Below are 138,523 nucleotides of genomic sequence, written 5' to 3' on the forward strand. Positions count from 1 at the left end.
ATCTAGGTTGTACATGCCCTTAAAGTGTGTCTTTTGAATCCTTAAGCGTTGTTTGGGTATCAGTTAGGTCCAAATAGGTTGTGATTTTACCATACAGCCTAAAACTGACATATAGACCCCACATGTCATCCTAAAACTCCAGTCGCAATTGTTTTCCTGATTATCGCGTGATGTAAATAGATCCCCTATCAAGGGTTCTAAGTACTTAATGATCGATGGAGATTGAAATCCCACATATATCTCCACTTTCCTGTGTGGTGTGATATCCTGGCTCCTAGGATGGGATGTCCTGGCCCAAGGCTTAATAGAATTAATAGTGTAATCATACCAACAAGGTGCATCTTCTTTTTCGGAAGTCTATCTCGAAAGAACCTCCAAGTTAAGCGTGCTTGGCTTGGAGCAATTTGGGATGAGTGACCGACCGGGAAGTTTTCTCGGGTGCGCATGAGTGAGGATAAAGTGCGCACAAAAGACTCGTGTTGGTCTGTGGGGACAATATATGATCCTAGAGAGCTGACAGGAGTAAGTACCGCCGGTCCAGGGATTGGACGGTGTGTTACATGTGGGCTCATGGCTGTTCTTTGAGGTGGTGAGATTGAGATATATACACAACATTCAAATTTACGCAAATGGAAAACACCTGGAGGATTTATACGTACCATTTGTATTGGGAAAGTAGTATGATATGCAATAGGTTGAAGTTGGATAAAGTCAACAGCGTGCAGAACTGCATGACTCCAACACGACGAAGGCAATTTGCAATTCATTAACATTGCGATGAGTTTAATCTTCTTCGTTAGTGACTGAGTCAAATCATTATGGGTATGAACATATGGTACTGAGTGCTGAACTTGAATACTCGATGACATATAATAATCATTGAATGTCTAAGATGTAAATTCAACAGCATTATCCATTTGAATTATTTGAATCCGATATTCAGGAAAATTTGCCTTCAATTTGATAATTCGAGACATTATCTTAACAAATGCATGGTTGCGTGTTGATAGTAAACATACATGTGACCATCAAGTAGATGCGTCAATCAATACCATGAAGTACATAAATGGCCCAGAAGTTGGTGTAATTGGCTCACAAATACCTTCTTGAGTTTTTTTACGAAATTTTAGCGGTTCAGCTTTAATTTTGAAATGTGATGGTCTCAAAATCATTTTCCCAGTTGCACATGCAGTGCAAATAAAGTCCTTCGATTTGGAAAATTCAGTTGTGTGCATATATAGAATGGATCAACATTTTGGGAAATCACATTACATGCAACATGTGCAATGGACTTAATGTATGTATAGTATAACCTAGACGTGAGTGATGGAATTTTCTCGCATATGTGTTTGTTATATTTGTTCGGCTTAGTCAAAAAGAGAAACTCTTCTTGATTTTCTAGGAGTTTTAATATGGATCCCATTGTGCCGAATTTCTCTGAAACTTAGGAGGGTACGAATGGAATCAGGATACAACAATGCATCCTCGATAACAATTTCAATACCCATGGGGAGGGTAATAGTTGCTCGTCCAAAGCCAACTAGCACCGCATCGCGTCCAGCCATGGTCAAAACTTTTCCATCTCTTTTTTTAAGAGTCTGAAAATGTATGATCTCGCTAAGTATAGAGTTTGTGGTACAATTGTCCACAAGGCATAATTTATCCTCCGTCGAGTTGACATCATGATGCATCTATAAATAAGGAAAATTCTAAATAATAATTTGTGATGCAACTTGGTACTATAAAAACATTTTATTCAACATCACATTATAGAAACAACTTTACAATGATAGTATGGTGACTCAATCTGATGAGTTCGCACAACTCACATAACCCAACAGAGGTTTGTAGAGTATCATACATCTCATGACATGAGTTTATACATCTCTACTTTATTACAACAACAATAAAATGACAGCATAGGACATTTGCACAAGCCAAATTGATCATAGATCAAATCTCCAAGTACGGGAGATTATGTCAAATCTCCATATGGATCCTTCGACACATACTCAATGATCATGTCATCTGTTTCATCGTCTTGTGAACGATAAACTTGTTGTCACCAACAGTGAGGTTCTCTCCAGCAACAGTGTTCTGAGGTTCAGTAGAAGTTAGCGAAAAAACTTCCAACCTCAGGTGTTGCTTCAGCAAGATTGAAATGAGCCTCAAATCTTGGCTTGTGAGACTTCCTTCTTGAGGGACTGTTGATATAAAAGAACAAGATGCTTATGGCAAGTACAACCCCTAGCAAAATGGCCCTCACTACCACATTTGTCACAAACTTTATTGCCCTTAGGTGGTGGAGGTTTGCCTTTACCCTTTCCTTTTCCTCTATTATGGAATTTGCGCTTGTTGAATTTGCGAGGTCCATTGGAATTCTTGAAAATTTTCTTGAATCCATTTCTTATTACTAGACTTATGAACATTGAAGTAAACCTCAGGCAGTGGAGCAGAACTCGGAGGGCGCTGCTGGGCATTCTTTAAAAGAAGCTCATGATGTTTTTCTGCATGAGTCAATGTATGCATAAGCTGAGAATATTTCTAGAAATTATTAGAATGATATTGCTGGTGCAATATCCTATCCTCTGGAAGCATGGTAGATATAGTTCCCTCTATCTTATCTGACTCTGAGGGCTCTTTCTCACAAAACTTCAACTTAGAGCGAATACTATGAAGAGCATGATTGTATTCTGCAACAAATTTGAAATCTTGCAGACGAAGGTCATTCCACTCATGATTGGTCGAAGGCCATATGAGTTCCTTTTGCTGTTCATATCGCTCTTTAAGAGCTTTCCATAAGTTACGTGGACATCTTTCCATAATGTACTCTTGCTTGAGATCTTTATGGATGCAGAGCCTCAAAAGGAAAAGAGCAGTGTTCTTTTTAACATCATTAACTAGGCTGGCACTAGTGTTTGGTGCTGCAATAGCATCAGTAATTCCATGAATAGTAAAAGTTATTTCAATGTCTGAAGCCCAAGTTGGGTAACTGTGCCCATCAAGAGCGAGTTACGTTCCTCGAACTCTTTAGTTGTCATGTCCCTACAGTCATGACCACGGACTTCCATTAATTTACTGTCTAGATTAAGAGTCACAATGGTGATGTTGTAAGCTCAAATGCAAAAAAAACTTAAATTACATATGATACGTGTTTCATGAAGGTCTCAAACTTTCCAATTGAATGAATATTTTGAGTATTAGTGAGTAATATATAGATAATCCACAAACTAACGAGGTATATCTCCTACTAGTGGATAAGTAACTTGTTGCCTAAAACACGGTCTCTGGGCTGGTAAGTTCATGTATGAACAAACCGCAACCAATGCTTAGATCTCCACTACACATGCTCAACTAATTGTCAAAATAATATTCAAGAACTTCATCACTACAAGAATAATGACAATCCCCATCAGGTACATTAATCCCTATCGATTTGTTGCAAGACGACGACAATTAATTAATTATCGTCGGTCGGCTGACTAGGCCGACGGGAATTATTAATCTCCGTCGGCGTCTAGACCAAGCCAACGAGAGTTGTTAGTGGTGGGGGCGCCCGAGCGTTTAAAATTCTTATCCCCGTCGGCCCTAGAACCAAGCCGACGGGAGTTATTAATCCCCGTTGGCCTTTTGACCAAGCCGACGGGGATTAAGGTTATATGGCCGAGCCCCCGCACGCGCGGGCTCATTTTCCTCTAGTGCCGCCCACGCATTGCTCGCTCCCCGACGCCGCCTGCCGTCGCCGCCCCCAGCCGCCCGCCCTAGCCCGCCCACCGCGCCGCCGCCCCCAGTCCGCCTGCCCGCCACGCCGTCGGTCGCCCCCAGCCGTCGTGCCCAACCGGCTCCGCCCCAGCCACCTGCACCAGCCCGCCGCCCACGCTCGCCGCGTTGTCGCCCACAAATGCCACGCCACCGTCCGAACCAAACGCCGCCGTCCCGAGCTCGCCGCCGTCCCCATCACTCCGTCGTCCATCGGTGCCACGACGCGCCGATCAACCAACGCTACCGAGGGGCTCGCCGTCCGGTCTGCATTCGAATCGTCAAGGTATAAGTTAATGAATATATTTAGGCATTTTATTTTCGTCAGTTTTTATGGCCGACGGGAGTTAACTGTAATGCGATTACAATTTATTTAATATTGTTATTTGTTAGTATGATTTGACCTAATATGATTTGATGTATGATATTTGTTATTTCTAACTTGATTTTGTAAATATGATATGGTGTATTTGATATTATTATTTAATGAATTTGATGTTATGTAAGTATTAATCAATTTGATAGATTTGATGTTATAGGTAATGAATTTGATGTTCTGCAATTATAATTTAATTTGATGGATTGGATGTTGCAAATATTGATAATTGATGAATATCATGTTAATGTGATGAAGGTGATGTTATGCATATATATAGTTTTATTACTTACCTATAGATATGTGTGACGTGTAGAAATATGAATGTCTCACACGCACTCCTTACTCGTACACACAGCCGCAATAATGGGTGATAGACGTGATTGGATGTATGAAGGTTTCAAGAAGGGTGGGTGTCACACAAGTGAATAGTTTGTCAAGATGCAGATGTTTCTAAACCATGCAGCTGCTTTGTCACGAATAGATAATATTAGGTGTCCATGCAATAAATGTAGAAATATGACGAGTCACACCAATAGGTAAGCTCTAACTTATGAAATTACATGGTTAACACTAAATTAATTATACAGTAATCACAATTTTTGAATCACTTATAGATATGTACTCTTCGACGGATTCATTGACTCGTCGTCGGTGAGATCTCAGAGGACGGGTTCGTTTTCCTGTAGCTCGTGCTCTCGTCGACCGAACGAGCAGGAGTTGGAGATTATGAGGATGCGTGAGAAGATGAGACAACAACGAGAATTTATGGAGGCTTGCAATGCACATAACCAAGCGATATATCAAGTGAGTATACATAATCCGAACTCTAAATTATTATATTTCAATACAACATATTCAATAATAACACATGTTTAACAGTTAATGCAGCAACAGGGCATGACACCAAATATTCCACTGTCACCACAATGGGGCTAGTTTGCATCCACACCAGCTCCGCCACCACAGTTCAACACCCCTCCGACACATATACCTGCACCTGGAGATATGGTACGTTTGATAACTCTCGATGAATTTATACACTTGTATACTTGTTGGTATTTGCATTTAACGTTTGATATTTGCATTAGAAATGTTAATATTTGCTAACTTGCATAGGTTACGTCCGAAACGGGTGGTAGTGGGTCTGATCCCACAGCAGGATCTGGATTTGTTGACTCCCTCTTCGCGTTCCCTCTTCCTGGTGGCGACAGCGGTCAAAGCTCTAACCACCCAAGTGGTGATTATCTCTAAATATGGTGTTATGTCGTATTTGTTTCTTAACTCGTGCACGCTATATTATTCGTGGACTAAACACTTTAGCTTATCTCGTTGTTCTTATTTGAAATGTTTGTGTAAACTATGCTGGTGATGTTAGGTTTGTGAAGTGTGAATTGATTATCAATGTATGTGTTTGTAATGTGTATGTTCTGTGTGATTATATATATGTTATGTGTGCAATTATGCAGAAATAGTGACCTAATTTGGTGCTGGTTTTGCAGCAGTATAGGTTAATTCCCGTCAGCTATGGTCAAACCGACGGTGATTAACAATTAATGTGTGTCGGCCCATTAACTCCCGTCGGCCACGGCCGTCGGCCCGCCGTGGCCGACGGGAGTTAATGGGCCGACGGGCAATATTTGTTAAGTTCTGTCGGTCGGCCGCGGCCGACGGGAATTAGGGTTAATTTCCGTCGGCTTGAAAGTGGTCGACGGAGATTACTTATTCCCGTCAGCGTCCGACGGGAATAATCTTATCCCCGACATCTGATGCTTGTCGGCTAAGAACCGACGGGAATAAGCCCTAAATCGACAGGAACTAATTCCCGTCGGTTTAGGGCTTATTCCAGTCGGTTCTTAGCCGACGGAAATTAAATGGATTCCTGTAGTGCATATGATATTTTTTTGGGTTAGAACTCTAACACCATGTGCTACTAAACTCTATAAAAGAATTTAACGCAGTCAGTGCTTAGAACTCTAACACCATGTGCTCATATCCCAAAATAATGTAATTTTATTTTATTTTGCATGAGAATCATTATGTTTGCACTTAATTATTGTTATTTTTGCATTCAAACTTAAAAAAATCGAAAAGCAATAGTAAGTAGAAATATATGAATTATAAATGTAAAAACACAAATAATTCACAAACCAAAGTCTATTATATTAATAATTAAACAGACAAATATATAACAATCCATAGTCTAACTAATGAATTTAGACGCATTAACACGGGTTAGAACTGAATTATATACCAAACATTGTCTTGTACTGAAATTGCAGAAATTAAAAATGGTAAAACAAGCCTTTTAGGCCATTTTTTGCCCATATTTGCGGCCCAGGCGGGCAATAAGGCGGACAAGTAGTTGTCTGGCTTCCTGCACGTCGGGCCAACCGAGCGGCCGACCCAGGCGGCCTAAACCGAGCACCAGATGCCCATTATAAATTGGGGACAATTAGGGTTTTCAAACCCCTAACCGTCCTAGCACATCTGCCGCCGCCAGGGGAGGTGGGAGCGCCGCCGCCACTAGGGGCAGGCCTCGTCTGCCACCAAGGGGGTGCTGGGCCACCGCCAGGGGCCTTGACGGCCCGCGCCAGCGTCGCAGGGAGCTTGATCGCCGCCGTCAGGGGCCTCGCCGGCTTGCGCCATGACGGTGGGGTGCTCGACCGTTGCAGCGGGGCTCATTGGCCTGTGCCCGCGCTGGGGAGGGCTCGACCACCGCCATGGAGCAGCCTCTAGGGGGGCGCGCATGGGGGCCCATGCCGGCAAGGCTAGGTCACCGACGCTAGGGTCCTAGGCTACCCCCCACATGTCTGCCCACGTCGGAGCCGAGGCTGGTGAAAGGGAATTAGGATTACACCTTTTTCCTAATTGATTTTGGTGGTTGAATTGCCCAACACAAATAATTGGACTAACTAGTTTGCTCTAGTCTATAAGTTCTACAGGTGCCAAAGGTTCACAATAAGCCAATAAAAAGACCAAGAAAGGGGTCAAACAAAGAGAGCAAAAGACAACCCAAAGGCACCCTGGTCTGGCGCACCGGACTGTCCGGTGCACCAGGGCACTCGACGCTGAACTCGCTACCTTCGGGAAAATCAGTGGACGCTCCGCTATAATTCACCGGACTGTCCGGTGTGCCAGCGGAGCAACGACTACTTCGCGCGCAACGGTCGTCTGCAACCGCATTCAATGCGCTACAGTGCGCGCAGAAGTCAGAGCACGAGCGGGTGGCGCACCGAACAGTCTACAGGACCTGTCCGGTGCACCACCGGACAGCCCAGAGGCCCCACAAATCAGAGCTTCAACGGTCGAACCCCAACGGTCTGCTGACGTGGCTGGCGCACCGGACAGTGTCCGGTGGCGCACCAGACTGTCCGGTGTGCCATGCGACTGCAGCCTTCCAACGACCATTTTTGGTGGTTGGGGCTATAAATACCCCAACCACCCCACATTCAATGGAATCCAAGTTTCTACACTTCTACACCTTACAAGAGCTATAGCATTCAATACAAGACACACCAAAGAGATCAAATCCTCTCCCAACTCCACACAAAGCTTTAGTGATTAGAGAGAGATTTGTCGTGTTCATTTGGGCTCTTGCGCTTGGATTGCTTCTTTTCTTTCTCATTCTTCTTGCCATCATACTCAATTGTAAGCGAGGCAAGAGACACCAATTGTGTGGTGGTCCTTGCGGGAACTTCGTGTTCCAATTGATAAAGAAGAGAAGCTCACTCGGTCTAAGTGACCGTTTGAGAGAGGGAAAGGGTTGAAAGAGACCCGGTCTTCGTGACCACCTCAACGGGGAGTAGGTTTGCAAGAACCGAACTTCGGTAAAACAAATCATCGTGTCTCGCTCTTTATTTGCTCAAGATTTGTTTTGCGCCCTCTCTCTCGGACTCGTTTATATTTCTAACGCTAACCCGGCTTGTAGTTGTGCTTAAGATTATAAATTTCAGATTCGCCCTATTCACCCCCCCCTCTAGGTGACTTTCAATTGGTATCAGAGCACAATGCTTCATTAGAGCCTAACCGCTCGAAGCGATGTCGGGAGATCACGCCAAGAAGGAGATGATGACCGGCGAGAAGCCCGCTACAAGCCACGTGAAAGGGAATTAGGCTTACACCTAGTCCCTAACTAATCTTGGTGGTTGAATTGCCCAACACAAATATTTGGACTAACTAGTTTGCTCTAGTGTATAAGTTATACAGGTACCAAAGGTTCACACTTAGCCAATAAAAAGACCAAGTATAGGGTTCAAACAAAGGAGCAAGGGACAACCGAAGGCACCTCTGGTCTGGCGCACCGGACTGTCCGGTGGGCCACCGGATATGTCCGGTGTACCAGAGGCAGCTCCAGCCGAACTCTTCACCTTCGGGAAATTCCGGAGGCGACTCCGCTATAATTCACCGGACTGTCCGGTGTACACCGGACATGTCCGATGCTCCAAGGAAGAGCGGCCTCCGGAACTCGCCAGCCTCGGGATTTCACTTCAGCTGCTCCGCTATAATTCACCGGACTGTCCGGTGTACACCGGACTGTCCGGTGTAACAGTGGGGCAACGGCTATTTCGGCGCCAACGGCTACCTGCGGCGCATTTAATGCGCGCCTGCGCGCGCAGAGGTCAGGCACGCCCATGCTGGCGCACCGGACACTCTACAGTACATGTCCGGTGCGCCACCGGACATCCAGGCGGGCCCAGAAGACAGAGCTCCAACGGTCGGAACCCAACGGTTTTGGTAACGTGGCTGGGGCACCGGACTGTCCGGTGCACCATACGACAACCAGCCTGCACCAAACGGCTAGTTTGGTGGTTGGGGCTATAAATACCCCCAACCACCCCACATTCAAGACATCCAAGTTTTCCACTTCTCAACTACTTACAAGAGCTCTAGCATTCAATTCTAGACACACCAAAGAGATCAAATCCTCTCCAAACTCCACACAACGCCCTAGTGATTAGTGAGAGAGATTTGCTTGTGTTCTTTCGAGCTCTTGCGCTTGGATTGCTTTCTTCTTTCTTGATTCCTTCATTGCGATCAAACTCACTTGTAATTAAGACAAGAGACACCAAACTTGTGGTGGTCCTTATGGGAACTTTGTGTTCCAAGTGATTGAGAAGAGAAAGCTCACTCGGTCCGAGGGACTGTTTGAGAGAGGGTAAGGGTTGAAAGAGACCCGGCCTTTGTGGCCTCCTCAACGGGGAGTAGGTTTGCGAGAACCGAACCTCGGTAAAACAAATCCACGTGTCTCACTCTTCATTCGCTTGCGATTTGTTTTGCACCCTCTCTCGCGGACTCTATTATATTTCTAACGCTAACCCGGCTTGTGGTTGTGATTGTTTTTGAGAATTTCAGTTTCGCCTTATTCACCCCCCTCTAGGCGACTTTCAATTGGTATCAGAGCCAAGTGCTTCATTAGAGCCTAACCGCTCGAAGTGATGTCGGGAGATCACACCAAGAGGGATATGGAGACCGGCGACAAGCCCACTACGAGCCACGGGAGCACTTCATCGGAAGAGTCCCGCACCAAGAGGAAGGAGAAGAAGAAGGACTCCTCCAAACGGAAGGAGAAAAGATCTTCTTCTTCACACCACAAAGAGAAGAAGGCGAAATCTTCTTCCCACAAGTCGCATCGAAAAGGCGACAAGCACAAGAGGATGAGGAAAGTGGTCTACTACGAGACCGACACTTCATCAACATCGACCTCCGACTCCGATGCGCCGTCCGTAACTTCTAAGCGCCAAGAGCGCAAGAAGTTTAGTAAGATCCCCTTACACTATCCTCGTACATCTAGACCTACTCCATTACTTTCCGTTCCATTAGGCAAACCACCAACCTTTGATGGTGAAGATTATGCTAGGTGGAGTGATTTAATGAAGTTTCATCTAACCTCACTCCACAAAAGTATATGGAATGTTGTTGAGTTTGGAGCACAGGTACCATCCGTAGGGGACGAAGACTATGATACGGACGAAGTGGCCCAAATCGAGCACTTCAACTCTCAAGCTACAACCATACTCCTCGCCTCTCTAAGCAAGGAGGAATACAACAAGGTGCAAGGGTTGAAGAATGCAAAGGAGATTTGGACCTACTCAAGACCGCGCACGAGGGTGATGAACTCACCAAGATCACCAAGCGGGAAACGATCGAGGGGGAGCTCGGTCGCTTCCGTCTTCGCCAAGGGGAGGAGCCACAAGATATGTACAACCGGCTCAAAACCTTGGTGAACCAAGTGCGCAACCTCGGGAGCAAGAAGTGGGACGACCACGAGGTGGTTAAGGTTATTTTAAGATCACTTATTTTCCTTAACCCTACTCAAGTACAATTAATTCGTGGTAATCCAAGATATACAATAATGACTCCCGAGGAAGTAATCGGGAATTTTGTGAGCTTTGAATGTATGATCAAGGGCTCAAAGAAGATCAACGAGCTTGACGATCCCTCCACGTCCGAAGCACAACCGGTGGCTTTTAAGGCGACGGAGGAGAAGAAGGAAGAGTCTACACCAAGTAGACAACCAATTGACGCCTCCAAGCTCGACAATGAGGAGATGACTTTAATCATCAAAAGCTTTCGCCAAATCCTCAAGCAACGGAAGGGGAAGGATTACAAACCCCGTTCCAAGAAGGTTTGCTACAAGTGTGGTAAGCCCGGTCACTTTATTGCTAAATGTCCATTATCAAGTGACAGTGACAGGGATAACGACAAGAAGGGCAAGAGGAGAGAAAAGAAAAGGTACCACAAGAAGAGGGGAGGCGATGCCCACGTGTGCCGCGAGTGGGACTCCGACGAGAGCTCCACAGAGTCCTCCTCCGACGAGGACGCCGCCAACATCGCCGTCACTAAGGGACTCCTCTTCCCCAACGTCGGCCACAAGTGCCTCATGGCAAAGGACGGCAAAAGGAAGAAGGTTAAATCTAAATCCTCCACTAAATATGAATCCTCTAGTGATGATAATGCTAGTGATGAGGAAAATAATTTGCGTACCCTTTTTGCCGACCTAAACATGCAACAAAAGGATAAATTAAATGAGTTAATTAGTGCTATTCATGAGAAGGATGATCTCTTGGACTTTCAAGAGGACTTCCTTATTAAGGAAAACAAAAAGCATGTTAAGGTCAAAAATGCTTATGCTCTACAAGTTGAAAAATATGAAAAATTGTCTAGTGAGCTAAGCACTTGCCATGAGACTATTGACAATCTTAGAAATGAAAATGCTGGATTAATTGCTAAGGTTGATTCTCATATATGTAATGTCTCAATTCCCAATCTTAGAAATGATAATGATGATTTGCTTGCTAAGATTAAGGAATTGAATGATTCTCTTGATAGCCTTAGAGTAAAAAATGAAAATTTGATTGCTAAGGCTAAAGATTTTGATGTTTGCAATGCTACTATTTCCGACCTTAGAACTAAGAATGATATGTTGCATGCTAAGGTTGTAGAACTAAAATCTTGCAAACCCTCTACATCTACCGTTGAGCACACTTCTATTTGTACTAGATGTAGAGATGTTGATATCGATGCTATTCATGATCACATAGCTTTAATTAAACAACAAAATGATCATATAGCATTATTAGATGCTAAAATTGCCGAGCATAACTTAGAAAATAAAAAGTTTAAATTTGCTAGAAGTATGCTCTATAATGGGAGACGCCCTGGCATCAAGGATGGTATTGGCTTCCAAAGGGGAGACAATATCAAACTTAATGCCCCTCCTAAGAACTTGTCTAACTTTGTTAAGGGCAAGGCTCCCATGCCTCAGGATAACGAGGGTTACATTTTGTACCCTGTCGGCTATCCTGAGAACAAAATTAGGAGAGTTCATTCTAGGAAGTCTCACTCTGGCCCTAACCATGCTTTTATGTATAAGGGTGAGACATCTAGCTCTAGGCAACCAACCCGTGCCAAGTTGCCTAGAAAGAAAACTCCTAATGCATCAAATGATCATGATATTTCATTTAAAACTTTTGATGCATCTTATGTTTTGACTAACAAATCCGGCAAGGTAGTTGCCAAGTTTGTTGGGGGCAAACACAAGGGTTCCAAGACTTGTGTTTGGGTACCCAAAGTTCTTGTTTCTAATGCCAAAGGACCCAAAACCGTTTGGGTACCTAAAGTCAAGAACTAAACTTGTTTTGTAGGTTTATGCATCCGGGGGCTCAAGTTGGATACTCGATAGCGGGTGCATAAACCACATGACAGGGGAGAAGAAGATGTTCTCCTCATATGAGAAAAAGCAAGATCCCCAACGAGCTATCACATTCGGGGATGGAAATCAAGGTTTGGTCAAAGGATTGGGTAAAATTGCTATATCACCTGACCATACTATTTCCAATGTTTTTCTTGTAGATTCTTTAGATTACAATTTGCTTTCTGTATCTCAATTATGTCAAATGGGCTACAACTGTCTCTTTACTGATGTAGGTGTCACTATCTTTAGAAGAAGTGATGATTCAATAGCATTTAAGGGTGTGTTAGAGGGTCAGCTATACTTGGTAGATTTTGATAGAGCTGAACTCGACACATGCTTAATTGCTAAGACTAACATGGGTTGGCTCTGGCATCGCCGACTAGCCCACGTTGGGATGAAGAATCTTCATAAGCTTCTAAAGGGAGAGCACATTTTAGGTTTAACCAATGTTCATTTTGAGAAAGACAAGGTTTGTAGCGCATGCCAAGCAGGAAAGCAAGTTGGCACTCATCATCCACACAAAAACATCATGACAAGTGACAGGCCACTGGAGCTCCTACACATGGACCTATTCGGCTCGATCGCTTACATAAGCATCGGCAGGAGTAAGTACTGTCTAGTTATTGTGGATGATTATTCTCGCTTCACTTGGGTATTCTTTTTGCAGGAAAAATCTCATACCCAAGAGACCTTAAAGGGATTCTTGAGACGGGCTCAAAACGAGTTCGGCTTAAGGATCAAGAAAATTAGAAGCGACAACGGGACGGAGTTCAAGAACTCACAAATGGAAGGCTTCCTTGAGGAGGAGGGCATCAAGCATGAGTTCTCTTCTCCCTACACCCCACAACAAAATGGTGTAGTGGAGAGGAAGAATCGAACTCTATTGGACATGGCAAGAACCATGTTTGATGAGTACAAGACATCGGATCGGTTTTGGGCCGAGGCGGTCAACACCGCCTGCTACGCCATCAACCGGTTATATCTGCACCGAATCCTCAAGAAGACATCCTATGAACTCCTAACCGGTAAAAAGCCCAATATTTCATATTTTAGAGTCGTTGGTAGCAAATGCTTTATTCTTGTTAAAAGAGGTAGAAAATCAAACTTTGCTCCTAAGACTGTAGAAGGCTTTTTACTAGGATATGATTCAAACACAAGGGCATATAGAGTCTTTAACAAGTCCTCAGGACTAGTTGAAGTTTCTTGTGACATTGTGTTTGATGAGACTAATGGCTCTCAAGTAGAGCAAGTTGATCTTGATGAGATAGGTGAAGAACAGGCTCCGTGCATCGCGCTAAGGAACATGTCCATTGGTGATGTGTGTCCTAAGGAATCCGAAGAGCCTCCACATGCACAAGATCAATCCTCCTCCTCCACGCAAGCATCTCCACCAACCCAAAATGAGGACGAGGCTCAAGTTGATGAAGGAGAAAATCAAAGAGATGAGCCATCTCAAGATGACGACAATGATCAAGGGGGAGATGCAAATGATGAAGACAAGGAGGATGAACAACCAAGGCCGCCCCACCCAAGAGTCCACCAAGCAATCCAACGAGATCACCCCGTCGACACCATCCTCGGCGACATTCATAAGGGGGTAACTACTCGATCTCGTGTTGCACATTTTTGTGAACATTACTCTTTTGTTTCCTCTATTGAGCCACACAGGGTAGAGGAAGCACTCCAAGATTCGGATTGGGTGATGGCGATGCAAGAGGAGCTCAACAATTTCACGAGGAACGAGGTATGGCATTTAGTTCCACGTCCTAACCAAAATGTTGTAGGAACCAAGTGGGTCTTCCGCAACAAACAAGACGAGCATGGTGTGGTGACAAGGAACAAAGCTCGACTCGTGGCCAAGGGATATTCACAAGTCGAAGGTTTGGATTTTGGTGAAACCTATGCACCCGTAGCTAGGCTTGAGTCAATTCGCATATTATTAGCCTATGCGACTTACCATGGCTTCAAGCTTTACCAAATGGACGTGAAGAGTGCCTTCCTCAATGGACCAATCAAGGAAGAGGTCTATGTTGAGCAACCTCCCGGCTTTGAAGACAATGAGTACCCTAACCATGTTTATAGGCTCTCTAAGGCGCTTTATGGGCTCAAGCAAGCCCCAAGAGCATGGTATGAATGCCTAAGAGATTTCCTTATAGCTAATGGCTTCAAAGTCGGCAAGGCCGATCCTACTTTATTCACTAAAACTCTTGACAATGATTTGTTTGTATGCCAAATTTATGTTGATGATATTATATTTGGGTCTACTAACGAATCTACATGTGAAGAATTTAGTAGGATCATGACACAAAAATTCGAGATGTCTATGATGGGGGAGTTGAAGTATTTTCTAGGATTCCAAGTCAAGCAACTCCAAGAGGGCACCTTCATTAGCCAAACAAAGTATACTCAAGACATTCTAGCCAAGTTTGAAATGAAGGATGCCAAGCCCATCAAGACACCCATGGGAACAAATGGGCATCTCGACCTCGACATGGGAGGTAAGTCCGTGGATCAGAAGGTATACCGGTCGATGATTGGTTCATTGCTTTATTTATGTGCATCTCGACCGGACATTATGCTTTCCGTATGCATGTGTGCAAGATTTCAAGCCGACCCTAAGGAATCACACCTTACGGCCGTAAAACGAATCTTGAGATATTTGGCTTATACTCCTAAGTTTGGGCTTTGGTACCCTCGGGGATCCACATTTGATTTGATTGGTTATTCGGATGCCGATTAGACGGGGTGCAAGATTAATAGAAAGAGCACATCGGGGACTTGCCAGTTCTTGGGAAGATCCTTGGTGTCTTGGGCTTCAAAGAAGCAAAATTTGGTCGCTCTTTCTACTGTCGAAGCCGAGTATATTGCCGCAGGTCATTGTTGCGCGCAATTGCTTTGGATGAGGCAAACCATGCGGGACTATGGTTACAAATTAACCAAAATTCCTCTTCTATGTGATAATGAGAGTGCAATCCGCATGGCGGATAATCCCGTTGAGCATAGCCGCACTAAACACATAGCCATTCGATATCATTTTCTTAGGGATCACCAACAAAAGGGGGATACTGAGATTGCATACATTAACACTAAAGATCAATTAGCCGATATCTTTACCAAACCTCTTGATGAGCAAACTTTTACCAAACTTAGGCATGAGCTCAATATTCTTGATTCTAGAAATTTCTTTTGCTAATTTGCACATATAGCTCATAAGTATACCTTTGATCATGTCTCTTTTATATATGCTATGACTAATGTGTTTTCAAGTCTATTTCAAACCAAGTCATAGGTATATTGAAAGAGAATTGGAGTCTTCGGCGAAGACAAAGGCTTCCACTCCACTCCACAACTCATCCTTCGCGTCACTCCGAGCATCATTCTCCATCTTTGGTATAATCTTCACTCATATGTTTTATTTGCCAAAAAGGGAGAAAGTAGTTAGGTAAGGGCCTATATTTCATTCCAAGTATCCGTTTTTGGCGATTCATGCCAAAGGGGGAGAAAGTATTGGCCCAAAGCAAAAGGACCGCACCACCACCCTAATTTTAAAAATTAATGATTTTCAATTGGTAAATTTCAAATTAGTATATCTTTATGTTCTAAAGGGGGAGCAAGTAGTATTTTCAAAATTGTTATCTCAAAACCCTCTTGAACACTAAGAGGAGAATTTATTTAAGGGGGAGTTTTGTTTAGTCAAAGGAAAAGCATTTGAAACAGGGGGAGAAAATTTCAAATCTTGAAAATGCTTCGAAAAATCTTATTCATTTACCTTTGACTGTTTGCAAAAGAACTTTAAAAAGGATTTACAAAAAGAATTTGCAAAAACAAACCTTGTGGTGCAAGCGTGGTCCAAAATGTTAAAAATAAAGAAACAATCCATGCACATCTAGTAAGTAACATTTATTGGCTCAATTCCAAGCAACCTTTGCACTTACATTATGCAAACTAGTTCAATTATGCACTTTCATATTTGCTTTGGTTTGTGTTGGCATCAATCACTAAAAAGGGGGAGATTGAAAGGGAATTAGGCTTACACCTAGTCCCTAACTAATCTTGGTGGTTGAATTGCCCAACACAAATATTTGGACTAACTAGTTTGCTCTAGTGTATAAGTTATACAGGTACCAAAGGTTCACACTTAGCCAATAAAAAGACCAAGTATAGGGTTCAAACAAAGGAGCAAGGGATAACCGAAGGCACCTCTAGTCTGGCGCACCGGACTGTCCGGTGGGCCACCGGACATGTCCGGTGTACCAGAGGCAGCTCCAGCCGAACTCTTCACCTTCGGGAAATTCCGGAGGCGACTCTGCTATAATTCACCGGACTGTCCGGTGTACACCGGATATGTCCGGTGCTCCAAGGAAGAGCGGCCTCCGGAACTCGCCAGCCTCGGGATTTCACTTCAGCTGCTCCGCTATAATTCACCGGACTGTCCGGTGTACACCGGACTGTCTGGTGTAACAGCGGGGCAACGGCTATTTCGGCGCCAACGGCTACCTGCGGCGCATTTAATGCGCGCTTGCGCGCGCAGAGGTCAGGCACGCCCATGCTGGCGCACCGGACACTCTACAGTACATGTCTGGTGCGCCACCGGACATCCAGGCGGGCCCAGAAGACAGAGCTCCAACGGTCGGAACCCAACGGTTTTGGTGACATGGCTGGGGCACCGGACTGTCCGGTGTGCACCGGACTGTCCGGTGCACCATACGACAGCCAGCCTGCACCAAACGGCTAGTTTGGTGGTTGGGGCTATAAATACCCCCAACCACCCCACATTCAAGGCATCCAAGTTTTCCACTTCTCAACTACTTACAAGAGCTCTAGCATTCAATTCTAGACACACCAAAGAGATCAAATCCTCTCCAAACTCCACACAACGCCCTAGTGATTAGTGAGAGAGATTTGCTTGTGTTCTTTCGAGCTCTTGCGCTTGGATTGCTTTCTTCTTTCTTGATTCCTTCATTGCGATCAAACTCACTTGTAATTAAGACAAGAGACACCAAACTTGTGGTGGTCCTTGTGGGAACTTTGTGTTCCAAGTGATTGAGAAGAGAAAGCTCACTCGGTCCGAGGGACCGTTTGAGAGAGGGTAAGGGTTGAAAGAGACCCGGCCTTTGTGGCCTCCTCAACGGGGAGTAGGTTTGCGAGAACCGAACCTCGGTAAAACAAATCCACGTGTCTCACTCTTCATTCGCTTGCGATTTGTTTTGCACCCTCTCTCGCGGACTCTATTATATTTCTAACGCTAACCCGGCTTGTAGTTGTGATTGTTTTTGAGAATTTCAGTTTCGCCCTATTCACCCCCCCCCTCTAGGCGACTTTCACCACGGGAAGGATCCATCCGGGGAGTCCGCCAACAAGGTGAAGGGATCACCTTCACACAACAAGTCGGGTCAGAGCGGTGACAAGAAGAAGAAGATGAGGAAGGTGGTCTACTACGAGACCGACTCTTCGTCGCCATCCACCTCCAGCTCCGACACGCCGTCCGTAACTTCTAAGCGCCATGAGCGCAAGAAGTTTAGTAAGATTCCCCTACGTTACCATCGCATTTCCAAACGTACTCCTTTACTTTCCGTCCCATTAGGCAAACCACCAATGTTTGATGGTGAAGATTATAATATGTGGAGTGATAAAATGAGGCATCACCTAACCTCACTCCACACTAGCATTTGGGATGTTGTTGAGATTGGAGTACAGGTGCCATCACCGGGGGATGAAGACTATGATTCGGACGAGGTCGCCCAAATCCGCCACTTTAACTCCCAAGCCACCACTATACTTCTCGCCTCTCTAAGTCGAGAGGAGTATAACAAGGTGCAAGGACTAAAGAGCGCCAAGGAGATTTGGGATGTACTCAAGACCGCACACGAAGGAGATGAGGTGACCAAAATCACCAAGCGGAAGACGATCGAGGGGGAGCTCGGTCGGTTCCGACTCAACCAAGGCGAGGACCCTCAAGCCATGTACAACCGCTTGAAGACCTTGGTAAACCAAGTGCGCAACCTCGGGAGCACCAAATGGGATGACCATGAAATGGTCAAGGTTATTCTAAGATCCCTCGTTTTTCTTAATCCTACGCAAGTTCAATTAATTCGAGGTAATCCTAGATATACACAAATATCTCTCGAGGAAGTAATAGGAAACTTTGTGAGCTTTGAGTTTATGATCAAAGGCTCAAAGAAAATCATCGAGCTAGATGGCCCCTCCACGCCCGAAGCACAACCAGTCGCATTCAAGGCGACAGAGGAGAAGAAAGAGGAGTCTACATCAAGTAGACAACCCATCGACGCCTCTAAGCTCGACAATGAGGAGATGGCGCTCATCATCAAGAGCTTCCGCCAATTCCTCAAGCAAAGGAGGGGGAAGGATTACAAGCCCCGCTCCAAGAAAATGTGCTACAAACGTGGTAAGCCCGGTCATTTTATTGCAAAATGTCCACTATCTAGTGACAGTGACAGGGGCGACGACAAGAAGGGCAAGAGGAGAGAAAGGAAGAGGTACCACAAGAAGAGGGGCGGCGATGCCCATGTGTGCCGCGAGTGGGACTCCGACGAGAGCTCCTCCGACTCCTCCGACGAGGACGCCGCCAACATCGCCGTTACCAAGGGACTCCTCTTCCCCAACGTCGGCCACAAGTGCCTCATGGCAAAGGATGACAAAAAGAAGAAGGTGAAATCTAAATCCTCTAAATATGCATCCTCTAGTGATGAAGATAATGCTAGTGATGAGGAGGATAACTTGCGCACCCTTTTTGCCAACCAAAACATGCAACAAAAAGAAAAATTAAATGAATTAATTAGTGCTATTCATGAGAAGGATGAACTCTTGGACACCCAAGAGGACTTCCTAATTAAGGAAAATAAGAAGCATGTTAAGGTTAAAAATGCTTACGCTCTAGAAGTAGAAAAATGTGAAAAACTATCTAGTGAGCTAAGCACTTGCCATGACACTATTGCCAACCTTAAAAATGAAAGTGCTAAATTAATTGCTAAGGTTGGTTCTAATATTTGTGATATTTCAATTCCCAATCTTAGAGATGATAATGTTAACTTGCTTGCTAAGATTGAAGAATTGAATGTCTCTTTTGCTAGCCTTAACATTGAAAATGAAAATTTAATTGCCAAGGCTAGGGAATTAGATATTTGCAATGCTTCCATGTCCGATCTTAGAGATAACAATGATATTTTACGTGCTAAGATTGTTGAACTTAATTCTTGCAAACCCTCTGCATCTACCTTTGAGCATGTTACTATTTGCACTATATGTAAAGACATTAATGTTGATGCTAGTCATGATCACCTAGCTTTAATTAAGAATCAAAATGATCACATAGCTCAACTTAATGCTAAAATCAATGAGCATGACTTAGAAAATGAAAAATTCAAATTTGCTAGAAGCATGCTCTATAGTGGGATACACTCTGGCATCAAGGATGGCATTGGCTTCCAAAAGAGGGACAATGTCAAACTTAATGCTCCTCCTAAAAGATTGTCTAACTTTGTTAAGGGCAAGGCTCCCATGCCTCAGGATAACAAGGGTTACATTTTATACCCTGTCGGTTATCCCGAGAGCAAAACTAGGATAATTCATTCTAGGAAATCTCACTCTGGCCCTTATCATGCTTTTATGTATAAGGGTGAGACATCTAGCTCTAGGCAATCAACCCGTGCTAAATTGCCTAAAAACAAAACTCCAATTGCACCAAATGATTCTAAAATTTCATTTAAAACTTTTGATGCATCCTATGTTTTAACTAACAAATCCGGCAAGATAGTTGCCAAATATGCTGGGGGCAAACACAAGGGGTCAAAGACTTGTGTTTGGGTACCCAAAGTTCTTGTATCTAATGTCAAAGGACCCAAAACCATTTGGGTACCTAAAATCAAGAACTAAACTTGTTTTGTAGGTTTATGCATCTGGGGGCTCAAGTTGGATCATCGATAGCGGGTGCACAAACCACATGACCGGGGAGAAGAAGATGTTCTCCTCCTACGAGAAAAACCAAGATCCCCAACGAGCTATCACATTCGGGGATGGGAATCAAGGTTTGGTCAAAGGATTGGGTAAAATTGCTATATCACCTAATCATTCCATTTCCAATGTTTTTCTTGTAGATTCTTTAGATTACAACTTGCTTTCAGTTTCGCAATTGTGTAAAATGGGTTACAACTGTCTTTTTACGGATACAGGTGTTACTCTCTTTAGAAGAAGTGACGATTCAATAACATTTAAGGGAGTGTTAGAGGGTCAGCTATACTTAGTAGATTTTGATAGAGCTGAACTCGACACTTGCTTAATTGCTAAGACTAACATGGGCTGGCTCTGGCATCGCCGACTAGCACATGTTGGAATGAAGAATCTTCACAAGCTTCTAAACGAAGAACACATTTTGGGACTAACAGATGTTCATTTTGAGAAAGACAGGATTTGTAGCGCATGTCAGGCAGGGAAGCAAGTTGGTGTTCATCATCCACACAAGAACATCATGACAACTGACAGGCCACTCGAGCTCCTACATATGGACCTATTCTGCCCAATTGCTTACATAAGCATCGGCAGGAGTAAGTATTGTCTAGTTTTTGTGGATGACTATTCTCGCTTCACTTGGGTGTTCTTTTTGCAGGAAAAATCTCATACCCAAGAAACCTTAAAGGGATTCTTGAGATGGGCTCAAAACGAGTTCGGCTTAAGGATCAAGAAGATTAGAAGCGACAACGGGACGGAGTTCAAGAACTCTCAAATTGAAGGCTTCCTTGAGGAGGAGGGCATCAAGCATGAGTTCTCTTCTCCCTACACCCCACAACAAAATGGTGTAGTGGAGAGGAAGAATCGAACTCTATTGGACATGGCAAGGACCATGCTTGATGAGTACAAGACTTCGGATCAGTTTTGGGCCGAGGCGGTCAACACCGCTTGCTACGCCATCAACCGGTTATATCTGCACCAAATCCTCAAGAAGACATCATATGAACTCCTAACCGGTAAAAAGCCCAATGTTTCATATTTTACAGTCTTTGGTAGCAAATATTTTATCCTTGTTAAAAGAAGTAGAAAATCTAAATTTGCTCCTAAGGCTGTAGAAGGCTTTTTACTAGGATATGACTCAAACACAAGGGCATATAGAGTCTTTAACAAGTCCTCCGGACTAGTTGAAGTTTCTTGTGACATTGTGTTTGATGAGACTAACGGCTCTCAAGTAGAGCAAGTTGGTCTTGATGAGATAGGTGATGAAGAGGCTCCGTGTGTCGCACTAAGGAACATGTCCATTGGGGATGTGTGTCCTAAGGAATCCGAAGAGCCACCACATGCACAAGATCAACCGTCTTCCTCCACACAAGCATCTCCACCAACTCAAGATGAGGATCAGGCTCAAAATGATGAAGTAGAAAATCAAGAAGTTGAGCCACCTCAAGAGGAGAGCAATGATCAAGGGGGAGATGCCCATGATCAAGATGAGGAAGAAGAACAAGCTACAAGACCGCCACACCCAAGGGTCCACCAAGCAATCCAACGAGATCACCCCGTGAACACCATCCTCGGCGATATTCAAAAGGGGGTAACTACTCGATCTCGTGTTGCTCATTTTTGTGAACATTACTCTTTTGTTTCCTCTATTGAGCCACACAGGGTAGAGGAAGCACTTCAAGATTCGGATTGGGTGGTGGCGATGCAAGAGGAGCTCAACAATTTCACTAGGAATGAGGTATGGCATTTAGTTCCACGTCCTAATCAAAATGTTGTAGGAACCAAGTGGGTCTTCCGCAACAAGCAAGATGAGCATGGTGTGGTGACAAGGAACAAAGCCCGACTTGTAGCCAAGGGGTATTCACAAGTCGAAGGTTTGGATTTCGGTGAAACCTATGCACCCGTAGCTAGGCTTGAATCAATTCGCATTTTACTTGCCTATGCTACTTATCATGGCTTCAAGCTTTATCAAATGGACGTGAAAAGTGCCTTCCTCAACGGACCAATCAAGGAAGAGGTCTATGTTGAGCAACCTCTCGACTTTGAAGATAGTGAGTACCCTAACCATGTATATAAACTCTCTAAGGCGCTTTATGGGCTCAAGCAAGCCCCAAGAGCATGGTATGAATGCCTAAGAGATTTTCTTATCACTAATGGATTCAAAGTCGGAAAGGCGTATCCTACTCTATTCACTAAAACTCTTGACAATGATTTGTTTGTATGCCAAATTTATGTTGATGATATTATTTGGGTCTACTAACGAATCTACATGTGAAGAATTTAGTAGGATCATGACACAAAAATTCGAGATGTCGATGATGGGGGAGTTGAAGTACTTCTTGGGATTTCAAGTGAAGCAACTCCAAGAGGGCACCTTCATTAGCCAAACAAAGTATATTCAAGACATTCTAAACAAGTTTGGGATGAAGGATGCCAAACCCATCAAGACACCCATGGGAACCAATGGGCATCTCGACCTCGACACGGGAGGTAAATCCGTAGATCAAAAGGTATACCAATCGATGATAGGCTCTTTACTCTATCTATGTGCATCTCGACCGGATATTATGCTTTCTGTATGCATGTGTGCAAGATTCCAAGTCGGCCCTAAGGAAGCTCACCTTACGGCCGTAAAACGAATCTTGAGATATTTAGTTTATACTCCTAAGTTTGGGCTTTGGTACCCTCGGGGATCCACATTTGATTTAATTGGTTATTCGGATGCCGATTGGGCGGGATGTAAAATTAATAGAAAGAGCACATCAGGGACTTGCCAGTTCTTGAGAAGATCCCTGGTGTCTTGGGCTTCCAAGAAGCAAAATTCCGTCGCTCTTTCTACCGATGAAGCCGAGTATATTGCCGCAGGACATTGTTGCGGGCAATTGCTTTGGATGAGGCAAATCCTTAGGGACTATGGTTACAAATTAACCAAAGTTCCTCTTCTATGTGATAATGAGAGTGCAATCCGCATGGCGGATAATCCCGTTGAGCATAGCCGCACTAAACACATAGCCATTCGGTATCATTTCTTAAGGGATCACCAACAAAAGGGAGATATCGAGATTGCATACATTAACACTAAGGAACAATTAGCCGATATCTTTACCAAGCCACTAGATGAGCAAACTTTTAACAAACTTAGGCATGAGCTAAATATTCTTGATTCTATGAATTTCTTTTGATGTTTTGCACACATAGCTCATGAATATACCTTTGATCATATCTCTTTTATATACTATGACTAATGTGTTTTCAAGTGAATTTCAAACCAAGTCATAGGTGTATTGAAAGGGAATTAGAGTCTTCGGCGAAGACAAAGGCTTCCACTCCACTCCATCAACTCATCCTTCGCCGTCGCTCCAAGCAACTCTCCGTCTTTGGTATAATCTTCACTCATATTTTGTTTGCCAAAGGGGAGAAAGTAGTTTATAAGGGCTTATATCTCACTCAAGTATCTGTTTTTGGCGATTCATGCCAAAGGGGGAGAAAGTATTAGCCCAAAGCAAAAGAACCGCACCACCACCTAGTCTTAAATAACAATTTTCAAATTGGTATCTTATTGTGTTCAAAAGGGGGAGAAAGTAGTATTTTCAAAATTGGTATATTAAACCCTCTTGAACACTAAGAGGAGGATTTTATTGAGGGAGAGTTTTGTTTAGTCAAAGGAAAAGCATTTGAAACAGGGGGAAAAAATTTCAAATCTTCAAAATGCTTCTCAAAATCTTATTCATTTACCCTTGACTATTTGCAAAAGGACTTTGAAAAGAATTTACAAAAGAATTTGCGAAAACAAAACATGTGGTGCAAACGTGGTCCAAAATGTTAAATATAAAAGAAACAATCCATGCATATTCTAAGAAAATATTTATTAGCTCAATTCTAAGTAACCTTTGCACTTACATTATGCAAACTAGTTCAATTATGCACTTCTATATTTGCTTTGGTTTGTGTTGGCATCAATCACCAAAAAGGGGGAGATTGAAAGGGAATTAGGCTTACACCTTTTTCCTAATTAATTTTGGTGGTTGAATTGCCCAACACAAATAATTGGACTAACTAGTTTGCTCTAGTCTATAAGTTCTATAGGTGCCAAAGGTTCACAATAAGCCAATAAAAAGACCAAGAAAGGGGTCAAACAAAGAGAGCAAAAGACAACCCAAAGACACCCTGGTCTGCACCACCGGACAGTGTCCGGAGCACCACCGGACAGTGTCCAGTGCACCACCGGACAGTGTCCGGTGCACCAGGGCACTCGACGCTGAACTCGCTACCTTCGGGAAAATCAGTGGGCGCTCCGCTATAATTCACCGGATTGTCCGGTAAAGCACCGGACAGTGTCCGGTGTGCCAGCGGAGCAATGACTACTTCGCGCGCAACGGTCGTCTGCAACCGCATTCAATGCGCTACAGTGCGCGCAGAAGTCAGAGCACGCGCGGGTGGCGCACTGGACAGTCTACATGACCTGTCCGGTGCACCACCGGACAGCCCAGAGGCCCCACAAATCAGAGCTGCAACAGTCGAACCCCAACGGTCTGCTGACGTGGCTGGCGCACCGGACAGTGTCCGGTGGCGCACCGGACTGTCTGGTGTGCCATGCGACTGCAGCCTTCCAACAGCCATTTTTGGTGGTTGGGGCTATAAATACCCCAACCACCCCACATTCAATGGAATCCAAGTTTCTACACTTCTACACCTTACAAGAGCTATAGCATTCAATACAAGACACACCAAAGAGATCAAATCCTCTCCCAACTCCACACAAAGCTTTAGTGATTAGAGAGAGATCTGTCGTGTTCATTTGGGCTCTTGCGCTTGGATTGCTTCTTTTCTTTCTCATTCTTCTTGCGATCATACTCAATTGTAAGCGAGGCAAGAGACACCAATTGTGTGGTGGTCCTTGCGGGAACTTCATGTTCCGATTGATTAAGAAGAGAAGCTCACTCGGTCTAAGTGACCGTTTGAGAGAGGGAAAGGGTTGAAAGAGACCCGGTCTTTGTGACCACCTCAACGCGGAGTAGGTTTGCAAGAACTGAACCTCGGTAAAACAAATCATCGTGTCTCGCTCTTTATTTGCTCACGATTTGTTTTACACCCTCTCTCGGGCTCGTTTATATTTCTAACGCTAACCCAGCTTGTAGTTGTGCTTAAGATTATAAATTTCAGATTCGCCCTATTCACCCCCCTCTAGGCGACTTTCAGCTGGCCATGCCCACCCGCGCCAAAGCCGAGGCAGTCTGCGCCCGTCCGCGGCGGGGCCGATCGTGTCCATCGGCGCAGGAGCCATCGGTGTCGTCCCCCACCCCTTCCCCGGCCGGCGTGGCGACAACCACCTCAGGTTGGTCTGAGGGCCCTTAGACCTTCTCACTTGAGGAGGGAGTTGAGGCCACCCCATTCGGGCGGTGGCCAATGAAGATGAGGCGTCCACACGAAGCGTCGACGATGTGAGGAGGTTGCCCGTGACGTGCAACAATGGTCCTGGAGACAACCGACTTTGGTGGGGTTGAGGAACGATGATGGACTGCCGCTGCAGTGGGTCGAGGAGGCGGTGGTGCCGCCAACTCTACTTCCATCGGCACTGTTGCCGACGATTCTGTATCTCCCATCGGCATCGACGGTGATGGGAGCACGATGGGAAGGCCACATTCAACAACTAGCAGTGGTACCACCGCTGTCCAACCGTGAATCACACAAAAATGCATGTTGTGCACTTGAACATGGCGTGCTGGTATGACGTTCGCCGGTGGGAGCACCGCTTGTTACCCAGCGATGTATGCCTCCAACAACGCATCATCGATGACATGGAGAACTTCACGCATATTGTGGATGCAAAGAGAAACAATTTGCTCCATACCATTTTTTAGATAATGGAAATATCATCTGACCTTGGCCTCAAATGAGGTTACGGCCAATTATTACATCTAGCGTCAGCATAGTGCCAAGACCCCTCCTATGACTATACCAAAGAACACCAACTATGGAGCCAAAGCTACTACAAAGATAAACGCAACGAAGACCCCCATCCAAAGTTGCTGAAGAACTGTAGTAGCACCCTTTCCACATTACGACATGAAGACTTAATTAACGCTTGATCCTCCCTTCTAGGTTGAAGCTGTGACCAGAAGGGATACCAATATGTTGCCCTGAAAGTTACCTGCACACATGATTTAGGAGATGATTTATTGAAAACCACATCATTCCTACTTAACCAAATAGCCCAACAGATTGTCGATGCAATGTTTAATAGTAAGTTGCGTGATCTGGGCAGCAACCCACTCGCCCAAACCCCAAACAAAATCATTAGCATCCCGAGGAGATCTCAACCCCGTACTTATCTGTAGCAACCACCAAATGAATGACGCATACAAACAACCGAAAAACAAGTGCTTTATTGTCTCCGGTCTGCTACAAAAGCAACATATCTTATTACCATTCCAATGCCTCCTAGCCAAGTTATCCTTTGTTAAAGTTACACCTCTTTTGAGGTACCACATAAAAAAATTAATTTTCAAAGGAAGTTTAAGTTTCCAAAGGTCCTTACTATGCACCCCCACCCCATTGTTTAGAGATGCCAGATACAAGGACTGAACATTGAACATCCCATTGGAGGTCAAGTTCCATCCGAACGAATTCCTATTTGAATTCAAATTAGTATGTGATACCAGTGATACCAGATGAAACCATTGGACCCTCAGCTGTTGAGCCAAACCCCTACGAAAGGATATATTTAAGGGTGCGGTGGAGAACACATAGGCAACGGTTGTGTTCTTCCTCCTTGCTAGGTTATACAGATATGGGAAACAGAGTTTTAATGCTCCCAACCCAAGCCAATCATCCTTCTAGAAACACACCTGGGACCCATCATGAACCTCAAAGGTTCGTTTACTAAATGTATCATTAACTTTCATAAGGCCACTCCAGAAGTGTGAATATGTGGTCCTACGCTGAGCCTGGGATAAGGTTCGATTGGCTAGATATTTACGTATCAATAAGGATTGCCACATTCCTTCTTCATTGGGAAGTCTATACAACCATTTTCTTAAGAGACATTTATTATGGACCTCTAGATTCAAAATGCCTAACCCACCTACCTTCTTAGGTTGACAAATTACATGCCATTTAGCGAGTCTATACTTTTTCTTATGGCCCTCACCTTGCTAGAAAAAACGTGATCTGAAATAATCTATCTTCTCGAGCACTCATTTTGGTACCTCAAAGAAAGACATCATGAACATCGCTAAACTGGTCGATTTTGAGGTCGGGGCCTCCGATCTTCTCCAAAACAGCGAGCATTTCTTCTCTTCTCCCTCTGTTCTCGCAAGCACGTGCTGATAACGTGTTGTAAAACAGTGGAAACGAGATTTAGGAGAAAGTGATTGTTGATGTTCATATATATATATATATATATATATATATATATATATATATAGATAGAGAGAGAGAGAGAGATAGACACACACACAAAGTGAAGGGGTGTGGTGAAAAGGTGCGTCCCTTTGCGGTATAACCGTCGCACCCATTTGGGAATTGAACACATGTAATATAGGTATGTGCCCGTGTGTTGCCACTGTAGTTAAAAATAGTAGTCCCTCCATCCCATAAAATAAGACGTTCATGTTTTTATAAAAGTCAATATTTTAAAACTTTGACCAATATTTCAAACAAGAAACTTATTTTTAGTGTATGTATGTTATATACTTGAATTTATATTCAAGAATACTTTAATATGACGCTTAATTTGTATTTGTATATGCCATATTTTAAAAGAAATTAATGCCTTAGTTTATGAGATGGAGGGAGTATAAAATATAGATACAAAACGACACAAATTTCACTATGACATGTAAAATCCGCAAAATATAATTGTATCACTAATATTATATTGACAATATAAATATGTAATAATATTATAAATAAGTCGACTCAAATATAATGAAATGATGTCGAACAAACATTATAACATCACACAAATTATTTCTAAAGGATCAATATAAAGATTTAAATGATAGATAAATATACCAACAACCGTATACTGATCTGTTGAATGATAAGCAAGTATAAAGCTCAAAACCAAACAACGTATTGATTCTCCAATAAACCAAATGTCCAAATCAAATCACCAAACCCATCTAAGACCCAAAACTTTAGACAACAGATAACTATATATATTGTACACATTCTTCAGCACCGGTGACGAGAATTACAACATGACATGAGGGAGATATAAGCATGTTAACATAAACAGACGACAACACTAATATTCAAGCCCTAACAGACCTACTTCTCATGTTTGGGGAGTTGTCGACTGTGACCGGTGAAGCTCCCTCAATAGTTTCATTTTGACATTGTTTTGGGCTGGCGTGTGCCTTCAGCACAAACTGTTTCCACATGTCCATAATGGATGGATAATTTTAGCCTCAAACCACTTATAGGAGACAATAAATCAATTGTTTGATAATATTGCCAAGTTGCTATATTCAGGCAACAGAGCCTCAGTTATTGTTGGGTGCTTGAGAACGACCCTTGTTGGCGGTCTGTTTGACTCCTAATTTTTTTCAATAAAAATAGTTCTTCACAAAAATGATAGGGACCTAAATAAATTTTAGTTCAAAAACGAATAGAAATAGAGTTCGATCCTGATCCGATCTGATCCTTAAATCTTATAGTGTAAAATTTAGAACCCATTGTCACCCATACGTATACATCAGTAATTGTTAAATACTAATATTTGAATAACGAGAGCATAAAACGACAAATATTGACTCCATAGTAAGGCACAGGCATACACCTATCTATACTATAAATGGCCATTACCTGCATCCATGTGTCCTCAATATGATGCTCCAGAGAGGTCTCAGGTGACGACATGCAACAAAGATTGGATGAGTTTTAGAACCACCACCAGATCCCTTCCAAGAACTAAAATTACACCCATGTTGTTTGTCGTTCCTGTGCATATACCATGTTAGATAACTATTGGACAATCCAAGTGCATGAGAAAATAAGAAATGAGTCACATCTGAAAAGCTTATCCTTGCCACAGTAATTCGTTGCCGCGAAAAGAGTGATCAAGTGACCCCTGCAAGTCTATCAGGCTCATGTGACAATGCAAGCTAAGCGCGTAATTTATAAACCATGGAAATCAACAACTTAAAAGGGTGGATTGCAGATTGATACTAACCCCAAAAGTAATAAGACTAGGACCCCATACATCCGGCATGAGTCCCTCTGCGCTATCATTCTCAATTGGATCAGACCTTGGAGCATCAAACAAATAAATCATGACATCAACAAATAATAAACAAGAATCTTTCAATAATAATCTGACAACAGTAGCAGTTCAAATACTGACCACATAAGATCCATCGGAACAACTGAGCCTGCTTCCATGGCAATTGGTCTTTGAAGATTTTCAATTTGCTTTATACGGTTGATGGACCGACCAATACCACCATGCATACACATTATGTTCTTTTTCCATTAGGCAACCAAAGGAAGCCAATTAAATAAATTGTCCACACGGTGTCAAGGTCCAGATTCCATCCCACTCACCCTTTTAGTGGCAAATAAAATAACACATGTCAGTAGATTTTTTTAAAAAATATGCTAGCAGAACATAAGACAGGCATGTAGAGGACAACCAAGATTGAAATACAAACGCATTACCATTCTCTATATGCACTCTATTCGGAACCCAAAAAGAGATGTCAAATGCAGCATAACTACGTTGTAGTAACTATAGTGTTATTTAGAATGATTGTGGATAATTAGAATTTACACAGGTTCACCATTTTAACACTGCTTTTTAGGTATGGTTAAGATATTAATTCAGTGACGAAATTGTTAGGTTGTCCAAAGCAAAAGGAGTGGCAATGATAAATCTGGAGGGACTCACGTCCTCTAGATGCCACCTCTCTGAATCCCAATAAATTGAAAAAATGTCTTTGATAGCAAAATAAATCTAGAGCACAATATCACTTTGTTACAGTAAAGGTCCAAAGTTCATTTTACTATATCTATACCAGGAAAAACCCCTATGTGATTCCATTGCAATTGGGACCATGGTAGATTATATTTATGGGTGTTGAAGGCTGAAACAAAAATATCCAAATCCAAATTAGCTCGTATTCTCCTAATGGATATCAAAGATCCAGGCTAGGAGCTCATCTCCAGAAGAAATCTACAACCTTGAGAACAAATAGTACTACACACACTATTCCAATCACATTGACCCAAATTGATAATTCTGATTCTAGTTTAAAAAACATTAATCCACGGAAGCAGTAATACTAACTATCTACAGAAAGGCGCTGGAGGCAAATCCCTAGAAAAAATCGCTAAATAAAATAAGGCACACAAAAACATTAAATGGTTAATTTCATAGTCACGAACAATTATTACAAACCACGAACATGCCAGTATGCTCATCTCGCTCTCCAAAGATCACTCTTGTACTCCTATTCCAAAGTAGTAGCAAAGATGAAGGGGGACCAAGTGCAACTAACCATGCTAAAGCAACATCAGTAGCCCTCCCATCAGCATCTTACACAATGAAAAAACATTAGTAAAAGCACAAAGCACATCTTTCACCAAACACACCTGGAATATGTTTTTAAAAAGATCATGAAAGGGAAATGTGCCTTTGGGTCATTTCTATAATGTTTTGGTGATTAAGTGCCCAACACATATTCTTTAAGTCCTAATGTTCCAAAGATTGAAAAGTGCAAATCAAGGCATGAGGTATGTTTCTAGACTTAGTACATTTGTTTTTGAATACTAATGAAGTTATCTAAGTGCTAGAAACAGCGGGAAAAGAAGAAGAAAAGAAACCAAAAAGACTTGGCTCGGTGCAGCCAAAACTCAGCTCAGTCTGGCACACCGGACTGTTCGGTGGTGCACCGGACAGTGCGCCAGGCTGATATCCGGTGAAAAGGCCGCTCTCCGGAAAATATCAGCGGCGTACAACTATAATTCATCTTGGACTGTCCGGTGAGCCAACGGTCGCCAGCGCAACGGTCGGCAGGGGGCACCGGACAGTGTCCGGTGCGCCAACGGGCTCGAAGCTGCAACGGTCGACTGCGCCTGTTTTGGAAGGCAATCGCGCACCAGACAGCTACAGTGACTGTCCGGTGGTGCACCGGACTGTCCGGTGCACGACACGACAGAAGGCAAGATTAGCCTTCCAAGATTGTCTTCAGCGGCTCCTAGTTGCATTAGGGCTATAAAAGGGACCCCTAGGCGCATGGAGGAGTCACCCAAGCATTCACTAAGCATACCAAGGCATCCAGACTCTGTTCCCGCACATTCGTTTCGTTGTGTTAGAGATTTGATCTATATTCGAGTCAGGGACTCCCTATGTTGTCATTTGAGCTCAAGTCTTCTCTTGTGTGCGTGGGTGTGCTGAGATTTGTGTCTTGTGTGTGTTGCTCATCCCAACCTTACTCTGTGCTTTCATTGTGATCTTTGTTGTAAGCGCGAGAGACTCCAATCTTGTGGAGATTCCTCGCAAACGGGAATAATCATCTAAAGGAAAACCGTGGTATTCAAGTTGATCATCGGATCACTTGAAAGGGGTTGAGTGCAACCCTTGTCCATTGGGACGCCACAACGTGGAAGTAGCCAAGTGTTACTTGGCCGAACCACGGGATAAAAATCGCATGTCTTGTGTTGATCTCTCTGTGATTGTTTGTGTTCACAAGAACTCGCTTCAAGCCGTACTAACACTCATAACTAAGTTTTGTGGCTATTAGTGTTTGAATTTTACATGATCATCACCTATTCACCCCCCTCTAGGTGCTCTTAGATCAAAGGAAGAGAAACGAAAAACAGAAACATTGATAAGCACAAAAAATCTTCAAACATGCCTGGTGCACATCAAAGCTAGAGTTGATGCTAGCACCATTGACTTTTTTTGCCCTGCCCATAAAGCGTGCGGACGGATGGACCCATTCCGTTGGGGTAGACATCAATCACACTCATGTTATTTGGGAAATCGTTGTGCACTGATGTTTAACTCCAATGAGAGAAATTATTTTGGTTAAGGGTTAGAGCTTTCCGTCTAACCTGAAGAACCTTGTATCTGCACCCTTTTGACCCTCCTAAAAATGACGCAAACACGATAGGTACAGGTGTAATCTTCAACACCTAGATTTCAAAGAATGGTATGACAACATGTGATGATTTCAGTAATTCAGCAGACTATTCGATGTACCTAAACATTCATCCAAGATGGAAATCCAACCAAGCAGGTTGAAATCACAATGCATTGGGGTAAGCATACCTTGACAAGCTCCCCAATCACCATGTCGGCGAGCATGGTATCCTTCTCACGAAAAAACTGCTTAAGTACGCGTAGCCTGCACGTGATTAAACAACAAAATCTAAATTAACACAATTATAAGTGGACCAATTGTAAGCCAACGCAGTAGGCCAACATGATACATGTGCCATCTCACTTTTTCCCAAAGCTACCCAACCAAGCATACGCACGAGTGAATCGGAGCTACAGGGAGGCATACGCACGCAAAAAGGAGGAGCAGGGGCGGTCGCGGCTGCGCGGGAGGGGGGTCATGACTAGAGCGTTCGACGACACGTGGGGCGAGCGGGGCGGTACCGGTGGGCACTGATCGTGGTTTCATAGCATCGCGTTGATGCACGACATGGTGGCATAGCTCGTGGGTAAGGGGATCACGTGGGGAAGGGCAACGTTGAACGCGGGATGGTGGAGCAAGGCATGGGGGAAGGATGGTGACGGCTCGAGTGGCTCGAGCGACGGTGATGGCTCTAGTGGTGCAACGCGTGGGGAAGGGGATTGCGTTGGACGACATTGACGCACGTGGTTTAGGGGGGGCAGGGGCACGGTGTAGTTGTGGACGCCCTCGTCAGGCTCATATAGAATAGTAGAGATTTTGTAACAACAAAGACAAAATAAGATTACGACGAGATTGGTCAATACCAACAGCATAATAATGTATAAATTGGTCCATCGCTAATCTCTACTATACTTAAAGCACCAATTTCAACGATCGTCCCGCGTCATCTTTTTACAAAAAAGTCCCTACATTTCTTCCAAATCAACTCAACGTAAAATATTAAAAAGCGATACAGGAGGTGGGGATAGTAGAGATTTTGTAACAACAAAGACAAAATAAGATTACGACGAGATTGGTCAATACCAACATCATAATAATGTATAAATTGGTCCATCGCTAATCTCTATTATACTTAAAGCACCAGTTTGCACGGTTGTCCTGCGTCATCTTTTTACAAAAAGTCTCTACTATACTTAAAGCACCAGTTTGCACGGTTGTCCTGCGTCATTTTTTTTACAAAAAGTCCCTACATTTTTTCCAAATCAACTCAACGTAAAATGTTAAAAACAGTGCAAGAGGTGGGGTTTGAACCCACACCCTAATGGAAGAAGGGTGAGAGACATTGGACAAAGCAGTCTAACCAGTGGAACACCATGCTTAGGTGTTTATAATATTGAATATAAATCGTACATATGTATATATGATATTTTGTAAAATAAAAAAATAATTGTGTTGGGCCGGGACAGCACTACGGGCCAAGGCTACGACCCAAGCACCGCACGACACTCGTGCCGGGTTGGCCCATGCACTATTAAATGGGTCGTGCCTTGGGCCGGCTCGCCAGACACGACCCATTTGGCCATCTATACCTCTGCACGATAATGATGGTCCTCGCCTCAGTTGCCACCACCTCGTTTGTCCTTCTACTTCTTTTCTCTCTCCCCTCATGCCTCCACCTCTGCCCCACCCCATTCTCGGCGGAGGGCGTAGGAGCATGCGCCTCCTCCCCGTATTCGTCCGACACCAATCTCCCGACACCGACTCGCGGAGTGGCTATTGCACGTCCACAAGGACGTTTCACATCATGCACGCACCATCGTTTTCATCGCCAGACGTCCCGTTCGTCTTCCCGGCCTTCACCCTGTTCTTCCTCCCCAACCTGTTGCCCCCGCCCACGTCGCAGCCGCGAGCCGACCGACGCTCGTCGACGCGGGTACGACACGAGCCGGTCATGCTCCTAGCCTTTCTCCGTGCGTGTCGTCGAGGAGGACATGGTGACGCCTGCCACGCTTAGGTTATCTTGGCGATAAGGAGTCCAGGTCTGAGATATTGGACAACCAAGGCCCATAGCGTGGCAGCAGTCGGCATATGCTACGGAGTTGGTGTAACACCCTGAATTTGGGGGTATAATTTTTTTCTAATATCCACCAAATTCAGGTGTTACTCTTTCAGTTCTTCGCTTTCCTTTCTCTTTTTCCTAAAAATGGAGAATTATTTTGTTTTATATTAGCGTAAACCTAGTGGAATGAGCCCTATAAGCACTTTGGTTGTTGCATTCATGCCGTTGCGTGGTGTTTCTAAGTGCAAAATGTGTTTAAAACATGTTATCATATCTTATAGAAGCGCTCGGTAAATTTTCATATTTTTCGGAATATTTTTCTATTTTCCAAAAACCAAAATATATTTATTTATGGAACTTAAAATGTTTTTCGAAATTCTAATTATGTTTTTTGAGTTCATTAGGTGTCAAAACATTTATAGGAATTTGTCTGGAATTTTTGAAAGTATCTATAATATTTTGAGCACAAAATATGGATTTCTAGGCTTTTTTCGAATTTTAAAAATAGTAAAATCCGAATTTTAACTGATTTTTCATCTCATCCAAAACCTAGATATATATACAAGTCCGGCTTCATCTCGTCGAGCCCGTTCTAGAACACGAAACTTTTTCTCCAAATCCAATCCCTAGCTCCCGGTATTGCTCGACGAAGTTTGGGGCGGTCCCAACTCCAGCGAGCAATTACTCCCAATCCGTACATCGTTTGCGGAATCCGAGGGTACCGCTGCGTTCGTCTCGTCGAGGGCTTCGTCGCAGCGCGTTCGGCTCATCGATTGGATCCTCGAATCTCCGGCAATCGACGAATTTCCTCTCGGCTCTGGCGAGGGTCTTCTTCCCCGGTGAGAACCTTCATTGTTGTACTTAGGGTTTCTTCGTTTTCCCGTCCGCGCAGGGCCTCCCTCACTCTCCCCTCACCTTCCCCGGCGGTGGCGCCCCTCCCCCTCCGTTTCCCTCCCCGGCGGCGCCGGCGGTGGCCGCCGCCGGCGCCCGTGCTCTCGCGCCCATGCGCCCCTCTCCGGCGGCGGTGGCCGCGCCTCTCGTGCCCCGTGTGGCCGCGCTCGCCCCGGCCAGCCCGACCCGACCTCCCCTGCGCAGCCCTCTCCTCTTCCCCTCGTCTCTCTTCCATTGATGGGAGGAGGAAGATGAGAGGAAGAAGACGATGACAGTCCCGTAAATTTAGTCCGCACGAATTACAGTATGGTTTAAAACATTCATAACTTTTGCGTTTTAAACCTGATTCGATCCATTCAAGTTGCGTCAGATTCGTATTAAAATTATCTTAGTTTAGAAATAATTATCCCAATTTTTGCATATTTTATTTAATTTAGTTAAACGTTTATTTAACCAGTGGCTACTAGAACGACGTTTTAATTTAAAAACCTAATTTAGGAATTCGATTTGCGCATTTATAATTAGTCACCAATATGATTAACCTTAACTGAAATGTTATTTATTAATAATTATTTAGTTTAATCACATTGTTTATTTATTAGTTTCGCATGTCGGTCCGCGCGTGCCGCGGTGCTGTTTCGCGCATGTCATGGCGTATCGTTCGCGAGTGTCGCGCGTGTTGTTCGCACGCGTTGTCATGTGTCGTTCGCCTGTGTCGCGCGTTGTCCGCGCGCTAAGTTGTTTGTATCCGCGCGTTGCGCACATCGTGTTTGCACGTTGTGCGTCGTTAATTTGTCTCGCTTAGAATCGCTCATATTCATTAATAGGGTGTTTGGTTTGAGGAATGAGCTAGTCCATCATCTTCTCACTCCTCACTATTTTTGTTTGGTTTGTGGAATGAAATGAGTTAATCCATCACCACCCCATTCCTTATAGTTAGTTAGTTAGTACTAATATGAGGAATGGGGTCATCCCACCAAATTTGAGGAATGAACCCATGATGCACCACCTCAATTTGGATGTAGTGATTCCTTAAACCAAACACCACCTAAGTTACTTGCTTAACTGTCAACTATTAAAATATTAAGTTAGTCAAAACTAAGTAGTAGTATTAATTTACATTTGATTAATATAAATTAATATAATTATGTTGAATTGGATGTTCTAATTAGTACTTGTTTAACGTAAACACGTTAACCCCTCGACCGTAGCTTCGACTATCGTGGTTCTTTTCCTCGCGTAACCGTAGAGGCGCTCTCTATTTTATATTGCTCACTTTTTATAACATTTTTACTTGTCTGGTGTAATGTTCTTATGCATATGTATATGTTTGTTTTCTTGTGCCTGTTCGTCTTCACGTCGCGTTGCGATTAGATCGCGATTCGTTTCTGAGCTTCGAGGAATCGACGGTCAAGCTTCGGCGACCAAATGACCCAGCTCTTCGAGTTCTACAAGGTTGAAGATTCTGAGCATCTGTTTGGTGAAGGCAAGTGTCCTCTGACCTATTATGTCCCATTTACTCTATAATTCATCAACCCGCATACGATGATCAACTTAAGGATTGACTAGCTTTGTATTTACCTTGTCCTTGATTACCTTTTGAGTTATTATGGTTAGCTTCATGCTATTGCTTTACTTTAATCAATGAACATGATGTGAACACTTATGATACGATGTTGTCTCTATGATTATGATGTTGGACGGGTGATACTTTAGGGGGCTCGAGCGGTTTCTCGAGTGCCTCTCCGTAAGGACATGTTCATTGGATGACCGCCCGGGAAAACAGTGCAACCATGAGGGTAGAATGGGACGCCCTTAGCTGAATAATTAAAGGAACTGAGGTGTAGTTTGCTTCGCCATTGTGTCGTTAATGAGGCTCGGTGTATGCGGCTCGCTATGCCAAGGTTGGTTCGCCCCTTGGGGAGGAGTGCGATGCATTTAGGAAACCTAACGGGCGGCTACAGCCTCAGGGAATCTTTGTAAAGGCTTCATAGTGAATCCCTGGCCATTCACCTCGGGAGTGAATAAGGGTCTTGCAAGCCCGGGCTAGAGAGAAAATCACGGCTTGTGGGTAAAGTGCGCAACCTCTGCAGATGATGATGAGGATAATGATGGTTTTTATGATGATGATTATGCTTATGGTGAGTGGTATTCTTTCCATTTGGAAAGGGTACTTTGGGGTTAAGAACTTGGGTTAATGCTAAAACCTGGCTTTCTACTAGTAATAATAACCTGACCAACTAAAAGCAACTGCTTGACTTAACCCCACATAAAGCTAGTCCACTACAGTCAAACGGGACATTTGCTGAGTACGTTGATGTGTACTCACCCTTGCTTTTACAAAACACCAGGTTGCCTTTGGTGCAATCTATGCTCAGGTAAAGAAGAAGGAGAACGGTGTCGAGGCAGATCTCCGGGAGTTCTAGGACTTTGACGAGTTCGAGGATTAGGCTAGCGACCTCCCCCAGTCAGCTGCCTGTGGTGGGTTGTTTACGTTGGCTACGTTTCGATTCTGTGTACTTTGATTTATATTATGTAAATGGCTCTAGTCTGTAATATTATTACTTACTATTTATTGTAATTCGAAGCATTGTGCTATGATGAGTCATTTATGTAATCGCTGTGTACGTGAATTACTGATCCTGGCACGTACATGGTTCACATTCGGTTTACCTTCAAAACCGGGTGTTACAGTTGGTGGTGGTGGTGTGTCGCTTCGGTGGGTCTAGGGCTGGGAAGACACTCGCATTCTCTCGCCCTTCTCGGATTGACGCTCGGTGCAGGTGCCTCTCAGTTTGGAGCTGCTCTGGCTGGACTTCTTTCTCCGCTTGCGTGCTCTCTCCTTATATATCTAATTGTATACTACCTATGTCACATCCAGATGCCCAGGTCTTCGTCGTGTCCTTTTCCGGCAACGAACATGTATGTCTGTCTCTTCCCTTCTCCTTCTGCTCTACGAAACCTTAAAAGCGGGGGAGGCGAGAGATGAGAGTCTCTGATTTGCTGCCTATGGTACCCGTGCGTTCATAAAAAAGATTATGCGAAGAGCGGAGACAATAAATAAAAAATATTGAGATCTTGTTGGTGGATAATTTACGTGAGTATTGTTGTGAGTCGTCGCAACGCACGGGTAACCGACTAGTCTGGTTTTATATGTTGTTGCAACGCACGGACACTTGACTAGTATTCTTAAAGTTACACTCCACAACTACTAAATTGGTCGTATTGTTTGAAACAAAAATTCCACACAAAACTCTAGACACGTAATAAAAAGTTAATAATACCAGCATAGACGGATATACCATTCACTTTGGTGTTTTCTTTGCTTTCATGCAACCATCTTTACAACCTTTCATCCTGCTTACTCTAAATCCTATATTTTAGAGAATTGTATCAATCTCGTTACCGGTTATCATAACAACTGAAGTAGTAATCAATGAATCAGACATGGACAATCAAATTACCGAGCTATGCCCCTCATGAATGAAATCGAAATGAAGGAGACAGAACCTTGAAAACTATGGGTACGAGTGGGAACCAGACGAGCCGAGTTCGGCTCGGCTATCTGGCGAGCTCGTAAAAGCGGTTCGGCTCAGCTCGCTTCTAGCTCGTGCGCCGGCTCACCGAGTCAACGAGTCTAGCCATAAATGTAAATCTGTTCTCTAAAGTATAATATAAAATCTTTAAAATATTTTAAATAACATATTTTAAATTAGTAAAATAGATATATCACTAATATAATATAAAATAGATTATTTTTATAGTAATATCAAATAACATAAATTAATTGTCTATTCGGTACTAATATTATATGCTAATTAGAATTTTATGTAATAAATTGTTGTTAATTCGAGCCACGAGCCAGCTCGCGAGATGCAACGAGCTGTGCCGAGCTGCCTCGCTCTTTTTACGAGCTACAAAAACAAACTTGGCTCGGGTTCGTTTTTGCGTCGAGCCGAGCTGCTGCGAGTCCGAGCCAGCTCATCAAGCTCGAGTTTTTTCTTCAGCCCTAACTATGAGTCCTTTTTAGTACATCTAACACTTTCTTTTTGGAAAAAAATTAATATTTTTAGAAACTCTTTTTGTACTCTGTAATACGCGAACGCTCTGCAGTAGAGACGAAGGGAAAGGGCCTTCTCCAATGACGTCCTGCCCAACCAGTTGGGCCGAGCCCATCTGTTCCAGACATTCCGTCCTTGAAATCTATCGATCGGTATCTCGGTCCCGGGCAAGGACACACAAACAGAGACGCCATCCGACGCGCCGCGCGCGCTTTTGGTGGGCCGGCGCAGCTCCGCATGAAAGGATCACCGGGCCAGATCGGCCCAGTGCTACGTTTCCGCACCGGCGCACCGCGTCACGCCGTGGTCGCGCGCGGCCACGCGCGCAGGCGGAGGCGGGCGCCGTCGCGCCGACGTGCCACCGGTGCCGCGTCGCCATCAAACGCCGATCCCTGGCCAAAACCGGCACGCTACGTATTGCCCCTGGCCCGACGTCGAGCCCAAAAACCAAAAAAGCTCAATCGGTCTCGCCGTGGCGTGCCGGCGTCAGCGTGGGAGCCGACCCCGTCAATCAATCATGGACGTGTTAGTTTTGCGCCAACTTGTTAATGACCAATCGTAGATGGCGGTGTTTTCTTAATCTTACACTACGTGTAGTCGCATGGACCTGGACGCGACGCCACGAGATGCGACGTTTGAGCCTTGAGGGAGGATTAGATTAGGGCGTCGTTGGCTCTCGTAAGTGGTTTTGGTATTTTTATTCGTCGCCGGATTTTGGCCGGGTCTATTGGTTCTGGCTGCCGCCACGCCGACGAAGTAGAATGAACCAGGCTGTTGTTTCTTGTCTTATCTGAACCACTCTCTACTGTGACGGTCTGACGGGCACAATATTAATTCTTTGCCCAGTGGCCTAAGAGTATGCAATTGTAAGCTGTTTTCCCTCACAGATATACTAAGTTCTCCCCTCACATATACAAGTCTCCCTACATTATCTGTTCTGGTTCACGTTTTTTTCCTGATTACTTTGATCATCGGTATCTACTAAACCAAGTCACAGAAATATATTCTATTGGCTATGCAAATAGTTTCAGACACTTATTACATACTAAATTACAATATATAAAAATCAAAACGTTTTACAGATTAGAATAGATGACCCAAAATTTTTTAAGTCACAATTGTGTATACAACGAAGTTATATATATGACGGGAGAAAGCATGATGATGTTCATACTGGGACATAGCTGTGGCAAAAGCCTATGTGCGTTTTTTGACACCTTGAATCGTGGTTGCAATTTTTCACACAGTTAGGGCTAGTTTGGAAACTACATTTTCTTTTCCTATGGAATTTTATTTTCATAATTGAAAATTATCTAATTTTCTTTGGGAAAATGTGGTTCCTATACTAGCCCTTAAATAAAACTCTCATTTTTCCCGGGGAAAAAAACCAGGATGACGATAAACGAAATATAATTCGATGCAGAAAAAGGCCGAACGCACTAATCTTGTATTGCTCCTAGTCCTACCCGTCTTTCTTCTACGTGAAAGTCGGACCGAACCGAACCAGACGCCGGAGCCCGGAGCCGGAACACGTCACCGATCACCGTCACGCACCTCGCCTTTATTATTCAAACCTTCTTCTCCTTGTCCTCACTCACCTACCCTTCTCTATCAATCTTCCATTGTCCACCACCCTCACGCCTCGCCCTCCCGTCCCGGCGACGGCGAGGCCCCCTCCGCCTCCGACTCCCGCGCGACTGCCCCGGACCCCAGTCTCGCCCTTGTCCACCGTCATGGCCGCACCCGCGGTTGCCTCCCCGAGCCGGGCGACCCCCACCGACATCCCCACCGCCGCGCCCTCTCCCGCCTCCCCGCCGCGCCGCCTTGCGTCGGCGCCGCCCGCCGTCGACGCGTCCGGGTCCTCCTCCCCGGCCTCCGCCCATTCGGGGGACCAGCTCTCCGCCCCCGACGCCTCGGTGGGTGCCGCGCGCCGCTCTTGCGTGCGAATTCGATCACCGCTGGAATCGCACCGCGTTTTCTTTTCCCTCTTCTGCCCTGGTGCGTGCCTGACGGGGCGTAGTGTTTGATCGTGCAGAGCCCGCTGCTCGCGAGCAGGAGCGAGGAGTACAGGCTTCTGTTCCGGCTGCCGCCCGACGAGGTAATTGGAACTGGTGCCCGAGTGATCCCTAGCTCCTTCCTTTCCCCTGTACGATCTAGCTGTTGACTTTGGACCGTCGCCGTTCTGTTCTGGGGGAATTTGGATGCTCTACTGCTCGTACTGGTGCTGAGGGGATTCGATTTCGTAGGGGCTTTGACTTTCTGACGACCCGTCGCTTTCTAGGACAAACCTTATCGTAGTTAATTCGCTCCTTCAACATTTGCTCTGGACCATACCAGCATCTTGCTTTGAGAGTTTGGGTTTGATCTACATGCAGCTGTACTGTTGGTTCAATTATGACTGAGTTCAGAGAAACCATGTTATAATTATTAGTTTGACTTCACTTCTAAGCGGGTTGTAGTTTCATGAGTTTCCTTCGGCGTTTTGATTTTGGTCGACAGTTGATTGAAGCACTCTACAAAAAGGGGATTTTGAGTGATAATACTCGATTATTTTGCTAACTGTTGATTGAAAGGTAGGCTGATAGGTGGATTTTGAGCAATAACTCTTAAGCCAAGTGTCCATATAACATAGCCTGTCACCATACATGTCAAGTTTATCTTTTGATTCAAGAGCACTTGCCATTAGATAACGTTAAATTTATGGACTATCATGTCCATTTGAATAAAGCAAAACACTTATTTCCACAATTGTTGTTTGGTTGGTACACTTCTATATATGCAAGTGAGAAACTGAGAATGCAATTCATTGTTTGCATTTTACTTAACTTTTGATGTTATCCAGGTTCTCGTGCAAGATTTTAACTGCGCTGTCCAAGAAAATATTCTTCTTCAGGTATTTCTTACATGATCGTATCCATGACATTACGATAAAGTATACATTTATCTGTCATCCATTATATTTGGTGAAAATTTATACTCCTTTGCGATCTCAAATTGTTCATGTGCACGTCCAGAATCAACAATGAGTATACAGTGGTCAGATAATTCTGTCCAAGTATTGTGCTGATTCACCTTTTCTGTTCCTGGTTTGGTCAAGACTGGCAGGCCAAACTTTTGGCAGTCTAGCATAGCATAGCATCCGCTGGTTGCATAGGATATGTATGCGCAAAAGTTATTCAGTTGAAATTTGTTTTTTAAATAAACTATTACATGTCCTGATGTCCATCACATAGACCTTTTACGTCATCCACCAACGCTTATCGAGGAAGAAAACATAATACGAGTACATAGAAATAATTGGATGTACTGATTGCATGATGCCATGTTAGTACATCTTTATTGATTTTTTTTAAGTTACCAACCCTTATCGAGGAAGAAAACATAATATGAGTACATCCTCCTATTAAATTTGCGTTGTTTTTTCCTAAATGTATCTCCTGTTAACCTATAGTGAAATAAATGAACAGGTTTTGGCCTTGTAAAATTTTAATAAATGAGTTTGGCGTGTTTGAATGTAGCAATATTTCTGCTCGAAACCTTATGATGAAAATGAATACTTTTCCATTTCTGAAACATCAGAACCTTCTTAATACTAAGGTCATCTGATACCCTTGCTACCTTACATGTGTTCCTTTTGTGCTTCATGCATTATTATACATTTCTCTTTCATCAATGTTAAGCCAACGCCTTGTCTAAAAATCTACCAGGTCATCTTAAAACTTCAAAATCGTTTGAGTTAAATTGCACAGTTATCTTTTTTTTTGTTAAGGGAATAAATATAATACTTAAAGTTATCATTCTTAGTGGACTTCGATACTAATTTGTGTAATCTTGCAGGGACATATGTATTTATTTCTTCACCATATATGTTTCTACTCTAACATATTTGGATATGAGACAAAGGTAATAAATGATCCAACCACAGGATTACCATATAGCTGTTCTAGCTTGTTTAGTTGCACTTTCAGAAGTGCCCTGACATTGTTCCTGTTTTCCAGAAAACAATACCTTTGCAAGAGGTAACTGATGTTCGTAAAGCAAAGACAGCTGCCATTTTTCATAATGCCATTGAAATTGTTGCTGGTAGTAGAAGGGTGAGTGAGTTATCATTGTCTAAATTTCTTCTATGTATCCATTATTAAATGTCCTGGTCGCGGGTTTGAAGCAGGCTCTCCACATTTGTGGGGATGCTATCCCTTCCCCAAACCCCACTCATGTGGGAGCTTATGGCACTTGGTCTGCCCTCTGCCCTATACATTATTAAATCACGTGCACTCATCCTGTTACTTTCAGCATTTTTTTGGATCTTTCTTGTCACGTGATGAAGCCTATCGAATTATAGTAGATGGCTGGGAACAACATGTTAGTGATGCAAGATTGCTCCTTGAACGTCAGGTTAGCAGATTTTGTTTTTATGGATCATTACCACATTGGTAACTTCATTCTATTGACCTGGAGCTGCCACTTAGGAGTTACCATTTATTTCTAAACTGTACACACGGAATTTTCTATGGCACTATATAGGAGACAAAGTCAGCTAGTAGCAGTGAAGAAAATGGTTATGTTGTATTGGAAGGAACAAAGGAATCTAAACAAGATGGAGATTTATCACTGCCGGACAGGTTTTTGCTTATGAACAAAAATGAGTTACACTTGTCTCACATCTTGAAATCGACTTCTTTTCTCAATAATTATTATTTATGATTCAAACATACTGGACTGTAGGTCTGTCAACAGTACAGCTGTCTCAAGTAGCAATGCTGATGGTGGTGATTCGAACATCAACATTTCCAAAAGGTTTTCAGAAGTTGAGGAGAACGGACTTGAAGACAACATCGTCGCGCTAAACCCATTCAATTTGGAGCCAGTTGATGCTCCTCCTAGTGGTTTGTTGCCATCTTCATCATTCCTATTCATTTGTATATCATTAATTGTTTGCTAGCCACTCGTTACATGATTTGTTTTTACTAAGTTTCCATCATGCCTTTTCTCACAGTACCTGAATCTTACACTATGATCTCGGAGTCGAAGTTTCAGGTTTGCAAGTTTCCATTTGTTTGTAGTAGTATTGACAATTACGTTTACAACACTAATATCCTAAAAACAGGTGCCTGTGGAGGTTCTCTTTAATTTCTTGTTGTCTGATGGTGCTTTTGGCTTTGTGGATGATTTCCACACAAAATGTGGTGACAAAGGTTGATGCCAATATATAATTTCATTACTCATGAATATCTTTTGGTCTTTAGAAGTATTTTGAGTTTTGACCTGGATGACCTGCAGAATTTAGTTGCTCCAAATGGCGTACAGATGAGCAAGGGGGACTTGTAAGGGATGTCTCATTTTTGCATCCAATAAAAATTTATCTTGGTAAGTCAAGTGCTTTCAGTTAACTGAAGAAATTGGTTGGCATTGAATATGACATGGGCTATGACTTGCTTTACATTTTCTTATATTCCATTTTGATTACACTAAATTTTCTTTAGGTGCAAAATTTGGGACTTGTCAAGAGGTTCAGAAACTTCGTCTTTACAAAAACAGGTTAGTCTAAGATCCACTGTCTGCCAGTTAAGTTGCGTCTTTACTGAGCTTTTGGTCATTGGGGAATAAAGAATCTGTTTGGTTTGCTGCCTCAGTTGCCATAGTTTGCCACGTCTAAGGTTAGGCAGGTTTGACCGGCTTGCGTGTGTGTTTGGTTTGTAGCCACACTTGTGGCAAGTTTTTTCTCTTGCGTAAGTCTCACTCGTCAATGACTTGTAAAAGTGTGATATGAATCCTTTAGGCATATGCCAAGATGTGGCGAAGAATTTGAGCGCCTAACCTTAGGCAAGTGTGGCAGAAAATATGTGGTATTTTTTGGCATCTTAAGTATACAACCAAACATGCTATTTTTTTGAGACGTAGAACTAGCAATTATTTTAGTGTCCTCTTTTTGTCGTTTTAATCAAACTTAGTTCTGTACCTGAACAAAATTCATGCCTTAATTCCTTATATTTGGATTTTGGCCCAATTAGGTTGCCTTCTTGGCAGTTGATGGCTATGTGCATGTCTTAGCTTTCTAACATGATGTCCTGTGCCATCTTCTGTGTTAAGATATTATCCATTTGGCGTCCAGAGATGATCATGCTAACAGTGATCTGTTGCTAGTCCTGTTCATTCTGCTGCATGCTTGTTTATTGTAGTAATGTTTCCCTTCCGAAGAATAATTGATGTTACAGCTCCCTGCAATTAACTTCTTTCACTTGTTTGTAGGCGTCTAGTCATTCAAACCTCTCAATCAATAGGTGATGCCCCATATGGGGACCATTTTACTGTAGAGGTGAGTAATCCACAGTGCTGTTTATAATGTTGATTTTTATCTAGCTTGGACAAGCAGACCTGGTGCAGTGATGTCTCATTGAGTCAGCAAGTCATGGGCTCGAAGCAGCCTCTCCACATTTGCGGGGGAAAGGCTTGCCTCGGTCTATCCATTCCCCATATCTGGGAGCCTGCGGCACTGGATCAGCCCTTTTTTGAACTTCTGTTGTTATATCCCATATTAACATTGATTTGCCCTTAGTCTTACTCTTGTTTGATCTTATTTTACCTTCAGGGCATCTGGGATGTTGAACAAGATAGCCTAGATGAGAACTGTTGTGACCTCAGGATATACATCAATGTAGCCTTCTCAAAGAAAACAATATTTAGAGGTAATTTACATCCCTTGCATCCTGAATGCTCTAGCAATAACCATATTTGGAATTATGCTGCATCCTTGTATCCTGGATCCTCTGGCACTTCCAAAATATCACTCAATATTCTTAGAGCCCATTTTTGCATGCTTTCAGAATTAACCCCTACCAACTCTAGTTTGTGCAAGAAAGTTTGTTAATTTGAGTTAGGCCAACTTATCCTGGTGTCTGAATCTTACAAGCTTATATGTTTTTTATGGTAAGTTTCAGCTTATGTGTTGATAAACCCAAACATAATTTGCCAAGGAAACCCCTAGTGTTACAACTTGTATCGACTCTATATTTCCACAACAATGGTGCACATTTTTATTAATGTGTCTACTATTTTTTAGTCACGTAGTTGAAAAAACATACAAAGTAATGGTTACCTGGTTACAAATCACAAGCAATTATAATTGTGGGAAACCCCGACCCTAACAAGGGGATGGGTGATGTATTAATATACTGAGTTAGTTGGGCCTGGCCCATTACACAAGGATGAGAAGGTAAATACACGGGGTAAACCCCAAACCCTAAATGAGTACTCTAACACCCCTCGCAGTCGCAACTCTAGCCTGTACAGATGTTGAGACTGGATCGAAAATCTAAAAATACACTCGACGGTAACCCCTTGGTGAAGATATCGGCGAACTGCAGGTCGATCTCCACATGCTTCGTGCGCTGATGCTGCACGGGGTTGGTGGAGACTGGAGAGGTAGACTATGATGACGTTGTCGCAGTAGACGAGGGTGGCACACTGAAGAGGGCTGTGGAGCTCGTGAAGAAGCTGACACATCCAGGAGGCCTCGGTCAAGCCGTTGGCCACAACACGGTACTTGGCCTCTGCGCTGGAGGCAGTGGGAGACGACGGACTGCTGCTTGGTGGCCCATGAGACGAGGTTGGTGCCCAGGAACACTGTATAACCGGAAGCTGACCGGCGCGTGTCGGGACAACCAGCCCAGTCGGCGTAGGCGTAGATCACGAGCTCCGACGTCGGGATGGTCGGAGGAGGTCGTAGTCGAGGGAGCCGTGGAGGTAGCGCAGGATCCGCTTGAGATCAGTGAGATAGGGCTCCCGCGGGGTGTGCATATGCAGGCACACTTGCTGGACGGCGTAGGCGATGTCGGGCCTGGAGAAGGTGTGGTACTGGAGCGCACCGGTCAGGCTCCGGTAAGACGTCGCGTCGGCGACCGGGGGCCCGTCGTCCTCATAGAGCTTCACTTGAGTGTCGATAGGTGTGGAACAGGTTTTGAAGTTGGACATGCCAGCTCGCTCTAGGATGTCGATGGCATACTGGCGTTGGTGAAGGAAGAGACCTTGGGATCGGCGTTTGGTTGTGATGCCGAGGAAGTGGTGAAGGAGCCCTAGGTCCTTCATCACGAACTCCCGCTGAAGGGCGATGATCGTGCGCTGAAGAAGGTAGACGATGTCGTTGCCGCGCCGGTAGATGAAGAGTGACATGTCCGACTTGGCCTCAACGAAGCCGATGGAGGCCAAGTAGGAGCGAAGCGACTGTACCATGCTCGCGGTGCCTGCTTGAGGCCGTATAAGGAATAGTTCAGCCGACAGACCAGATCCGGGCGAGCGACGTCGACGAAGCCGGTGGGCTGGCTAAAGTAGACAGTCGTCGTCAGAGTGCCTTGGAGGAAGGAATTCTTGACGCCGAGCTGATGGATCGCCCAGTCCCGGGAGAGGGCGAGGGAGAGGACGGCGCGAACGGTGGCGAACTTGACGACGAGGCTGAAGGTCTCGTCGTAGTACACTCTGGGGCGCTGGGTGAAGCCTCGAAGGACCCAACGAGCCTTATAGCGGTCGAGGGAGCCGTCCGAGGTCAGCTTGTGGAGAAAGAGCCACTTTTCCGGTGACCACGTTGGTGCCTAGTGATCACGGCACCAGGTCACAGGTGTGGTTGGCCAGCAGGGCCACGTACTCTTCCATAGCACGACGCCAGTGTGGGTCGGCGAGGGCGGTGCGAATGGAGGAGGGGCCGGGGAGGCGTCCGGAGTGGTGGTGGTCTTATTAGCGGCCTGAATGAACCGGTTGACAGGGCGAAGAACGCCGATGGCGCGCCGAGTCACCATCGGGTGGACGTGCCTGGGGTCACGGTGGATGTCGACCAGGTGGTACATAGGCGACTCAGAGCGGGATGTCGGGGGCCGCGGGCGTGGCCGGCTTGTGGCGGTGATAGACGAGGGCAAGGTCGGCGAAGCGAGCCGCGCTCATCGACGAGGCCGCACATGGCGCTGGAGGAGTCGATGGGGCCACACGTGGCGCAGGCAGGGTTGACGGGGACGCGCGTGGCACGGAAAGAGGTGCGAGCGGAGGCGTCGAGGCCGCACGTGGTGCAGGTAACGGCGCAAGGCGGGGCGCCTGGGGTGGAGGGGTAACCGGATCAGACTCAAGTAGGGAGTCGAGATCGATGGGTGGGGAGGAGTTGGCAAGGGGAAACACATCTTCGTCGATGAAGACATGACGAGAGATGATGATGCAATGTGAGGCGAGGACAAGGCAGCGATACCCCTTGTGGTCAGGGGAATAGCCCAGGAAGAGATAGTGAGTGGAGCAAGGAGATAGCTTATGGGGAGCGGTGGCAGAAGTGTTAGAATAGCAGGCACAACCGAAAACTTGAAGGTGGTCGTACGAGGGGCTGTGTCGTACAGGGCGAAGTGGGGAGTAGGGTGGCTCACCGCCTTCGAGGGAAGACAATTGAGGTGTGTGGCGGTGTGCAGCCTCTGCCCAGTAGCTCGCAGGGAGAGACGCCTGGAAGAGGAGGCAACGAATCATATTAGTGGTGGTGTGAATCATGTGTTCGACCCGGCCGTTCTAGGCAGAGGTGTAGGGGCACGAGAGACGCAATTGGACGCCGTTGGTGGGAAAGAAAGGACGGGAGGCGTGGTTGTCGAACTCGCGGCCATTGTCACACTGTAGCGCACGGACTGAGCGACGGAACTAGGTGGAGACCCATGCGAAGAAGTGTGTGAGGGTGGTGAACGTATCAGACTTTAACCGAAGAGGAAAAGTCCAAATAAAATGGGAAAATCATCCAAAATCACCAAATAGTATTTATAACCAGAAAGACTAAGTACAAGGGAGGTCCAGAGATCACAATGAACCAAGTCAAAAGCCCGCTCAGCCCGAGAAGTAGTGAAAGGGAGACGAGTTTGTCGGCCTAACTGACAAGCATGACAGAGGCCCTCAAAATGTCCCCTACTATATGAAGGATCTAAACTACTGGTAAGCTTGGTCATGACGTCAGGTCCTAGGTGGTGAGACAACGATGCCAAGTGATGGAGGTGGTGGTGGAGACAAGGATAGGAGGTGGAGACACGCTGATGGTGGAGGGCCGGAGCGTGTAGAGTGGCCCGGTGCTGTCACAGCGGACGAGAGGGGTCCTGGTGGCCAGATCCTTCACAGAAAAACCGGAGGGGTCAAACTCAATGGAACAAGAATCGTCGGTGGTGAACCAACGAATAGAAAGGAGATTATGGGTGATGTGTGGGGCTACGAGAACGTCGTTGAGATAGAACGGCCCAGGAAGAACCGATGCACCTACTGAGATGACCGACAGAGTGGAACCGTTTCCAACGACGATCGAGGTGGGATGGGAGGAATGAGGGGATGGGAGCGAGTTAGCATGCTTGCAGTGGGGGTGGTGTGATAGGAGGCACCAGAATCGATGACCTAGTCAGATGAGGGTGGGGCCAACGCCATGGTGCTGTAGGCGGCGGCGAGGGAGGCGGGGCCCCATCCTCCAGCATGCGGGGACCAGGGAATCGCGGTGGGGGTCCCCGGAGGCGGGAGCTGGGGTCGTCGGTGCCACGCCGTAGGCTGTCGTCTGAGGTACGCCGTAGGAGGAGCGCTGTAGAGGACCGAGGCCGGAGCGGGTGCATCAATCGCCATGGTGAGCTCTTCGAGGAGAAGCTCATTCCGCACGACATGGAAGGTGGGAAAGGGCACAATCCTCTTGATGAGAGTCTTCAGTTGGCCGTAGCGGGGGCTGAGGCCACATAGAAGGTTCAACACCAAGGTGCGGTCGGCGACCGGCTCGCCGAGGTCACGAAGGTAGTCTGCCATGCCCTTCATCTTGCGACAGTACTCCCCCACGGAGAGATCTCCCTGAGAGAACTGATGGAACTAAGCGTCGAGGTGGAAGGCACGTGCGTCCCGTTTCCCAAGGAACTGTTCCTCGAAGGCGAGCCACGACTGTCGGCCTGTGTCCGTCTGGTCGCGGATGATGTCCTGTAGCTCGACAGTGATGGTGCCATGGAGCCACGAGAGCACCGCACTGTCCATCAGGCACCAGGATGGAGACGACGGGGCGACGAGGTCATCGAGGACATGGTTGGCGAGGTCATACCGTTGCAGCATGAGGAGGACCTATCCCCGCCAACGTGGGTAGTGGGAGGACACCGGGTCCAACACGATGGACACAAGGGACCAGATATTATGCAGTCCGGCAGCCTGAGCGTGTAGAGCAGTGATGTGGTCAGCGTCGAGTCTAGAGGCTATGGGAGCCTCAGGAGTGACTGGAGGGGCCGCCTGAGGATGAGGCGTTGTGCTGTGGCCATCTGCGCGGTTAGAGCGGCGCCATGGCATGCTCGTGCTCCAGGGCGAGGGACGCGGCGACGACCTCCTGGATGGTGGCGAGGGCCGCAACCAACGCGGAGGAGGCAGGCAGAGGGGCCAGGTCGGCCCATGCGGGCTCAGTAAGAACAGGGTGATGAGCGAGCGGGGAAGCCCGGCGGGGAGCGCCGGGGGCGCTGCTGCGCAGCGAGGGCAGCTGCAGGGACCCCGTGAAGTGGCTCACGGCCGGCGATGAATGGGGGGCCGTCACTGTGGCGGGAGAAGATGCCCACAGCGGGGAGGATGCCAGCAGCGACGGTGAGGAGTCCGGCCGCAGTGCTACTGGGGAGGAGACCGGCCGCGGTAGGGCTGCGCGCGCCATCCCCCAGAGCCACACCAGCAGGGTGGGCGGCAAGCGCTGGGTGCCGGCTCGCACCTGTGCTAGCTGTGGGGGCGGCGGCGGCAGATCCACCCGCACCCGCGCTCGCCGGGGGAGGGGACGACAGCTCCATGGGGAGGGGGAGGAGGGTCGCTGGTTTGGGGGGGGGGGGGGGGGGGGGGGAGGGTTGTTGGCAGGGGAAGGGGAGCCGGCTGCTGCAGGGGTGGCCAGCAGCTAGGCTGCAGTGGTGACGGCGGCTGGGGTGGGTGGGGCGGGAGTGGAGAGAGAGAAGGAAAATTGAAAACCTAGCTCTATACCACGTGGGAAACCCCAACCCTAACAAGGGGTTGGGTGATGTATTAATAGACCGAGTTAGTTGGGCCTGCCCCATTACACAGGGTGAGAAGGTAAATAAACGTGGTAAACCCCAAACCCTAACAATAATTAGTAAGTGGAAAACCACCCTGCAGTTTAATATGTTATTTACTTGATTTGGCCAAGCTGGTTATTTGGATCGCCATGCTATTTTCAGTGAAACTGGGGCTTAGTTCAATGGATTGTATCCTCTAGGGCCTTAACTCTTTTCTTCTTCTTAATGGAATGATGCGCTGCTCTCATGCGCTTTCTAGAAAATATAGATAGAACAGAGTTGGCGTAGAGACTTGCAGATGTTTTTCGTGGATCAGATTCCATGCTCAAAATTTGCTATATTGGCATCTGTATGTTTGTGCAATTAGTTTATTCCAACACCTGAATCATATGTAGTATCATTTATTTCGAACGTATGTCTCACTGCTTATATTCTTAAAATCTCTAAATTACAGGGAAAATAGAGCAGTCAACAAAAGATGAATGCCGGGAAGTTTTCAGTCTCTGGATTAAGCTCGTATGTCTATTCTCATACTTGAAGATATTTCTCAGTGCTACTTTTCATCTGGAGGTGTATATAATCTTCTCTCGTTTCATGTTTTAGGGTCATGATCTTTTGAAGCAGGAGTATGATCGATCAAAAGGTAATTTGTAGTTCACACTTCGATCGGATATTTGCTGCAGTTCGAGCTTTTCTCTATCTGATTTGCGTCCTTTTTCACTGGAAACATTAAGTTATGAAGCAACTAAACGGGTATTTTGTCCATCCATTCTTCCAGGCGCCTCCAGCACACCTGATTCTGGTGTTCAACCAGGGGCTACAACAAACGAGGAAAGTGCCGTGGAAGTAGCAGTTCCAGTGGTGAGTTCCTCACATGATGAATCTGGTGCGAGAAGCCTCATTCCTCCTACTCAAGATCACCAGCAGAGGACAGGAAGAGATCCTTCCATCACGTCCACTTCACAAGAATTGTGGGGTTCTCTATCGTCATACATGAGGTCAAGGCAACTTGGTCCAGTACTAGCAATGTCACTGGTAGCTCTCATTATCCTAATGCAGGCAAGTATTCTGGAGACTAGATTTGGTCTTCCTGCTGGTTCTTGCTCACCTATTTGTGCGCCCAGTAGCTACATCTGAACATAAGCGATGGCATGAAATGATGAAAATGTTCAGTGACCGCCAACGGTTCTGACACATATCTCTGTTGCAGGTGACCATCATAGTTCTACTAACAAGACCCCCCCAGGTCCAAATGGATCCTCATGGGATCTGGACGGGCAGTTCAGGGTACAGCAAAGAAAGCATAGAGTGGGTGCAGAAGCGCCTCAGCTTACTAAGCGAGGAGATGCAGCTCGCGGAGGCACACATGGAGACGATGAGGCGCGAGTTTGCCTGGCTCAGGTCTTACCTGGAGAGACTGCAGAGGACGCGGGGCAGCACATGACGGCGGCGCGTGTACATGGCACAGGGGCACGAGTTCGCTACGCGAATTCGGAGGTGTATACAAATACAATACAATACAACCCGGAGGTGGTGTTCAGTGTTTCTTCTGTTGTTACAGATGGTACAGATGCAAACAGAGAGAGGTGGATTGTTGTTTGCAGAGGTATTTGCCGTAAGGCAGAACTGCAAGATCCCGGTATAGCGTTCGATGTAAATAGCTGGAGCTTCCCCATTGCGCTGGGGTGATGTACAATGTCAGGGACGAGTCACTGCGATCACGCTACGGCGGTGACGCGTTATGTTATTTATAAATTTCTGACTGAATTTTAACTTCTAAAAGCTACCCGGTCCGTCCGCGGTCCGTCCAAAAATGATAAACAGTACTACCTCCGTTTCACAATAATGTTCTTTTTACCTCTTATTTTTGTGTCTATATTTAAATAGATGACAATAAATCTGGACACACACACACACACATATATATATATATATATATATATATATATATATATATATATATATATATATATATATATATATATATATATATATATATATATATATAACATATACATATATAAATTCATATATATCAAATATTGTATAAATTCACCCTAAAATAAATACTATTTTGAGATGAGATAGAGGGAGTACATGTCAATCAGAGGTTAATCGATCTTTCGAAGAAGAGGTTAATCAATATACTACTAGTTACATTGTGCCGGAGAAAGCTAGTGTGCCGGTGTCATGGCGACTCCGGCGCCGGTTCGAGCAGGTCGCACTCGAAGTTGGTGTGCTCCAGGAACGGTCCCAGCCTGACGAGCCTGGGGATGACCACGCCGTCGCGGGCCGCGCACACCGCCGCGTTCTCCCACTGCACGAGCGCACCCACCAGCCCCGCGCGCGCCGTGAGCGGGAACACGCGCGCCCACCGCTCCGCCTCGTACGCGCGCATGGCGGCGGCGGCCTGGGCCCCGTCCGCGCCGGCGTCGGCGAGGCGGCGCGCCAGTACGATGGCGTCCTCGAGCGCGCAGCAGGCGCCCTGCCCGAGGTTGGGCGTCATGGGATGCCACGCGTCGCCGGCCAGCACCACCCGGCCGCCCCTCGACGCGGCCGGGGCCAGCCCGGGCCAGAGCCACCGGTCCACCAGCGGCGTCCTCACCACGGCGCCCTCGGGCGTGCTGCGCATCACCGCCAGGAGGTCCGATGGCCAGCCGCGGACGAGCTCCAGCGCCTCGGTCTTGAGCGCCGTGGGGTCGGTGATCTTAGGCCCTGCCAAGTGCCAACAACATTATACCTACGTGCTTTGTTTTTTTGTGTGTGGTGGTGGACTGGTGGTGGTCTGAGCATCCGTGCCACATCTGTTACCTGGATCTTGTCTGTTGAAGCAGATGAACCAGTAGACTTTGGTTGCGGAGACGGGGACAAAGCCGGCACGGACGCCTCGGCCGTAGATGTAGTTCACCTTGGGCTCGAACGGCTGGCCGTCGGCGTACTCCGCGAGGCCCCGGAACGCCATGTGCCCGACGTACCGGGGCTCCGAGAAACCCATCCACCTCGCGATCGGCGAGTTCACTCCGTCGCAGCCGACCACGATCTGCACGAACATCGGTTGATCAAACTTTGGGAAACCAGGAAATGCACGAGAACTGTAAGCTCTCCCACTCTCACCTTGGCAAGAATCTGCCTCCCGTCTTCCAGTTCGAGCAGGGTGCCTGCACGCCCTTGCTCCGAGATCGATTTCAGCTTCGACGAGAACGATATGGCGCCTGGTGGCAGCTTAGAAGCAAGCGTCTCGAGAAGCGCTCTCCTCTCCACCGCGCGTACCTCCTGCCTGTAGCAGTAGCACTACGTGCTTGAAGCCACAGCCATGCATATCCATTCACGATGCTGATCAGATCAGGGGGATGGAAACTGCAGTACCCGGGAGCTTCCTCGTCGAAGGAGAACTCGCGCAGATCCCGCCCCGGCGACCTCATCCTCATCCTGCGGCGGCCAGCTGGAACCTCACGGTGCAGCTCAGAACACACAAGGATGATCCACGAACGGCATCTTGCTGGAAGTGGAACGCAACAAGAGGAAGAGGGACGCACCCCTGGATGCGGAGGTACTTGGGGCGGAGCTCGTCGGCGACGCCGATGGCGTCCAGCACGCGCCACCCGTTCTTGAACAGCGTCAGGGACGTGCCGCCCGCGCGCAGGGCGTCGCCCTGCTCCAGCACGGCGGCGCCCACGCCGAGCCGCCGCAGCGCCACCGCCGTGGCCAGCCCCGCGACGCCCGCGCCGACGATGACGATGTCCTGCTCCGACCGCGGCGTCGCCAAGGCGGCCACGGTGGCCGCTGCGGGGCCGTGGCGCCGGCATCGAGGAGAGGGGCGATACCGGAGCTGTGGATAAGAGCAAGAGATCGTGGCGGTGACCATTGCCATGGCGACGGCGACGAGGCTAGCAGCGGGGAACTGGCAGCGCCATGCTGCACACAGATGATACAAGAACAAACTTGGTCTGGAAAGCGGAAAGGTGGAGGATTTGGGGCCACAGGTTCCTGACCCCGGAGAAGAGAGCGTGCACAAGGCACGTCCACTGGTGTGATGTGCGGGAAGTGAACGGGAGCGACGGCGAACATCACCCAAGGTTGCATGCTGCTGAGTGACTTGCTGAACCCTCTCCTTTATTGAGATGACCAGCTTATTGCCCTTGCACATCCATCACGACTTGCATCCAAACGAAGTATACACCAACTACACACGGCTTGCTATCTGAATTATGTCCACAATTTTCTTTCAACCCAGAGCTACTAGCTGCCTCATATATGTGAAACGAAGACGAGCAACATCGCGTGTCAAAACTGTTGAAAGCAAATGGAATTACACCCATCTACAATCCGGAGAGGAAAAAAAAAGATTGGCAAAATGTTTATTACCACATTAGTTGCCTGGCATTCCCAGTGCATCAAACTTGTAACACAAACTTGGCACGCAATGTTTTATTTCAGATCACATTGACCGGTTCACAACCACGGTACATTAGAAAACAGGGCACGAAGGTAGAAACTCAAACAAATGCCACATAAGTTCAGGCAGACTTAACTCTGGTGTAACACACAGAGCGCTAAATTATGACTCTTCAGCCAGAGCCAACAGATAATACTCAAACAAAACTCTGGTTTCCATGGAAGCAGGCAAGGCATCCAAGCTCAACTGCTCAAGCCTCGTAGATCCAGGGATGAAGGTTGCTCTTCCACTGTGCCACACCTTCAGGGAACCAGAGAGCGATCTCCTTCTTCCCGTTCTCCACGGAGTCGCTTCCATGGATGACATTCCTATACGAGAGGTGACGGATTTAGTACAGGAGATCAGCAACCATGATTGTATTTTTTTTTCAGTAAGACCACACAACCGAGACTATATTTTGCAATGATATGATGACATGTGCTAGATATCATAATACTTCTTACTCTAAGCATCACAAAAACACAAATAGTGCTTGAATATATATTCCAGAACGGAGCATATCCTAGTTCACGCGGATTATTCTAGCCATCTTGTTTAGACTGAACCAGAGTTTATTTACACAAGATTCTAGCCATCTTGTTCGAATGAGTTCATAAGCACACGTATATTTAGACTGAACCAGAGTTCAACAGAGCAGAGCAAGGCTATTAAAGTGTCCAAACTAAAACATTCGCAGCAAAGCACAACTGATCGAGCACAAAGAAAGGGATGTTCACCTGCCGACTTCCACGGCGTAGTCCCCACGAATGGTACCGGGGGCTGCCTCCCAAGGCCTGGTGGCCCCAATGATCCTGCGGCCAGTCAACACGACGTCCTTCCCCTCCCACACCATCGCCACCACGGGGCCGGAAATGATGTACTCCACCAACCCGGGGAAGAAAGGCTTGTCGGAAAGGTCAGCGTAGTGCTGCTGCGCGAAGGACCTCTCCACGTTCATGAACTTCATCCCTGCATCATACAGCGAGTGAAAAGTACTAACTCGTTAACACAACCATTCCTGAACAGTTAAGTGTGTGTGTGCCCGTGTTAGACACGAGGATAGTTCAACTAAACAGTCTCTCCCGGACGGTTTTGTTTTTAGTTTTTTCATTCATACTGAAGGAATCTCAATAACATAGTTTCTTTCCGTGTGATATCCATAATATCAAATATAACAACTGGCCAAGGATTGATTGCCTTCTGTTATGTTGTTGCGCTGTAAAAGTTACCTTGACGCTGAAATGGAAAGGGAATGTTCGAAACCTGGTGAAAGGCACAAACGGTGGGCAGGAATATCTGCTTTTGGAATCCATGTCCTAGGATCCTCTTTTTTCTTTTCTTTTCTAACAGCAGTGCTGATCTGTGGTTCTTGTCCACTTCGCGATTAGACTTTACAACGCAACAGCAGCTGCACTTAATTCCAGATTACTATGGCCATCAGCCACCCAGACTATAAAAGGGACCAACCATGGGCTAGTGACAGAAAGATAATGGTTTTCAATCAAATCTAATCTCCACGCAATATTCCTGCTTCCACGACCAACATCCCTTTTCAGATGGTAATCACACGCAACCGAACGTATACATAGATTAAACAATTCTAAGATATCACCAGAATCTGCACATCAAATCTTGCCTCAACAGCAGAGAAGTTCATGCGTATAACTGGAAAATTTAACAGAGTACGTGTTCCAGCAATCAATTCGAGAACAAAATGAAACGCACTTACCCTTGAGGTAGAACCCTTTCTTCTCGAAGCGACTGATGATGTCCCCGATCTGCGCAAGAAACTGCGAGTTAAAAGCTGGCACCAAGCGTGAAACATGACGCGGAAACCCAAACGAAACCAGAACTTGTCCTCGCGAACAAACATAAAACCGCCGGGCAGCTGGGATCAACAGAGACCCTCCTGTATCAGACTCTCCTATGGAAAATAAACGGGGAAAAAAACCAAGCAGCTGATTATATTATACCAGGCCCCGCTGGACGCCGTCGGGCTTGATCATGATGAAGGTCTGCTCCATCGTTCCTTCCAACAAAGGGCGACGCGAATCGGCGGGGGCGCAGGGGTGAGGCTGTGGGAGCGCAGACCGGAGGGAGGGGCGATGGACGGGTGGGGGAGGAGAGGAGGAGAGGCGTCGAGCGTCAGGGGTGACGAAAATGACGGGCGGGCTTGTTTTATGTTGGCTTGGACTGGCTTTTCTGTGGTGGGAAGTGGGAACAGGATCATTCTCGAGATATTCGTCCAGGTGGCGCCGAACGGCCGAAGTACAGTGCACTGTACTTGTTGAGCCAGTTTTTAATTAGTATGGATGTTTTTAAAACATTCGACTTAAACGATAAATCTAATATTTCAACATATAAATGTATAGAATGTAAGCTAATTTTAAAGTTACGTTATTAAGAATATTACAAAGTAAAAGAATAAATTTTGTATAATTTTTTATCTGAAATTTATATCAATTATTTAAAATATATATAACAGATTTGAGGTTTACCTTTTATTGATATTAAAAGTCTCAATGCTAAAAACAATAATGTAAATTTATATAGTAAATTTTATATGTTATTTGTTCACAATCGAAGGAAGAAGATAAAATAATTTAACATCTGAATAAATATCTGGATCCATTCCTATCTTTTGGCAATTAGACTAAAGGTGTGTTTGGTTTAGATGTGAGTTATAAAAAAGCTGATTTAAATTGTCTACTATATATTATATATATACAATTTGTTTAACTATATCTCTTAATCAATACAACGAATTTAAAACACATTTCACATTTGTGTTCCACTTTAACGATTTTATTACAAGTATTTTCGTTTTTTATTATAATACTTAATTATTTTAATTCTGATTTTTTTTTCTTTTTGTTGCATTTGTTTATTAATATAACGAACTTGATAAGCAACAAAAGTAGTGTGCAAGCTGCTTCCAGATCTATACTACAGAAAAACTGTTTTTTCAAAGTAGATGCAGAAAAATAGAACCTCTTTGGTTTGACTTCTACTTGAAGATGGTTCAAAAAGTTGAACTAAATGCACCCTAAATATGACATTTTTTTCTTATGTGGAAGTGAGTTCTCATACAAGAGTCATGCATGGATTACAAGATAAGCAAGAAAGAGACCAGAGAATAATCTAATGTTATCTCCATTAGCTTACTCACCCGTTATCATCATCTCCTATTTTTAAACTTCATTCTATAAAGAGCCAACCTTATAGTTAACTTTGTTATATAAATATTTTTATTGTTAGCTATATTATTTAACTTGGTATGTATGCGTGACAGCGTGAGCCGTTATTTGAGAGAAACTGCGGGCCAGTCGGCCAGAAGGTTTCTCAATTTTGGCCCGGCCTGGCTCGACCATGGCCCGCTTGATGTGCTTTTGGAATAATCTAATCGGGTTTTATTTTTAACATTTAAACCGTTTGTTTTTTTACCATCAGTTGTTGAAGGTGATTTTCCTAATGTAGTGTCACGATAGAAAAAGTAAATCAGACAAATTTAAAAACAATGGAGGTAAAACGGACTATATATATTATTTTGAAAAAAATGAAACTAGTTTTAGATTTTTTTTTTCTAAAACCATGTTATACCTTATAATGCATAGTTTAAAACTGTTTGGATGTAATCTCTACTATCTATTAAGATGCTAGTGTAGACTATTACCACGCCCCCGCCTCCATCCTTATCGCGTCCACGATACCGGGGTCCCCTGCGCATAGCTGCCATCCAGCCCCCTCCCCGCCCCTGCTCCCCCAACGCCACGCGCGTCCGTGATGCCGGGGATCCGCAACCCCCCATCCCCTAGACCCCTCCCCTGCTCCCCCACGCCGCGCGCGTCCGTGATGCTGGGGATCCGCAACCCCCCATCCCCCAGCCCCCTCCCCTGCTCCCCCCACGCCGCGCGCGTCCGTGATGCCGGGGATCCGCAACCCCCCATCCTCGTAACAACCTCGACGTCGTCCGTGAATGCCGTTCCAAGCGCCACGACCAGGGGCCGGCGACGGCGCAAGCAACGCATGCAGCGCGGCCGCGCGGCAGCGAAGCAGGCAGGGAGGGCACGCCGAAGGTAGGGTGCGAGCACCTGGGGACTTCGGGTAAGTAGAAAACTGAAAACCGACATCAAATTTGTGCTTGAGACACCGCCGACACCGCGCGATACCCATACGCACCTACCATCTCGCCCCCCGTTCTCGTCCTTGTCGATCTCGAGTCTAGCGGCATCGGCAGGAACCTGGGCTTCGCTCCATCTCCTCTCCCCCATCTCTCTTGTACGCACTCTCTCTCCTCCCAAGCTGCTGACTGGCTCGCGAAGTCGCCAAGGGACCAGTCGAGATCTAATCTCGTTTCTGAGATGGGTGCATCTACCGCCATGGGAGCGCTCGAGCAGGCCCACCTCGCGGCCGTCGCTTGCGCATGCGATGATGATGAGCAAAACGACTACATCGACCTGCTCTCAGGGGACACCGCGGTGACGGGGCTACACCGTGGAGCCAATGGTGCGCGCGCTGGTGCTGGGGCTTGATGAGGACGACCGCCATGAGGGCCTGTGCTGGACACCCAAGCATGTCTCCAAGGCCTTCCGCGATGGCACCCGAGGTACATCGGTCCCACTGCTTCCAACTCTCCAATTTCCCTCTCCCCTGACCTCGTGGATCCGTCTGTAACTGTCGTCCCCGTGCTTTGTCTCTCTGTGGAAAATGGTGTCTTCTCTTCTTACTATCTCGTTCTACACCCTCCACATGCTTGCACGGTGTTTGGGTTTATGTTCATGTTAGTGTTAATATTCTAAACAATCACGCCTACAAAATAAGATTAGTGACCACAAATATATTCACTTTAAGTTCCTGTTGGTACAGTCTTGCATGTGGTTCCAAAGTGCAGTTTATTACTCATGTTTCTTCCTGTGAAAACAAGGCTATATAATTTGGTCAGCAAAAAACAAGGTTAAATCTGTTGTTTGCTGGTATTTTTCATGTAACCTATATGTTTACAGGTTATTTGCAAATACCCAAGCAGAAAGTTATATGCACACTGACTAACTGTGTTGAATGCATAAAGCAGGCGCACAATCACACCTACCTGTATGGCACTTTGGCTATTCTTTTTCCTTTTTAATAATAGAAAAACAGGTAAATTATATATGCAAATAACCGTTGAAAAAATCCTTCCTTGTCATCTATATGCATGGAAACATCTTGCAGAGCATGCAGGGCTTTCTATCCCATTAGACAGAGCACATTAGACGACAGAGTGGTGTCAACTTTGGGCATATCGAGAGGGAGGCCCAGAGTTATGTTCCTCTCCCTCCCTCAGATTTTCATGGACATTAAACGCTGAATTTCTTCATGCATAATAGGTTTGATTTTACTTTTAGTTTTCACTCATGAATTGTTTTATCTTAATATGGATTGCTCTTGGTTTATATTTACAATTTCATCTGGTCAGTGGCTCAGGATTTAGAACTGGAACTCTGAACGTACGAAGGTCTCTCCGGCCCTGATAGAAATATTTCTTGATCAACGAATAGAGGGACAATCCTTATATAGATGAGATGACTGGACTTTTAATTAGTTAGTTAACCTCTATAATTAAGGAGAGTAACAATCCATTTCAGCTATAGCTGTGTTAAAAGTATTAGGCTCAAAAAATTATGGTGACTGGTGAGTGACTAAGTCTGAGTTTGATGACCATAGGATGCACATAGTTGGGAATTCTTTTCTTTTTAAATAACGGCAGGAGATCTGCCTTTCAAATAAGGAGAATAGAATTAAATAACGGCAGATGCCTCCTAGAATGCTAGAGAAAATCATATGTTATAAAAAAATAGAAGATTGGAATAACCAAATGACAAGGATAAGACTTCCAGAGCCTGTTCCAATACTCTTTTTGCAAAGTGTGCCAGACAGAAGCTCTCCCTTCTCTATCCTGACCATAGTATCACCGGGAGTAATAAATCCTTTTTCTTCTTCCGAATACCATGCTGAAAACCATGATAGACATTTTCTGAAGACTTGGTTGCCGATTGAAAAGAACAAAATCCCCATCATTGAGATGCCTCTCCACCTGGGAGAATCCAAATTGAGTCAAAACATGAACTTTACAAAAGCAGCAACTTCTATAGTCATCAGCAGCTATAATCATAGTGAAAGTTGATATTTACCTTGTAACCAAGCTCCAGATGCTGATCGCTGCTTTTCTTCACATACCGAAGATCAAGCATCTGACCATCTTCCCTGATAATATATTTTGCACCGGTCTTTCCTGGGGGAGGGTGAGGCCCATATTCAACAAGTTCCTTCAACCTGAAATCATTGGAATTAACTGCAAATGATCAGCAAAAGCACACTAATTAAATAACATTTGTCAATAAGAACAAACTGGTTCACCTCTCAATATTATATGGAGTGATAGTGTCAGGATATGTCAGGTTCAAAGCAATACTCCATGGTACTCCCAATTCATCAATGTTTATGTTCGGATCTGGTGTGATAATTGTACGGGCCGAGAAATGAACACGCTTGCCAATTCCAATGATTTCCTCTAATCCTGGCTTCTTTAGCTTTCAGCCTGCTGCAAATTGATTTAATAGGCCTTCCAGAACGCTGTGTGGCCTGAGCATTTCAACAAAAAAAGGATCCTTAAATATTGTCCTGGTATCTATTGATTTTATACATGCAAATTGACATTCTAAACCACTCACCCTGGGTTGGCCAGGAAGATCATTATCGAAGTATGTTGCAATATGAAATTGCAACAGCTGAGCAAACTCTGTTATAATGTGAGCTGGAGCACCATTTCTCTCTTGCCTCCTCAAATTCTCATTATGTCGTATTATCATAGCTAACTGATGAGTCAGATCATCATGTAGAAACAACGCAAAGGCCAATAAGAATCACAGTGAAAAGCTTTGAAATAAATACCTTCTTTACCACATGGACTGAAGTAGTAGCCCTTAAACATATTTATTAATAGAATATCTTCAGTGAGTAATGAGGGTGCACTTCGCCATCCATGCATCTCTACTAACACATAATAACTACTCCCTCCGTGCCAAAATAAGTAACTTTCTGAGGTTTTAATTTTGTCCCAAAAATCAATGTTTATGTTCGGATCTGGTGTGATAACTGTACGAGCCGAGAAATGAACACGCTTGCCCATTCCAATGATTTCCTCTAATCCTGCCTTCTTTAGCTTTCAGCCTGCTGCAAATTGATTTAATATGCCTTCCATAACGCTGTGTGGCCTGAGCATTTCAACAAAAAAAAAGGATCCTTAAATATTGTCCTGGTATCTATTGATTTTATACATGCACTGAACTGTATTGCGATGTTTTAGAACATATTAGAGGGAACTATGGTAACTGCTGTACAAGAAATGTTCCCTAAGTTTATTTGTTGGTGTCATTTTATCTAGACAACTTTAGAACTATGGTAACTGCTGTACAGGAAATGTTCCCTAAGTTTATTTGTTGGTGTCATTTTATCTAGACAGCTTTAAAATGTGAGAACCTAAACCTTGCAAACAGTCCAAGGGTAGTCTGCTTACTACCTTCTATCACTAGGCTGATTAATCTGCATTTGTTCATTGGCTATGATGCAAGCTACACCAGAGTATTGGACTGTCGTTACATAGTTATTTTCAATGAATTATTGAAGTAACAAATGTGTGAGATTTCTGGTACATTTCAGTTTGAGCGGATTTGGTAAAGGGAGCCAAGGACAAGCATTTGAGGTTAAGGGACCTGTCAGGATCCCTACTAAGGATCTCCACATTAAAGTGCGGAAGGTATCAAGCTGTTTTCTAGCCTCTGCTGTTGAAACTGTCTGCTGGTTGGCTTTTTTTAATTTTACTGATTGAGTTTTTAGTGCTTTCATTAATAGGAATACGTAATACATTGATCTCCTCACTATTCACTAATTTAAACATGTGTATCTATTTTTACTGATTGAGTTTTTAGTGCTTTCATTAATTTTACTAATTGAGTTTTTAGTGCTTTCATTAATAGTTTGATTAGTTTGGTGTTTTGGATACTATTTTTTTCTTAAAAAGATTTTTCTTACTACTATAACATGTAAAACTACTGTATCTATCCTGCACCATGGGAGGTGATTTTTGTTATTTACGTTATTATCTACTCTCTGTGTTCCTTATTTCTGAATTTGGAGATGGGGATGCTTCTAAGCTAACCAAACCATCATTCAGTGCCTTGTACGAATTTTCCAAAGTATGAACTTGGCTGAAGGAGCCTGTTAGGTATCCTTTGTCATATGACCAACAATTCCTATCCTTGGTGGAGATCTTCCCTCTTAAGACAATGTATGCTGCATAAATATAAGTGAACAAACAAATATAAAAAAAGATGATAAAGGTAAACCACAGTGAAACAATGGATGTAATAAGACAATTTGATTTAACCTTAGTTAAATCTGACGACAGAGCAGAGTTCTTCTCTGCTTCCAGAATTCTTGTAACAAGGCATAACTACCTGGAGAAGATTAAGCAAACTGGCCTGCTGATTCTCAATCTGAACGAGCTGCATCCTGATCTTCGACAGGTCCTCATCTTTGTGAGTTGACTGAAATTCTTCGGGCGCGTCCTCAGTCTCAGCCGTCTCTTCCGAGTCACCATCCCCTTCCCCGTTGTATGGAACAACACTGGATCCTGACTTGGGACCAGCCACCTTCTTGTAACCTTTGTCACCAGTCTTCTGAAACAGCACCCGCCGCGCTTCAAGCCTCTCCCTAACATTGCCTTCTTTCAGCAGCTTCTCCTCAGCCACCATTTTGATTGGCGTTGCGTTTGGAGCCGTAGTAACAACAACCATGTCCTCAGATTTCTTGAATTGGTCTGTGCTGCGGCGTGAAGGAGGCAGATTTTTCTTAGCCACGATTGAAGGAGGGCTGCCTTTTCTGTTGATGGCATTGTTCGATCCATCCGGTTGGGGCTGCCTGTTAGTCGGCCATGACCTCCTTGTAATTGAAGGGCTAGAGGTGGAGCCCGAGGAATCAGCCGGGTATCGGCCATCACTTGCAGTATCTGTCCAATTATCCAATCAACCAATGTTAGAAAAGAATATCCGTAGTCTGAATAACTCTCATCAAGAAAACTAAATCCAGCCAATGTAATATCATGCATATTGTGTTTCGTACCAATCATCGAAGGACATATCGTCAGGTTATGGAGAATGAGCCTGCAATCCTAGACTTTGTAGCAAGTTGAAGCAGACCTGTTTTGTGAAGATGCAAGAAACTAAGAGATGATCAATTGTTTCCTCAGTTTGGTCACAAAGAGGATATTTTATTCTATTAGAATATAATGTACGAGAACAGAATTCTTTTGTGAAGCAAAGACATTCTATGGAGTGCATGAGAACAGAATTCTTTTGCGAAGCAAAGACATTCTATGGAGTGTATAGTGACGTGTTAGGGGACTCCAAAAATGCAGGCACTAGCTTCTGGAAGCCCTTATGAAATTAAACCAACAAATGACAAGCTTGAAACTAACTGTTGAAAATAAGAAAAAATGGTGCATGCATAACTTCTACATGGCATAGGTAAATGGTCATTTCAAATGGGCGATCTCAATCCATAATCTCCATTCGCACACATCTATTCCAGAAACTAATAACGATCATGTTAATGAACAACAGCTCAACTCAGGTTGTACAAACCTTCATCCACTCATCCCAGTACTGCTCAAATGAACAATGTAAAACAAACCAGAGAGGAAGCAATGCTGAGTGCGTTCACGTCTAAAGGCCTATAAAATAGGTGTAAGATCTATGCAATCAAGTCCAATTTTAAGCGCAGTTCACAACAGTGATTCTGCAATCTCTTGCCAAAAAAAACTAAACTTCTGAAACCAACTCAGTCCACCACTATAATAAAGCAAACAGCAGCACAACGAGTTGTGTACGACTACAAAAGAGTAAAAGACATGTACGAGATCGCTAGCCTGCACCAAAGCTTATGACAGCTGGTTAACAGGGCTAAACATTTTCAGACACTATAGTTTGCCTGTTCAGAATGCACTATAATGAGATCCAGAGAATATCAGCCTGCATCCAAACTCTAAGCCCTGATCCAACAAAACCTGCCAAGACGGTATGTTGCAGAAAACAAAACTACCTGTTTGCACCAGTATGAACGGTAAGCTGGACTTCCCGCTCCTCCAGACCTTGAGGCTAAGTATAGCCAGGGCCAATATGGCAAGGCCAGGTGCAACGCCAAAGGTAAGACTCGCAGGGCTCCTCCAGAAGAGAAATCCAATAAGGCCCATGGAGAGTAAAAGTCCACCTGAACGAGAAAATTTGTAACTTTAGGTTTTTTCCCTGATACTTTAGAGAAAATGTTGAATGGATAGCATAGTATTGGAGAAACTGAGAAGCTCTAAAAAAGGTTGAGATATTGATAAAATGCTTAGAAGCTCCCTAAACCCCTATCTAAAGATTTGTTCTTGTTTCGCAGTTCGCATTTCTATAAAGATGCCATCTATATCAAATGAATTCTATGTTTGTTGTTCTTGTTTTGCAGTTCGCATTGATCTTCGGTCCAACAATCATTTTACCCCAAAAGAGTCGACATATATTTTCTACTTGTTGAGTTTTGTTGCTACTTATTTCCTTTTAAAGTATGCTTCTTTCCCTCCCAAATATATCAACTTCTATCGATTCAGTCATTTTTAAGTTTTGCTTGGTGATATAATATTGGTGATCCTTTAATAAATGGTCAAATGTGTTTGTTTTTAAGTAGCGGCAATATTTAGAAACACCTGATTGGTCGAGTACTAATTGACACAGTAATTAGTAATTAGTGTAATATTCCAAACTTGTGTGTATTTCGGGTAGTTATTGGGGTAGTGTAAAGTTTATATGCATGCTTTCTGTATATAGAGGTTGATGCTATTTATCTAATGATAGTGGGAAGGCTTAGCTAATAGTATGATTTGTGTATGGTGATTTGCATCCGCTCATAGTTTTCTTTCTCACATGCTTCTCTTCCTTCTTTTTTGGATCTGCCGCTATGCCATCCCTGCTAACATACAACAAAGACTTATCAACATCGCTAAAAAGGATTAGATTAATGTACTGTTGTCGACATATTTGCCTATTATTAAAAATTGTAAGACATCACATTTTTTAATTGAGGTTGCATCAATAAACAGGTTGATGTAGACCAATATGGTTTGTGTGTGGTTTACATGTTTTAAATATAAATATATGTGGGCAGCTAGCACATCTAAATGTCAAACAAATCCCTTTTGTTCTTTGAGCTTACAAGTTTCTTCGATAAAAAAGTAATTTGATTACCAAGCAACCACTAACTTTATATATGCCAGACCTATGAACTGAATGTTGTTTAAGTCTTTTGTGTGCATTGAGATATTAAGTTTATACAATTTGTATGTGTTAGACTATCCCTTTGTAATGGGCCAGGCCCAAGTACTCTAATCTATCAATACAACTCCAACCCTGGTTAGGTTAGGTTTTGTCACAATCCAACATGGTACCAGAGCCATCCTAAACTCTCTCCCTCCCCAAGCCGGCCGCCACCCACCCCTGGCCGCCGCCTCTGCTTCCTCCCCTTCCCTCCGGCCGCTGCCCGCCCAGCCAGCCCCTGACCGCGCCGCCGCCGCTGCTGGCCCTGGCCGCGCCGCCGCCGCTGCTCTCTCCCTCCCTCCCCTTCCCTCCGGCCGCTGCCCGCCCTGCCCGCCCCTGGTCGCACCGCCGCCGCGGCCCTTTCCTCCGGCCGCCGCCGGCCCGCCCGCCCAGCCCCTGGCCGCCGCCCAGCCCCTGACCGCCGCCGCATCCTCTTTGCCCACCAGTCCGGTCGCCAGCCAGCCCAGCTCGCCGCCGGTCGTCCTCTGCGCGCGGCGGTGTCCTGCCGTCGGCTCCCCGGCGCCGCCGGCACCCCTGCGATGGACCCCACCACCGCCGCCACCGCTACTGCAGCTGCCCTGCAGGCCGCCGCGGCTGCTGCCACCGGACCAGCCAGTGTTCTTGACACGGCCACGCAGACCAGTGCCACCGCTGCGGCTCGCACCACCGTGGGCCCTCTCCCCTACGGGCTCGGCCTGCCGGGATACCCGATGTGCACCGGCGCGCTCACCACCACCGTGGAGTCCGGCCTGCTCTCACCAGCCCGCTTCTCCCGGCAACCGCCCCCTGGCTTCCCCACAAATCGCCCACCCGTCGCCGATGTCACCTGGGCCCCCACGGCGCCTTCCACCGACTCCGCGTTGGTCTCCGTCCTCGCCACCATCCAGGCCGCTGTGGCCGCTTCTCAGGAGCGCCAGCGCGTTGCGTCCCTCGCCTGGGAGCAGGAGCGCGCTATGGGTCATGCCCTGACCACTCAGTTGGCCAACGTCCAGCGTCTCCTTCTCGGCCATGACCCGTCGCCACCCCCGGTTGTGCCGTCTTCGGCGCTACCTGAGTCTCCTCATGCCTCCGGCCTTGACGGCGACAGCATCGCCGCCCTCCACGCCCAGGCCACTGGGGTTCACAACATACGGTCCTTCGTGTCCGTTCTGTTGGACCCGGCGTCCTCCCACTACTCTCGCTGGCGCGGGCAGGTGCTCCTCACGCTACGACGGTTCGCCCTCGCCGACCACGTCCTTGACGACCTCGTCACCCCACCGTCACCATCGTGGGCTCAGATGGACGCCGTGGTCCTCTCGTGGCTTCACGGGACCATTACTGTCGAGCTCCAGGACATCATCCGTGACCAGGCGGACACTGCTCGTCAGGCATGGCTCGCTCTCGAGGACCAGTTCCTTGGGAACCGGGATGCGCGAGCACTCCACCTCGACGCCCAGTTCCACCTGTTTTCTCAGGGGGACCTCTCCGTGGACGAGTACTGCCACCAGATGAAGGGCATGGCGGACTCTCTCCGCGACCTCGGCGAGCCTGTCGCCGACCGGACCCTGGTGTTGAACCTTCTTCGTGGTCTCAGCCCTCGCTATGGCCATCTGAAGGCTCTCATCAAGAGGACCGTCCCCTTTCCCACTTTCCAGGCCGCGAGGAACGAGCTTCTCCTCGAGGAGCTCACCATGGCGTCTGAAGCTCCTGCCCCGGCGCTCTACAGCGCCCCCCCGGGGGGCCAGGCCACTCGCCTCCCGTCGACCGGGGCCTCTACCCGCACCACACCTGTCGTCCCCGCGGCCCCTCGTCAGACGCCCGCCGCCGACGGAGGTCGTCGCTCCCGCAAGGGCGGCCGTGGGGGTGGCGGCTCCTCTCGTGGTGGTCCCTCCGACCGGGGTGGCGGCCAGGCGTGGTCGTCCTTCTACAATCCCTGGACCGGGACCATCACCATGTGGCCGGGCCAGACCCCGAATGCCTCTCGCCCCTCGGCGCCGGCCCTCCTTACTGCGCCTCCCTATGGCGTGTCTCCGACGCCTTCATATGGCATGCCCGCTGCACCTCCGGCTCCGCCCCAGCTCCTGCCCCCGGGGAACCCCACCTCGACGTCTTGGTCCCCGCTGGCTGGAGGCTGGGACAACGCGTCCCTCGCCGCCACTTTCAGCACCATGGCGATGACCCCTCCTCCCTCCGACTGGGTGATCGACTCTGGTGCCTCCTACCACACCACTCCCTCCGCAGGCACGCTCTCTCACTCCCATCCCCTTCGTTCCCCTCATCCCTCCTCGATCGTTGTTGGGAACGGCTCCACTCTGCCAGTCACCTCAGTAGGTGTCTCGGTTCTCCCTGGGCCGTTCTACCTCAACGACGTTCTCGTAGCTCCTCACATTACTCATAATCTTCTCTCTGTTCGTCGGTTCACCACCGACAACTCTTGTTCCATCGAGTTTGACCCCTTTGGTTTTTCTGTGAAGGATCTGGCCACCAGGACCCCTCTCGCCCGCTGTGACAGCTCGGGGCCGCTCTACACATTTCGGCCTTCTTCCACCGGCGCCTCTCCACCTCCCGTCCTGGTCTCCACCACCTCCTCCACCACGTGGCATCGTCGTCTCGGCCATCCAGGACCCGACGTCATGACCAAGCTCACCAGCAGTTTACACCCTTCATGTAGTAGGGGACGTTTTGAGGGTCTCTGTCATGCTTGTCAGTTAGGCCGCCATACTCGTCTCCCATTTAGTATTTCTAGTTCTCGCGCTGAGCAGGCTTTTGATTTGATCCATTGTGATCTCTGGACCTCTCCTGTACTCAGCATTTCTGGATACAAATACTATTTGGTGATTTTGGATGATTATTCCCATTTTCTTTGGACTTTTCCTCTTCGGTTGAAGTCTGATACGCTCCCCACCCTCACCCAATTCTTCGCTTGGGTTTCCACCCAGTTTCGTCGCTCGGTATGTACCCTACAGTGTGACAATGGCCGCGAGTTCGACAACCACAGCGCTCGTTCTTTATTTCTCACTCACGGCGTCTAGTTGCGTCTCTCGTGCCCCTACACCTCCGCACAGAACGGTCGTGCCGAACGCATGATCCGCACCACCACTAATATGATTCGCTGCCTTCTTTTCCAAGCGTCCCTCCCTGCCACCTACTGGGCAGAGGCCCTGCATACCGCCACACATCTCCTCAACCGCCTTCCCTCGAAGGCGACGAGCCACCCTACCCCCCACTTCGCCCTACACGGCACAACCCCTTCCTATGACCACCTCCGTGTGTTCGGCTGTGCCTGCTACCCTAACACCTCTGCTACCGCCCCTCACAAGCTTTCTCCTCGCTCCACTCGCTGCCTCTTTCTCGGCTACTCCCCTTACCACAAGGGGTATCAGTGTCTGGACCTCACCTCCCACCGCATCATCATCTCTCGTCACGTCGTCTTCGACGAAGATGTGTTTCCCCTTGCTGGCTCCACCTCACCCACCGATCTTGACTCCCTCCTCGAGTCCGATCCGGTTACCCCCCCACCCCCAGTGCCTCGTATTGCGCCGTTGCCTGCACCTCGTGCGGCCACGACCCCACCGTTTGCGCTCGTTCCTGCGCCTCCCGCGGCCCCGTCGTCCCTGCCTGCGCCTCGCACGGCCCCGTCGACCCCTCCCGCGCCTTGCGCGACTCCGTCGACACTACCTGCGCCACGCGCGGCCCCGTCGACTACTCCTGCGCCACGCGCGGCCCCGTCGACCTCGGCTCGCTTCGCCGACCCTGCGCTCGTCTACCACCGTCGCGACCACGCCACTACCTCGGCGCCTGCCGACTTGGACCTGTCGCCACGCGCGGCCCGCTTCGCCGACCCCGCCGTCGTCTATCACCGCCGCGAGCCGGCCATGCTCGCTCCCCCTGACGTTCCGGCAGTCCGCCCCGAGCCATCTGTGTACCACCCGGTCGCCATCCACCGCGACCCCGGGCACGTTCACCCGATGGTGACTCGGCGCGCCGCTGGCGTACTTCGCCCCATCGACCGGCTGATCCTCGCTGCTGATACATCCACCACTCCACCCGACGCATCCCCGGTGCCCTCCTCTGTTCGCACTGCCCTCGCTGACCCACATTGGCGTCGTGCTATGGAGGAGGAGTACGCGGCCCTCTTGGCCAACCACACCTGGGACCTGGTGCCGTGTCCACCAGGCACCAACGTGGTCACTGGCAAGTGGCTATTTCGCCACAAGCTGACCTCGGACGGCTCCCTCAACCGCTACAAGGCCCGTTGGGTCCTTCGGGGTTTCACCCAGCGCCCCGGGGTGGACTACGACGAGACCTTCAGCCCCGTCGTCAAGTTCGCCACCGTCCGCGCCGTCCTCTCCCTCGCCCTCTCCCGCGCCTGGGCGATCCATCAGCTCGACGTCAAGAATGCCTTCCTCCACGGCACTCTGACGGAGACTGTCTACTGCTGCCAGCCCACCGGTTTCGTCGATGCCGATCGTCCGGATCTGGTCTGCCGACTGAACCGGTCCCTGTACGGCCTCAAGCAGGCGACGCGGGCATGGTACAGCCGCTTCGCCTCCTACTTGGCCTCCATCGGCTTCGTCGAGGCCAAGTCGGACACGTCCCTATTCATCTACCGGCGCGACAACGACACCGTCTACCTCCTACTCTACGTCGACGACATTGTGCTCACGACCTCAAACGCCGACCTTCTACAGCGCACGATCGTCGCCCTTCAGCGGGAGTTCGCGATGAAGGACCTGGGGCCCCTCCACCACTTCCTCGGCATCACCGCCGAGCGCCGGCCTCAGGGTCTCTTCCTCCACCAGCGCCAGTACGCCATCGACATCCTGGAGCGGACTGGCATGTCTGACTGCAAGCCCTGCTCCACGCCTGTCGACACTCAGGCTAAGCTCTCTGAGGACGACGGGCCTCCGGTCGCCGACGCGACGTCCTACCGCAGCCTGACCGGCGCCCTCCAGTACCTCACCTTCTCCAGGCCAGACATCGCCTACGCCGTCCAGCAGGTGTGCCTGCATATGCACACTCCGCGGGAGCCCCACTTTACCGCTCTCAAGCGGATCCTGCGCTACCTCCGCGGCTCCCTCGACCACGGTCTCCTACTCCGACCATCCCCGACGTTGGAGCTCGTGGTCTACACCGACGCTGACTGGGCTGGCTGTCCCGATACGTGTCGGTCCACCTCCGGCTACGCCGTGTTCCTGGGCGCCAAGCTCGTTTCTTGGGCTGCCAAGCGTCAGCCCGTCGTCTCCCGCTCCAGCGCTGAGGCCGAGTACCGCGCCGTGGCCAACGGCGTGGCAGAGGCCTCCTGGCTACGCCAGCTCCTCCACGAGCTCCACAGTCCCCTTCAGCGCGCCACCCTCGTTTACTGCGACAACGTCAGCGCGGTCTACCTCTCCACCAATCCCGTGCAGCATCAGCGCACGAAGCACGTGGAGATCGACCTGCACTTCGTCCGCGAGCGTGTCGCTGCCGGTGACGTTCGGGTTCTCAGCGTCCCCACCACGCTCCAGTTCGCCGACATCTTCACAAAGGGGCTACCGACGAGTGTCTTTTTAGACTTTCGATCCAGTCTCAACATCTGTACAGGCTAGAGTTGTGACTGCGGGGGGGTGTTAGACTATCCCTTTGTAATGGGCCAGGCCCAAGTACTCTAATCTATCAATACAACTCCAACCCTGGTTAGGTTAGGTTTTGTCACAATCCAACAGTATGCATATATTCTACTATACCAGATTACATGTTCATGTCATACATCTTAGGACTTGGCAATCTATTTTGACCTGTATTGCTCTTCTTGTTTATAGGCACATGCTGTTTCAGCGATTTTGAATTTTAGTGAGAATTATACACCGGAATTTTTGACGCCTTAACTGGATGAAATCGTGAATAAATTACTTGTTCTTCTTCTGGTACGCAATTACTTGTGTTGAATTAGGTTTCAGGTTGCTTCAAATATATTTGTTATCATGGTTAGTAAACAATGCTAACTGCTCATGTTCATATTCTAGAATGGCAAGCAAATGGTGCACGGGGGAGCATTGACAGCTCTAGCGCCAGTAGCAGATTCATCACAGGTGTTGTTCACTTGGGAGTTTTATGCATATTGAATCTCTGTTATTGTGCATCATGGCCTCATATGGTTGCCGTATTGTTTTAGCGCTTTCTAACTTACTCATAATAACAACTTTATATATCATTTATATTGTTTTTTTGTCTAGCTGATCATAAGTTTGTAGCAATATTTTTTTTGTTTGTCCATTTACGTGGGGCAGCAGGCTGTTGTGCTCTTGGGAGAGCAGCCTGTCTACCACGTCGTACAACGTACCATTGGCTGCGGGGCCACCATGCCCCCAGTGGCGCTGCCCGGCAAGGAGGCTAGGTATTTGGGGGAGTATCGGCGAAGCATCATGGCTCCCGATGAAGTAGGGGCTGCGACCAGCGCGCTGGACATTGCTGTGGCCGCCTGATGCTGACGGCGGCTGCTGCTGCCTGGGGCAGCGGTAGAGCTCATGATCGTCGAGACCTTTGATACCAGATTGGTAGGAGCCGCGTTCCCTATACCGACGATATATTTCCGTTGCAACGCACGGGCACCCACCTAGTTGATCATTAAGTAAAATAGTTCAAATACAAGTGACAATAAATAATTGGACGACACCGAGGGGCAACCGGTGGCCACCGGGTAGGGGCGACGTTGTGGGTCCGCTGGGCGAGTAGCGGGCGGGGCGGAACGGAGACGACGGGATGTGGGGCGGCTGAGCACCCGGCGGCGGGGAGGCGGCCGAGCAGACGGGCATGCCGGCGGACGAGCAGGCGCCGGTGGAGCGAGCGGGCGCCGGCCGAGCAGGCGGGCGCACTGCGAGCGGGCGGCGGTGGAGCTCGCCGGCGGGCGCGCGGCGAGCGGGCGGCGGTTTAGCGAGCAGGCGGGCGGGTGGAGCGAGCAGGCGGTGGTGGAGGCGCCGGAACGCGCGGAGAGTAGGCCGGGCGAGCGCGGCGGTGCGTTCCGGCGAGCAGGCGGCGGTGGCGCGCGGAGACGGCGTAGCGGGCGCTGCAAAATGTGAGACGGACAGAGACGGGCGCGCGCCGTTAGCCTAAAATTGATAACTTTCGAGAGGCCCTGTGCAAAACCGTCGGAAGTTAAGGCATACCCGGATCGGTCAACGCCTGAATAGGTAACTTTCGAGAGGCGATAGACCAACCGTCGGAAGTTAACTTAACTTCCGACGGCCTCTCGGAAGTTATCTAAACTTCCGAGAGGCGATAGACCAACCGTCGGAAGTTAACTACCCTTCCGAGAGGCGATAGACCAACCGTCGGAAGTAAACTTAACTTCCGAGAGGCACTAGTTGCCGCTCGGAAATTATTAATTTCCTACGGTTTTGAAAAGAAACCGTAGGAAGTTATTTGCCTCTCAGAAGTTTCTTATTTTGGTGTAGTGGGGGGCGACGCTGTGGGTCTGCGGAGCCATCGAGCGAGCGATGGCTGTCACTGATGTCGCCATGGACGGCACACGGGCGCGAGCATGCGAGCAACTGGTGGCTCTCGATTGCGTTGTGCGCTGTGGTATGGCGACTAGGGGTGAGAGAACAAAGGGTCGATGTGTGCAGTCGTGGTGCGTCTGGAAGGATTACACGCAAGAGCGAGTTGCTGGGCCGACAGACGTAGTTAGGCCACTATATATATGTGTGTGTCTATATATATAATAATAATAATAAATTTTCTATATTTATTTTTTTATCATGAATTAGTGTAGGCCCGCCCTTGCAGAGAGGGCAGGGTAACGAGTCCAACAATCATCGATCAGACAGGCTTGGCCATGCGTCGACACGACCACTCGGTGGGGCTCTTACGACCTGTCCCCTACACTTTGACATATTGTCCTGGCGTGCGGTGGCACACACTGGACCTCGCTAGCAAACAGCTGTCTGGCTGACCCTGTCAAGTGTGGCGCAACAACAAGCGATGCTGGCGCGCTGCGTGCAACGACCAATGACAGTCAGGTCTCGTCGGAGCTACAATAGGGTTTCATATGGTTTGGGTACATTTTTGGTGTGGGTGTCACATAGATGGAAAGAGTGGCTCAGTTAGGCCTTATGTGCCATGTAATCTATTGGGCTCACTAGGTAGAGGAGTTAGGGTGTCCACATTAGAAAATAAGAGATTTGTATTATAGATTATACTATTTATATAGTGAAGTTTAAAATAGGTGACGAGACGGGATAACTACTGGAGACAACCTTAGGAAGGAGATATTTTGGCCTAATTTAACGGACTTTCGTCACATATTTGATTTATTTTTCTATTTTCAATATATATGTACACTATGTATATGTATATATTGAAATTTCTTGTAAAAATAATGGGCATTCAACTGAATACCATTGAATTCAATGGGGCCTGCCTCTGCGTGTGTGGCGCAGGACGAAGATCGAAGGTGGTTATTTATCGAAGTAAGTTAGAAAAAACTAGTGTCGCTCAATGTGCTCGTGCTCTAGCTCCTTCATCATCTCCTTGACACGGCACCCCTCCGAGCAGCCCCGGCTCCTCCGCTGAGGCTGGCCGCAGCGGAGAGCGCTGAGCAACCCCCTCCCCTTCGTAGCGGCTACAACTCCCTCCCCTGACCCCGCAGCGCTGCCCCATACACGCCACTCTACGCATTGGCCATCTTCTCTCTCCCTCTCAATCTAGGGGTTCACTGTTCATCTCCTACGACACTGTGTTGTGGGTCCACGAGTAATTGTTAGTAGATAAAAAATTGATAGTAGATATACAAAATGATATTTTATAGTTGTAGTGGGGTATAGGGGAGTATTTAGGGAGGAACCGCTGCGGGAGATAGAAAAATAGGGAGTGAAATGTTAATGATGTGACGCAAAAAAGTGATATAGAGAGAAAAATTTAGTGAAAACCGTTGCGGATAGCCTCATGTCCCACTTCCCTCTCTGAGCCGGTACATGTATCCCTCTCCTCCTATTCTCTCACTTCCCTGTCCCTATCCTTCCCACGGCTGTAGCATATACATTTTATCCTTCTTCAACAATTTTCTATAATATTTTTCTACACTGTTTTGTATTGGCAATACCAAACCTACTTCAAGCTAACAAAATATTTTTCATATAACAATTTCTTTGTCTCTTATCAGTTTCCATCTAGAATCCTTCCTAGTTTGTTAGTTTTCCCAGTCTAGTTTGTTCCGAAGTCTTAAGAAAACACATGAGAGTGATCACATGCGGAGTTCAAACCAACTGCAGAAAACTCATAAGTTAGAGGGAACTAGTGCCACTCGCTGCGCTCATGATCCAGTTCCTTCATCATCTCCTCGACATGGCGGTGCTCCGAGCGTCTTTGGCTCCTCCGCTCCCCTTCCACCTCCCTCTCTCTTATGTAGACTTGTAATCACGGATGCTCAGGCGGCGGTGGGTCGTGCATGAGGACAAGTGCTTCATAGCAGTAGAGACAAGAGAAGATAATTGATTTATTTTTAAGATCTTTTTTCTTATACCGTTGTAGAGATTTTTTTTTTTGCAAAAATATCAAAACAAACAGTTGTTTTTAAGAAACTAGATGTTGTTTGGTTTACGGAATATAATCTAAACGATAACAGTAATAATTCATACTTGATTACCAACGACAATAAATTTAAATAGTCCGATATCAATTTCTAATGTGATATTTAATTGCGGTCGGACTTAAACAAATATAATTTAACCGTTATTATACATTACAAATATATGAACTAAATGACACCTTACTTCACTACACTCTCTACCTTGAAATTTTGACAAAATTAAAAAGAAATCACATCTCAAACAACTTCTGGCACCAGGTCCCAAAATTTTAGCACTAAAAAAAACTAACTCCATGCGTCGAAGATTAGGCACACTCGGGATCACGGATCTTCCACCAGAGGCAGAGAGGCCCTCTGGCCCAGCGCCATGGCCACGCCCGCCGTGACGTCCCGATGAGCACCCATGTCGGCAGCGCCTTCGTTACACCGTCACAAAGTTCGGAAACCACACGAAAACCACCGGCCGAGAATTCTGCACCGAATCTTGACAACGTCATCTCGAGGGGCATGCCCTACTCGTGTGCATAAAGCTTGCGCAGGCCAGGATTCACCTCGCCCTTGCGCAGAACTGCATAAAACCCCACCCCATCTGCGGCGAGGGTTTTCCTCGAAGCCTCGGATCTCCGCCGAGAAAGCATCTCCAGGTGAGGTACAGTCTCTCGAGCTTGTTGTCGTGCCTCTTCCAGTCCTCGTAGTCTCACAATCTATCCGTAGGAAGGCTTGTTCCTTTTTTTTCTTAGCGTGTGAACGGCGTCGGCGATCGTGGGCCTGTGGAGTCAGTGGAAGGAGTAGGCGCGAAAACAGAGAATCTTGCACGGTTGCAGAGCTCTTGCATTTCTCGTGGATTTTAGAGGGGTTTCGGGCTTTTGCGAATCCGTGTTGTTGGCTTTCTTGATGAGTTCCGGTTTGTTCGTGTAGCGGGGTTTAGCCGTTCTTTGAATTTGAGACATTGAGATGCTGTTCCGATTTCTCGACCGCAGCCTTCGTTATTCCCTTATGGCATGAGGATTGATCTCAAGTGCAGGGGGATTTCTGGGAAGAAGAGGGAGTGGTTGAGCCATGGGCAACCTTCACGCCAAAGGTGCTGGAACGGGCGCCAAAGGTGCTGGTACGGACCGGTTTCTTTTTCCGGGGGTTAAAACTTACTGCTTTCCACATTGCGTCATACCATTGTGTTAATCATATCACCAGGAGCAGCAAACACTTCCATCTCGAATTCTCGGGACTCGATGTCCAATGCCGCCACACCTTCTCCAGTAGAGCAGGCAACCTTCAAGTGGGTCATTGATGGCTTTTCCTCCCTGCTTGACAAGGATCAAGGATGGACATACTCCAACGTATTTGAGCTCATGGGTGTAGAATGGTAAGGTTATATTTCTGTATCTCTGGTTAATCAATGTTCTCTTTGAGGGGGTAACTATTTCATTGTTAGCATAGTTTAAGCCAAGGGCTTACAATAGTTACAGCAAGACCAGCCGTCCTTTGGTCCGTACTCAACAACCAGACATCAGGTCAAACCTCCTCACACGCCTCAAACCCCTGGTCCAACACCCAAACATCGCGTGGCGCACACTATAAATTGAGATTCTGTTTTTTTTTTGCACGAATTCTTATATAATAGAGACGGGAGCAAAGCGACTCAACCATGCTATCCACGTCAGCCAAAAAAACTTCAGCCATTCGATTCTTGATTTGTGGTCCCTGGTGCAGCGAGGCCACAAGGGGGAAACGACCGGAGGCCTGGTTCTAGAGACTACACAACATATCGCGATGGCTCTATCTGACCTGAGGTCTATGTCTGGCTTGCTGGCCCGCACCTCTCTCGATCCCACATCGGACTCATCTCCTTCGATTCAGCAGAGGACAGCGCTCTGCCTCTCCACTACTTGACAGCCACGGATCCTTCCATCCCTCGCCTAGCGAACAGACCCGGCTGGCCATCCTCAACGCACCCCTCCCATTTTCCATTCGGATGTATGCGTGGGTGACCAGCACATCGAGGAGTTCCACAAGCACACATGAGGTATTCAAATTCTGTTTCTCTGTAGTTGCAGCTTGATACTTCAGTTGGAGGACCTGTTCTTGGGGTTCTTAGATTTTTCCCCTTTTTGCTTCGACACTTTAGGTTTTATCGCATTCGAGACAGTTTCAGTGGCACATAACAACTAATCACCAATTCACCATGGCGTCCTCCACCTATCCAGTCCGGTCCTCCTCGCCCTTCTCCTCCAACCCGCGCTCACAGCAGCGACCTCGCTCTCGGTGCTGCTGCTCTCAACGGCGTCGTGGTGGATTGTAGGTGTGGATGGGCAGCGCTTGAAGCCGGTGTGCACGAAGTGGGCTTTGCATTTGGAGCCCGCAGCCGCGGAGGGCCTAGCGCGGTGCGGCATGGCACGTCGAACATCACAGGACATGTGGCATCGATGGGATTCAACTATGTCAGGCTCACCTGACCGACCTACCTCCTCACCAACGTCGTGCTCGCTGGAGCGTGTCGGCGTGCAGGAGTGTGTTGTTTTGTAGTCCCTATTTTTAGTCCGTGGAAAAGCCAGACGCAAAGTGAAGTGTAGTTTTCTAGAAAAAAAGGTACATAACAAAGCTTCTGATCTTTATGCATTCTTTTGTTGTTGACATTTGATGTTTTTTTTATTTTTTCTCTCCACCGTCTCCTTCTCAAATTGATTTTGAAAGCCTAAAGCACAATGCATTAGTGTCGGCTACATATCCAAGAGTTGTCTCCAGCAAGAAATAGAGATAAACGAGTAGAAATAGGGAGAGAGATGCGGTGAAAAAACTAGAGAAAGAGAGATAAAGAGACACAAATAGAAAGAAAAATCGTTCTTCCCTTACATTTTACTGTTTCATCCCCAACTTTAGTTACTTATTTATGCAAGATGCTCCGTTCGATCAATCTTTTATGTTCCAGTATTTTCTTTTCCCTCTTTTTTTAGTTTTCATATCTTTAACAAGTGCTCATATGTGCAAGTGTCAGTTTATAGACCAGGAGAATTCGTTGTCGGTGCTTCAAAACATCTCTTTCTTTCATTATTTTTGCTGCCTAACCTTCCTCTTTTTTCCTATTCATCTGAAAAACATTGGTATATGCAGGCAAACAGTTCACAACTAACAAAAATTGTAGACTTCAATACTTGATAGCTCCAAATTTTAACCACTTTGGTTATGATGCGTCATTGATTGCTTTTGTTTGCAATCTTTTTTGATTCTCTTACAATCTTTATTGCGCTGTTGCAAGCTAATTATAATACAGAAAAAGCTCTTACATTATAGTGTTTATTCATTGAATCTAGCATCCTAATTTGTGCAATTGCTACCGATTACCTCCCCCCATGGAACGCATGATTTCTGTTTCCCATATACTTTAATATACAAAGGTTTTCTAAACACTACTACTCAGGGAGACTGAAGTTGTTGTGAAAATATGTGATCTTTCCAGAAATACCAATCAACTGAAAAACTTAATGCATTCATTTCTATGAAAGATCCTGTGAGGTCTCAACCATAGATTGGATTTAATTAAGCAAGCAAATAAAAAATGACTAAATGAACTATTTGTTGTTTCTTCCATTTCCCATCATTTATGTTTTGTTTCACTAATTTGTTTTTGTGTGTGTTTAATTTCATTATGGCTGGGAAGGCTTTTAACTGGGGCCATGATAGTGTTGTCCATTAGTGGAAGTGCTTATGTGAGTACCGCAGATGAAGTAAAGTTTTGGTGCGTGGTATTGAACTCTTGACTAATAAGTCTCTAGATTTGGTTCTAATTTCATTAGGGTGTACCCATTTAGCATTATGCTTAGTGCTCGATACAACAACAACTTGGTAACATGACCATTTTAGAGACGAATATGTAGAAGCATTAAATGGTAACATGATACCTTTTCCCTGAAGTTAGAAAACAAGAAACTTCATATTTACTACTTTACCCAACATATACACACTGAATAAACAAACGCTGCATATCGGAAAAGAAGAGAATAAACTCCTTAAAGATTAAACACAATCATAAGAAGCTCCAGATATTTTTGTTATGTTGATCTCCATTTTGTTACCTTTAAGACCGGTATTTTATTGCCTTAAAAATTTTGTATATATGGCTGATCCACTCTTATTATGTAGCTATAGAAACTCACTTTAAGTTTTCATTCAAGGTATCATTTTTTGTGGCCATTAAATCAATATTTCGTTCATTCAGTACATGTATATATATCCACTCACTCTCTACAAGCAGCAGTATTATAATATAACATCTAGGCTGCTCATTCTGCTATATTTATAGAATGAACTATTATACCACTACGTACTATTGCTGCTTCTATATATCTAGAGGTACGCTTTTTTAATATTGTAAACAAATTAATCAAAGACTCGCACGAGGTGCGAGCAAATTACTAGTAAGGTAAATAGTTCACATAAATAATATAAATATTTTATAGAGATAGCATAAAAACTCATCCAGCCACTGGACCACGTCCACACGCGCAGGCGCATGCATACAGATTCTATTTTATGGTAACTCTAATAATTATGACAGATCGTGAGAGTTTCCATTACATGTGCGCAAATTTTGGATGATATTTTCATTTCTACTGCATGCACGCAAAAATTGGATGGCTCCATAAATATAGGATCACTTCAACAACCATATAGCTAGACTCGTTAGAACAAGTTTATGATATATAATGATACTAATTATACTACACAGTAGGTATAATTATGTCACTGCATAAAAATCTATGCTCTGTTGCATGCGCACAAATTTAGGATGACAGAAATATGTGATGAAAGGAAATAAATTGACATGCGTGGAAACAAAAAATCTTATTTAAATATTTTATTTCCTCTATAAATATAGGATCATTCCAATAGACATGCAACTAGACTCGTTAGAACCAATTTATGATATATACTGGTACTAATTATGCTACACAATGTAGGTATTTATGCAATGTTGTATACTACGTAAAATGTGGTTCACTGGTGGACGCATCTTCATGTTCGAACGTAAAAACTTTCAGTTTTGAGCGTAAAAACTCGCAGTTATGAGCGTAAATACTGAAGCAATATAAAAGCTCTTGAAAACATCTTGATGTTGGCATATATATATACAAAGTGACAAAAATATGTATGCGACTGTATGTCGTCACTCCACTGGGAACATGCATTCGGGCGCGTCTCCCACCTGACGCATGCATGTGGTCCTATTTTTATGGCAGATCTAAAAATATGGCAACCATTAGGCACATGCATGTGGTTCCTATTTGTATGCAGATCAGAAAATTATGGCAGGTCGTGAGAGTTTTCATTGCATGACACAAATTTTGAATGGCATTTTCATTTCCACAGCATACACACAAAACTGGATGGCTGGTATCGCGCAAAGCATAAATTGTTATAGAAAGTTGCATAAATACATATATTGTACATAATTATTAATGAAGAAAATTCTAGTATGGGCTCAACCAACAGCCGCATGCATAATCATAGGATTGGACCTTTGGTCTATCACCCTAGATGATGAATAGATGTACCCTATATATATTAACTATATATATAATTTATATATCTAAAGCCCTAGGCTTCCAATAACTAGAGGAAGCTCAAGCTAGACGTGCCATCCGGTTGAGCCGGATCAGGTTCGAGCGTCTATAAAATAAGCCCCAGAGTGCTAGGGCTCAGTTTTTGACGCCCCACTCCGATGCACGAGCGACAGCGCCCACCCAGGCGCGTGCGACAACGATGGTTGTCCGAGAGCGTGCGGCGGACGCAGACCCCACGACTGCGGTTGCGGCGGTGATGGTTCCTCGATCCGGAGTCGCAGCGGTGGTTCCTAGATTCGGAGGCGCGGTGGCGGCGGCTCCCCTATCCAGAGGGCGAGCGGCGTCGGCCGTCGGGGCCCTGGGTCGGGCGAGCGGCGTGACGTTGGGGCGCCGAGGCAGGCGAGAGGCGGCAGCGCACCCGAGGTGGACGAGCAAGCGGCGACAATGTTCCCGAGACGGGCAAGCGATGGCTTCGCACCCCCTAGCCCGAGCGGTGGTGGCACCCCATAACCCACGAACGACGGTGGTGCTCCTCGACGTGCGAGACGGCGCCGCACGAGGTGCGATGATAGAGTGACGTTAACGGAAGGCGCGAGGTGCGCGTGGCGACCGTCGCGCGTGACATCCTCTGATCCGGCGCAGTTCAGGCGCCCCAAGTGATTACCTTCCTTCGATCTTGTGTCCTCGACGACATCCTCCTGCGATTACCTCCTCCAATCTTTATGCCATCTTTATGAACTATTTACGCTATTTTTATGAAACATTTATGCTATTTACGCAAAAAAAAAACAGAACCGCGATTTATGGCGTGTGTCTCACACGGGGTTAGGATGTTAGAACAGGGCTTTGATTGACGCACATGGGAAGGTTTGACCTGGTGTACACATGCGTGGGGTGTGGGTGGACGCGCTGGTGCGACGCAGGAGTGGTCGGCCAGGATTTCCTCTACCATTTGGAAGTCAAGGCTTTTATATCCTGAAAAACTTGATGACTGCATAAGTCTAGCCAATAACGAAATATGAAAATGGTTTTTTATAGGTTCCGTAAGAACTTTCAAAATGGAAAGTATGACCAGCAGTCATTCGTCACATGGACACGAACACGATCTAAGTGCTCTGTTTTGACAGGTATCTGAAACTGAATCCAAAGTACGAAGTCAGTAATGAGGAGTGTGTCTCTCTCAGGCTTGAACTGTCGCAGAGTTCAGTGAAACTCGACACTATCTTTGAGGCATCTTTCAAGTTCATGATATATGATCAGTTAATCGGAAAGCACAAGGTGCATCTAGGTAAAGTAGCAAATTATATCTTCCCGCTATTTACACTGTCAGATAAAACCTGCAGCAACAACGAACAACAAACTCATACATAATGTTTTTTCTCTCTCTGAGAATTGATTATAGTTGTATGCTCATCGACCCAAATGCTCATTTGTATCATAATGTGTTCCTGTCTCTCGTGAAATCTTATGGTGATTGAATACCTTTTTTCTGAAGGAAGTTTTTTTTTAATATTATTATTATGAATTTGCAGGTAACCACAGCTTCCAGACTGCAAGTACGAGCTCTGCCATCGCATTCATGTTACCTCTGAAAGCACTCAGACAATCCTCTAGATTTATTGTCAATAACAGCTGCGTATTTGGCATTGGCTTCATCAAAGTTGCCACTATCAAAGTTAACACGACGCTAGAAACACTGTTTGTCAGGAAGATGAACATCTTCAACGAGGCCAAAGTTTACACTTGGAAAATCGAGGATTTCTCTGCTCTGAAGAACCCGTCCCACTCACCGGAGTTTGAGATCGCTGGATACACATGGTGATAAATAATCTTTTCAGCTTGCAGTACTTGACATGTACTCCACATGACTGAACGTTGATATCATAATCTGAACTTCCTTGCAATGCTAAGAGTGGTTCTGAACCACATCGGTTTTGAAAATTTTACTTGAAACACAATTATAGCAGTCCTGCACGTCGTCAACCTGATTGTGTGACCCTGACCAATTTGCAGGATTATCTCTTTGAATCCATCCTACGATGGTAACAGCCTGTCCTTATTCCTGAAAATGAAGAAGACAAACGACGTCCCCAAAGGCTCTGGGAGCCTGGTCGAGTTCGCTTTATCCATCAAAGACCAGGAAAACGGCAAGGACAGGAAATATCCAGGTTCGAGATTCAGCGGAAACTTGCTTGATGGACTGGTCAGTCTGGATGCTAGATTATCATGGCATGTTCTCAATTTTTTTTTTGTTGTTGTTGGGAAATGCAGGCAGGTGCCAGTTCTCGAGCAAACACCATCGCTGGGGATGGAAGAAGTTCATCTCGCTGGAGGACTTCAAGGACTCGTCAAAGGGTTATCTCATCAAGGGCAAGTGCTGCATCGAGGCTGAGGTCGCAATCAGTGGCTCTTCGAAGACGGAGTACTCTATGTAATTTGATTTGTGAGAGCTCATGATTAGTGTTTATTCTCGCTAGAACCAACTATATAGCGTGTTCCATATGTATTAGCATGCCATCGAGACTCTAGCTTGCTCTATAGATATCTCGACGTATCCGCTCTTCAAGCTTCGTTCTGTCGAGTTGAATGTGGTCTAATAAGTGAATATATGCAAACTGGGATCTTATTATTTTAGGCTATTCTGGCAATCTATCTTGATTGCGACGAATGATTTCACAGCAGTTCTTTTTTTTCTCTATCTAATTTTTGCTGTCGAGTCTTATTAGTTATGCTCTTCTTGCGAACAGTAGTTTTTTTTGTCTAAAATGTTATTCGTTTTAACTCTTGTTTTCTATATTTATGTTCAAATGGATGATAATGAATATAGACACATATATAAAACAAATATATTAATTATTGTATGAATCAACTAAAAAGCTAAAGCGAATCTTATTTGGGATGGATGGAGTATTAAGGAAATAATAATTTTATGTAGCCGATGGGGTTGCCCAAACACTACAGCAGGTTGCACAAAGAGCGCGTGACAAAAAAAGTCAAGGGGGCCAACGATGCTATATCCAAATCCCAATGCTTGTAGCAGCAAATGCCCAGCAGAAGCAAGAAATTTCGCATCCAAATGCACTTTCCGAGCCAATCTTAGAGCTTCTAGAAAAATGCGGACATTCCTTAAAAATGCAGAGGTTCTAAAGCATCCCAAGGGTTTTGGTTGGAGGTTAAGAAAACTTGTCTAGGCCAAATTTTAGATCCCTGAAAACGCCAGAAAGCATCCAAAAGGTGTGTTTGGTTGGAGGCTGAGAAAACTTACCTGGGCCAAATAAGTATCCGGCAGGAGTTTATAGAAACGACGGAAAAGAAAATTACACTCTTTAATATTAGGTGTTTCTAGAAACGGAAGGCCGACCGCAGGCATCCCTTGGCAGGGTGAACAAATGTTTTTGCTTCCCTACAATAAAATCTGATAGGAGCTAACAAAAAAACTTTGCAGGAACAACGTGAAAGCAATTAACGCCCAATCACCTGTATATTTAGGTTCTAAAGTCTTAGTTTACATCTCACAACATGCTGTCATGCTGACAGGGCGTTTCTTATTGGTGCGCCACAACCTTTGGCAGTCATACCCACATCATGTCACCAGGAAGTACCCCAAACAAAGCATCACACTCAAACCTCACTCATACACCGCATATCACCACGTTCAGGATATCGTTTACAACCAAACAATCAAACCAGGGACACAGCAACTGCAGCTCCATCAGCCCTCATTCAGACAGGGCCTTCACAGCTTCACGCCAGGAACATGAACCCACTCCAGCTGCACCACAATCAGGCCACTCTCGACCTTCCTCAGCTTCAGAATCAAGTCCTGGACCACCTTGCCATCCTTCCACTGAACATGGCTCTCGCCGCCAAGGTAGTTTACTCCGACAGGGTAGATCGTCTTGATCCTTGTCCCATCAGAGGCGTGCTTCAGGTCCAGCTTCGCAGCATCGTAGATGTCAGTAATGTTGATCTCAGCAACACCCATGCTGTCGTCTGCTGTGAACTTGTCTTCATCAAAAACTTCCTGTGTGGCATTAGCGGAGCAATTCAGAAATCAAGAGTCGGTTTTCCTGGTTGTTTCGTAGTTAGAAATACATGCGGTCAATTTGTTCGTATTTGTGGCGGCGATATCAGCGGACCAATGGCAGACATGGTTCCATACCATCCATATTTCTGCCAGGAACAAATTATGCTCAGGTTAAAAAACGTTGATCTGATAAATTAAGTATTTTGTAACACATCACCGTGGTAAACCTTTTAACCAGCATATAGCTTTATACAGTATTTTCATAAGTCTATATCTATATAGTTCTCCGACAGCAAACATGATGAAACCAATTGAGACAGCAAACTTACAAGGTGCACTGGCTTCGTAGGATTTGTTACTGAGAGCTGCAGTACTTCGTTTCACACTGGATTGGGGTTCTTCTTCTGGACACTAGTCTTCACCTTCTGTAGCAACAGCAAAAGAAAACTTCCATAACGTAAACACCGAGAACAGAAAGCCATAAACCCAATGGGTATCCATGACGTTTGAACTGAAGTCAACCGAATAAAATAGAACAAGAGCTTTCAAAATCCTAGAAAAATGTTTAGTTATGCAATTCTGCAACACTCGAGATAAGTGGTTGACCTGACACCACACAAGCCAATCATACAGAAACTTAAAACTGCATAATACTGAAATCCTTGGGCTTGGGGTAACACTAAGAAAAAGTCAAATTAGTAGGAAAATAGAAGACTGGTAAGTAATTCAGTCCGCAAAATACTATTTTTACCCTAGAATCATTATGCAGATCACAGAGATACTGCTAAGTACAGGTTGATTCATATTGAAGTTTCGCAAACTTGTGCAGGGCCAGTCCCTAGTTCAGAAGAAATGTTATCAGCAGCTATTATTTCTTATTTTATTCAAGGTGAAGCTGTTACGGGGTGTGGTGCTCTGCCGCTCAGTTCAACGTTCTCCAAAGGTGCAGTATAGCCCTGACGCATTGGTTAAGCAAATTCATGAGCAAGCTAGAACTGCTGTCAGTCAGGAACTTATTTGTGGCTTGGCAATTCATTGTCAGGATTTTGGTCTCCCCGCATCGAGGTCAGCGGCTGGTCGGATAAGCCCATGGACCACTCGCCATCCAATCCACAGACCACTGGCCGTAAAAAACGGTAACAGGATCCTAAGATGGGGAGGCAACACGGGCAGATTCGCAGCTCATAGAAGACGACAGAGACAGAGGAGACGAGCACCTAGACCTAGGACTAGGAGATCAGGGAAGATCAACAGTAATCCCGACAACCCGATTCCCCCTCGCACCGCGGCGCTGACCGTGGACCACGCACGGCACGGGTCGTCAACTGCGAACGAGTCCCCGTCGATCGCGGAGGTCCAGCCAGGCAATGCTGCGGGGGAAAAAAAGGAGACCAGATGGCAGAGGAAGAGGGAGAAGGCGAGCGGAGCGGGGATGGTCGGATGGACATGGACCTGAGCGCCGTACTGGAGGACGACGTAGGGGTCGCTGGTGTGGGTGAGCGGGTCGGCGATGACCAGGTTGTTGCCCCGCACCACGCGGACGTTGAGCTTCCCGATCACCTCCTCCTTGGACGCCGACGCCATTGTTCGGGTGTGGGTTTGGTGGGAGCGAGCTGCGGGTTGGTGGGGACAAGCCGAGGCGGAGGCTCCGACACGAGAGGGAGGGGAGGTGTGGTCTGCTCACCTCACCGGGGGATGCGGCCAACGGCTCGCAGCCGGCGCCGGGTTTTAGGCTATCTGCACTCATACTACTCTAAATTTATACTCTACTAGTCGGTTACCCGTGCGTTGCGACGGCTCACAACAACACCCACGTAAACTATCCACAAAAAGATCTTAATATTTTTATTGATTGTCTCCGCTCTCCGCATAATATATTTTTTATTTGACTAACTGATGTTGTTGTTTACTCCACCCAATATGTCTTGGTACAACACGGCTAATTAATAGAGCGATTAGAAGAGAGTTCACAACAACTGACTGAACAAACATATATTATAGAATGACATAATTCCACCATAGTAGTCTTTGCTGATACAGCTGTTACAACCTACAAACAGGCAAAAAATAATAAATAATTTGAAGAAAGCATTTTATTTTTATCCTTACTGACCGAGTAGAAAAGATAATGGAGTGGCACCTTTCCCCATGCATATTAAATTTTGGGCTTCATGGTATGCAGCATCCAACTTATTGTTCCCATATTATTTTGTTATCTCCAACAAATAAGAAAAGATAAGCACCAATAGTAAGTTGCAGTGCTGGACAAGGATAACGGAGTGGCTCCTAATTTTACTTCACATATCACTATCAGTAAAGTTAGATGAAAAAGGGATATGTGATGGAGAATTGTATTAGCATGTAAAGTATAAAGATGCCAGCAGGATGGCGCGCAGTAATTGAGAGACACTGGAACTTGGCAAATATATGAGAGCTTAAGCATACGAGAACAAGAAACCAACCTGAAGTATAGAACCCTGTCGCCACAACCGTCGGCATGAGCTTTAGTGGCACCGGTGACTGAGCAAGATGCTGTCGCTTCTTTCCATCGCCATCGAAGCTCCCCACTACGATCTGCACAATACAGAGAATAATTGTGGTCGCTGATCACAGTGCAGTCGGAGGAAGACAATTGAATGGCGTTGAAAGGAAATTTGGAGATGTAGTCGACGACAACGCTTTGTAAATGCTACCACGATATGAATGAAATCAAGAAGGTACAAATTTTCTACCAGTAAGATCTAGAAAACAACATCAGACCTGTACCGATGAATCAACTGTCAGAAGTCCGGCAACACTACCACCCAAGTGTCAGGACACGACCATCTGGGCCTGGTAGCGAAACGCCTAGCCGCCTGTTAAACCGTGATGGCCACCGTTCTTTGACAGAAGAAATGAACTGAACAGAGACAATATTTCAAAACAACCATGTTCAGGAATTCAGGAATCGTGAGACAAGATTTCGATTTTCATCATCACCTATTACGTAGTACAAATACCAGTGACAATGATGACTCATAGTATAGACAACAAACATCAATAAGATCGCTCTTCTGAATCACTATACCTGGACCTCATATGTCACCATTCCACCTGAAGTAGCAGAAAATGAATATACTATCCTCGTCAACAAAATTATCTATTCTATACCATAATCTTCTGCGTTCATGTTTACTCTACATCTCAACTCTATACCAACTATCACATATTATATTATTTTTCCCCATTCAATCGCTTGCATGCGGCCGCGTCAGCTGCTGCCCTCTACGTCTATACTGCCGCGTATCAGGAGTGGTGGGGCCTAGGTTGCATGCAACGGCGCGCGTGTGCATATAGAGTAGAATCCGTACAACGCTGGCTATAGCGTTTCTCTGTCCTCCCCCTTATTTTGCCGTTGCTCACCAGTCTCCCGCTGCAGCAGTTTTTGATACGCTAAAACTGCCCCGTGGCAGTAGCGTTCGCCGTGCAGTCACCGAGTGCGGCTAGCCTTATAGGCGTCGCGGCCTGCCTGATGGATAATTTTGCAGAAGACTTTTTTTTGTGTGCTCCAAAGATAATTACAAGAACTAGTTTATCAACCATATTTTTCTAAGAAAATTTTATTTTAAAGGAAAATTAGTTTATTTTTCTTAAGAAAATGAAAAAAAATCTTTAGAAAAATAAAATTGTCAAACTAGATCTAAGAAAAGCATCCTAGATTTGCGGTATAGCATATGGAAACAAAATTGAAGTTAAAAAAACTCACCCTCTCAACTTGAGAACCTATACTCACACCTGTGATTTTCTATGAGAAAATCAGCCGGTAGAACATGAGATTGATAAAGTACGCATCAGTATAGTTGCTGACGGTGAATACAACGCTCACCGATGCATAAATAAATGTGGCTTAAGCGTTATGTCCCTATTTTAAAATGACATGGCAGTTTTACCATTGTTTTTTAAAAACTTTGTGATTTTGCCTCTGTGGTTTTAAAACGGAGAGAGAGTTTGCTCTTACCGTGTTAACTCTAACTAACAGTGTTAACTTTGGGATAAAAGATCAAGTTTGCCCGTTTGATTTTACCCGTGTTTTATTTTGTTCTCTGTGTTTTTACCCCTGTTTTTTAGTTTTGATACAAATTGGACAACTCAATCAGTATAAAACACAATAGTTTCTATCCATAGAATGTCACAGAGAAAAACGAGAATGAAGCTCTGTATTCTTTATTGATCATTGCGTATATATTTATACATCTCAAACGGTCGTGAAGAAGTATGTTCCGAGGAACTGGCGATCTTCATTAATGGATGAGATCACTTCATGTCATCAACCCTTAACAACCTCTTGATCGAGTCCATGTCTTGATGTGATCATCATGGAGTACTTCAATCATCATACCCATGGATCCATCACGCTAAAATCATCCTCTAAAAACCCTATAGGAAAATATGTGATATAGTACGTGCCTATGTTGATATTGTTTCATTAAAAGCTTTATATGAGAAAATTTTATAGAGGAAAACTCGAAAACTCACATAAAGAAAAGAGTATAATGTTGATCAGGTCATATATTGGAGAGGCATACTCCCACCATTTTCTACAAGTCTCTAAGTAGTTTCATTTTAATTCTCTCAACATATTTGATAATATTGAGTAAGACTTAGTTTACGGTGTATTTATTTTCCCATTTTTTAACACATGATGATATAATAACTTTTGGGGGCAATATGCTTTGTAACATTGCTCTTAATATAACATGTCTCCATCTGAACAACACATGCATCATTGTCTTCATAAATAATGGTCAAAGACTCACTGGAACCAATGCCACAAAATTATAGTATGTGGTTTATCATTATGTGAAGCCAAAGCCATTTATGTGGGACTTCATATAATCAACATGATTATTTATTAGAATGATCGGCTGGAAATGGCGATAGATATCTTTATCAAAGATATCCTCCAATGGAACCTTTTTCACACATTGAGAATATAAAGTTTATCTGTGATATGGCTTTTTAGGGACCAAGGAAATGCGAAGGTCTTAGTTTCTTTTATAAAAGATATCAAGATCTATCAAATAAAAGCAAAACCTCATTTTCTTTATAAAAGATACTAAGATCTCTTATGCCCTTAAGATATCGAAAGTTATCCCTTAACCCCAACCGTGATCCTTTGGAGGGAGTAACACTACACCTCTGCAAGTAGATTCATTACAAATGCATTGTTCAGTCTAGTACTATTTGCAAGATATATAAGCGTACCAAAAGCATTGATATATAAGACAATGCATATCTCATCTCCATCTTTTCAATGTTAAAAAGGAATCTCTCTGTGTCTAGAGGTCTGACTTTAGATGGATAAACATATTCATATGTGGAGGGAAGACATGGGCATCCATGATTTCCATAATGAGTTAGCGATTATCCCTAGATAACCTCGCAAAATAGCTAGCAAATCGTTAAAAATTGGAGCCAATGTGTTGAGAATAGACATAGGGATGGAAGAGAGCAATGATGAGTTGCTCACTCCCACGAACAAAACTGGAGCATGTGATCCGTCTGCTTGAATGAAAGGACAAAACTCCAAGAGTTGGGGAAGAGACAAGCAGAGAGTTTCACTGGTACGAGGGGAAAAGAAAATGTCAACCTAACGTCAACTGGCTCTGTTAATAAATTTATACTCTCTATATATCTAGATTATAAGTCATTCTAGATAAGATTTGAGCCAAACTTGTAAAACTTTGAGTACAAATAACCGTTTGTTATTTAGTTTTGAAATCTAATAGTTATATGCACCGATTTATCCTAAAAAAGGTACTTTTACAAAAAAAAATGCATTAAGAATTTATTTGCATTTTAACTAAAAAATATTGTTCGAAGCTATATTTTGAAGACCGTGTCGTTTTGCTAAACGACTTATAATTTAGACCTAGATGGAGTATATAAAAAAGGGACTTCATATATTTAACGTTGTGAATGCGTTATATAAGTTCATGTGGTGAAAGACGTTGAGGATGTTTAAAAAATTTCACTCTATTTTTCATAATTGACTAGCATATAGCTTATGTTAATGCTACGATCGCGGGGAAGGGGGAGAGGGGTCGACGACTGCGTGATGTCGAGAGATAAGTTGGCGACAGCGGCACAAGTGAGGGGAAGGGATGGGGGGGGGGACGCAGGAGCTGAGGACGGGAAAGTCGTAGGAGAGGGTTATGGGAGAGATGATGGATGGTCTAAATAATATTGTGTATTGAATTTGAGTAGATAATGGAGATGAGTTATTCAGTAATCTAAATCATTGTTTTGATGATGTGTTAAGTCTGGCTGTAATTTGTTTGGTGGATTTAGTGTAGGTTATGTGTGAGGGTGATTTGATTAGGTGGATTTTTTGCAGGATTTAAGCTGGTAGATTATATAGTGGTATAGATATAGTAAGTGAAAGTGGAATATGTAGACATAAAAAAATTATTTAATTATCTAAATGTTGCTTATTACAGCATAAAGCTTTCATGTATATATAATTATACTAAAATCTAAAAGTTTGATAAGTGTCCAAATATATTTACCGGACTAGGACTATTTTTTCCGTCTTCTTTCCTTCTGTCCGTATGTTGTACTGCACAAAGAAAGAGACAAAATTCCAAGGGTTAGGGATCTAAATCTCTATATTTAGGATCTAAATCAAAATTAAATCTCCGCGTACAGGTTAGAGTGCAGTCTGTTCACTTACGTACAGTTTCCAAGGAGTAGGAGAGAATTGTACCTGCATGCCGTGGAGCAGATGTGATCCTCGCCGGTGCTTGCACTTGCCGCTCGCTCAGAGTTCACTCTGGCATAGGGAGTATGCATTCTCGCTTAGGCACAGGGGAGTTCGCTCGCGCACAGGGAGACCGCTCGGACTTCGTGGCGCAAATGACCTTGTCGCTTGGTTAGTGGTCACTCAAAGGCCTCGCGCATTGATGAAGCAGCGGCGACGGGTGCGTCGGGTTGGGGGCGGGTTGGAGCGGCGAGACTCGAGAGTATAGGTGTACATTTGGGCCGGGCCTGGTGGGCCGGCCCGAAGCGCGGAAAAAAAAACACGGCCCAGGCACGGTACGGCCCGAAATAATTTAGTGCCGGGCCGGCACGGCCCGTTATATCGGGCCGGGTTTGGGCCGAGGTCACGGCCTATGGGCGGGCATGAGCACGGCCCGTTTAAGTCAGGCACGAAATGGCCCATATAGAGGCACGAAAAGGCTCATATATTTATTAAAACCACACTTCATCCCACACTTTCATATACTTGATAAATAACACAAAACTAGAGATAATGCTAGTTAGATGTTTTTTGTAGCTTTGAATTAGAGTGTGTGATGTAATTTTGCTTTTGTTATGAATATTAGACAATAAACTGAACTTACGAACTTTGTATAGAGCTGATTATACTCTTTTTCCTTCTAACAAAATGATTTATAAACGAGGTAGTCATTGCATAGCTGTGGTAACTTTAATACAAATACTAAGTTTGATTTTGTTCAAATTTATTTGTCTTATCTTTTATTTGTTTTATTATTATTTTTTTGAATTTAGGGCTCTAATGTGAATTTTGGGCCAAAAACTGAATGTCGGGCCTAAAATTGAATTTCGGGCCGTAATGTGAATTTCGGGCTTTTATAATTTCGGGCCGCCCGAAATGAGCCCGGCACGTTTAAGCAATTACGGGTCGGGCCGTGGGCCGAGGGCTAGGCCCATGGGCCGGCCCGGCACGGCCCGAAATTCAAACGGGTCGGGCCGGCCCGAAATTCAAATATTACGGGCCTTTTTGGGCTTGGGCCGGACCGGACCGGGCGGCCCGAATGTACACCTATACTCGAGAGTGATGGAACAAAATAGTGGTGTGTGATTGGATTTGGCTTAAAAATGGCGGGCGGCTGGTTTCGGGACTTACGGTTGTGTTGCTACATTTAGGAACAAAATAGGGTTACATAAAACTTAGTGAATTTAGAAATTTATTTAAGGAACTGTTGGAGCCTCTTTTTTTTGTTAATATTCATCTAAACCAAAATATAGGGTGTGCTTTCAGGAACTAGTGGAGATGCTCTTAGGTATTTTTTGATGATGTGACAAGAGAGTTAAAAGAAAAAAGAAAAAGTTTTATCTTGAGGGAGATACTTACATATATATGCTAGCATTTTTAATATTCTATAGAGAGTAAAAAAACAATCCATGATATTTATACTTTGAGATAATTGTATCTTATATAATTTCATATGACATGATAATGTTGGATATTGTGACGGGATGCAATAGATTCAGAATAACCTTAGTTGGCGTAAAGGCAAAAGAAACTACCAACCTAAAGTCAACCGACTCTATTAATAAACTTTTCTATATATAAATTCGACAGTGTTAACATTGTGATCCCTATATTATCTGCTCGGCTGCACTAAACAGCCGCTGCTGCTGTCTGACTGTGGCTGCTGTCGACAACAAGCAGCTGCATGGATGATAAAAATATGTCATGTGAATTATGTGGGTGTAGGTTGAGCTTGATCTGTACGCAAGTGTCATTTACTTTCTGCTAGCACCACACGGGCTTCAGGCCACGACACGACCTCACCGGATCAAGTGATAGCCTTGTGGCCCCCACGCTTAGAAATTATCGCCTGGAGGCCACCTCACCCGCCTTGCCACTTGTCACCCGCGCCGCGACCTCACTCCTCCCCAGCCAGCTCAGTCGTAGGTGCCCGGCGTGCCAGCTCAGATCCTGACCTCGCATTCTCGCAACTTCTTGCAATACATTATTCTGGCGTCCGTTCGCCGCCGCCGCTGCCGAGCGTACACGAACAGCTCCGGCCTCCGGCGACATCGTCGTCGCCTGTTTTCAGCTAGCGCAGAGTATTCTTTGCGGTCTTGCGCAGCTCGTGTGCGTGCCGTCGCTATCCGTGGACTCCGACTCCCCGAGGCTAATTTTATGATCGCCGGCGACCGGCGTCATCAGACGTGGACATCTATCCGGATATATATATATATATATATATATATATATATATATATATATATATATATATATATATATATATATATATATATATATATATATATATATATATATATATATATATTGTATATTAGGAGCCCTGAGATTCCAATAACTAAAGGAAGCCTGGGCCAGACAATGCAATCCGGTCGAGCCAGACCACATCCGGACGTCTATAAAACAGGACCCGGAGTGCTAGGGTTCAGTTTTTCACGCCTCGCCTTGGCTTCCCGACCTCGACATGCGGTGGCGGCGGTTCCCAGGCCGGCGGTGGCGACCCCCGATCCAGAGGGCGAGCGGCGGCAGCGCCCTTGTGCGGCGGCAGCGGATCCCAGGCCGATGGCCGCAACTCCATTACCTCGATACGCGGTGGCGGAGGTTCCTCGATCCACAACGAGGCCCTTGTGCGGGCAAGCGGCGGCGTCCCCGAAGCCCAGAGGAGGCGACACTTCCAAGGCCGGCGAGCAAGCGACGCCTGTCGACGTGCGAGTAGCGACGACGACGCATGAGGCGCGATGTTCGAGCGAGCAACGTCACGGTAGGGGCGAGATGCGCGCAGCGATGATCGCGCGTGACATCCTCCGATCTGGCGCATTTTTCTTTTCGTTTATTGTGTCTTATGCCTACCACATGTATTATTTACACTAAAAACTGTATGATTTTATGATTTAACACAGAGTTCGTATATCAATTTACTGCATGCACATTGGAAAGACAATTCCTTGATTTATGCTGTTCGTAATTTACACGCATGCAATGAAAACTCCCACGATTTTGCCATAATTTTTGGATCTATATAAAAATAGAAACAGCATGCATGCGGCTGCCATGTTATTCGGATCTGTCATAAAAATAGGATCGTAATAACAACCTACTAAAGCTATCAACCTCTAATTGACTCGGTATTTACGCTTATAATTGAGGGATTTTATGCTCAAAACTTAAGGTTTTTACGCTCCACCCGGAGATGCGTCCACCAGTGAACAACATGCCAGATTTTTTTACGCAGTATAAGGAATTGCATAAATACCTACACCGTGTAGTATAATTTGTTTCATTATACATCATAAACTAGTTCTAATGCGTTTAGCTGCATGGTTGTTAGAGGGATCCTATATTTATGAAGGAAATAAAATATTAAATGCGATTTTTTTTCTATGCATGCAATTCATTTCCTTTCATTACATATTCTTTCCATCATAAATTCGTGTGCATGCAGCTGGTAGCAGATTTTTACGCAATATACCGAATTGCATAATTATCTATACAGTGTAGCATATTTAGTATCAGTATATATCATAAAATGGTCATTACGAGTTTTAGTTGCATGTCTGTTTCAGCGATCCTAAATTTATGGAGGAAATAAAACATTTAAAATATAAACTGCCACACATATCTTTCCTAAATTTACGCGCATGGAAGGGAACGTGTTTGACTCATGCATGCATTTTGCCATAATTTTTGGATCTGTATAAAAATATAAATTGCATTCATGCGGCTGCCATATTTTTCGAATCTGCCATAAAAATAGGATCGTATTAACAACCTACCAGAGCTATCAACCTCTCACATTGGCCAGGTATTTACGCTTATAATTGAGAGATTTTATGCTTAAAACTTAAGGTTTTTACGCTCCAACCTAGAGATGCGTCCACCAGTGAACAACATGCTAGATTTTTTTACGCAGTGTACCGAATTGCATAAATACCTACACCGTGTAGTATAATTAGTATAAGTATAAATCATAAACTAGTTCTAATGTGTTTAGCTACATGGTTGTTGGAGGGATAGTATATTTATGAAGCAAATTAACCATTAAATACGATTTTTTTTCTATGCATGCAATTCATTTCCTTTCATTGCACATTATTTTCATCATAAATTCGTGCGCATGCAGCTGGTAACAGATTTTTACGCAGTATACCTGTCGGGGACCATAATTAGGGGTACCCTCAAGACGCCTAATTCTCAGCTGGTAACCCCCATCAGCATAAAGCTGCAAAGGCCTGATGGGTCCGATTAAGTCAGGGATCAGTCCACACGAGTGACTCGATCACGCTTCGCCCGAGCCTAGCCTCGGCCAAGGGCAGCCGACCTCGAGAGACTTCCGTCTCGCCCGAGGCCCCCCTTTTTACGGCGGACACACCTCCGGCTCGCCCGAGGCCTTGGCTTCGCTTAGAAGCAACCCTGACTAAATCGCCGCGCCGACTGACCAGGTTGCAGGAGCATTTAACGCAAAGGTGGCCTGACACCTTTATCCTGACACGCGCCCCCCGGCAGAGCCGAAGTGACCGCCGTCACTCCACCGCTCCACTGACCGGTCTGACAGAAGGACAGCGCCGCCTGCGCCACTCCGACTGCAGTGCCACTCGGCAGAGTGAGTCTGACAGGCAGTCAGGTCTGGCCAAAGGCGCCATAGGAAACTCCGCTCCGCCCGACCCCAGGGCTCGGACTCGGGCTAAGACCCGGAAGACGGCGAACTCCGCTCCGCCCGACCCCAGGGCTCGGACTTGGGCTAAGACCCGGAAGACGGCGAACTCCGCTCCGCCCGACCCCAGGGCTCGGACTCGGGCTAAGACCCAAAAGACGGCGAACTCCGCTCCGCCCGACCCCAGGGCTCGGACTCGGGCTAAGACCCGGAAGACGGCGAACTCTGCTCCGCCCGACCCTAGGGCTCGGACTCGGGCTAAGACCCGGAAGACGGCGAACTCCGCTCCGCCCGACCCCAGGGCTCGGACTCGGGCTAAGACCCGGAAGACGGCGAACTCCGCTCCGCCCGACCCCAGGGCTCGGACTCGGACTCAGCCCCAGAAGACGACGAAACTCCGCCTCGCCCGACCCCAGGGCTCGGAGTCCGCCCTGGCCTCGGCCGAACGATCTCCGCCTCGCCCGACCCGGGGGCTCGGCCTCGGCCACGGAAGACAGACTCGACCCCGGCTTCGGAGGAGCCCCCACGTCGCCCGACCTAGGGCACAGGCCCGCCACGTCAACAGGAAGCGCCATCATCATCCTACCCTGAGCCGACTCGGGTCATGGAGAACAAGACCGGCGTCCCATCTGGCTAGCTCCGCCAGATGGACAATGATGGCGCTCCGCAAGCTCTGTGACGACGGCGGCTTTCAGCTCTCTTACGGAAGCAAGGCGACGTCAGCAAGGACTCGACCGCTCCTACAGCTGTCCCTCCGCCAGGCTCCGTTGCTCCTCCGACAGCCACGACATCACGCCAGCAAGGTGCCAAGACCTCTCCGGCTGCCACATTGGCATGTACCTAGGGCGCTAGCTCTCTCTCCGCTAGACACGTAGCACTCTGCTACACCCCCCGTTGTACACCTGGATCCTCTCCTTACGACTATAAAAGGAAGGACCAGGGCCTTCTTAGAGAAGGTTGGCCGCGCGGGGACGAGGACGAGACATGCGCTCTCTTGGGGCCGCTCGCTTCCCTCACCCGCGTGGACGCTTGTAACCCCCCTACTGCAAGCGCACCCGACCTGGGCGCGGGACGAACACGAAGGCCGCGGGATCTCCACCTCTCTCACGCCCGTCTCCGGCCACCTCGCCTCTCCCCCCTTCGCGCTCGCCCACGCGCTCGACCCATCTGGGCTGGGGCACGCAGCACACTCACTCGTCGGCTTGGGGACCCCTCGGTCTTGAAACGCCGACAGTTGGCGCGCCAGGTAGGGGCACGCTGCGTGTTGACGAACAGCTTCCCGTCAAGCTCCAGATGGGCAGTCTCCAGCAACCTCTCCGGCCCGGGACGGTGCTCCGTTTCGGGAGTCTTGAGTTCATGTCCTTCGACGGCAGCTACAACATGATACTCCTTCCACCGCCGCGCGACAACGACAATGGCGGTCGACAACCCGCCCGCCGGCGGCGGAATCGGCGACATCTTCCCCGCGCGGTGGAAGAACAACATCCGAGCTCGCCCCGTCCTCTCCCCCACCAACGGAGGAGGAGGCGGGGCAACCAAGGCCAAGCGGGAGGCCGCGCTTCGTCGGCTGTCGAGCGAATCGACGTCCCCAGCACCCCGACGGAAGGCACGCCGGGCGTCGACCTCGCGTTCGAGACAGAGGCAAGCGCTCTCCCCCCGCGACACGCCAACCCCGAGCAAGTTGACGACGCCGGCGCACTCGCGAGGAGCTTGCAGGACGTCGCCCTTGTCCCTGAGATGACGGTGCAACCAGTCCCCGATGTAACTACGTCGCTCCTCGTCGACCGAAAGGTACCGACTAACTCCCATCTTACATCATTTCAACTCGGCCTCAACCCGCCAAGCGACCTCGCTTTGGCGGGCGCTCTCATTAAGGCGAGTGCAACCCCACTGAGGTTTCGTATGCGGTCGCCCTGGGACCGGTTGACGGACGCCTCGACCTACGGGCCCTCCGGGTCCGAGGAAGATGATGATCCCAGCATCTGTTGGGATTTCTCTGGACTTGGCAACCCCAGTGCCATGCGGGACTTCATGGCCGCATGTGACTACTGCCTCTCCGACTGTTCCGACGGAAGCCGCGGCCTCAACGACGAGGGCTGCGGCCCAAGCCGCGAATGTTTCCACGTTGAGCTGGGGGATCCCTCCAAAGGCAACCATCTTGGCATGCCGGAGGACGGTGATTTTCCTAGGCCCGTGCCTCGCGCCGACATCCCGCGGGAGCTAGCTGTGGTCCCCGTTCCGGCGGGGGGTCACGACCCACAGCTCGAGCAAGTCCGCGGGGCACAGGCCAGGCTCGACGAGGGAACAGGAGCGCTTGAGACGATCCGCCGGGACGTCGGGCAGGTATGGGCGGGCCAACCCCCGGCCGGAGAAATACGTCACCTGCCCTAGGGTCTCCAGCACCGCGTCGCCAACGATGTCAGGGTCAGGCCGTCGCCCGCATCCAGCGGGGTTGGTCAGAACCTGGCAGCCGCAGCGATACTCCTCCGCGCGATGCCGGAGCCATCAACCACCGAGGGTCGGCGAATCCAGGGAGAGCTCAAGAATCTCCTGGAAGGCGCTGCGGCCCAACGGGCCGAGAGCACTGCCTCCCGAAGGCAGGGATATCCCTCGGAACCTCATGCCGCGACTTCCCGATTCATGCGGGAAGCCTCGGTCTACACCGGGCGCACGCGCAACACCGCGCCTGCGGCCCCGGGCCGCCTCGGCAACGAGCACCATCGACACGACCGTCGGGCCCACCTCGATGAAAGGGTGCGCCGAGGTTACCACCCCAGGCGTGGGGGATGCTACGACAGCGGGGAGGATCGGAGTCCCTCGCCCGAACCACCCGGTCCGCAGGCCTTCAGTCGGGCCATCCGACGGGCGCCGTTCCCGACCCGGTTCCGACCCCCGACTACTATCACGAAGTACTCGGGGGAAACGAGGCCGGAACTGTGGCTCGCGGACTACCGCCTGGCCTGCCAACTGGGAGGAACGGACGACGACAACCTCATCATCCGTAACCTCCCCCTGTTCCTCTCCGACACTGCTCGCGCCTGGTTGGAACACCTGCCTCCGGGGTAGATCTCCAACTGGGACGACTTGGTCCAAGCCTTCGCCGGCAATTTCCAGGGCACGTACGTGCGCCCCGGGAATTCCTGGGACCTCCGGAGCTGCCGGCAGCAGCCGGGAGAGCCTCTCCGGGACTACATCCGGCGATTCTCGAAGCAGCGCACCGAGCTGCCCAACATCACCGACTCGGATGTCATCGGCGCGTTCCTCGCTGGCACCACCTGCCGCGACCTGGTGAGCAAGCTGGGTCGCAAGACCCCCACCAGGGCGAGCGAGCTGATGGACATCGCCACCAAGTTCGCCTCTGGCCAGGAGGCGGTTGAGGCTATCTTCCGAAAGGACAAGCAGCCCCAGGGCCGCCCATCGGAAGAGGCACCCGAGGCGTCTACTCCGCGCGGCGCCAAGAAGAAAGGCAAGAAGAAGTCGCAATCGAAACGCGACGCCGCTGACGCGGACCTTATCGCCGCCGCCGAGTACAAGAACCCTCGGAAGCCCCCCGGAGGTGCAAACCTCTTCGACAAGATGCTCAAGGAGCCATGCCCCTACCATCAGGGGCCCGTCAAGCACACCCTCGAGGTGTGCGTCATGCTTCGGCGTCACTTCCACAGGGCCGGGCCACCCGCCGAGGGTGGCAGAGCCCGCGACGACGACAAGAACGAAGATCACCAAGCAGGAGAGTTCCCCGAGGTCCGCGACTGCTTCATGATCTACGGAGGGCATGCGGCGAATGCCTCGGCTCGGCATCGCAAGCAAGAGCGCCGGGAGGTCTGCTCGGTGAAGGTGGCGGCGCCAGTCTACCTAGACTGGTCCGACAAGCCCATCACCTTCGACCAGGCCGACCACCCCGACCGCGTGCCGAGCCCGGGGAAATACCCGCTCGTCGTCGACCCTGTCATCGGCAACGTCAGGCTCACCAAGGTCCTGATGGATGGGGGCAGCTGCCTCAACATCATCTACGCCGAGACCCTCAAGCTCTTGCGCGTCGATCTGTCCTCCGTCCGGGCGAGCGCTGCGCCCTTCCACGAGATCGTACCTGGGAAGCGCATCCAGCCCCTCGGACGACTCGACCTCCCCGTCTGCTTCGGAACGCCCTCCAACTTCCGAAGGGAGACCCTGACGTTCGAGGTGGTCGGGTTCCGAGGAACCTACCACGCTGTACTGGGGAGGCCATGCTACGCGAAGTTCATGGCCGTCCCCAACTACACCTACTTGAAGCTCAAGATGCCGGGCCCCAACGGGGTCATCACCGTCGGCCCCACGTACAAACACGCGTTCGAATGCGACGTGGAGTGCGTGGAGTACGCCGAGGCCCTCGCCGAGTCCGAGGCCCTCATCGCCGACCTGGAGAACCTCTCCAAGGAGGTGACAGACGTGAAGCGTCACGCCGGCATCTTCGAGCCAGCGGAGACGGTTAAGGCCGTCCCTCTCGACCCCAGTGGTGACACCTCCAAGCAGATCCGGATTGGGTCCGGGCTCGACCCCAAATAGGAAGCAGTGCTCGTCGACTTTCTCCGCGCAAACGCCGACGTCTTTGCGTGGAGTCCCTCGGACATGCCCGACATACCGAGGGATGTCGCCGAGCACTCGCTGGATATTCGGGCCGGAGCCCGACCCGTCAGGCAGCCTCTGCGCCGATTCGACGAGGAGAAGCGCAGAGTGATAGGCGAGGAGATCCACAAGCTAATGGCAGCAGGGTTCATCAAAGAGGTATTCCATCCCGAATGGCTTGCCAACCCTGTGCTTGTGAGGAAGAAAGGGGGGAAATGGCGGATGTGTGTAGACTACACTGGTCTCAACAAAGCATGTCCGAAGGTTCCCTACCCTCTGCCTCGCATCGATCAAATCGTGGATTCCACCGCTGGGTGCGAAACCCTGTCCTTCCTTGATGCCTACTCAGGGTATCACCAGATCCGGATGAAAGAGTCCGACCAGCTTGCGGCTTCTTTCATCACACCGTTCGGCATGTACTGCTATGTCACCATGCCGTTCGGTTTGAGGAATGCGGGCGCAACGTACCAACGGTGCATGAACCATGTGTTCGGCGAACACATCGGTCGCACAGTCGAGGCCTATGTCGACGACATCGTAGTCAAGACAAGGAAGGCTTCCGACCTCCTCTCCGATCTTGAAGTGACATTCCGATGTCTCAAGGCGAAAGGAGTCAAGCTCAATCCTGAGAAGTGTGTCTTCGGGGTGCCCCGGGGCATGCTCCTGGGGTTCATCGTCTCCGAGCGAGGCATCGAAGCCAACCCGGAGAAGATCGCAGCCATCACCAGCATGGGACCCATCAAGGACTTAAAAGGCGTACAGAGGGTCATGGGATGCCTCGCGGCCCTGAGCCGCTTCATCTCACGCCTCGGCGAAAGAGGTCTGCCTCTGTACCGCCTCTTAAGGAAGACCGAGTGTTTCGCTTGGACCCCTAGAGGCCGAGGAAGCCCTCGAGAACCTGAAGGCGCTCCTTACAAAGGCGCCTGTCTTGGTGCCCCCAGCTGATGGAGAAGCCCTCTTGGTCTACGTCGCCGCCACCACTCAGGTGGTTAGCGCCGCGATTGTGGTCGAGAGGCAAGAGGAAGGGCATGCACTGCCCGTTCAGAGGCCAGTCTACTTCGTCAGTGAGGTACTGTCCGAGACCAAGATCCGCTACCCACAAGTTCAGAAGCTGCTGTATGCTGTGATCCTGACAAGGCGAAAGTTACGACACTACTTCGAGTCTCATCCGGTAACTGTGGTGTCATCCTTCCCCCTCGGGGAGATCATCCAGTGCCGAGAGGCCTCGGGCAGGATCGCAAAGTGGGCGGTGGAAATCATGGGCGAAACGATCTCGTTCGCCCCTCGGAAGGCCATCAAGTCCCAGGTGTTGGCGGACTTCGTGGCCGAATGGGTCGACACCCAGCTGCCGACGGCTCCGATCCAACCGGAGCTCTGGACCATGTTTTTCGACGGGTCGCTGATGAAGACAGGAGCCGGCGCGGGCCTGCTCTTCATCTCGCCCCTCGGAAAGCATCTGCGCTACGTGCTGCGCCTCCATTTCCCGGCGTCCAACAATGTGGCCGAGTACGAAGCTCTGGTCAACGGGGTGCGAATCGCCATCGAGCTAGGGGTCAGACGCCTCGACGCCCGCGGTGATTCGCAGCTCGTCATCAACCAAGTCATGAAGAACTCCCACTGCCGCGACCCGAAGATGGAGGCCTACTGCGATGAGGTTCGGCGCCTGGAAGACAAGTTCTTCGGGCTCGAGCTCAACCACATCGCTCGGCGCTACAACGAGACTGCAGACGAGCTGGCTAAAATAGCCTCGGGGCGAACGACGGTCCCCCCGGACGTCTTCTCCCGGGATCTGCATCAACCCTCCGTCAAACGGGATTGAGAAAAAGCAAGCAAAACACCGTGGTATTCAAGTGGGTCTTTGGACCGCTTGAGAGGGGTTGATTGCAACCCTCGTCCGTTGGGACGCCACAACGTGGAGTAGGCAAGCGTTGGTCTTGGCCGAACCACGGGATAACCACCGTACCATCTCTGTGATTGATCCTTGTTGGTTATTGTGTTTTGTTGAGGATTCCTCTCTAGCCACTTGGCGATTATTGTGCTAACGATTAACCAAGTTTTGTGGCTTAAGTTTTCAAGTTTCACAGGATCACCTATTCACCACCCCCTCTAGGTGCTCTCAATTGGTATCAGAGCCGTTCTCTTCACAAAGGGACTAACCGCCCGAAGAGATGGATCCTAAGGGGAAGGGTATCGTGATCAACGATAAAGAGAAGGAGTCTTTCGTCAACGAGCCAAAGGATGACAAGCCTACCGACTCGGGCTCTGGTCATAGACGAAAAGATGGGAAGAAGAAGAAGACAAGGCACATTAAGGAGATCGTCTACTACGACGACAGTGATGAGTCCACTTCTTCCCACAAGGACAACGACGACAACGACTACGACAAACGAAAGACGGTTAACTCAAACTTTTCTTTCGATTATTCGCGTATTCCTCAAAGTTCAAATTCTCATTTGCTCTCCATTCCTCTCGGCAAGCCTCCACACTTTGATGGGGAGGACTACGGATTTTGGAGCCACAAAATGCGTAGTCACCTATTCTCTCTCCATCCAAGCATGTGGGAGATTGTTGAGAATGGAATGAAGTTTGATAGCTCGGATAGTCCCATTTTTATTAATGAACAAATTCATAGAAATGCACAAGCTACTACTGTGTTGTTAGCCTCCTTGTGCAGGGACGAGTATCACAAAGTGAGCGGCTTGGACAATGCCAAGCAGATCTGGGACACCCTCAAGATTTCTCATGAGGGGAACGACGTCACCTTGCTCACCAAGATGGAGTTGGTGGAGGGCGAGCTTGGACGATTCGCTATGATAAGGGGCGAGGAGCCGACACAAACATACAACCGGCTCAAGACTCTTATCAACAAAATAAGGAGCTACGGAAGCACGCGATGGACGGACCACGACGTCGTCCGACTGATGCTAAGGTCCTTTACCGTTCTTGATCCTCATTTGGTGAATAATATTCGTGAGAATCCCAGGTACACCAAAATGTCGCCAGAAGAAGTCCTTGGAAAATTCGTTAGCAGGCGAATGATGATCAAGGAGGCGAGGTACGTGGACGACGCTTTGAATGGTCCGATCAACGAGCCGCAACCCCTTGCTCTCAAGGCAACAAGAAGCAAGGAGGTGCTACCTAGCAAGGTGGCACAAATTGAGGCGGCCGGACTTAATGATGAAGAGATGGCCCTCATCATCAAAAGATTCAAGACGGCGCTTAAAGGTCGCAAGGGACAGCCAAGCAAGACCAAAGCCAAGGGGAAGTGCTCATGCTTCAAATGCGGTAAGCTTGGTCATTTTATTGCCAACTGTCCCGACAATGATAGTGATCAGGACCAAGGGAACAAGAGGGAGAAGAAGAAGAACTATAAGAAGGCAAAGGGCGAGGCACATCTAGGAAAGGAGTGGGATTCGGATTGCTCCTCCTCCGACTCCGACAATGAAGGACTCGCCGCCACCGCCTTCAACAAGTCATCCCTCTTCCCCAACGAACGTCACACATGCCTTATGGCAAGGGAGAAGAAGGTATGTACTCGAGACTCTACTTATGCTTCTTCAAGTGAGGACGAATCTAGTGATGAGGATGAAATAGATTATTCATGTCTATTTAAGGGCCTAGATAGAACCAAGGTAGATAAAATTAATGAATTAATTGATGCCTTGAATTATAAGAATAGGCTTCTAGAAAAACAAGAAGATTTGTTGTATGAAGAACATGACAAATTTATAGAAGCACAAAAATATCATGCCTTAGAAGTTAAGAGAAATGAAATGCTTTCTTGTGAATTATCTTCTTGCCATAAGACAATTTCTAGCTTAAGGAGCATTAATGATGATTTGAATGCTAAGTTAGAAATAGCTAGTAAATCAACAACTTGTGTAGAAAATGTTGTTATTCGCAATAGATGTAAAGATTTTGATATTGATGCTTGTAGTGAACACATAGCTTCTATTGCAAAACTAAATGATGAAATGGCTAGTCTTAATGCCCAACTTAAGGCTAGCAAAAGTGATTTTGATAAACTAAAATTTGCTAGGGATGCCTACACGATTGGTAGACACCCCTCCATTAAGGATGGGCTTGGCTTCAAGAGGGAAGCCAAGAACTTAACAAGCCATAAGGCTCCCATCACCGCCAAGGAGAAAGGGAAGGCCCCTATGACAAGTAGTACTAAAAAGAATCATGCTTTTATGTACAATGATAGAAGACAGTCTCATAGGAGTTGTAATGCTTTTGATTCACATGCCTATGATTCTTATGCTATGTATGCTTCCAGTTCTTCCTATATGCATTGTAGAGATATGCCTAGGAAAAATATTCATCATGTTCCTAGAAAAGTTGTGAATGGTCCCTCTACAATTTATCATGCTCTAAATGCTTCCTTTGCTATTTGTAGAAAGGATAGGAAGATAGTGGCTAGGAAATTAGGAGCAAAATGCAAGGGTGATAAAACTTGCATTTGGGTCCCTAAGGAAATTGTGACTAACCTTGTAGGACCCAATAAGAGTTGGGTACCTAAGACCCAAGCCTAAATTTGCCTTGCAGGTTTATGCATCCGGGGGCTCAAGCTGGATTATCGACAGCGGATGCACAAACCATATGACGGGGGAGAAGAAGATGTTCACTTCCTACGTCAAGAATAAGGATTCCCAAGATTCAATCATATTCGGTGATGGGAACCAAGGCAAGGTGAAAGGTTTAGGCAAGATTGCAATATCTAATGAGCACTCTATCTCTAATGTGTTTTTAGTTGAGTCTCTTGGATATAATTTACTATATGTCAGTCAATTATGTAATATGGGATATAATTGTTTATTTACAAATGTAGATGTGTCTGTCTTTAGAAGATGTGATGGTTCACTAGCTTTTAAGGGTGTACTAGACGACAAACTCTACTTAGTTGATTTTGCAAAAGAAGAGGCCGGTCTAGATGCATGCTTAATGGCTAAGACTTGCATGGGCTGGTTGTGGCATCGCCGCTTAGCACATGTGGGGATGAAGAACCTCCACAAGCTTCTAAAGGGAGAACACGTGATAGGTCTAACCAATGTTCATTTCGAAAAAGATAGACCTTGTGCAGCTTGTCAAGCAGGTAAACAAGTGGGAGGAGTACATCACAGCAAGAATGTGATGACCACGTCAAGACCTCTGGAGCTGCTGCATATGGACCTCTTCGGACCCGTCGCCTATCTGAGCATAGGAGGAAGTAAGTATGGTCTAGTTATTGTTGATGACTTTTCCCGCTTCACTTGGGTGTTCTTTTTGCAGGATAAGTCTGAAACCCAAGGGACCCTCAAGCGCTTCCTAAGGAGAGCTCAAAATGAGTTTGAGCTCAAGGTGAAGAAGATAAGGAGCGACAACGGGTCCGAATTCAAGAATCTTCAAGTGGAGGAGTTCGTTGAGGAGGAGGGGATCAAGCACGAGTTCTCCGCTCCCTACACACCTCAGCAAAATGGTGTGGTAGAGAGGAAGAACAGGACGCTCATTGATATGGCAAGGACTATGCTTGGAGAGTTCAAGACCCCCGAGTGTTTTTGGTCGGAAGCCGTGAACACGGCTTGCCACGCCATAAACAGGGTCTATCTTCACCGCCTCCTCAAGAAGACTTCATATGAGCTGCTAACTGGTAACAAACCCAATGTATCGTACTTTCGTGTATTTGGGAGTAAATGCTACATTCTAGTGAAGAAGGGTAGGAATTCCAAATTTGCTCCCAAAGCTGTAGAAGGGTTTTTATTAGGTTATGATTCAAATACAAAAGCGTATAGGGTCTTCAACAAATCATCGGGTTTGGTTGAAGTCTCTAGCGACGTTGTATTTGATGAGACTAATGGCTCTCCAAGAGAGCAAGTTGTTGATCTTGATGATGTAGATGAAGAAGACGTTCCAACGGCCGCGATACGCACCATGGCGATTGGAGATGTACGACCTCAGGAACAATTGGAGCAAGATCAACTGTCTTCCTCAACTATGGTGCATCCCCCAACCCAAGATGACGAACAGGTACCTCAAGTGGAGGCGCATGATCAAGGGGGAGCACAGGATGGTCAAGTTGAAGAGGAAGAAGCACCTCAGGCACCTCCAACCCAAGTTCGAGCGACGATCCAAAGGGATCATCCCGTCGACCAGATATTGGGTGATATTAGCAAGGGAGTAACTACTCGTTCAAGATTAGTTAATTTTTGTGAGCATTACTCCTTTGTCTCTTCTATTGAGCCTTTCAGGGTAGAAGAGGCCTTGCTAGATCCGGACTGGGTGTTGGCCATGCAGGAGGAACTCAACAATTTCAAGCGCAATGAAGTTTGGACACTGGTACCTTGCCCCAAGCAAAATGTTGTGGGAACCAAGTGGGTGTTCCGCAACAAACAGGACGAGCACGGGGTGGTGACGAGGAACAAGGCTCGACTTGTGGCAAAAGGTTATGCCCAAGTCGCAGGTTTGGACTTTGAGGAGACTTTTGCTCCTGTGGCTAGGCTAGAATCAATTCGTATCTTGCTAGCATATGCCGCTCACCATTCTTTCAGGTTGTACCAAATGGATGTGAAGGGCGCTTTCCTCAATGGGCCGATCAAGGAGGAGGTGTACGTGGAGCAACCCCTGGCTTCGAGGATGAACGGTACCCCGACCACGTGTGTAAGCTCTCTAAGGCGCTCTATGGACTTAAGCAAGCCCCAAGAGCATGGTATGAATGCCTTAGAGACTTTTTAATTGCTAATGCTTTCAAGGTTGGGAAAGCCGATCCAACTCTTTTTACTAAGACTTGCGATGGTGATCTTTTTGTGTGCCAAATTTATGTCGATGACATAATATTTGGTTCTACTAACCAAAAGTCTTGTGAAGAGTTTAGCAGGGTGATGACGCAGAAATTCGAGATGTCGATGATGGGCGAGTTGAACTACTTCCTTGGGTTCCAAGTGAAGCAACTCAAGGACGACACCTTCATCTCCCAAACAAAGTACACGCAAGATTTGCTCAAGCGGTTTGGGATGAAGGACGCCAAGCCCGCAAAGACACCGATGGGAACCGACGGACACACCGACCTCAACAAAGGTGGTAAGTCCGTTGATCAAAAAGCATACCAGTCCATGATAGGTTCCTTGCTTTATTTATGTGCTAGTAGACCGGATATTATGCTTAGCGTATGCATGTGTGCTAGATTTCAATCCGATCCTAAGGAGTGTCACTTAGTGGCTGTGAAGCGAATTCTTAGATATTTAGTCGCTACGCCTTGCTTCGGGATCTGGTATCCAAAGGGGTCTAACTTTGACTTGATTGGGTACTCAGATTCCGACTATGCTGGATGTAAGGTCGATAGGAAGAGTACATCAGGGACGTGCCAATTCTTAGGAAGGTCCCTGGTGTCGTGGAACTCTAAGAAACAAACTTCCGTTGCCCTATCCACCGCTGAGGCCGAGTACGTTGCCGCAGGACAGTGTTGTGCGCAACTACTTTGGATGAGGCAAACCCTCCGGGACTTTGGCTACAATCTGAGCAAAGTCCCACTCCTATGTGATAATGAGAGTGCTATCCGAATAGCGGAAAATCCTGTTGAGCACAGCCGCACAAAGCACATTGACATCCGACATCACTTTTTGAGAGACCACCAGCAAAAGGGGGATATCGAAGTGTTTCATGTTAGCACCGAGAACCAGCTAGCCGATATCTTTACCAAGCCTCTAGATGAGAAGACCTTTTGCAGGTTGCGTAGTGAGCTCAATATCTTAGATTCGCGGAACTTGGATTGAATTATAGCATACATGTGTTTATGCCTTTGATCATGTGCATTCTGCATATTGTTGCTTATTGTGGTGCTCAAGTTGTACAAACACTCCCTGGACCTCACAAGTCCGTTTTGCAAGTGATGCACATATTTAGGGGGAGCTGTGCTACAACTTGACCCTTTGAGACTAACCATGTACTTGAGTTTGATTGTTTTAGCCTCAAAGGAGGATTGAAAGGGAAAAGGTGGACTTGGACCATGCAAGACTTCCACTGCACTCCAATGAAAAGAGTAACTTTTCCAAGTTCATCTTTATACTCTTATTGCCTTTGTGTTCTCATTTGAAGATTTTGGTGAGGCAATGGGGTTAAAAGGGCCAAGATTGATCCTGTTTTGGTGCTTGATGCCAAAGGGGGAGAAAATAAAGGCTAAAGCAATAGATGGATCAGCTACCACTTGAGAAATTTTGAAAATAGTAGATTAGAGCTTTTGGTTTGTCAAAACTCTTTTATTGTCTCTTATGTCAAAAGTTGGCCTCTTGTGGGGAGAAGTGTTGATTATGGGAAAAGGGGGAGTTTTGTGGGGAGAAGTGTTGATTATGGGAAAAAGGGAGAGTTTTTGAAATCCTTGATCAAATTTCTTTGGAAAACCTCTCTTTATGTCCCTACAAGTGGATTTGACTTAGAGATAGGAATTTGAGTTTGATTTGCAAAAACAAACCAAGTGGTGGCATAGAGTGATCCATATATGTCAAATTTGAATCAAAACCATTTCAGTTCTTATTTGAATTGATTTTGTATTTGTTCTACTTGCTTTATGTTGTGTTGGCATGAATCACCAAAAAGGGGGAGATTGAAAGGGAAATGTGCCCTTGGGCCATTTCTAAGTATTTTGGTGATTTAGTGCCCAACACAGGTGCCTAATTGTAAGATGGTGGACAAAGTACAAATCAAGGATAAAGGTATGTTGCTCAGACTTAGTACATTGTTTTATGGACTAATGTATTGTGTCTAAGTGCTGGAAACAGAAAAAATCGAGTTGGAGAAGAGATGGCTCGAGCAGCCAAGACTTTGCTCAGTCTGGAGCACCGGACTGTCCGGTGGTGCACGGGACAGTGTCCGGTGCGCCAGGCTGGCTCGAGCGAACTGGCCGCTCTCGGGAATCCACCGGCGACGTACGGCTATAATTCACCGGACTGTCCGGTGTACACCGGACTGTCCGGTGAGCCAACGGTCGGTCGGGCCAACAGTCGGCCACACAATCTGCGCGGGACACGCGACCGAGCCAACGGCTAGAAGAAGGCACCGGACTGTCCGGTGTGCACCGGACATGTCCGGTGCGCCAACAGCTCTCTGGCTACCAACGGTCGACTGCGCCAGTTATGGAAAGAAATCGGGCACCGAACATGTCCGGTGTGCACCGGACTGTCCGGTGCGCCAGTCGACAGAAGGCAAGATTAGCCTTCCAAGATTGCTCTCAACGGCTCCTAGCTGCCTTGGGGCTATAAAAGGGACCCTAGGCGCATGGAGGAGAATACCAAGCATTCCTACAACATTCCTAAGCACCAAGACATCGATTTTGCGCATTCGTTTCATTGTGATAGCATATAGAGCTCTAGTGGAGTTGTGAACTCATTGAATTGTGTTGCGAGCTCTTGTTGCGACTTGTGTGCGTGTTGACACTCTGATTCTTGTGTCTTGTGTGCGTTGCTAATCCCTCCCTTGCTCCGTGTTCTTTGTGCATTTCAAGTGTAAGGGCGAGAGGCTCCAAGTTGTGGAGATTCCTCGCAAACGGGATTGAGAAAAAGCAAGCAAAACACCGTGGTATTCAAGTGGGTCTTTGGACCGCTTGAGAGGGGTTGATTGCAACCCTCGTCCGTTGGGACGCCACAACGTGGAGTAGGCAAGCGTTGGTCTTGGCCGAACCACGGGATAACCATCGTGCCATCTCTGTGATTGATCCTTGTTGGTTATTGTGTTTTGTTGAGGATTCTTCTCTAGCCACTTGGCGATTATTGTGCTAACGATTAACCAAGTTTTGTGGCTTAAGTTTTCAAGTTTCACAGGATCACCTATTCACCCCCCCTCTAGGTGCTCTCAATGCACCGGACTGTTCGGTGGTGCACCGGACAGTGTCCGGTGCGCCAGGCTGGCTCGAGCGAACTGGCCGCTCTCGGGAATCCACCGGCGACGTACGGCTATAATTCACCGGACTGTCCGGTGTACACCGGACTGTCCGGTGAGCCAACGGTCGGCCGGGCCAACGGTCGGCCACGCAATCTGCGCGGGACACTCGGCCGAGCCAACGGCTAGAAGAAGGCACCGGACTGTCCGGTGTGCACCGGACATGTCCGGTGCGCCAACGGCTCTCTGGCTGCCAACGGTCGACTGCGCCAGTTATGGAAAGAAATCGGCACCGGACATGTCCGGTGTGCACCGGACTGTCCGGTGCGCCAGTCGACAGAAGGCAAGATTAGCCTTCCAAGATTGCTCTCAACGGCTCCTAGCTGCCTTGGGGCTATAAAAGGGACCCCTAGGCGCATGGAGGAGAATATCAAGCATTCCTACAACATTCCTAAGCACCAAGACATCGATTTTGCGCATTCGTTTCATTGTGATAGCATATAGAGCTCTAGTGGAGTTGTGAACTCATTGAATTGTGTTGCGAGCTCTTGTTGCGACTTGTGTGCGTGTTGACACTCTGATTCTTGTGTCTTGTGTGCGTTGCTAATCCCTCCCTTGCTCCGTGTTCTTTGTGCATTTCAAGTGTAAGGACGAGAGGCTCCAAGTTGTGGAGATTCCTCGCAAACGGGATTGAGAAAAAGCAAGCAAAACACCGTGGTAGTCAAGTGGGTCTTTGGACCGCTTGAGAGGGGTTGATTGCAACCCTCGTCCGTTGGGACACCACAACGTGGAGTAGGCAAGCGTTGGTCTTGGCCGAACCACGGGATAACCACCGTGCCATCTCTGTGATTGATCCTTGTTGGTTATTGTGTTTTGTTGAGGATTCCTCTCTAGCCACTAGGCGATTATTGTGCTAACGATTAACCAAGTTTTGTGGCTTAAGTTTTCAAGTTTCACAGGATCACCTATTCACCCACCCCTCTAGGTGCTCTCAATTGGTATCAGAGCCGTTCTCTTCACAAAGGGACTAACCGCCCGAAGAGATGGATCCTAAGGGGAAGGGTATCGTGATCAACGATAAAGAGAAGGAGTCTTTCGTCAACGAGCCAAAGGATGACAAGCCTACCGACTCGGGCTCGGGTCATAGACGAAAAGATGGGAAGAAGAAGAAGACAAGGCGCATTAAGGAGATCGTCTACTACGACGACAGTGATGAGTCCACTTCTTCCCACAAGGACAACGACGACAACGACTACGACAAACGAAAGACGGTTAACTCAAACTTTTCTTTCGATTATTCGCGTATTCCTCAAAGTTCAAATTCTCATTTGCTCTCCATTCCTCTCGGCAAGCCTCCACACTTTGATGGGGAGGACTACGGATTTTGGAGCCACAAAATGCGTAGTCACCTATTCTCTCTCCATCCAAGCATGTGGGAGATTGTTGAGAATGGAATGAAGTTTGATAGCTCGGATAGTCCCATTTTTATTAATGAACAAATTCATAGAAATGCACAAGCTACTACTGTGTTGTTAGCCTCCTTGTGCAGGGACGAGTATCACAAAGTGAGCGGCTTGGACAATGCCAAGCAGATCTGGGACACCCTCAAGATTTCTCATGAGGGGAACGACGTCACCTTGCTCACCAAGATGGAGTTGGTGGAGGGCGAGCTTGGACGATTCGCTATGATAAGGGGCGAGGAGCCGACACAAACATACAACCGGCTCAAGACTCTTATCAACAAAATAAGGAGCTACGGAAGCACGCGATGGACGGACCACGACGTCGTCCGACTGATGCTAAGGTCCTTTACCGTTCTTGATCCTCATTTGGTGAATAATATTCGTGAGAATCCCAGGTACACCAAAATGTCGCTCGAAGAAGTCCTTGGAAAATTCGTTAGCGGGCGAATGATGATCAAGGAGGCGAGGTACGTGGACGACGCTTTGAATGGTCCGATCAACGAGCCGCAACCCCTTGCTCTCAAGGCAACAAGAAGCAAGGAGGTGCTACCTAGCAAGGTGGCACAAATTGAGGCGGCCGGACTTAATGATGAAGAGATGGCCCTCATCATCAAAAGATTCAAGACGGCGCTTAAAGGTCGCAAGGGACAGCCAAGCAAGACCAAAGCCAAGGGGAAGCGCTCATGCTTCAAATGCGGTAAGCTTGGTCATTTTATTGCCAACTGTCCCGACAATGATAGTGATCAGGACCAAGGGAACAAGAGGGAGAAGAAGAAGAACTATAAGAAGGCAAAGGGCGAGGCACATCTAGGAAAGGAGTGGGATTCGGATTGCTCCTCCTCCGACTCCGACAATGAAGGACTCGCCGCCACCGCCTTCAACAAGTCATCCCTCTTCCCCAACGAACGTCACACATGCCTTATGGCAAGGGAGAAGAAGGTATGTACTCGAGACTCTACTTATGCTTCTTCAAGTGAGGACGAATCTAGTGATGAGGATGAAATAGATTATTCATGTCTATTTAAGGGCCTAGATAGAACCAAGGTAGATAAAATTAATGAATTAATTGATGCCTTGAATGATAAGAATAGGCTTCTAGAAAAACAAGAAGATTTGTTGTATGAAGAACATGACAAATTTATAGAAGCACAAAAATATCATGCCTTAGAAGTTAAGAGAAATGAAATGCTTTCTTGTGAATTATCTTCTTGCCATAAGACAATTTCTAGCTTAAGGAGCATTAATGATGATTTGAATGCTAAGTTAGAAATAGCTAGTAAATCAACAACTTGGGTCGTGTTTGAATGCTAAGTTAGAAATAGAAACCACCACATATTTTTTTCCTAAATTTACGCGCATGCATTGGATCGTGTTTGACTCGTGCATGCATTCCTTTTTTTGCGCTAACAGATGTGGGGCAGGTGGCGCACACGACAGGCTGGTTGGGCGCTTGGGTTGAACCAGTTTGTTGGGGTGGTCGGTCTGGGCTTCCTTTAACTATTGGAAGCCAGGGCTCCCATTATACCTACCCTATATATATATGCTCTTAATATATTTGTTTTTTTATAATTGGCGTAGACTCCATCAGATGCAACAAATCAAGAGTGTGTTGTTCCATCCGTTCTAAAATAAATATACATCTTGTATACAGAATGTGACTTATATAATGATGTTTTTATGATCGTAAACATTAATAGTTTTTTTATTTATTTGATCAAACTCATAGTTTATTTGATATCAAATATAAGAAATCAAATGTAATTTTTCAGGCATAGAATAAAAAAATTATAGACTATAAAATTATATAACTTGGTATGTTTTATTTAAAAAAATAAATGTAAGGAATTTCAAACTATTTGACAAGTCAATACTTCTACCAAGTACCAACGATAATGGATAATGGTTACATGGTAAGGGACACCCCTAGGTCTATGGATGGCAATTTGACCGTGGATATGGATATCCACCGGATATCCGACCCGACGGAGCCGGGTATGGATACATGTTTTGACCCGTGGGTCAGATCCGAATCCGATCCGAAGTCGGGCGGGCACGGATTAGGATATTACCTTCTACCCATGGGTTATCCGTTGGATATCCGAAATCGACTCATAGTGTATTTTTTGGCATAACCCATATTACATAGCAAAGAACAAATCCTAACACCATAAACCCCACGCCTAACAGTCCTAATTTCCCACTGTTGGTTGTCCCTTATAGCATTGCTGGCTTCCTACGTTGTGTCTCGTGGCCCCTTCCAAGTCTCAGAGACCGTAGCACCACTGATGGCTGACCCTTCCAAGCTCTAGTGCTCCTAACCGACGCTCGCATGCCCATAATAATTCTTTTATTAAGTTTTACTTGTGTATGATGGTGAATTGGGAAGAAATTTGACTAATTATGCTATTGAAATATTGTATAAATGATTGTGTTTGTCGTTATCCGACGGATATCCGAAACCCGTCCGAAATCTGATGGGCACGGGCATGAATATAAATTTCTACCCGTGGGTGCGGTCGCGGGCGGATATTAGTAGCAACCGTGGATATGGTTGTGGACGGATATTTACAATATCCGATCCGAATTCGATCCGTTGCCATCCCTCTAGGTCTTGTTCGAGAGGGGCTTAATTACTTGCTATTCAATTTTGAATAGCAACAGAGATTGCAACACTTCTGGCTTCAATCTATTTCATTCTCCTTCTCCTAAACATGCTACATGACTTTATGATGCGATATAGGGGTGAATATCGAGCCAGCTCGGCTCGTTATGGCTCGACTCGTTATAGCTCGTTACTATAACGAGTCAGCTCGGCTCGTTATACTAACGAGCTAAACAACTTGCTCGGCTCGGCTCGTTAGGAAGCTTGAGCTAGCTCGTTAGGCTCGTGAACTACACAACTAAATACAAAGATCTATGTACACACATATATATATATATATATATATAACCGAAAATCATATTTTAAGTGTTTAACGCTACAAACCCAAAACCTTTATAGTATTACTAGGTGAGTGCCCGTGCGTTGCAACGGGAACATATAATAACTTATATACAAAATGTGTCTTATATTGTTATAAGAAAATATTTCATAATTCATTTGTATTCTTAGCCATACATAAATTTTGTTATTTTAATTTAGCTGTTTCACTACTACATTGCAACCATTAGTGTCATGCAGACTTCGATATATGACACGATTTGTATGGTATAATCATTGAAGAGCACGTGCCACACCTGCCGGTAGAAGTTCCCTCGTACATTGTCAGTCATCAGGTACGCACCACCATACACGCTTGCTTAAACAAAAAAGGCAAGTGTATGTGTTTGCGAAGAGAATTAAAGGCAGACCGGCACAAAAGCTACCCGACGATGGCGAGTGGTGATTGCTGTCGGTCCTCCTCTGCGTCACCTCTGATGTCAAGATGACGCCATAGTCCTTGATATAGTAGTCGTCGAATGCGTACGACATGGCTAGTATCGATGACTCTTGGCTAGGCTGCCAAACGAAGTGCACCCCCGGCTCATCAGCGAGGTAGTACATCTAACCGTTGGACCACCGGATGTGCTACTCCTCTACATACATCTTGTTCGAGGACACTCACACAACGTCAGCAACAGTCGTCGTCCCAACGCACAAGAATTCATGGCCGGTTAGTAGTGACTTACGTGGCAGGTTGAGCTTCAGGTGGATAATGAGCTAGACGGCGTGACGGCGCCGTTCTCGGATGCGGTGCCCAGAACAACCCGAGAGTCGTCGTTGTTTGGCGACGACCATGAGGTCCCCCTATTTGAAGATGGACAGCGCGGTGAAGCCGCTCTGGACCGCGTCCAAGCGGCGGCTGTGCCGGAGCTTGTCGAACACAGCGACGCATGCGGTCATGTAGTACTGCTTCGAGAGGTCGAACTGGCAGTCGCCAAGCTTCTTCTCGTCGTCGATTAGCGACGCCAACGCGAGCGCCTCCTGCCAGTGGTGTTTGTTCGGGGTTTCCAAGTAAGAAACATGGATTCATCTTTGGCGTTGGTTTATGAAAATGACTCACAAGTCAGATCCATGGAAAAATATTACGGAGAATAAATGTCACACATAAAAGAATTTTAAGTTGAAAACATTATTCAAACAAAAGAAATTGCATGCAAGGCTCTATCCAAAAAATATAATTTAGGAATCTCGTTGATAATTATCTACTACTACACATTGTGCAAGGGTAGCAGGTGGGATTTGCGAGAGATGTATATATTTTTACTGTAACAGATATTGACATAAACACACATGTGATGTAGTGGTAGCTACGAGCACATTTGCTTGAGGGGTCGCAGGTTCAAATCCATTGGGGGGCCACATTTGTGTTTTTTAATTTAATTTTAACTAGTTTTAGCTAGACGTGGGATGCACATGAGAATAGGAATGGGCTTTACGGGGAGGGGGGAATGGGCTTTGCGGGGAGGGTGGAATGAGAATGGAAATGCAGAACACGGAATGGCAGCCTACCCCTTACCGCCTTAATAAGTAGTAGAGATTATCATATCATCGTCCTAGCGCTTCTAACTTTTAATATTAAATTAAATAACCAAATATGTATTAACTTATAGATTTATAAACCCTTATTATAATAAGATAGCAACAAGCATCATTATAAAAGCAATTCATCATCCATTCTACAAACCTGTAATGTTTCATTGCACAACACTAACATCATATGCTGCTAGAAACTAAGTTCACAAAACCATAATCAATAATCAAATATTAAATATGCAATATAGGTATGTAGCCATGCAATAATGCAAATATTTAAGCACATGGCACATCCACACATGTCCATATCATATATCATAACTACGAGAAAACAAGACTATGAGAGATGAGACGACACCAACGACTAGACAAATTTGTGTTGTGGCCTAGCTCGTTTGGCTCGTGAGCTAGCTCCCAAGCTAACTCGAGCTGGCTCATTAGAGAACCGAGCTAGAATGCTAGCTTGGCTCGCTACAAAATTAAAACGAGCCGAGTCGAGTCGAGCTACTAACGAGCCGAGTCGAGTGAGTTATCGAGCCACGAGTATTTCGTCGAGCCCTAGTACGATATAATATGAGCAATCTTTACATATGTATATACCATGTTTTTTAAGGCATATAGGCCATGTTTCATTATGTCAATAGCTTCTGCTGCAGATTTGTCTCTACGAAAGAAGGTATAAGTTGAGGTAAACTGAAAAGATGCAATAATATACATGCAACAAGTTTTTGGTAAGCTAAGTGTTGAAGCACGCTCGAAAGAAGAGTTTTTACTCTCTTGATCCTAAAATTCTAAGTGATCCTTTTTTTAAGAGTCAAAACATCTCAAATTTGACCATATGTATATAATACAATAATAATAATTATTATGATATCAAAAGAATATTAGATTCTTCATTAGTTATATTTTTAAAGTAATACCTATTGGATGTCATAAATCTTTCTAATTCTCTATATAGTTTTGGTCAAACTTGATATACTTTAACTATAAAAATCTTAAAATGTCTTATCTCTACTACTCCTTAAGTCTCTACTGTAGGCGTCCACAGTACTGGTGGTTCTGCCTCGGTTCAGTCCGCGCTCCCCACGGCCGCCGCAATCAACGCCCACGCGGATCCCCCGCGATCCTCTCCACCGCCGCCGCAATCAATGCCCACGCGGATCCTCGATCCTCCCCACCGCCATGGAAGATCTGCCATTACCGTAGCAGGCGTCACTTGGTACTTCGGGCAAAAGTCATGGCATCGCCGACCCCGACCCAGCACTGGCCACCACGCGGATCCACTCTGCTCTCCATGGAAGGGCACGATCCGCGCCGACCTCGACCGGGCTCTCCATGGAAGGTCCGCGTGGTTCCATGGAAGGTCCGACCCGGCACCATTCAATCGGCCCAAATCGACACGGATCCACTCTGTGCTCGTTGTTCCATGGAAGGTCTGTGCGGTTCCCTCTCCTGCATCCCATGATCTGGATGCCGCCACAACATGGACGACGGTTGGGGCCGTCGGATCCGGATACCCGCGCTCTGCGTCGCGTGGATCTTCTAGATCACGCGGGAGCTCGACCACAAGTCCGACACTGAGACCATGAAGTGGCTGCTGGAGTAGGCCGAGCCGGCCATTATCGCCGCCACCGACATATGCTTGCCTCCGTCGCGCCCCTCAATTTGTATGTTCCACCGCGTGGTCTGATCAGGCGCCTAGGCCCCAGCACATCGCATCTCCTCTATTCTCCGGCCTTGGAGCAGCAGCTCGTGATTTCAGGTAAATATAGCTAATAATTTCAGGTTTCCGGCCTTGGAGCAGCAGCTCGTGATTTCAGGTAAATATAGCTAATAATTTCAGGTAAATATAGCTACGAGCTTGTTATGTATGCGGATCATCACCAACACTAACTTGTGCTTCTATGTCAGTCTTCCTCCTGCATTGCTTGTTGATTGTTGAATTGTATGTATCTACTGTTGTGTGCAGCTCAAGGGCTCTATGGAAGGGAGCATTCGTCGATGCTTTCCTGGCTAGAATAAAGAAGAACAGAGAAAACATGAATGGGAAGAAGATTTGGTCTCGTAGATCTTCTATTTTGCCGGAATTTGTTGGTTCCACTGTGCTCATTTACAATGGGAAAAATCATGTCCGGTGCAAGATCACTGAAGGGAAGGTTGGCCATAAATTTGGAGAGTTTGCTTTTACACAGAGACGAAGGCCCCATCGAACAATAACAGGAAAGGGAAATCAAGGAAAGGGCAGAAAGTAAAAGTAGAAATGTGCATGAAAGGTGAGGTTGTACGTACACCCTGCTCCTGCGTTCCTTGTTCCTACCAAAACACGATGACACATTCTTACTCTTATGTGTTTTGCGTGCTAAATCACTTCTACCATTTTAGCATTCGTGGTTCGAGCAAGCACCAAAATCACAACATTCTTGCACTATGGTAACTGCAACTTTGGTTAGAATTTCTGTGGGAGCAAATTGTTTCGTTAATGATATACAGTTGAAATTCCTCGGGGTATCATGGCATTATGTTTGCTGGGTATCGGTGGTTTTAGTTTTTTATATACATTTATATTAGAGTGATGTATCAAGCATCTTATAAATGAATTATGTCTGCACTCGGCCAACTTTTTATTTTGATTGAGGTAAATTCCATGGAAGCATCTTGGGTCTGCTGCTTGTTCTTTATAGTTCACACTTTGGATGGTTCTGGAGCCATAACAGACCAAATTCAATGGATGGATTTTTTTTGGCTAAAGGCTATTGTCGTCCTGAGTCCTGACGGTGTTGTTCCTTTTTATAGTTCAAATAGATGTGAATTTTATCTCTACTACTCATTAAGTCTCTACTGTAGGCGTCCACAGTACTGGTGGTTCTGCCTCGGTTCAGTCCGCGCTCCCCACGGCCGCCGAAATCAACGCCCACGCGGATCCCCCGCGATCCTCTCCACCGCCGCCGCAATCAACGCCCACGCGGATCCTCGATCCTCCCCACCGCCATGGAAGATCTGCCATTACCGTAGCAGGCGTCACTTGGTACTTCGGGCAAGCGTCATGGCATCGCCGACCCCGACCCGGCACTGGCCACCACGCGGATCCACTCTGCTCTCCATGGAAGGGCACGATCCGCGCCGACCTCGACCGGGCTCTCCATGGAAGGTCCGCGTGGTTCCATGGAAGGTCCGACCCGGCACCATTCAATCGGCCCAAATCGACACGGATCCACTCTGCGCGCGTTGTTCCATGGAAGGTCTGCGCGGTTCCCTCTCCTGCATCCCATGATCCGGATGCCGCCACAACATGGACGACGGTTGGGGCCGTCGGATCCGGATACCCGCGCTCTGCGTCGCGTGGATCTTCTAGATCACGCGGGAGCTCGACCACAAGTCCGACACTGAGACCATGAAGTGGCTGCTGGAGTAGGCCGAGCCGGCCATTATCGCCGCCACCGACATATGCTTGCCTCCGTCGCGCCCCTCAATTTGTATGTTCCACCGTGTGGTCTGATCAGGCGCCTAGGCCCCAGCACATCGCATCTCCTCTAATCTCCAGCCTTGGAGCAGCAGCTCGTGATTTTAGGTAAATATAGCTAATAATTTCAGGTTCTCCGGCCTTGGAGCAGCAGCTCGTGATTTCAGGTAAATATAGCTAATAATTTCAGGTAAATATAGCTACGAGCTTGTTATGTATGCGGATCATCACCAACACTAACTTGTGCTTCTATGTCAGTCTTCCTCCTGCATTGCTTGTTGATTGTTGAATTGTATGTATCTACTGCTGTGTGCAGCTCAAGGGCTCTATGGAAGGGAGCATTCGTCGATGCTTTCCTAGCTAGAATAAAGAAGAACAGAGAAAACATGAATGGTAAGAAGATTTGGTCTCGTAGATCTTCTATTTTGCCGGAATTTGTTGGTTCCACTGTGCTCATTTACAATGGGAAAAGTCATGTCCGGTGCAAGATCACTGAAGGGAAGGTTGGCCATAAATTTGGAGAGTTTGCTTTTACACAGAGACGAAGGCCCCATCGAACAATAACAGGAAAGGGAAATCAAGGAAAGGGCAGAAAGTAAAAGTAGAAATGTGCATGAAAGGTGAGGTTGTACGTACACCCTGCTCCTTCGTTCCTTGTTCCTACCAAAACACGATGACACATTCTTACTCTTATGTGTTTTGCGTGCTAAATCACTTCTACCATTTTAGCATTCGTGGTTCGAGCAAGCACCAAAATCACAACATTCTTGCACTATGGTAACTGCAACTTTGGTTAGAATTTTTGTGGGAGCAAATTGTTTCGTTAATGATATACAATTGAAATTCCTCGGGGTATCATGGCATTATGTTTGCTGGGTATCGGTGGTTTTAGTTTTTTATATACATGTATATTAGAGTGATGTATCAAGCATCTTATAAATGAATTATGTCTGCACTCGGCCAACTTTTTATTTTGATTGAGGTAAATTCCATGGAAGCATCTTGGGTCTGCTGCTTGTTCTTTATAGTTCACACTTTGGATGGTTCTGGAGCCATAACAGACCAAATTCAATGGATGGATTTTTTTGGCTAAAGGCTATTGTCGTCCTGAGTCCTGACGGTGCTGTTCCTTTTTATAGTTCAAATAGATGTGAATTTTATCTCTACTACTCCTTAAGTCTCTACTGTAGGCGTCCACAGTACTGGTGGTTCTGCCTCGGTTCAGTCCGCGCTCCCCACGGCCGCCGCAATCAACGCCCACGTGGATCCCCCGCGATCCTCTCCACCGCCGCCGCAATCAACGCCCACGCGGATCCTCGAGCCTCCCCACCGCCATGGAAGATCTGCCATTACCGTAGCAGGCGTCACTTGGTACTTCAGGCAAGCGTCATGGCATCGCCGACCCCGACCCGGCACTGGCCACCACGCGGATCCACTCTGCTCTCCATGGAAGGGCACGATCTGCGCCGACCTCGACCGGGCTCTCCATGGAAGGTCCACGTGGTTCCATGGAAGGTCCGACCCGACACCATTCAATCGGCCCAAATCGACACGGATCCACTCTGCGCGCGTTGTTCCATGGAAGGTCTGCGTGGTTCCCTCTCCTGCATCCCATGATCCGGATGCCGCCACAACATGGACGACGGTTGGGGCCGTCGGATCTGGATACCCGCGCTCTGCGTCGCGTGGATCTTCTAGATCACGCGGGAGCTCGACCACAAGTCTGACACTGAGACCATGAAGTGGCTGATGGAGTAGGCCGAGCTGGCCATTATCGCCGCCACCGACATATGCTTGCCTCCGTCGCGCCCCTCAATTTGTATGTTCCACCGCGTGGTCTGATCAGGCGCCTAGGCCCCAGCACATCGCATCTCCTCTATTCTCCGGCCTTGGAGCAGCAGCTCGTGATTTCAGGTAGATATAGCTAATAATTTCAGGTTCTCCGGCCTTGGAGTAGCAGCTCGTGATTTCAGGTAAATATAGCTAATAATTTCAGGTAAATATAGCTACGAGCTTGTTATGTATGCGGATCATCACCAACACTAACTTGTGCTTCTATGTCAGTCTTCCTCCTGCATTGCTTGTTGATTGTTGAATTGTATGTATCTACTGTTGTGTGCAGCTCAAGGGCTCTATGGAAGGGAGCATTCATCGATGCTTTCCTGGCTAGAATAAAGAAGAACAGAGAAAACATGAATGGGAAGAAGATTTGGTCTCGTAGATCTTCTATTTTGTCGGAATTTGTTGGTTCCACTGTGCTCATTTACAATTGGAAAAGTCATGTCCGGTGCAAGATCACTGAAGGGAAGGTTGGCCATAAATTTGGAGAGTTTGCTTTTACACAGAGACGAAGGCCCCATCGAACAATAACAGGAAAGGGAAATCAAGGAAAGGGCAGAAAGTAAAAGTAGAAATGTGCATGAAAGGTGAGGTTGTACGTACACCCTGCTCCTCCGTTCCTTGTTCCTACCAAAACACGATGACACATTCTTACTCTTATGTGTTTTGCGTGCTAAATCACTTCTACCATTTTAGCATTTGTGGTTCGAGCAAGCACCAAAATCACAACATTCTTGCACTATGGTAACTGCAACTTTGGTTAGAATTTCTGTGGGAGAAAATTGTTTCGTTAATGATATACAGTTGAAATTCCTCGGGGTATCATGGCATTATGTTTGCTGGGTATCGGTGGTTTTAGTTTTTTATATACATGTATATTAGAGTGATGTATCAAGCATCTTATAAATGAATTATGTCTGCACTCGGCCAACTTTTTATTTTGATTGAGGTAAATTCCATGGAAGCATCTTGGGTCTGCTGCTTGTTCTTTATAGTTCACACTTTGGATGGTTCTGGAGCCATAACAGACCAAATTCAATGGATGGATTTTTTTGGCTAAAGGCTATTGTCGTCCTGAGTCCTGACGGTGCTGTTCCTTTTTATAGTTCAAATAGATGTGAATTTTATCTCTACTACTCCTTAAGTCTCTACTGTAGGCGTCCACAGTACTGGTGGTTCTGCCTCGGTTCAGTCCGCGCTCCCCACGGCCGCCGCAATCAACGCCCACGCGGATCCCCCGCGATCCTCTCCACCGCCGCCGCAATCAACGCCCACGCGGATCCTCGATCCTCCCCACCGCCATGGAAGATCTGCCATTACCGTAGCAGGCGTCACTTGGTACTTTGGGCAAGCGTCATGGCATCGCTGACCCCGACCCGGCACTGGCCACCACACGGATCCACTCTGCTCTCCATGGAAGGGCATGATCCGCGCCGACCTCGACCGGGCTCTCCATGGAAGGTCCGCGTGGTTCCATGGAAGGTCCGACCCGGCACCATTCAATCGGCCCAAATCGACACGGATCCACTCTGCGCGCGTTGTTCCATGGAAGGTCTGCGCGGTTCCCTCTCCTGCATCCCATGATCCGGATGTCGCCACAACATGGATGACGGTTGGGGCCGTCGGATCTGGATACCCGCGCTCTGCGTCGCGTGGATCTTCTAGATCACGCGGGAGCTCGACCACAAGTCTGACACTGAGACCATGAAGTGGCTGCTGGAGTAGGCCGAGCCGGCCATTATCGCCGCCACCGACATATGCTTGCCTCCGTCGCGCCCCTCAATTTGTATGTTCCACCGCGTGGTCTGATCAGGCGCCTAGGCCCCAGCACATCGCATCTCCTCTATTCTCCGGCCTTGGACCAGCAGCTCGTGATTTCAGGTAAATATAGCTAATAATTTTAGGTTCTCCAGCCTTGGAGCAGCAGCTCGTGATTTCAGGTAAATATAGCTAATAATTTCAGGTAAATATAGCTACGAGCTTGTTATGTATGCGGATCATCACCAACACTAACTTGTGCTTCTATGTCAGTCTTCCTCCTGCATTGCTTGTTGATTGTTGAATTGTATGTATCTACTGCTGTGTGCAGCTCAAGGGCTCTATGGAAGGGAGCATTCGTCGATGCTTTGCTGGCTAGAATAAAGAAGAACAGAGAAAACATGAATGGGAAGAAGATTTGGTCTCGTAGATCTTCTATTTTGCCGGAATTTGTTGGTTCCACTGTGCTCATTTACAATGGGAAAAATCATGTCCGGTGCAAGATCACTGAAGGGAAGGTTGGCCATAAATTTGGAGAGTTTGCTTTTACACAGAGACGAAGGCCCCATCGAACAATAACAGGAAAGGGAAATCAAGGAAAGGGCAGAAAGTAAAAGTAGAAATGTGCATGAAAGGTGAGGTTGTACGTACACCCTGCTCCTCCGTTCCTTGTTCCTACCAAAACACGATGACACATTCTTACTCTTATGTGTTTTGCGTGCTAAATCACTTCTACCATTTTAGCATTCGTGGTTCGAGCAAGCACCAAAATCACAACATTCTTGCACTATGGTAACTGCAACTTTGGTTAGAATTTCTGTGGGAGCAAATTGTTTCGTTAGTGATATACAGTTGCAATTCCTCGGGGTATCATGGCATTATGTTTGCTGGGTATCGGTGGTTTTAGTATACATGTATATTAGAGTGATGTATCAAGCATCTTATAAAAGAATTATGTCTGCACTCGGCCAACTTTTTATTTTGATTGAGGTAAATTCCATGGAAGCATCTTGGGTCTGCTGCTTGTTCTTTATAGTTCACACTTTGGATGGTTCTGGAGCCATAACAGACCAAATTCAATGGATGGTTTTTTTTGCTAAAGGATATTGTCGTCCTGAGTCCTGACGGTGTTGTTCCTTTTTATAGTTCAAATAGATGTGAATTTTATCTCTACTACTCCTTAAGTCTCTACTGTAGGCGTCCACAGTACTGGTGGTTCTGCCTCGGTTCAGTCCGCGCTCCCCACGGCCGCCGAAATCAACGCCCACGCGGATCCCCCGCGATCCTCTCCACCGCCGCCGCAATCAACGCCCACGCGGATCCTCAATCCTCCCCACCGCCATGGAAGATCTGCCATTACCGTAGCAGGCGTCACTTGGTACTTCGGGCAAGCGTCATGGCATCGCCGACCCCGACCCGGCACTGGCCACCACGCGGATCCACTCTGCTCTCCATGGAAGGGCACGATCCGCGCCGACCTCGACCGGGCTCTCCATGGAAGGTCCGCGTGGTTCCATGGAAGGTCCGACCCGGCACCATTCAATCGGCCCAAATCGACACGGATCCACTCTGCGCGCGTTGTTCCATGGAAGGTCTGCGCGGTTCCCTCTCCTGCATCCCATGATCCGGATGCCGCCACAACATGGACGACGGTTGGGGCCGTCGGATCCGGATACCTGCGCTCTGCGTCGCGTGGATCTTCTAGATCACGCGGGAGCTCGACCACAAGTCCGACACTGAGACCATGAAGTGGCTGCTGGGGTAGGCCGAGCCGGCCATTATCGCTGCCACCGACATATGCTTGCCTCCGTCGCGCCCCCTCAATTTGTATGTTCCACCGCATGGTCTGATCAGGCGCCTAGGCCCCAGCACATCGCATCTCCTCTATTCTCCGGCCTTAGAGCAGCAGCTCGTGATTTCAGGTAAATATAGCTAATAATTTCAGGTTCTCCGGCCTTGGAGCAGCAGCTCGTGATTTCAGGTAAATATAGCTAATAATTTCAGGTAAATATAGCTACGAGCTTGTTATGTATGCGGATCATCACCAACACTAACTTGTGCTTCTATGTCAGTCTTCCTCCTGCATTGCTTGTTGATTGTTGAATTGTATGTATCTACTGCTGTGTGCAGCTCAAGGGCTCTATGGAAGGGAGCATTCGTCGATGCTTTGCTGGCTAGAATAAAGAAGAACAGAGAAAACATGAATGGGAAGAAGATTTGGTCTCGTAGATCTTCTATTTTGCCGGAATTTGTTGGTTCCACTGTGCTCATTTACAATTGGAAAAGTCATGTCCGGTGCAAGATCACTGAAGGGAAGGTTGGCCATAAATTTGGAGAGTTTGCTTTTACACAGAGACGAAGGCCCCATCGAACAATAACAGGAAAGGGAAATCAAGGAAAGGGCAGAAAGTAAAAGTAGAAATGTGCATGAAAGGTGAGGTTGTACGTACACCCTGCTCCTCCGTTCCTTGTTCCTACCAAAACACGATGACACATTCTTACTCTTATGTGTTTTGCGTGCTAAATCACTTCTACCATTTTAGCATTCGTGGTTCGAGCAAGCACCAAAATCACAACATTCTTGCACTATGGTAACTGCAACTTTGGTTAGAATTTCTATGGGAGCAAATTGTTTCGTTAATGATATACAGTTGAAATTCCTCGGGGTATCATGGCATTATGTTTGCTGGGTATCGGTGGTTTTAGTTTTTTATATACATGTATATTAGAGTGATGTATCAAGCATCTTATAAATGAATTATGTCTGCACTCGGCCAACTTTTTATTTTGATTGAGGTAAATTCCATGGAAGCATCTTGGGTCTGCTGCTTGTTCTTTATAGTTCACACTTTGGATGGTTCTGGAGCCATAACAGACCAAATTCAATGGATGGATTTTTTTGGCTAAAGGCTATTGTCGTCCTGAGTCCTGACGGTGCTGTTCCTTTTTATAGTTCAAATAGATGTGAATTTTAAATGTTCAATTATAATTTCCAAGCAGTGGAGAGGAGGAGCATCACAGTGCACTTATCACTCAGCGAGGCATAGGAATAGTAGTCTGGTGAGTTTACATTATGCATCTGATTCTTTTTTATATTCAGTTATAACATTTGAGAATATTATGCATGTGATTCTTTTTTCTTGTGATGATTGGTATGATTGAAATGTTTTATTAGTATGCACAATTCAAACAAGTTTTGTGTGTTTATACAATCACAATGGACAGTTGATCAATTGCTTATACAATAATCAATTATTTCGTGGCTTCATCCACCTCATCGTTGGTTCTTCGTTGTTTACTAATAAGGGCCTGGTTCATAGAACAAGTCTGTGCTGCACTCTTGCCTATACGGGCTGTTTTGTTGTTGGGTTCGTGTAAATAAAAAAAGAGGAGTGACACAAACGATTAACTGTTGCCGAATTTCAACTTGTTTAGTAGTTCCTAATTTCCTAGCCCCATGCCTAGCATTTACGAAAGATCATTTGGAAAGAATCAATTGAATTTCTCTATGGGCCAAGACTTATAGATGCATTGCAACTGGCAAAAAGTTAGTGGTTTTGATCTCATGTAGAAACTCACACGCTATTTTTGTTTGTGTTGACGCTTTCCTACTGATTGCAAGGAAAACTATAACTAAACTTGCATCTAAATTTTGGAGTCAGTTAACTATCATAGTTTTAGCTGCAAATTTGTATAACTCATCATGATGTACAATTTCTGTTGAGATCAACTCCTCTTCCTTCCGAAGGGAAATATAATAAAAAAACATGTTGGCATAACAACTGCCTATAGTGATTAATTTGTAAGAAATGGACCAATCACCATTTCTGATTTCTCCTATCACAAAGCTCCCCTTCTTTGACACGTTTGCGACCATTCATATTTTCCATCGGCACAACCTAAAAGAGAAAGCCACATGTGAAAAATATTACAACTGACACCAAGATGCAATTATGTACTGATTCAGAACAATAATAAAAAATAGTGGGAGGAGAAACATACAAGACACGAGCAAAGGTGGCAATAATAAGCATGTCATTGTGATGTAAAGGTAATGTTCTACTTTCAAGGCTAGATCCATACTGTATAAACTAGAACAACATAATTGTCATCCTAATACTCAATCCAACACAGCCACCATACTAATTATCAGGCCTTCTGTTCTCACTAAAACTTGGATTGAGTAATAGCAATTAATCGTGGTGCACTCCAATTTTAACAACGCGAGCATGCCAACATGAAGCTCATGATCATAGTACTGACACATGGGCAGCACCCTGAATTTAAATACCTGACACATATGCACCTAGGATCCTTTGGAAAAAGAAGATCATGCCCAATGCTCGAGGGCGCCACTGAAGACATGGACCTCATGGGTCGGCTCCTCGATGAGCTCGACCTGCTGCAGCGCCACTCCCCGGATGTGGACCTTGACATGGTGGACATGGACCTTCTTAAACATATTGTAGTTCACAAGTAAGGTGTACTAATACTAACCTTTTTTAAATCATTCCATGCTACATTTTTGTCTTTCAAACATTCATTATTCATTATTCAGTTTGTAATTTGTACTAACACCTTTAGTGTTGTGAGGTGCTACATGTATTTTTAGTTGATCAGAAACTGCTTACTGCAATGCAGGCCATACTTTTGATTCACATGCTAGCTAAATTTAGAGCTTCGATTAAAGGCTCTTCTCACTTAAGGAATTGTTCTTTTTTGAATATATTTTTAAATTATTCATTGAGTTATGCTCATAGTTATGTTTTTGTTTGTTTGTTTGAATTCAGTCAAACAAACTGAGAAAGGTGTGGATCTTATTGCTTCATTATGTCATGATTATCATACCTCTAAATAACGTTTGAAAGAAATGACGGACAAGTCTCACAAGGCAATAGACACAGACATGGAACCCTTTCTCACATGCTTGAGCACATGCAGTCCAGCTAATGCAAAAACAATATCCACGTTAATGATTTAGTACTTGCATCAATCAGGAACTATGATGATTTCCATGTCATCGAGGAGGATGAGAAGATCTTGGACTGGGAGAGAAGTGCACCGAAGCAACGGCTGTCTCTCTACGCGTAACAGATCAAAACCAACATATAGCACAACACCGGGAATAACGGATCACACTCGTCAAATATGATTGTGTGCCTCTGCAACATATAGCAGGTAAATCATGATTTGTTTTCTTCTGTTGGTTAATTCATGAACCTTTTTATTAGAACATCAGGAACAACACATTTTTGTACAGGCAGAACAACTTTCAGAATTTTACCTGCCCGCCAGCCAGTTTGAACCAGTCAGGTAACAACATTTGAAATAATGTACTAATAAATTTGGCATTGGTTACAGGAACCGGTGATGATCTTCCAGCATCATGTGAGAACAGAGAGGCATGAAATGCAGCCGACGCATCACTGGTAATGGAAGAGATACCATTGGGCTTGCTTCTAATGAATGAGGTGGATTAATCTATCATCTGATTGTTGAGGTGTTTATGGTTCCATGTCATAATAAAGTGTCACATTCACTTTTTGTCTCCTTTTCTTGTGTATGTTCAGAAAAGTCATCAGCATTACTAAATATCACTGCAAGCTTGGTCTTACTGGTATGTTCCCATCATATAATCATGCATGATCTCATTATTTGCCTTGGTGTATTATAAATTAACCATGCTAATATTATGGCATCTACCCTTGTGAGAAAGGGCGAACATATTACTAACCTGAATTTTCTAATTGGACCAAAATTTGTATGAAGTGAATTGGTTGGATTTAGTCAAAGGTGGATTTATTGCAAATGTGCAGTGTGTAGAAGTATGGTGTCATATGACCAAAGAGTTCTTTATTGAGTACCTGAAAAAAGAAAATTCAAAGAAGAAGCAGATGAATCTGTGTTTCTTGTAGAGAAGATACATAAAATTCTACCCTTATTGTGCACAAAATGAGGTTCACATGTTTCAGTTGATACTATTGTTACGCACCTCCAACAAGACATACTCTTATACTTCTGTAATAAGCAAAGAACATTTTTATGTTTGACAGTCTCACTTCAAGTCGATATGCAAACTGAATCGACCTGTTTCATTTTATGGGGATGTTTTAGATGTCTCTACAGTTTGTGTCCAATGGATCGACCTGTTTTATTTTCTGTAAATCAAGAAACATATTCACAACTTAACCTTCTGTTTGTAGTGTGCATGAGCTTAATGGGGAGAGGAAAAACATGACTGTGACACACTTTGAACCAGCTGATGCAAGGTGTTGCTTCCCTTGTTAGGATGAGCATACTTTCAAGGTTTGTTGCTTTGATTTCTTTCTCAAGTCCTTTTGTTCTTTTAGCCACAAAACTGAACGTGTTTGCTTGGACCTCCAGTCTTGAGCTGTTCTATGTCGATGTCTCTAGTATGTCCGTCCAGGCATGACAATAGCTTTGTGTTGTTATATCTCTATTTTGTGGGGGGGTAGGGGCTACTTATTCTTCTGTATTTTTCAAGTACAATAACATGGTTATTATCATGCAAAATACCCTAATGATCTGAACAAAATACCCAAATGGGTTATTTAGTTCCTGAACTCCAACTCTTGTCCACTGTGCGTGGAAGCACTGAACATGGTTGCGCCAAAGTTTAGCTAAGGATTCTACTTGTATTATCCTTTCGCTCTTTACTTGTTGCAAATTAGTAATCCAATAACCTTCACTATGCCACCTTTAGCCTTACATTGTGCCTTGACAGCATACCTCATCATGACACCATTTCCTTCTGTCATTTATTTGCAGTGCACTGGTATTTATAATTTAGGTGTACAAGATATCTACAGGTGGCAACAAGGTTTATATGCTGGTGAGTGTCGAGTGAATCTGGACGTGTGGTGTTCCATGTACATGTTTCTACGGGACAACAAAATCGTATTAGTTGTATTTTAGTGAGGCGTACAAAACAAAATAATTTCAGCTGCTATGATGTTGATGTGCCCATCAATTATTGCAACATGGACTCCTATTCTTTTGAAGCGGCTGCAGTGGTTGCTGCTGCTTATTTTCCACACCCTTCATTTCTCATAATTGTTCTAAGTCAAACTTCTTAGAATTTGACTGAATTTATAAGAAAAAACATAAAGATTTATGGCACCAAGCTAATATCACAAGATGCTCCATGGAATATATTTTCATAATTTGTTTATTTGGTGTTGCGAATATTGTTGAATTTTTCTATAAATTTACTTATTTTTCAAGTTTGATTTAGAATAACTCTATAAAATGATTTATTCAAGGACGGGGACGGGAGGGTGTACCATTAAGAACAGTATATAACTATATATGCATGCAGGCTTGCGCAGCAGCAGCCATAACGCTGCTACAGCACACAGTTCCGACCAGTATCAGGTATAGTGTCATACATATGTTATATGGCTCAATCGGCAAATGAGATGCACTATCGCGTAATCTAATTTTTTTGACCAGTACTCTAATATTTTTTTTCAAATATATTTTTTGTCGTCGCAACGCACGGGCATTATACTGGTAAATTTTAGAAGGGAGCAGTAAGCTGACTTTATCGGTAACTAATCATTTGAAACTGCCACCAAATAGTGGTGGGCTTAATTAGATGGGATGAAATGGTGTATAGTGCTGCATCTTAACCACCTAGGTTGCAGTTGTCTTCAGCTTTGATATTTTGTTTCGTTTTTTAATTATTAACTGTTGTTTGTTGTTTCTCGCTTTTATAATCCCTAGTACATACAAAGTTAGTACCGATTCTTCTAAACTTAATTTTTGTAGACGACCGTATAACTGCTAAAGGCCAATAAAAATCACGAACTTTATAAGCATCTTCTAGAGAACCACCATTATAAATATTTACCTAAATTACAGGCTAAGCTAAAAATAAAAAATAGATATTTGGCTATTTTTTCTTATTAGTGGTTGTTAACTTCTCGCTTTTTATAAGCGACCAGCTCCCTGTGGTACTCGTAAGCAATCACACTGTAGGAGCATTGTTGAATGTGGACATGGTTGAATGTGAGTCTAGCTTAATTAGGTGGGATGAAATAATATACTATAGTGTTGCATCTAGGGGTGGTAATGAATTGTGATCCAATTACGTCTTTACAAAATGATAGGGTCCTAAATAAATTTTAATTCAAAAATTAATAGAAATAGAGTTCGATCCTAATCCAGTCTGATACTTAAATCTTACGGTGTAAAATTTAGAGCTTATTGTCACATCTAACTACATTTTAGCCACATAGGTTGCAGTTATCCTCGGCTTTAATTTAGATATTTTGTTTCGTTTTTTATTATTAACTGTTGTTTCTCACGAACTTTATAAACATATTCAACCATCATTAAAAATATATTTACATAAATTACAAACTAAGCTAAAAATAGTAAAAAATAAATATTTGGCTATTTTTCTTATTAATGGTTGTTAACTTCAAGCTTTTATAAATGACAAGTGACCAGCTGCCTGCGGTACTCGTGAGCAATCACACAATCATCACACTATAGTAGCAGCGTTGAATGTGGCCATGGTTCCCGTGCAGTGCTGTGCTACCTGCTACCAACTTTTTTGGATTTTAGCTCTTTTTGATTTTTTTTCACAATTATGCCTTTTGATGTTTCATTTAAAAAAATGGACCTCAACCTCGGCGCCATCATCATTGGCGCCGAGGTAACGCACAGCGACGCCAATACCATTGGCGCCAACTTTTCCTACGTGGCCGCCGATGTGGCAAGTTTCAGGGGGTCGGCGCCATAGATTTTAGCGCCGACCCCCTTGACAGCGAGGTCCGGCGCTATCCAGGGGGGTCGGCGCCAAGATCTATGGCGTCGACCCCTTGAGACTTGCCACATCGGCTGCCACGTAGGAAAAGTTAGCGCCAATGGTACTGGTGTCGATGTGTGTTACCTCGGCGCCAATGATGATGACGCCGAGGTTGGGGTCCATTTTTTAAAATGAAACCGCAAAGGGCATAATTGTGCAAAAAAATCCCAAAAGGGCTAAAATACAAAAACGTTGGTACCCGCTACTGCTGGTGTCCCTGGCTCCTCTTTGTAGGCAGGTTCCAGTGCACCATCTCCCTCTCGCCCCACATCAACTCTCGACTCCGCTCTCGTATCTACTACTACAGTGTACAGACTACAGCAGGCTATAGTCTCAAATCACAGCCACATCATCTTTTATATTTCATAATTGTGGGTAAATCAGAAGCCGACACCTCACTGTCGCCCCTTGCTCTCGCCCGCGAAGACTATAAGGAAAATGGACCCCATGTCATTTGGCTCAATAGGTTTTTGTGTTTGATGATCAACACAACCTGTGTACTAATGTGTTTGCTAGTGTTTATATTTGTAGTTCACAGGATGCTAAGGTTACTTAGACTAAGGCAATGAGGAAAGCAACAACTCAAAAGACATTATGAAGATCACAAGTGAAGATCAACAGGTATCAAACAAAGTCCAAGGAACGAAGAATAGTGTTGCCACCGGCGGACTGTCCGGCTAAGAAGCACCGGACTGTCCAGTGCACCAGGGAACAGGAGCCCAACGGCTAGTTCCAGGTGGCACTGGTGGAGAGAAGCCATCGGATTGTCCAGTGTGATGTCCGGACTGTCTGGTGTGATGTCCGGACTGTCCGGTGTGATGTCCGGACTGTCCGGTATGATGTCCGGACTGTCCGGTGTAAAAGCTTGCAGCGCCAACGGTCACCTGGGTGTCTGATCCAACGGCTAGGCGCATCATACATGGGCACTGAACTGTCCGGTGTGCCGCGGAGAGCAGCATCTTTTCTCCAACGGCTAGAATTGTGTTGGGCCTATAAATACCACCCCAACCGGTCATTTCAATGTGTGGGAGCCCAAACAACCTAGTTTGCACATTCTAGTTTGATTAATTGCATAGGTTTTGTTCTAGAGATTCATTTGTGGCCTAGAAGAAGAAATTTTTAGAAGTTCTAATTCACCCCTCTTAGGTGTCACCTGTTTCCTTCAAAGACGACATCGCCAAAGTGTCGCCCACCTCCTGCCTGTCTATCGCGTCCCTCTTGCTCGAGGGCACGCTCTAGTGCAGCCAAGAGCGGGCGATATCGCCCGCTTTCGCTGGGCGATGGTCGCAGCGCCCGCGGGGTTGCTCTCGCCCACCTACAGCCCCCTCTCGCCTCCTGCTGGACGTTATAGCCCTCACTATGGGCTGCATTGGCACCAGCCTTACAAGGTAACTAGCCAGTTGACAGTACGTGTGGTCTGGTAGTTAGCATCAAATTTTTAGAACAAGGGCGTGGATTCAAGTGCTTGCTCTGCAGCGTGGTCGGGTGATGGGAAGACGCCCTAGCACGGGCGCTAGGGTCCACAGGGCAGTAGCTGAGAGAGCATTGCGCGGGCGTTGAGCATGGGGCCCACAGGGCACGACACCGAGGCGGGGTGTGCCCTGTGCATCTGGTGCTACCACGTGCAGCTACCACACCGCGCAAAAAATAGTGCAGAGTGAACACTCGATCCCATGTCCCCTGCTCCAGAAATTTAATGCTAACCACCATACTACACATACCTTAGTGTTTAGAAACAAACAATACTTATATTTGAATAAATATCTCAGTATCTATTTATATAATATATAACAACCGTAGCAAAATATATGCAACTTGCTAGTTAAGTTCTTAATAGAGTAGTATAGACATAAACATGCACGCGTCTCTCAGCTCTCGCGCACCACATTCACATGTCGAGACTGAGACCCGAGAGTGTGTCCACGTCATGTATCTACGCACCACATTCACACGTCGAGACTGAGACCCGAGAGTGTGTCCACGTCATGTATCTACAACTATTGATATTAAAGCACTTTTGTATGTGTATTGACAAATCTAACCGAAAATATTATCAATGTCATCTAGAGCAGCTTGGCTATATTATACACATTTTTACAAACTTTAACAGTCTTTTGGTAAAGAATTTATAAAATTTATTGGAGTCCATATAAACCCTCTAAATTTGCCCCGGCACTATACAGTAGTACTGAAGTAGTTGAGCCTTTATTTCATGGGCTACGAGGGAAATCAATTTTAGCGGGCCGATTAGTACAATCCTTTGAAGTTAAAGCGGGTCGGTGTCGCTATTGTTGAGCAGCAACTTTATTAAGTGATGTGTTTCCTGCTGTCGTAGTGTGAGAGCGAGAGTTTCCATCGTTTTTTTCGAGGGGTTTTAAAGCAATTTTCGAGGGTTTTTAAAACACACAAAAGTACAAGTTTGTTAATGGAACGATATTGCAATAAGCCAAATATGGAACAAAACTCCCTTCACGCCGGCTACAGTGTGTTTGATTTGGCTTTAACTTTTACTCCATAAAAACTAAAAGCCAAATCAAAAGATTGGATCTAGAAAACATTTTTTTTAAAAGCTGACTTTCTCGGTACAAAACTAAAAGCACTTCTGGACCTGCTTTTAGCGGATTTCGAATAAAACTGTGAAAGTATATATGAAAGAACTTTTAGCGGTTTTTAGTGATTTTTTGAAAGGGGAATGTGTCCTTGGGCCATTTCTAAGTATTTTGGTGATTGAGTGCCAACGCAAGTACTTTTGTGTTGATCTATGCAATGTGGTGGACAAAGTGCAAATCATGTCAAAAGGTATGTTTCTAGACTTAGTACATTGTTTTATGGACTAATGTATTGTGTCTAAGTGTTGGAAACAGGAAAGATTGAATTGGAAATGAGATGGCTCTGTTCAGCCAAAGTCAACTCTGTCTGGGTGCACCGGACAGTGTCCGGTGCGCCAGGCTGGCTCAGGCGAACTTGCTGCTCTCGGGAAGAAATAAACGGCGTACGGCTATAATTCACCGGACTGTCCGGTGTGCACCGGACAGTGTCCGGTGAGCCAACGGTCGGCCGGGCCAACGGTCGGGTGCGCGATCTGCGCGGGACACGTGGCCGAACCAACGGCTAGAAGGAGGCACCGGACTGTCCGGTGTGCACCGGACAGTGTCCGGTGCGCCAACGGCTCTCTAACCCCAACGGTCGGCTTCGCCAAATAAGGAAGGATATCCGCACCGGACAGTGTCCGGTGGTGCACCGGACTGTCCGGTGCGCCAGGCGACAGAAGGCAAGATCAGCCTTCCTGGAATGCTCTCAACGGCTCCTAGCTGCCTTGGGGCTATAAAAGGGACCCCTAGGCGCATGGAGGAGGATACCAAGCATACAAAAAGCATTCCTAAGCACCAAGACTTCGATTCCACGCATTTGTTTCTTCGTGATAGCATCTAGAGCTCTTGTTGAGTTGTGAACTCGTCGGGTTGTGTTGCGAGCTCTTGTTGCGACTTGTGTGCGTGTTGACATTCTGATTTCGTGTCTTGTGTGCGTTGCTCATCCCTCCCTTACTCCGTGCTTCTTTGTGAACTTTAAGTGTAAGGGCGAGAGACTCCAAGTTGTGGAGATTCCTCGCGGACGGGATTAAGAAAAGCAAAGCAAAACACCGTGGTATTCAAGTGGGTCTTTGGACCGCTTGAGAGGGGTTGATTGCAACCCTCGTCCATTGGGACACCACAACGTGGAGTAGGCAAGCGTTGGTCTTGGCCGAACCATAGGATAACCACCGTGCCATCTCTGTGATTGATCTCTTGTGGTTATTGTGTTTTGTTGAGACTCCTCTCTAGCCACTTGGCGATTATTGTGCTAACACTTAACCAAGTCTTTATGGCTTAAGTTTCAAGTTTTACAGGATCACCTATTCACCCCCCCCCCCCTCTAGGTGCTCTCAATTGGTATCAGAGTCGTTCTCTTCAAGAAAGGGACTAACCGCCCGAAGAGATGGATCCTAAGGGCAAGGGGATTGTGATCAATGACAAGGATAAGGAGTCATTCGTCAACGAGCCCAAGGATGACAAGCCTACCGACTCGGGCTCGGGCCACAAACGCAAGGATGGGAAGAAGAAGACAAGGCGCATCAAGGAGATCGTCTACTACGATGACAGCGACGAGTCCACTTCTTCCCAAAAGGACAACGACGACAACGACTACGAGAGAAGGAAACCGGTTAATTCAAACTTTTATTTTGACTACTCTCGTATTCCGCAAAGTACAAATGCTCATTTGCTCTCCATTCCACTTGGCAAACCTCCTCACTTTGATGGAGAGGACTACGGATTTTGGAGTCACAAAATGCGTAGTCACCTGTTCTCTCTCCATCCAAGCATATGGGAGATTGTGGAAAGTGGAATGAAATTTGATAGCTCGGATAG

General features: G+C 46.3%; 5 protein-coding genes, 2 long non-coding RNA genes and 2 pseudogenes across 14 annotated transcripts; 4 read left to right on the top strand and 5 right to left on the bottom strand.

Moving 5' to 3' along the window:
• Positions 1 to 28,901: 28,901 nt before the first annotated feature.
• On the bottom strand, positions 28,902 to 41,132 carry LOC109941197 (serine/threonine-protein phosphatase BSL2 homolog; annotated as a pseudogene).
• LOC100274705 (Protein VASCULAR ASSOCIATED DEATH 1 chloroplastic) lies at positions 41,050 to 53,199 on the top strand. The gene is made up of 18 exons (NM_001360645.1): positions 41,050 to 41,313; positions 41,433 to 41,495; positions 42,240 to 42,290; positions 43,235 to 43,300; positions 43,396 to 43,491; positions 43,691 to 43,792; positions 43,922 to 44,019; positions 44,123 to 44,283; positions 44,394 to 44,434; positions 44,505 to 44,592; positions 44,678 to 44,764; positions 44,881 to 44,935; positions 45,647 to 45,713; positions 45,987 to 46,083; positions 51,872 to 51,933; positions 52,021 to 52,060; positions 52,196 to 52,476; positions 52,628 to 53,199. The coding sequence occupies exons 1-18, from the start codon at positions 41,131 to 41,133 to the stop codon at positions 52,859 to 52,861; spliced, it is 1,872 nt and encodes a 623-aa protein (NP_001347574.1). The 5' UTR covers positions 41,050 to 41,130; the 3' UTR covers positions 52,862 to 53,199.
• A 229-nt stretch (positions 53,200 to 53,428) lies between these two features.
• LOC100272785 (uncharacterized) lies at positions 53,429 to 55,670 on the bottom strand. Of its 2 annotated transcripts, none has more exons than XM_035960410.1 (5): positions 54,954 to 55,670; positions 54,784 to 54,859; positions 54,532 to 54,690; positions 54,229 to 54,457; positions 53,429 to 54,132 (listed from the first exon to the last, which is right to left on the bottom strand). In XM_035960410.1, exons 1-5 carry the CDS (start codon positions 55,562 to 55,564, stop codon positions 53,606 to 53,608), a joined length of 1,602 nt encoding a protein of 533 aa, XP_035816303.1. In that variant the 5' UTR covers positions 55,565 to 55,670; the 3' UTR covers positions 53,429 to 53,605. The 2 variants fall into 2 exon arrangements, with proteins under 2 accessions (XP_035816303.1, NP_001140710.1); NM_001147238.1 differs by having other exon boundaries at positions 53,436 to 54,132; positions 54,532 to 54,694; positions 54,784 to 54,846; positions 54,954 to 55,285.
• An 81-nt stretch (positions 55,671 to 55,751) lies between these two features.
• Positions 55,752 to 58,046, bottom strand: LOC100381602 (nucleotide diphosphate kinase 1). The gene is made up of 4 exons (NM_001174420.2): positions 57,826 to 58,046; positions 57,582 to 57,630; positions 56,590 to 56,821; positions 55,752 to 56,181 (listed from the first exon to the last, which is right to left on the bottom strand). Exons 1-4 carry the CDS (start codon positions 57,874 to 57,876, stop codon positions 56,064 to 56,066), a joined length of 450 nt encoding a protein of 149 aa, NP_001167891.1. The 5' UTR covers positions 57,877 to 58,046; the 3' UTR covers positions 55,752 to 56,063.
• Positions 58,047 to 61,856: 3,810 nt separating this feature from the next.
• LOC118472988 (uncharacterized) lies at positions 61,857 to 62,720 on the bottom strand. The gene is made up of 4 exons (XR_004851556.1): positions 62,563 to 62,720; positions 62,249 to 62,473; positions 62,023 to 62,164; positions 61,857 to 61,925 (listed from the first exon to the last, which is right to left on the bottom strand). It is a non-coding gene; the product is annotated as an uncharacterized lncRNA (long non-coding RNA).
• Positions 62,721 to 77,095: 14,375 nt separating this feature from the next.
• LOC100193259 (MATH domain containing protein) lies at positions 77,096 to 85,035 on the top strand. 5 transcript variants are annotated; one of them, XM_008652664.3, is made up of 7 exons: positions 77,096 to 77,432; positions 77,808 to 77,891; positions 77,975 to 78,146; positions 83,469 to 83,629; positions 83,874 to 84,159; positions 84,355 to 84,509; positions 84,613 to 85,035. In XM_008652664.3, exons 2-7 carry the CDS (start codon positions 77,843 to 77,845, stop codon positions 84,774 to 84,776), a joined length of 987 nt encoding a protein of 328 aa, XP_008650886.1. In that variant the 5' UTR covers positions 77,096 to 77,432; positions 77,808 to 77,842; the 3' UTR covers positions 84,777 to 85,035. The 5 variants fall into 5 exon arrangements, 4 of the variants coding, with proteins under 4 accessions (XP_008650886.1, XP_008650887.1, XP_008650888.1 ...); XM_008652665.4 differs by having other exon boundaries at positions 77,808 to 77,885; XM_008652666.4 differs by having other exon boundaries at positions 77,096 to 77,427; positions 77,808 to 77,885.
• Positions 85,036 to 85,794: 759 nt separating this feature from the next.
• LOC100277892 (GTPase activating protein 1) lies at positions 85,795 to 88,078 on the bottom strand. Its single transcript, XM_008654870.4, is given in 3 exon segments — positions 85,795 to 86,365; positions 86,698 to 86,793; positions 87,821 to 88,078. Coding segments are annotated over 3 exon segments (516 nt in total). The 5' UTR covers positions 87,953 to 88,078; the 3' UTR covers positions 85,795 to 86,077.
• Positions 88,079 to 119,914: 31,836 nt separating this feature from the next.
• On the top strand, positions 119,915 to 120,507 carry LOC100276475 (uncharacterized; annotated as a pseudogene). Its single transcript, NR_148061.1, has 2 exons — positions 119,915 to 119,986; positions 120,194 to 120,507. The product of NR_148061.1 is annotated as an uncharacterized protein (transcript).
• Positions 120,508 to 122,055: 1,548 nt separating this feature from the next.
• Positions 122,056 to 128,605, top strand: LOC109941241 (uncharacterized). 2 transcript variants are annotated; one of them, XR_002263878.1, is made up of 4 exons: positions 122,056 to 122,304; positions 123,994 to 124,110; positions 125,800 to 125,916; positions 127,599 to 128,605. It is a non-coding gene; the product is annotated as an uncharacterized lncRNA (long non-coding RNA). The 2 variants fall into 2 exon arrangements; XR_002263877.2 differs by lacking the exon at positions 122,056 to 122,304 and having other exon boundaries at positions 123,833 to 124,110.
• Positions 128,606 to 138,523: the final 9,918 nt, after the last annotated feature.

Source organism: Zea mays, chromosome 7 (genome assembly GCF_902167145.1).
Source record: "Zea mays cultivar B73 chromosome 7, Zm-B73-REFERENCE-NAM-5.0, whole genome shotgun sequence".
Classification (NCBI taxonomy): domain Eukaryota; kingdom Viridiplantae; phylum Streptophyta; class Magnoliopsida; order Poales; family Poaceae; genus Zea; species Zea mays.

What these genes read in the sequence shown, in the direction of transcription:
- LOC100272785 (XM_035960410.1), bottom strand. Translation starts at nt 55,564, where the DNA reads ATGTGCAAGGGCAATAAGCTGGTCATCTCAATAAAGGAGAGGGTTCAG. An exon ending in TTCGACGAGGAAGCTCCCGG is followed by an intron (nt 54,691 to 54,783) that starts GTACTGCAGTTT and finishes TGCTACAGGCAG; the next exon opens with GAGGTACGCGCGGTGGAGAG. An exon ending in GGAGGCAGATTCTTGCCAAG is followed by an intron (nt 54,458 to 54,531) that starts GTGAGAGTGGGA and finishes ATGTTCGTGCAG; the next exon opens with ATCGTGGTCGGCTGCGACGG.
- LOC100193259 (XM_008652664.3), top strand. Translation starts at nt 77,843, where the DNA reads ATGGGCAACCTTCACGCCAAAGGTGCTGGAACGGGCGCCAAAGGTGCT. An exon ending in GAGATCGCTGGATACACATG is followed by an intron (nt 84,160 to 84,354) that starts GTGATAAATAAT and finishes ACCAATTTGCAG; the next exon opens with GATTATCTCTTTGAATCCAT. An exon ending in CAAGGACAGGAAATATCCAG is followed by an intron (nt 84,510 to 84,612) that starts GTTCGAGATTCA and finishes TGGGAAATGCAG; the next exon opens with GCAGGTGCCAGTTCTCGAGC.
- LOC100274705 (NM_001360645.1), top strand. Translation starts at nt 41,131, where the DNA reads ATGGCCGCACCCGCGGTTGCCTCCCCGAGCCGGGCGACCCCCACCGAC. An exon ending in TATTTGGATATGAGACAAAG is followed by an intron (nt 43,301 to 43,395) that starts GTAATAAATGAT and finishes CCTGTTTTCCAG; the next exon opens with AAAACAATACCTTTGCAAGA. An exon ending in CTCTCATTATCCTAATGCAG is followed by an intron (nt 52,477 to 52,627) that starts GCAAGTATTCTG and finishes TCTCTGTTGCAG; the next exon opens with GTGACCATCATAGTTCTACT.
- LOC100381602 (NM_001174420.2), bottom strand. Translation starts at nt 57,876, where the DNA reads ATGGAGCAGACCTTCATCATGATCAAGCCCGACGGCGTCCAGCGGGGC. An exon ending in ACGGCGTCCAGCGGGGCCTG is followed by an intron (nt 57,631 to 57,825) that starts GTATAATATAAT and finishes TTTCTTGCGCAG; the next exon opens with ATCGGGGACATCATCAGTCG. An exon ending in GAAAGGGTTCTACCTCAAGG is followed by an intron (nt 56,822 to 57,581) that starts GTAAGTGCGTTT and finishes TGTATGATGCAG; the next exon opens with GGATGAAGTTCATGAACGTG.